The sequence below is a fragment of the Pseudopipra pipra genome, chromosome 1, assembly GCF_036250125.1.
Source record: "Pseudopipra pipra isolate bDixPip1 chromosome 1, bDixPip1.hap1, whole genome shotgun sequence".
In the NCBI taxonomy this organism is placed as follows: Eukaryota; Metazoa; Chordata; class Aves; order Passeriformes; family Pipridae; genus Pseudopipra; species Pseudopipra pipra.
The window spans coordinates 46078242-46222420 of NC_087549.1; the positions used below are offsets into that span (position 1 = coordinate 46078242).

At 39.6% G+C, this 144179-nt stretch overlaps 2 protein-coding genes and 1 long non-coding RNA gene across 10 annotated transcripts; all 3 read left to right on the plus strand.

Annotated features, from left to right (window-relative positions):
* The first annotated feature begins 24174 nt into the window (after positions 1-24174).
* CHST9 (carbohydrate sulfotransferase 9) lies at positions 24175-110781 on the plus strand. 5 transcript variants are annotated; one of them, XM_064654588.1, is made up of 6 exons: positions 24175-24369; positions 25039-25178; positions 25274-25375; positions 30846-31054; positions 92284-92321; positions 107385-110781. In XM_064654588.1, exons 4-6 carry the CDS (start codon positions 30955-30957, stop codon positions 108480-108482), a joined length of 1236 nt encoding a protein of 411 aa, XP_064510658.1. In that variant the 5' UTR covers positions 24175-24369; positions 25039-25178; positions 25274-25375; positions 30846-30954; the 3' UTR covers positions 108483-110781. The 5 variants fall into 5 exon arrangements, with proteins under 5 accessions (XP_064510658.1, XP_064510669.1, XP_064510650.1 ...); XM_064654599.1 differs by having other exon boundaries at positions 25122-25178; XM_064654580.1 differs by lacking the exon at positions 24175-24369 and adding an exon at positions 26968-27075 and having other exon boundaries at positions 24508-25178.
* A 2337-nt stretch (positions 110782-113118) lies between these two features.
* On the plus strand, positions 113119-115275 carry LOC135414182 (uncharacterized). 2 transcript variants are annotated; one of them, XR_010430614.1, is made up of 2 exons: positions 113119-113249; positions 114988-115275. It is a non-coding gene; the product is annotated as an uncharacterized LOC135414182 (long non-coding RNA). The 2 variants fall into 2 exon arrangements; XR_010430613.1 differs by having other exon boundaries at positions 113125-113343.
* An 11741-nt stretch (positions 115276-127016) lies between these two features.
* Positions 127017-140642, plus strand: AQP4 (aquaporin 4). Of its 3 annotated transcripts, none has more exons than XM_064654619.1 (5): positions 127032-127250; positions 131483-131897; positions 132814-132978; positions 133334-133414; positions 136017-140642. In XM_064654619.1, exons 1-5 carry the CDS (start codon positions 127177-127179, stop codon positions 136293-136295), a joined length of 1014 nt encoding a protein of 337 aa, XP_064510689.1. In that variant the 5' UTR covers positions 127032-127176; the 3' UTR covers positions 136296-140642. The 3 variants fall into 3 exon arrangements, with proteins under 3 accessions (XP_064510705.1, XP_064510689.1, XP_064510697.1); XM_064654627.1 differs by lacking the exon at positions 127032-127250 and adding an exon at positions 127298-127405; XM_064654635.1 differs by lacking the exon at positions 132814-132978 and having other exon boundaries at positions 127017-127250.
* The last annotated feature ends 3537 nt before the right edge of the window (positions 140643-144179 follow it).

Genomic DNA, 144179 nt, shown 5'->3' on the forward strand with positions numbered 1-144179 from the left:
TTTGGGCATCAGAACACATTTCCTCCTCTCTGCAAAGTGTCACTGTTACTTTGTCACGAAGGTCTGAGCAAAGTCATAGGGTTCAAAGAGTTTTTTGAAGAATGGTTGCGTCTGGAGGCCTAAAGTGAGATTGGACTCCAGATGGGCTACATGCTGTAAATAAACATTGCAAATGATAGCTCATCCACTATGGACTGAATAAGCAAGGTGGAGATGAACTACAAGCTCACCACGCAGACTTGGAGAGCTAAGATACAGGTAATGCCTAAACGACTTGCCTCAAGTCACATTAGAGCTAGAAACTGAAGTTCAATGTCCTGAATCTCCTTTCTGCTGCTTACACATCTTGTCTTTATCTACTTACTCCTGCAGTTCATGATCCAAACTGACACATGTGAGTTTGCACCTGAGAGATGCACCTGAGAGATGCACCTGACTGAGGACGGACATTGTGCCAGTGTCCTCAGGAGGAAGGGTGGAATGGGGTCCCTGGAATGAAGCTCTAGCATGCCAGGTGCTCAGAAAAGAGCTCAGGTTGAAGGCTTCAGAGGAGCTGTGAGGTGAGGAAAAAAAAAGGAAAGGTTTAAACTCAGTAGGAGGGAAAAGGAAAGTCACTTGCTAAATACAAACTCAAGACATATTTAGAAGCTGGGTATGCAAGCCGAATTTTCCCTGGGGCTAATTGCTGTAATGGCATGTTAAATAAATCCTTTCTAAACTTGGCTGTACCACATGAACGCTGTTTAAATAATGAAGTGCTCATGGACAAATTATCAAAAGTATTAGGCAGAAACAGGCTTTTATTTAACTTGAATTGAAATACATGGGGGAGGGGGTGTTCCATCTAGTTATTGTGGCCATCACAAATCAGATAATTTTTTTTTCTGTAAATACTGGGGCTGCCTCTCCTTTTGCTGTTCTGGTTAACCACATATATAACACATCTTTCTCTTCTTTGCTTTTTTGCATTGTTCCATGACAGACATATAAATGTTCTTTGTCCTTTATTGAGCAGTTGATAATTCCTGGGCCTTTTCTTTTCAATTTTTCATGTGCTTAAGAAAAGGCAAAGCTGCTGGGAAATGGAAAATATTTATGAAACAGTAGTCTCCATGGCCAAGCTTCTTGAAAAAGGGTACTTCAGCTGATGGGTTAGAACAGCCTGTGCCCCAATTAAATCTGAATGATGTCAGTCCATTCCAAGGAAAAGATAGAAGGAAAAAAAATCAGAGAACTAAAGGATATTTCTACAATATAAAATTCTCAAATGTGAAAACTTTCTCTCAGTCTGGGTATATAGAAATCACTAAATTTCTATATATAAATTTATAAATTGCTATATATAAATTTATGAGGTTTTATATATTATATATACATACATATAAATATATTTAAAATATAGTAATAGCTAAATTATCAGTCACAGATTTCCTGATATGCTTATCATAATAGACAAATTACTCTAAAAAGGAGTAAAAGGGCTCAAATGGCTGACTGCACTGGAAAAACACCGCAAAATATTATCTAGGGTTTTGATAGTTTCTCCGTCTGGCATGGCCGGAAACATGACAGCATCATCCTTCTTCCATGGTATTTGGGGATTTCTGTTTATTGTTCCATTAATTGGGATGAATGACCATATAGATGACTAACAGACTGCTAATGAAATTCTGAAATCTTTTTAAAGGTTTCCCCAGTCAATGAAATGATAGGAATGACTAACCTAATTGGACAACCCTAAGTGTCAGTTGCAAAACCACTCAGTGAAAGGAGGCACTTCATAGTGATTCATACCTATTCCTTAACTCTTCTGTGGTCATTTGTGTTGCTGTAAAGCAGTAGAGTCACCATTTAAAATATGTAGCACAAGAGGGGTAAGAAGAAGAACCTCTTCTGAAATTCAACCTCATGACCAGACGTGGTGTAATCACAGAACATCTCAAGTTGGAAGGCACCCGTAAGAATCATCGAGTTCAACTCCCTACTCCTCACAGGACTACCTAACACTAAACACTATGACTAAGAGTTTCTACCAAACAGCCTTGGTGCCAAGACCCCTTCACACAGAAGTAACTTTGCAGATTCACGTCTTTTAGTGTTCACATATGCCTTTTATTTAAATAAATATAAAGTTAGGAATGTATATGTCCACAATGTGAAAAGGTGAGGCACATGTTTGTTGGCCTTTTCATCTGGAAACATACACAATATTTTATTTTATTTTATCTTATTTTACAAAATATTTCCTTCAAGTGTTTTCAGGAGAGAGGAGAAATAAAAGTATATGATTCTTCTAAGCCTTAGAATAATGTGTTTACATATCATGGAATCTATTTTGCAGAAATCAATATCTTTTCATTTCATCTGGGGAAGAATAATATTAGACACTTGTTGGTTCTTGGCATTCTTAGCACTCATTTGCAAAGGGAAACAAAGAATTTTACAGCTGCTTCCAAGAGAGTCTAATATTAGATCTTAATACTTAGCTGCATTTCCTTACAAACATTAATTTGCCGTTGTTATTGTGGCTGCATCCAGGTGATCATATAGTTTGAAGGAAATACGCAATTAAATTGATATCACAAAATTATACTTAGTATATTTGTGTCTGCCTAGGTCTTGGATTGAGAAGCAAATAATTTCATTATTCTTCAGAAATAGAAAACTCAATTTTCTCTTATGAACTTCTTAACTGTTAACAACCACCAAGAGTGGTAGAGAGAGAGGCTGCTTCTAACTAAGAGGCTTCTGGGGGAGGGTACAGCAGGGCCAGCAACATGAGAAACATCCCCATTTAGATTCCCATGCACATTCCAGAAAAGTGCCATGATCACCAGACATGGTTTGGGCTGGGCTGAAGGCAAAGAGGGGAGTGTGAGGCAGGGGAACTGGAGCAAAGCATTGTCCCACTCCGAATGTCCCCCACAAAGTGCTTTCCACTGCAGCCCAGGAGTCCAGGCAGTCTCCCCGGAGTCAGAAGTTCAGGTCTCTTGACAAAGTGAGGTGTAGAAATTACTTGAGCCTTTCTATTCCTCCTCCCCAGTGGGGGCTGTAGTCAGTGGATAAGTGGTTGTACGTGTACTTCAACCAGAAATTCTTTCCATGCTGAAACTGTATATAAAGTATTGATGAAAGCTTTCCTTCGCAGACCTGATTTTTCTGTCTGAAAAATTACTTCCTCTAAACATGCCCAGCCAACTCCATTGTGTATTTGTTAAAGACGTGAATACATATGCATTTTTGCTTCATTATTATTAGACTTTTCTCTCTGTTGACCTTTATTCTGTGTCTGTTCTAATATCAGAATTGCAAAGACCATGTGATGTGAATACTGAAGTACCCTACCCTACATTAATAGAGCCTGAATTTCAGAATGCCGGGACCATAGTTTCCCAACATCAGCCTCATTTAGAAGTTTTGCCATCCATTTGAGCTTTTAGGCAACGAGTCACTCCATACCTTTTTACACATGCTGCAGTAAGGACATGAATTTAAATTTTCTCTAAATATCCCTGTGGATTTTAATTGCAGAATAATAGGATGTGATATTCTTTCTTCCGAAAGGTTTGTTCTTACACATTAAAATCGAACACAGTCATCAGAAGTCTTGTCCAAGAAACAATCATTTAAACCCAGGCCTTAGCTCTGGGTTCCCTGACTGACAGACAACCTGCTCGGGTGTACGATCATGGCATCTTGCCTTTCATCTGCTGGTGCAGGGGATCTCCACCAACACTCAAGGGCAGTGGGAGAGGATCAGCTTTTGCAGAGTGAAAAATCCTTGAAAATTCATTTATTTTGTTCTTACTGTGGGACTGACCCTGCTTACAGAACACACTCTGTGGTGCCACAGCTGGACATAGAACAGTCCATGAGCAGAGCTGGGTTACACTGAACAGCTGCATTGGTACTACCCTCAGTCATCCAAACTGGCCACAGCTGTAGTTTGCCACCTGGGCCATTCACAAAAACAGGCTCCATTAATAGGGGAAGGGCGTATGAGCCGAGGTACCGATGGGCAGAAAGGTCAATCACTCCTACTCGTGGGTCTGGAGCATGCAGCGACCATGCTTGCAGCTAGCTGGAGCATGTCATGCATCCTGGCGGGGCTTCAACTTGCAGAGTTAACTTTACTTGAGAGAAAACTATGCCAGATTCTGGCCTTTGAAGATTTCGGTAAGCTTCTTTTTCAGGGAAAAAGGGTTGCCAACTGGGATTTTTTGTGAGTTGACTGCTTTTCAAAGATCTTTGTGAAGGGGCTTGGTTAAGGGCATTGCTGGGGGAAACCAATTATAATTTTCAAATATGTTAGACTTAAATAAACATTTAATTAAAATGAGACCAGCTCTTTCAGTCATTGCCTGTCTTCTCCTGTTAGTAGAGTTGGGGAGTTCTGGGGAATTCCTGATACTACATATTTTTTGAGAGTGTCAGCAAACTTCTCAAACTAACCTTCAATACTTCCTTTCCTTTCTCTTCCCTCCCTCCCAACTCCTTTTCTTAGACACTTTAACCTACTTTTTAGTCTCTCATTTTTCTGTTTTCCCCTATTTCTTGCAATCTCAAATTTTCTTCTAACCTTTCCCTTCTTCCCCATTACTCCCTGGTCCCTTTTCCATGCATTTTTTTCCCCAGTCCAACTGAACCTCACCACAAACCATGTTATCTCCATAACAGCCTCTGCCTAATGATGGAGTGAAATACCCTGAAGGGAGGGCATATGTGACATGACTTTTTATTCCTCCCCTCCGATCTGTATAATTCTTAAAAGATTGCCCACCTGTGGTGCACAGAGATGTAGCTGGGCTAGCAAGAGGAAGAATGAAAAAAGATGATGATGATTTTGTCACTTGTTGAGCAGCTCCAAACCACTGCCAGGTAGCCCAAGAAGATCGAAGAGGGGAGGGGAAGTGACAGAGGGTGACAGAGGGCTGTGGGAGGGGAGCACACCTGAATAACAGGCAGCATCCAAAAATGTGTTTCCTCTAAAGTATTATAATGCTGTATTTATGGCATTATCAGCATTATAACCACAACAGATCATGCCACATTAGATGCTGAGTGTGAGTCTTTGCAGATATTAAAACCTAAAAATATCTTCAATAAAAACAGAGGGAAAATATTTGCCACACAATGTTTTTATTTCCAAAACATCCAACTGATACTAGTTTGACCCAGGTTGAAAGTTCCCTCATCTGCCAAAATAATTTGATTTCAAATTGTCCTGCTTTTTCATTCCCTTTTCCTTTTTTTTTTTTTTTGCCCCTCTTCCTCAGTGACTTCCAGTGCTTAAGTGTGCTCGCTTGGTACGACATGATTAAGGAGCACCATATCACATTAAGATAAAGTAAATCTAAACACTATTGTCATTCCTATTTAGCTGAGGGACAAACATGGTAGTGTGCAGTAGCTGGTGACACTGGGTGCTATCAGATTGTTCTGGTTTCAGCTGGAATACAGTTAATTTTCTTCCTGGTAGCTGGTACCGTGCTGTGTTTTGGATTCAGTATGAGAATAATGTTGATAAAACACTGATGTTTGAGTTGTTGCTAAGCAATGCTTACTCTAGTCAAGGGCTTTTCAATTTCCTGTGCCAGCGAGCAGGTGTCCGAGAAGCTGTGAGGGAGCGTGGCCAGGACAGGTGACCCAAAGCAGCCAAGGAGGTATTCCACACCATAGGACACCATGCTCAGTACCTAAACTTGAGTGGGGGTTAGGGGTGTGAGGGGTGGTCAGAGGGGCTGTTACCTGCTGGGGGATGGGCTGGGCATCAGTTAGTGGCTGGTGAGCAATTGTATTGTGCATCACTTATTTTTCTTGGCGTTTATTCCCCTCTCTCTTTCTGTTGTCCCCCTTTTCCTTACAATTATTGTTGTTGTGATATTTTACTCTATTTCACTTATTAAACTGTTCTTATCTCAACCCATGAGTTATATCTTTTTCTGAATTTCCTCACCTCACAAGGCTGGGGGAAGTGAGTGAGCGGCTACATGGTACTTAGTTGCCAGTGGGATTAAACCACAACCTAGACATTCATTAGCACAATAAATCATGATTATTTTTTTACACATCTTCAACAGTATAAAAATACAGCTGAGCAAACGTGTACAGCAAATACACAATTATGAGCTGCAAACAAATAATGAAAGCATAGTTTTAGCCTTCCCCACAGTTTTTTAGTTATGACATTATTTGCAAAAAAAACCCCTAATAACTAAAATAACCCAAAGAAAAACTTCAATTCTATCTAAAAGAATGTAACTGAATTCTTATATACAACACCCATGCACATTTCTGAGCAGATTTGTCTTTCTCCTGCTCCATGCTAAACATAAAACATGATTTTTCTTTCCTATTTAGAGTATGCAAAATATAAAACAAAATCCTGTAAACTTTGCCTGTCGACCTTAACTTCTGGGCTTTCCTAACTTTTAAATGTTTGCTCTCATAAATGCAGTTTACCACCAATCTCAGCATCCTTTATCCTTTTACTGTAATTAAACTTTTGGAGACATTTGCTTTACATCTGCAGGTATTCTGTGAAGAACTATCATTTTTCACTTGTCAATTCACTCTTAAAAGCAGAAGTTCTTTTTAAATTTTCATAAAGAAAGAAAGTTACTCCAGGGAGATTCAGCAGACTAAGAATTCAGTGACAGCCTAAATTAATCTGGATCAGGTAAGGAAATGTTTTCAGAGTCACACCATGATAGCTAGCCTGCTTACAAATTCTGTTTCAGCTGTGAGCAAACTGTTCAGACTAGACGCATTTCAAAAGCGAAGAAAACATTTAGATCCTACTGAAGATAAACAATTTCAAGGCATCAAGAAAAAATGTAAAATCACATTCAAAGTGACATGTTCCTCTGCTGGTTAAAGTTCTTGAACAGAACTGGAAAGATAAGCCCAGGTGGTGACTACATTCAATGCCTTTTGTGTCATGGATTTCCTAATGGTGCTCTGAATTTTGGAAAACGTATAGTTGCTAGATCGGAGGTTTGGCTGCAAGCATCTTTCTCTTCATTTTCACACAAACAGAAAAATTCTGTGCAAAACTCAATTTCATGATAACAGTTTAGGAGATCGATGTTTAGCTATAATAAAGAAAACCAAAATATAATACTTCTCATTAATCTTCTCTACACCATGAAACAAACACTACCAGTGTCTACAGAACTCCTGCCCCTATGATAAGGATTAAATTCTGCCATCTGTTAAAATACAAAATGTAGCATAGTTTAAAGCCTCATAAAGAAAAAGAGATGGAGCATAACTCCTGTTTTTCAGTTTCAAAGGTAAATTGATCTATAATCAGTATGGGAATTTTAATCACAGTCACAGTTTTTCAATTGAATGAAAGCAATCATTTCAATTTTCTCTGCTTTCTAGACACCATTAAAATACAGTGTTCTGCAAATGGAATCAAATTTTTTATTATACCTATTAATATACGTACACGTTATCTTGAACTGCACGTACTGGTTATTACATTGTTCAGACAAATCACTAAATACTTAGTACACTGTATTACTTTTTCACCTATGGAAAATAATCCAATGCATGACATTTACCAAGCTGCAGAAATTTAATACACTAAGCATGTCTGAAAGCATCTGTCCTGTCTGATCAAATCACCAAACTAATGACGCAACCATGTAAAATGTCTCCTTCTAGTTAAAATTTTCATCATATCTTAATAGGCATTTTATATGTCATGTCCATCATTGAGAGGGTATCATTTCCATGCAAGCATGAAAAAAACCCCCTAATTTCTCCTCTATTTAGTTATACAGATCTTTATCTTCCATCTACTTTTGCTACTAGGAATCCACGCATGTCAGTAAAGAATATTATCCTTACAGTATTTTTAAAACTCTGTCTTACCCAATGTAAGTAACTAATAGCCAGTGGGATTTGCTATGTCTTAAAATATAAATAAAAACACAAAGCTCTCTCTGAGGAATTAGACCTCATACACCATGTGTTTCTCAGATTTTTATCTCTCAGTTTTGTCATAAAAGTTGAGAGAATATTATACTCATCTCCAAGGACATGTTTTGTTTAGCTCTTAAGTGTCTGCATTCATATTTCACTTACAGCACTCATCAAAATACTGCCTTCAGCAACCTGAGAGCCAAAGTCTCCTTGTAGCTAAAGCAGAGGGTGGCTCCAGAAGGAGTAATGGGAGCTTTCTTTGACTACCACAAAACTGCATTTCAGTTCTCAGCAGTCAGGGAATACCCTCCATCCCCACCCTTCAATGTTTTTGATGCGTCTTGCAAAGTTGTGAATGACATGACTCTTGGTGTGACTGGCTTTAAGATGGTGAACATTATTGTTATGAACTACAAAACTGTCTATCAACAGCTCCACTGGCTGCCAAACAGCACTAAGTTTGCACTAAATTCTGACTGCTGGCAGAAGGGCATCTTAGTCAATGCTCGTGTGACTCTAGGATTTTGTCCTTAAAAGAAAAGATGATGTTGGCTAAGTTTTGTCTTAGTCATGTGCAGTAGTGGCAGATGTTCTTGGCAATTGTTAAATGAGCTCCAGATGGTAGCTTAGAAGTTTGACCTTAAACATTTTCTCTCCTTCAACTGTAATTTTTAAATGAAGAGATGTGTAGATGCATGGCTTGTTCAGTTTTTCTCCAGGATTTAGACTGAAGATAAAATGATGAGGTTCATCAAGAAGATAGATTATGATATTATCTTGTCTTGAACTCATCGCAAGTGAAGTTTGACAGAATCATCTGTTCACCATTATCTATAAAAAGATTTTAAGGAAAAGGAAATAGCTCAGTAATTTTGTTCTTTTTAGTCCTCATAGAAACTAAAGAAAACCAATTTTCTATTTGAATCTTTTATTCATTGTTTGATAAAATTTCATCTCTTTATGCAGATTGTTTTCTGCTAGCTTGCTCAAGGTAGACCCTAACTTGATATGTTTATTGTAACAGAGAATAAATGACTCAGCTCCGAGGTTTAAAGAACTCTTTAATTTCCTTTCTACTTCAAAAGATGATGCATATATTTTTAGATCATTTACTACTGTTAGCAGAGTAATCACCAAATAGTCTGGTTTGTCAGAGATTGTAAGAAAGTTCATCTCCACAGGAAGCTTTATAATTTAGAAAATAACCTCTAAAATCATCAAACTCTCCTGCCTACTGGATTTTTTTTTCTACATGCAGAGTTAAAGGAGGATAACTCATTGTTCATTTCCTCATTAGAAGAGAAAACAACATGTCATTACAGTAAAACTTCTGTATGATACTTCCAGAATGGGTATGTGTAATTAAGTGGGAGATTTTTGAACGCGCAATAGGCATATGCTATAAAATCGTCATCTGATTTTAAAGTAATTAATTTTCTCCATTAATTTCTTTTTGCTCTAATGCACTCACAATTATATAATTTACACTGAAAATGATACTCTGAAGTCAGGTTTCTTCCAGCAGAGAGCAGGTAAAATCCATTTCAGAAGGGCAGTAGGCTCAAGGCAGGAGCTGAGTCATTTTGGGGCACAGGGCCAAGGGCAGAGCAGTGGGGTCGCACTTCAAATGGTCTCTGCACACCCCACTTCCCTCCCATGGATATGATGGTGGTGGGGACAGATGGGACCATACCATGTCTTATCCCGATGTGGGCTTGAAGTCACAGGATAGATGCATCCATGGACAGGACTTTAGGTTACTAGTGCATATGGTAGTTTAGATATAGTCATGATATTAAGTACATCAGATATGGTATTGACCTGCAGACCTGCTTGGTTAACTTGGTCTTCCTGTATGACAGGGTGATCCACTTAGTGGATGAAGGGAAGGCTGTAGTTTTTGTCCACCTTGACTTTATTAAAGCCTTTGACACTGTTTCCCACATTATTCTCCTGGAGAAACTGTCTGTTCACGGCTTGGATGTGTGTATGCTTCAGTGACTAAAAATCCAGCAGGATGGCCAGGCCCAGAGAGTGGTGGTGAATAAAGTTAAATTCAGTTGGTGATCAGTCACAAGTGGTATTCCCCAGAGCTCAGTATTAGAGCCAGTTCTGTTTAATAACTTTTTTCATGATGTGGATGAGGGGATCAAGTGCACCATCAGTCAGTTCACAGACATCCCCAAGCAGAGTGGGAGTGTTGATCTGCTGGAGGATAGGAAGAATACACAGAGCTGAGGTCAATTCTATGAAGTTGACCAAGACAAAGTGCCAGGTCCTGCACATGGGTCACAACAGCCTCATGCAGTGCTACAGGCTGGGGGAAGAGTGGCTGGAAAGTTGTCTGAAGTAAAAGTCCTACCCGTGTGAGTTAACAGACGGCTGAACATGAGCCAATGGTACCCTGGCTTGTATCAGAAATAGTGTGGCCAGCAGGACCAGGGCAGTAATTGTTCCCCTGTACCCAGCCCTGATGAGACCACACCTCAGTGTGCTCAGTTTTGGGCCCCTCACTGCAAGAAACACATTTAGGTGGTGGAGCATGTCCAGAGAAGGGAAATGGAGCCGGTGAAGGGTCTGGAGCACAAGTCTTACAAGGAGCGGCTAAGAGAGCCAAGGCTGAGGGAGCTAGCCTGGAGAAAAAGAGGCTGGGGGAAGACCTTATTGCTCTCTGCAGCTACTAGAAAGAGGGTTGTAGCAAAGTCAGAGTCGGTCTCTTCTTCCAGGTAACAAGCAATAGGACAAGAGAAAATGTACTCCAGGTGCTCCAAGGAAGTTTTGGATTGGATATCAAGAAATAATTCTTCACTGAAAGATTTACCAAGCATTGGAACAGGCTGCTAAGGGCCTGAGATCTCTGAAGATATTCAGAAGTCTTGTAGATGTGGTGCTTAGGGACCTGATTTAGTCGTGGATTTGGCAGTGCTGGGTTAACAGTTGCACTTGGTGATTATAAAGGTCTTTTCCAACCTAAAGAGTTCTATGATTCTACATCCTACTACTTCAGCTATATTTGGCACCAGAACTGCTGCACCCAAAATAATGAGCTTCAGGAGGAAGAAAGTGAAGCCTAAATAAACCTGGTGAGTAGAATCTGGACCTTCAGTTGTAAAACATTTCTAGGTCCTTTTGAATGAAAACATCTCTGGAAATACTTACTTGGAAATATTTAAGGGTTGCCATTGATCATATCTTTGATCTATAGATAATTCAAGGAAATAAGATCTAATAGTATATCTTATTAAAGCTGATGAATGTAATCAGTAGCTTTCAGCCTGACTGAACATTGAATATTCCTTTATATAGCAATAACTCGAAAGAATAGGGAGTCATTGCCCAAGGTAAATGAAAATAAAACCATGATGCCAAAAAGGATTCCCTGAAGTTAATTGTAAAACAGTCAGGCTGTGGTATTGATTTATGCAAATGCTTGTGCCTGTATGCACATCAGACAGGCAGGAGAATGGAATATTGAGAGAGTGACCCTGGCAGAGAGGACTGGGGACAATCCCAGGGGGCTGCAGCAGGCACCTCGCTGCCCATCATCCATGCCTCATGTCTTTAGGGAGTAAAGGCAGACCCACAATGCCCAAGCAACACCCGGATGTAATCTGCAGATAGAAGATTTTCTTGACTTAGATGAAATATGTGAAAAGTACAATTAATTTAATCACAGTCTGCTATAGACATAGTCATCACTGGGTTCAGACTAACAAAACCAACTCTTTTCTACCTTTTCTTACCAGAGTCATTGTGAAGTACAGGCTAAGGCCAGCTGACTGCTCCAGGTGAGTGCAGTACAAGTTGAGGGCAAATTTGGCCTGTGCAGAAGGGAGAAAAAGCAGTTGCTTTATTTTTCAAGTTTCTGTAAAATGGAAGTTTTTATATCAATAGTCATGATGAATTCATTAAGTGTAATTTAAACCAGCCTGGTACAAAATTGTCCAGAAGACTATTAAAATCAATGTAACATAGAGTGAATAATTAGAATTCAATCAACAGGGAAAGGGGCTGATTCTTAAGACAGAGAAATCAATATATAGTTTGGCAGAAATCATAAATTGTAATGGCTACATTCAGAGGGCAACTTATTCTGTACTTTTAAGATTACTGATTAGTTACATCTTTCACTTGTACTCCCTCTGTGTGTATCTACCCAGTGCACACAGAGCTCTCTCTAGCTGTTCTTAAAAATTTTTTTCTTAATCATGGAAATTCAGCTCATGATAAGCAATTTTAATGTTCTGATCAACTTTGGAAAAATGTCAATTTAAAACAAAGAAGCAGACAGAGGAAAAGACAGCTTTCTTCATGCAAATGGAAAATTCACTCATGCAGATCACTTTAATAATTATATTAATCATTAAGGCAAATACAAAGATTTAGTCTGCATATGTCATCCCACAAAAATTGTTTAGTTGGTATTAGACACAACTACAATGGTTACCGCCTTACGGTAGCAACTTGTGTGTAGAAAGTGATCACAATGTAAGTATAAAGTGTGCAATATCCGAAGCTGTTAAAATAGCCTTCTGAGATTTCAGGGGGAATGTATTGAGAAGCAGATGTTTTCATCAAAGCTTCCCAGTGAAGCTTTGACACAAATTTTGACACAAGCTTCTATGGTTTATTTTTGGGGGTTGATACAAATCCTACCTACATAAAAGCACAAAAAAACAATGTGAAATTACACACAAATATATTTTACTACCTGGCTTCAGCTACTTTATAAATTATGAACATTAAGAATTATAACAAAAATATAAAAGAAAAAGTGAAATCACATGCAATTATATTGTACTAGCTCTCTTAAGCTATCTCTAGCCATCTCATCAATGAGGAGCATTAATAAATTTGGGAAGCACTCTGACCAGGGTCCACCAACTTCAGTTGCTGGAATTCAGCTCTGAAGCAAGAGAGAAAAGCAAGCTAACAAGTTTCTGGAATAATATAAGCGGAAAAAGATGAGAGAAGAGACTGACGTAGTATGTTGACCTAAAAAATTGCTAAGTAATAGATTTTATTTCTGTGATCTGTAGGTGATCCTCAGTTCATCTGCACATGGTCTTGCTTATAAAACAAAAAATCCATTTCTCAATCCTGCAAGCTAAGCTTAGCAGCTACCCCATCTGTTGAGCTATAGTAGCAGGCAGAGATTGTACTCTGTCGCTGGGTGTTATTTGCACCCAGTATACAGAGTAAGGTTTTAATTGCAAGCAGTGACCTTCTTTTCGGCTCTCTTGGGAATCTGTACCAGGGACCTCCAGACAGAGGCAAAATTTTGTAGCTGGGCACCACCATAAACCATTTTTTGACCCTTGGGACAGCAAAAAAAGATCAGTGGGTTGGAAGTGGGTGCTGAATTTCTGTCCTGGGCTAGTCAACTCTTGCTCTCTTTTAGACCAAAGTAGAAAGCCTCACTGCTTTGAAACTCATCAAACTTCAATTCAGGTCAACTATGTGACTAGAGGCTAGTCTGTGCAATCATGGGAAATTATTGCTGATCCCAGGATGCCCTGGTTTGGCATTAAGAGTAACCATTTTAATAATCTAGTGTAAATCTCAGTTTTGTGCGTGTCTTCAGCCCTGTCCTGAAGAGAAGCTCTTAAACTCTTTATGAGTCTCTGCCATTTAATATCACACTAGATAGGCTTAGCTTGCAAAAAAAGAAAGTACATTGGCACCAAGCTTTCTTTTTTTATCACTGCTAAATATCAGGCCAACGAGACTGATAATCTTCCCTGATTACTTCCTTCATGTTTTATTAGAACATGTTCCTGCATTCATTCAGATATTTAATTTCACTATTGATGTCTGTTTCCTAAAACATAAACAATTCTGTCTTTGTTTGAAAAAAGGTTTACGTGATATCCAATAATTGCCTTAAGTGACAGCAACCACCATTACTAACTCAATGCATTCTCCTAGGTTACTGGACTCAAGAGCATTTTCAACTACTAATTGTTTTTCTTCATGCTTCTTTGTTTTTCCATTGGTCTGGTAATTAATTTCATCATTCCTTCCTCAGGTTTTCTTGTTCACACACTAATTTTCTTTCTCAGGCTCCTGAAGTGTTTTTTATGTACCTTAACCCTTGGATAGAGACACTGCCCTCCTGAGCACAGCGGTGCTAAATGAGGTAACCATAAAGCTGTACCATCAGTCTTGGAAGAGTCCCTGCAGATTTACAAAGGTATGGCTAAATATGGGGTTAGTTACTCACAGATAAAATACCTTTTCTGTTGCAGTTCTATCAAGCACATAACATTTGATTGTTACATGTAGTGGGAAGCTCTAGACTTTTTCCACTGGCTTCCTGGCTAGCCACTGTCTCATTGGAGACAGCCTGAGGATCTCCTGCTTCGCTACTTGAGCAAGGGACTGACAACAGCTAAAGGGAAATTCTGAATAGCATAGCATCAGCTCAACTTACACTCCCTCTATGAAACAGTCCTGGAAGAGACAGATAAAGATCTAGATGCTCTTAATGAGGAAGTATCAAGGAATTGCAGTGGCTGTCAGAGTGTGTGTGGAAAAATCGACTCGGTCTCTATGAATATGGAGGAGGGCATTGGGTTGGGTAATGACAGTGAGCCACAGCCACTGTTACCTTCAGGATTCTCAACACAAAGTTTTTGGCAGCATGCTCATGCAAGAGAGCACGGACATGCCAGAACAAAATGCATTACCCGTGCCCACTAGAAGCTGCTGGTTGGCAACAGGATCTCATTCTCCCAGCAACATAAGCTGCTGCTTCTGCCATGACGTGTGTTCCCCGCAGGTTTTGCAATAGCTGTGTGTAAATACTTGAAAATATTTACACTGATTTACAAGATCACTGTAGGCAGTGGAAACCAGAAATGTGAAATTTGTTGACCTGCTCTGATCAGTGATTAACGTAACCTCAAATGAAAAAGTGTGTATTTCTCTCATTTAGAGGGAAATTGTGTGTTATGAAGTATCAGTCTTTTTGGTCCTGTTGACTAGAAGAAAGCCATTTTGTCTGAATATTCAACCTACCCATATAACCAAAGCTGCTATACGTAAAAAGATGGAGAACTCATTTTATCTGTTCACTTCAGGATATTAAATTGCATGTAGTTGATATAGCAGCTTTTGCTGTCAAATTATTGGTGGTGGCGATGATAGAGGTAATGGTGGTGGTTCTGGCTTTCTGACGCTAAGACAGGGGAAGAAAAGACCTTAGTGAAGCAGAAAGTGTGAACATAACAATGCAGAAATGAAAAAGGATGTTCAGGGACAAGTGTAATACCTGAAAGGTGTTGTAATTCATTTATTGAAAAAGACCAGGTTTCATGCTATCATCGTCTTCTTAAAGGATTGCATTCTGTCCTCTTTTACAGCTTAGAAGTCTCTTTTTCTATACACTGTAATCTTTACAGGCAGCTGCTACAGAATGCAGCATGATAAAGGCAGGTGCTGAATACAAGATACATTTATGGTATAAGGTGAATTCATACATTTTATTTGAAGTCGATCCATCAATTGCAAACCATGATCTGATGCAGAAAAATGAGAGGCCTCATTTTGCTGGTAGGGTGGCAGAATGGAAATTGTAATTATACACTGCAGACCCAGAATAGAATTACAGCACTATGCATACACTTGCTGCGGACAAGGGCCTGAGCAAACTGCTAACTCATTTACTCTGACCTCCTATAGAGGATAAATTACCCTTATATTAAAAAATATACTCTAAAAACATGTTTCCAGACAGTTGGAAAGAAAAGATGAACTACCCCTATCTCATTTGCTAAATATCACTTAATTCATCACTAATTCATTAATTCATTAATGAATTAATTAATCAATTCATTCACGAAAACATCCCTTCTCTCGCCTTCCCAATGTAGATTGGCAGTTGGTGATAGTAGTACTGGTGACTCAGTGGGAGCCTGAATTTTCCATCTTGTTAGTCCCTGCTGAGAGTTTTGGGACAGTCCTTTGTAAAATCTGTTGTTTCACAGCTGGCAACCAGCAGCTGGCTAGCTACTTCCCCTGAAAGAAAGGATACGACACTAATTTTCTGTAGGTCCTGGATGCAAGAAGAACGATTGCAGGTGAAAACTCTGGCTGCAGACACAATAGGAGTCAAGCTCCACAATGTTGTGGAGCTCTGAACTTCTAGGTTAATAAATCCAAACTGTAGTGAGAGAATGTGTGTGCTTCTGTGTTGTGTACGGACCTCTGAAAGCAGGGTGTCAATGAGATTTGCTAATATTGGTTGCCTTGTATCTACCTGACATATGGGGGGGGGGGGGGTCCACAATAGATGATCCTGAAAATCCTGACTATTTCAATTTACTTGCTTTTGAAAATGTAACTTGGCAGTCAGTGTTATTACACTGACATAAGCAGCAACTGTGTACCTCACACCAATTTGAGATTAAGGAAAACAAACAAAATTTCTGCTACTTTTATTCACTGCTGGAAGTTTCAATTGGTCTTGTAAACTCATCTCTTTTCAGATGACTTGCAAATCTGAAACAAAGGAACATACAGATATATTTATAAATCAAAAGAGTTTAATACAAATACACCATGTATGCATACAGACTTAAACACGTTTTGACCTTGATGTATATGAGCAAAAAACAGTTTGATGACAACTCACAAATCTTAGGTTAAGGATGTACCTGTGTGTGTACAGGGCCCACATTTCTTGCAGTTTCTGTTCCTGTCTAACGTTCAAATAGAAAGATGTCCAGTTCTACCTACCAGGAACTTCACAGTTTATAAACAATGTAATAAATAGTTCTGTCTGTACTTTAGTTCTCCAAGTACTGTCAAATATTTGCCATGATAAGTGTAGAGTTTTCCTAAACAACATATTTTGTACCCAAGCATTTAGCTTTAAAGGGGTAATTACGAAGCAGAACATTTATTTATAAAGTAAACAAGAGAATAACAGGCTGCTTTGTTTATTCTTTAGCTGTTTTCCCATAGCAATTAGGATAATCCCAAAAATTAAAAAAAAAATTTAATGCTTTTCCATTTCCAAAATTATATTAAATTCCCAAGCACACATTTAAAAAAAAAAAATGCTTAAAATAAGTATAAACAACCAATCCATTTGTGCAGCCCAAATGAGGTGTGTACTAGGAAAGGCACTTCAGAATATGCCCCTCAGGGTTACAAGTCCTGCCAGCAAACCTGCTCCAGTGTGGGCTCCTCTCCATTGTTCCACAGGTCCTGTGAGGAGCTGGCTCCAGAGCCTGCTCTGTGGTGTGGGGTCCTCCATGGGCTGCAGGTGGATCTCTGATCCATCATGAACCACAATGGTCTGCACCACGAGCTGCTCCAGCAGCTGGAGCACCGCCTTCCCCTCCTTCTTCCCTGACCTTGATGTCTGCAGAGTTGTTTCTTTCACATATATTTACTTTTCTCTTTTCTGGCTGCAATCTGCTTCTGTGCAGCAACTTTTTTCCCCTTCTTAACTCTGTTATCCCAGAGGCTCTACCACCACTGCTGACGGGTCAGCCATGGGCTGCAGCAGTCTGCGTTGGAGCAAACTGGCATTGGCTCTCTCAGACATGGGGAAAGCTTTTAGCAACTTCTCCCAGAAGCCAGTCCTCTCCTCACCCCATCAATATTGCCATGCAAGCCCAATACAGGGTGATAGATCATATTCCCCTCTCCAGATGTGAAATAACAGCCTCAGCAATGAAAGCACTGCCTGAGTCTATTTGTGGCACTTCATGATCTGTCCCAAGTTACTTATCGAGTATTCTTACATTTAATTCTAAAGGTGGAAGGGTGGAAAATTATGATACCATCTGGAAAAGATGTAGTAGTCACAAGCCTAAAAAAAGTCCTGGCCAGGAGAATGGGTCATTTAAAGCATCCTTGAGAAAGTCACCTTTGTTCAGCAGGTTACAATGAGATAGAGACAGAAAGAAGGTGGCTTACACAGAATTAATGAGTGAGATAAATTCATTGCAGAATTCAAACATAGGGTAAAGGATGATTGCTTCCTATTAAGGGAACAATCTGCTCTGAGCTATGGTTTCCTCAGTAGAAAGCAGTGATTTACCATGTAAGAGGTTACCACAGAGGTAATGAACAATCCTGTGTTCTTTGGGAAAAGAGCAAGAAGAAAAGGGTATGAAATCAACAGGGGAAAACTATATTGGTTATGAGAAAAAGTTTCCAAAATATAAAGAAAAACCTTCCTGTGAAACCTAATTACTAGAAACTAAGCCAAATCCTGGAGAGCATGGTTTATATACAGTTGAGCTGAGCTGAGCCAAGGGAAATTAGCAGGAATCCTCTGAGATGTGTTAGGATTTTATGATCCTGGGGCTCCAACATGGTGTTCACTTACACTTTTTTTCTACTGCATTTTGCAGCAGTGGAGCCTGAAGGCAGGAAAAATGGCTGTGGGTATATGACAGGAGGGAAATGCCCTCAGCTAGAGAACTTTCTGCCATCACCTCTGTTTACAGAATTCCTCTAAGCCTAGTTCCAAGTCTAAGTTGAGACAGCTCTTTCATATCTCTTTCTCTTTGAGCAGCCCAACATTAGAGGCATGTTTAGTTTTCCCAGACTTCTCTTCCATTTAGTGTGTAAAGTTAAGCACTTTAGTGTTTGGAAAGCTTGATCATGGTATTATGAAGATTCGGAGTTTTATTGCCCATACATGCTGCTGACTCCCAAATCCATCCTGGTCTTAACAAAGAGCTTTAAATATACGAGGATGTTCCCAGAACCAGGAGCACATACAATTCCAAACAATGATCTGGCTAGGAGAAGGGTTAAGAGAATGAGATGCACAGGTTTATCCACACTGCTTGATCTCATGTTAAAGAATACCACATGATGGTCAACTCCATCAAATACTGCCAGTAGTAGCATTAGCATAGTAATTCGACTAAGAGTTTATAGCTAAAAGATGTCTCACCAGAGCAATAACCATTGTCTCAGTGAAATATCTTCATCTAAAAATCCCAGCTGTGAGAACATTTTTTGGCATAAAACAGGCCATAATACATTAACCCTCTTGGGTTAACCCCTCAAAAACTGTCTTTTGTTTTTTTATGTATCTCAGCTTCTAGCTAAAAGGAAGTGTGTGATGAGGAGCCAAATTGCTTCTACATCTTAGGCTAGTCAGCATGCATCCTACATCCAGTATAAAATATTTGACCTGATTTTCCTTAGACTACCACTCTAAAAGTACTTTGTGGGAGTGCAAAGGCATAGGGCAGTACTGACACTTGGCCATGTGTGAACCACTACATGATGATCAAACACTTGGGACTACTGCCCACATTAGATTTTTAATTTTTTTTTTTTAATCTGTAGTTCTTTTTCTATCTCTTGTATATTAGGGTTGTCAGTCTGCCTAGTACTTATTCTACTTTCCACCTTTATTTGCTCCAGAATTTCTCAGTAACTTCATTTTTTTCTGGCACATATGAATACCATAATGTCATAATTTCCTCAATGTTTGAATCCAAGCTGTCAGAATGGGTTCAAAATACCTCCATTGGTTCTAATAAGCACTGCAAGTATTCAACAAATAGTACAATGCTGACTGGCTAAGAGAAGCCTATACTGTTTTATGTCATTCAATTCTCCTTTATCTGTACTTCAGAACAGCTGCCAGACTGTCATGTCATCATATTCCTGCTTTTTATTTTAGGATGGAAGAGGACCAAGAACACTGGAATTACATATTTAATGGTATGGTGGCCTGTTTCAACAGATTGTGAATCACTTTGGAGGCATCCTCAGTTTCATGTAACAGTTTGCTTCTCTGTCAATTTATATAGACAGCTTGTCAGCAGACGTTGAATTAGTGCAGAACTTTTTACTATCAAGACTGCTGTTGGGAGTAAGACAATGTTATTTGTCTCACATTCAGAGGATGTGTTGAGACCAAAGTGCAATATGCAGATTTTACTTCTCTGACATTCCGTAGACATGTAAAAGATAGTAAAATTGCTCTATGAGGGGTTTTGGTTTGGGTTTTTCTGTGTAATGCCTAAGAGCAGTTAGTCATAGCTGAGAACTCCGGACTCCATGGTAAGGATAGAGACGATCTGCTAGCATCCCTTCAGTCAAAATTGAAAGACAAGCATGAAGAACATACCGTCCAAGATCTTTATGGATGCTTTTAAAGCATTTAGATCAGACAGTTAAGAAATTTACAATTAATTTTGTGGGGGCACTGTAATGCCAATAACTGAAACACCAAAGAAACTGTCTCCCAGCTTGCTACTCTGATACAATAGCTCATTCTTTTCCAGGAGGTACCATAATCAAGTATTATTTGGCAGAACAAAGGTGAATGTTTCCTCTTCTCTAGGACCAGACAAACTAGAAATTGCAATGTTACATAGCTTTTGCAAACACAGTCCAAAAAGTATCAAAAAAAGACTTTTTTTCAGAGGAACTTTTCACTTGCTTTACAAACCACATTTCAACAGAAAGCCTTCTGACGCTAGCTAAGGACCTCGTTCATTCATTTGTGGTCTGTGATTCTGTGAAGGGTAGCAGTCTTCAAATCTCATTTTTGTAGTGAGATGAGACCATTTTGGTGAAAGTGTGACCTCTTGATTTCCATGTGGGCTATCTAGGAAGATAGCATGGGACTACTCACATAGGATGTGATCCCAGGAAACCTATAGTCCAACCTCCAACACATTACTAGACCAGCCACGGCGTCAAGCCAGATTGCTCAGGGCTCTATCCAGTCTTGTCTTGAAAACCTCCATGCATAGAGCCTGTAAAACTGGGTATACATCACTCTAAGATATAAATTCATCATATAATAGCATGAGTACTCACACAAACCCTAGTCATCCAGAGATAGGGCAGAGGCAGTAAGAGAAAGGGGAGTTAATCTTAACTGAATAGCAGCTGCCATTTGAAAAATATTTTAGAACTGGAGTAAGATAACGCACCAAACTTCAGAATAAAAAAAAAAATTGGCAGCTACTGCTTACTTCTGGCCATCCTCTGGGAATGGGAGCCCACTAGGATAAAACAGCTTCACTGTTAACTCATCGAAGTGTTTAAGAAAGTTTTCAGAGATTTCTTAAAAACAAAACTTTGTAATAGCTGAAGAACAACAGACTTTGAATTGCCTAATATTTTTGAATGAGCACACAACTTGTTTAGAAAGGCTTTGATAATCACACCAGCATGCCAGATACTGAGCAAATAAATGTTATACCTAGTTGCTAGCAGTTTTTTTAAAGAACAAAGCAAATGCCCCACAGCAATGCTTGGTAGAGGCAAATGTTACCCTCGTAGCCTAGGAAAGGAGCATGTTGTAGGTGGTGCATTTCTAGCTAATTAGCTGAAAATTAAAAAAGCTCAAAGAAATAAAATGAAACTACTTGCTGAATGGTTTATACCCTGGAGTAAAAGACACCTTCATAATGATAAAATGCTTTTAATCACCAAAGGTTTGTCTAATTGGCTCTGTACTGATATATAGCACACGGCACTGAAACTGCGCCAGTGTAGCTCGTCCCAAAATTCAGTGCAGTAAACAATAATGGAACTTGGAATTAATTTGGCTAATCTAAAAAATTCTCTGAAGGTCTAATCCTTCCCCTTTGGAAGAAGATCAGGCCAAACAGGCACAGTTTTGTCACAGATGCTACTTGAAATATGGGTTTTATATTAAATTTTTCTTTCAATGTGAGAATACCAACTTCTGACTCCTTGAAATGTGTGTATCTGTGTAGGCTAGCTAGCTGAGCTAACTTTGCAGTAAACTTTGAAAAATGTCAAATGGAAACCTAGGCTGGGTGGAAAATTCAGCAAGGGGAGGGAGGGTCTTAAGAGCTCAGAGCAATAATACTTGTGGTTTCTGTCCCATGATCTGAGCACCCACAGGGGATTTAGGGTCCTTACACAGGATGCACTAGCAGTTCACGGAGAAGCAGCTGTGAGCGTGGGTTACTGTGACCTACCCTCCACACCAAACTTTCCTCCATGGTTGTCCCTGAAAATCTACACAGGAAACGTGTAAAGAGCTAAAATTAATCTTATTGTATAGTAAAGGTGAATTTATTTCAGCAAATTGACCTCCGATTTTTGGCCAGTTTCAGTTTCAATTCATGACTTGTTATCTTTCTTCTCTAACTGCGCTGACCACTTCTGTTCCTTTGAGAAGGCACCACCACCTGGCTGTTGTCTCACTGCTTTCAGATGATGGTGCTGCTACTTTAACTATTGAGCTGCTTGTCTACCAAAATTCACAGGAAACGTGCAGAAACCTGCCAAGAATAGAGTTTCTGATGTAGCCGCTGGCTCCGCACCAGCCCTGCTGACACAGACAGACTGCCGTCACCCTTTTGTAATTTGTTTCTTTTTTACTACATGTCAAGCTTCAGAAGGTGCTGGTTACATTTATGTAGTTGATGAGCTTCCTAATCCAGTGTCTAGTTTCACCTGAATATTGAATTTTTAATCTAGTAAAGATTCTTATATCCATAGCTGGAATATGCCCTCTGCACTGGAAGAGTCTGTGGTGGAACAAGTATTATACAAGCTTAACACACTGGTCTGGTTTTCTGGGGTTTTTTTTGTTTGTTTTTTTTTTTAAATTGTAGAATAAGACTTGGCTTTATCCCAAAGCAATTAATTTATTCCTTTAAATGAAGAAAAATAAAAATCAAGACATCTAATCTTTTCAGTGTTATATATAACTTTAATTGGTTGATGGGTACAATCTGAACAGATCAATCTGAAGAAATATGTTCACAAAATGTACTTATTGAGTGAAATTAAATCTACAATACTCAGAAGGTTAATCTGTATATCATTAGAAGCTTCAGTGACCTTCATTACAATCTTCTGAGTGTATTACCTCAAGAAACTAAAATTCAGTAAGCATGTTGTTTTTCTCTAAAATCTCATTGGCCATCAAGGACTAGTAGACCTGTAATTTAAATATGAGGTTGCATTTTTTTGTTAAGGCATATGGTTAACATAGTATCACATGCCTGCCAGGTTGTCTAAAAGGGGAAACATGCTCCTCAACTCTATAACGAACAGCAGCCATATTTTGCTTCCCTCTGTCTTTCCTCCTCTTTTATTTCTAGTAGGAAGACAGTCAAGCTACAGGTTTGAGGGATAGTCTTTACTCATTAGAACTTTCAAATGGATCCATGGTTGGCTTTAAAGGAAAAATGTTTGCTCCCTGGGTCTACTCTGAGCTGGCAGCCTCTATAATCGACTGTGACTAGGGAGGCACTTAAGTGAGATAAAAGAGAAAATTAATAGCACCAGGGTGAGGTTATATGTATTCACACAACCCAAACTAAGCAGGAGCAGGATGGCTTAGCACTTGGATTGGAAATCCAAGCAAACACTCCTGAGCACAGATTGTGGCTGCCTATGGCTGTTACAGATCCTGGAGCACTTTTCAATGAACATCTAAGCTCTGGAAGGGGTAATTACACTCTGCTTAAACCCTCCTGGAAATCTGAGCAGCACCCAGCTTTCTACTCTTTGCTCTGAAACATTTGTCTTCAGCTGGTGGACGACATTCAGCTTCACGCTGACGGTGATTGTGCTTCACTGGTTGGAGAAGTGATCCCCGTGTGCTGACTCTAACAGTGTGTGAGATGATTTGAGATTTGTTAGGGTAAAAGATGCTGTAAAAACATGAAGGTTACATTACAGTTACTCCAAAAAAAGGCCTTATGCCGTAAGTGAGCAATGGGGCAATGAATCAGGGTACATTTCAGAAGTGCATGCTGGGGTAATTCTAGGGACACAGCACTGCAGTGAAATGCCTAAACGAGAGATGGATAGAAGTGGTTTGAGCACAGCTTTGGAAAGTCAGAACTCTTCTGTGCTCACCCCCCCTTAACAACAGCCAGAGCTATTTCTTCAAGGGCTTCCTCGAGGAAATGTAAGAAAAGTGACATTCCCGTTAAAGAGAGATGATGTCATTTATCTGTATGGCTGGTCTATTGTCACAATAAGCTGATAATTTTTGCAAGGCACACACGACGCTCTAATAAGCCCTATTTAAATATTTCTCTCTGTCATCCCGTTTCCCACAGACGACAATAAAGTTTCTACACTACCTTTTTTTAATAGCTAATTAAAGCTATGACTTGCCTTTACCTGGCAGCTTAGACATATTTATATGCTAACACAGGGAGAGTTACCCGTGGATTTGTAACAGCACACAAAAACCTGCCAGCAAAGCTCTTCGGCTCCGGGCTCCGGGTGACAAGGGAGGGAGCGCGGCTGCCCTCGCCATCACACGGGCTGTGCGGGGCGGGACTCACCTGCCCCCGCGGGGATCCGCCCGCCGGGCCTGGGGGGTCCCGTGCCGGCGGGGACACCTCCCCAGCCCGCCCGGCCCCAAAGTTTGGCAAGGAAAGTTAGTGTGTAGGCGCCGCTGGGGAGGCGCTTCCCGGGAGCGGCGGGAGCAGCGGGCAGGTGAGGTGCAGCCGCGGGGCACTCACGGGGGACGAGGGGGACGGAGGGTAGGTGGGTGAGTGGGCTTGCTGCGGGATCACCTCCCCGGCCCCGCCAGCAGCCGCTCCCCCGCCGGCACCGCCCAGCCCCGGGGCGCCGGGAGTTTTGCCGGCGGGAACGGGAGCGGGGGGCGGCGGCGGCAGTGCGGCCGCCCCGGTGCGTTCAGCGCGGAGCGGTCTAGGGGGGCGGGCGAGCCTCGGCCGTGTCAGCCTCGACCCTCTGGCGCGGCCGTGGCGAGGGGCTGCAGCGCCGGGACCGTCCCCGAGGGGGCTGCGGCTCGTCCCCCGAAGTTGCGGAGGTCGCAGAGCCCCCGCTGCGGCTCCGCGCTGGGCTGCGCTCCGCGCACCCACCAACTTTTCTGCTGACTCCTCACGCCCCCGCGCCTCCCCGCTCCGTCACACGCCGGGAATTCGTGGCTCGTCTCCAAAATAAAAAAATGGACTGGTGTTGCCTGTGCGTTTTATAGCAGTAGAGTGGATGACTGGGGCAGGCTGCGAGTCTTATTGGCATGCTGAGAACACCTGGGTTCACTGCAGTCCATAAACAAGACGAATCATTTCACCAGTTCAAAAAAAGGGAAGATCTTGCTTTGACACAGTCCTTCTCCTAATCTTCCCCATTCTAAAAGAGGGGGAAAAGCCCACCTCCAATCCTGCTAGAAGACTGAGAGCCATCAAGTTGCTGTCTCGTGAGCCCTGTTTCTCTTTTCCCAGAATCCAGGTGTCTTCCATGTGGGACTGCTCACTGTCTTCCAGCAGTGCTTCAGACAGGTAAGAGCTAAGCATGTCAAACTTTGTCTGCTGAGGTCCCTCAGTCCTGACTGGGAACTGTTACTAAGAATAATAATGATTTTTCCCTTTCTAAGTGAGATGTCCGGCAGCTGTAGAGTGAAGCTCTTAGAACTGAATATTCTGGTGAAGTGGTGAAGCTCCAGATCCCGATGCTTTTGGTGTCTTCTCTGTTTTCTGTAAGTAACCAAAACTTTCCACGATGCTGGTGTGTTAACCTCCATACCCATGGATAGGACAAGTTGGCATTTATCTGTTATTAACACAAGTATAACTTTTGTTTGTTTAGAACTGCAGCTTTAAATTAAACTACAAGTGTCTGAGGCAAGTTGCTGTGTGCTTTATACTAATATGGCCTGAAGTTTAATAGGATTTATGGTCGAGGTGCAGAACCAGGTAAGTGGTGTGCATGTTCTCAGAAGCAATGCAGGTGCTATGGATTGCTTTCAGTCACCTAGTACAATTCCTATGGAAAGTTTTAATGGCATGAGTAACAAATATATGCCTCTACTAAAATGAGTCTTGTTTACATCCATTACTTCATTAAAAGGAGTTTTTTTCTTTTAAAATATATGGAAAGGATAATGAGGAACTAGTGACGTTAATAGCTTAAAATGGTGAAATCAAATGCAAACCATATTTTCTTTGCCATGTTATTAATTTTGTACAATATGTTGTATGCTGTAAAGTGTATTAATAATAAAACTTAATTGCTATAACAACATTGAAGTCTGCTATGTAATGAGGGAGAGGGAAGTTGAAAAATGTTAAATATGTACAAGTTGGCTAGGTGGGAAGTTACTTTGGTGATGTTGATGTATGGAATTTCCTGACTGCAGTTGAAATTTTAAATTTTGGAGCTCTATTTTTTTGAAGCGGCTTTATTGTTTCAGGATTATCAGTGGGTGAGTGAAAGATGCTCACTTTGATAAAAATAGCTCTCTCCTTTGAAAAGAAATCCCTACGTATTTCATAAAAAAAATATTTCATTATTTGTGTCTTATGGAACTCTCAGCAAAATTCTCTTAACTTGATTTGCAATGTTTGTAGGTAGTAATCTTCTTTTATTGCCAGCGATAAAAGTTGTGCAGGCCAGATGGTGTCTTCAGTTACACTTTGACACAGCATTCTTATAAGCAGCTCTTCAGGTGCAGAAGTGTTGAGGTGTCAGCAGGACTGATGTACCAGTGGGCCTGGATGCTGGGTATCTCCCCACTGCCCTGTCTGTATCTCCCCAGTAGATTCTTATAGACAGGAAGGGCTACATTATGTGAATTTTGGTTTGGTTTGGGGTGATTTTTGGTTGGGGTTTTTATGAGGGGGTTTGGTGAGGATTTTTTTGTTTGGTTGGTTGGTTGTGTTTTTTTAATTTTTACAAACTTTCTCAGCAACACTGAGTTGGATTATCTCGATTTCCCTACTCACTTATACCAAATTTCTGTAGGGCCTTTGACTTCACCCAACCATAATATTCAGTGTAACTTGCTGGAGATAGAAAATGGCATATATTGTATGTATATTTCTAGCAACCTTTGGAATAAACCAGAACAAAAAGCAGCACTACCTGATATGAGGAACTGTGCAAGCATTGTTAAGAGCTGGAGCCGTGCCTTGTGCTAGTTGTTGCGAAGCCAGAAAGTTGAGATGTGGACAGTGGAAAGATGATCCTGAAGGATCACCTGTATGTGAAGTAGGACACAAGATAACAGATGAGAAGTGAGGGAGGAGGGGAAGCGTTGAAGTGAAAAGATATCCTTACCTCCTTCCACAGACTGGGCTGAAAGTAGCCTGGGCCAGTGTCCAGCAGAACATTCCTCGGTACAAAACTTCTCTTGTGATAACTCCAGTGGAGGTATCAGAAAATGTAGTGCTTCTTGAGGTAAGGAAGGACAAAGGGAATAAAAAAAAGAAAAAAAAATGTACATGCGGTTACAGTAACTTTCTGTGTCCTTTTTCTCATTTTTCTTTCATTAATTCAGTTGTGTCTAAGGAGATACTGAGTGGGTGGGAATTTGTGGTATCCCACAGTAATATGAATGCTTTGACCATTATAAAGAGTGTCTGGATTTTTTTCATCTGTATTCTGCTGGTTAACCATGCTTCTTGATTATTTTTTTTTTCAGGTGAAGGAAAAAAAGGTGAACAGGAATTTAAAAGGAAGATTTCTAAATAGGTTGAGGCAATCTAATGTTTTACTTTTATACGTCCTTGATTTTGGAACTAGATGATGGTGAGGGTCACAGTGGCAAGGAAATCTAAAGTTAAACAAACATCCTGTGACCAGATGCCATTGATTTTGTGTGGTCTAGAATAGGAAGAAGCCAGCAATGGCACCTGAGAGCTGGGGTGCCTCTCCTCAGCTGCAGGTATATTTGCTTGCCAGGAAGAAAAAGGTGGATGATGTACTGAAATGAAGAATCATGCCAAAAGCAGGAGGCAGACTCTTCCCCCTTTTTGGGTGGCTGTGCTATTTCAATTGCTTGTGTTGGCTCTGTACAGGAATGTGCCTCTTTGAACCCATACACAATGGGAAAAATGCAAGGATTTTATGTCAGTGGAATGTGCATTCTCAAAACCCTTAATATTTGACAGACATTTAACAATTTGGCCTCAGAAGTGAATGACGATAGACTTGTTAAATTTCTACATTTTTGCTGCAAAGGAGTCTGTGTTTGTCTTCTAAGGCATGTAGTGCTATTTTCTGCCAGATTAACTGTTTGTCCATGGTGGATAAGATTAGTATGTAGTAATCTCTCTCCAATACTCAAAAGGTTGCATGGGTCACTATGACATTTTCTGTGAAAGCTTGAGTTGAAACAGATGGGACATTGGCTCCATACACCCAAAAGAGATGGGGGTGAGGTTGGGCAAAAGCAAGAATCTAGTTCAGCATAGACGAGAGGGTCACAGCATTAGTTTCCCTGTAGCAAGGGAGGGCCATGTTAGTTTCCCTGTAGCAAGAATCCCATCCAGCAGGATGGTCAAGATACCCCCCAGTGGAGCCATGTTGCCCATGATTGGTAGCAAAGCAGGATTCACAGCATAAGTAGGGATGCTGAACCTCTGCATACAGCTGGTCCCTTTTGAAAATACCTAGGTTGAAAGTAATTGCTTGTTGGCTCTTTACAGCCTCAAGAAAGCATTTATCTTGATTAAAGAATATTTGCAGGTATTTCCTCTTTTCCAGGATGCCTGAGAGTGTTATCCATAAGTGTTGCTTTTTAATACCAAAGGAGCAAATTTGTCAATGTTGTGCAACCATTTTTCAAGTTCTGATAGAAGACTCATACACACAGACTTTTTTAAATGTCACTATAATTTTTTCATATGTGGGTTACAAATCACTGTGTTAAATAAATTAAACTACTTATTCAAGCTGAAAAGCCTTTAAAATCTTATAAGGTAGCAGAATAGCTTCAGAGTTTGGATGGCTTTGATGTATTTAGAGTCTGACCTGTGCTAAAATAGGTAGTCTTAATTAAAAGTAGTGTTACTCTTGTTTAAAACTAACCTTAAAACTAACCTTAAAACTTAGCCAACATATAAACAAAGAACACAGTTTCATATAAATTAAATTTAAATATATTAAACTAATTGCAAGCAGCATGTAAGTTCTTGATATATAGATAATTGTAGTGATGGCGAAGTGAATTGGCTTTAGGGTATGTTCAGTAGTTTAAAAAAAAAAAAGGCACCTGGAACTGCTGTTTCCTTTTAGGAACTTCTGTCCGCTCAAAACCAAAACTACCTAGTAGAAGAACATCTGTTTTCTTATTGTCAGGTTAAATTATTAGGAAGTGCTCCTGATTTTACTGTGCATCTGCATCATCACCTTTCAGGTCTCGTAGATGGTGCTGGATGCAACCATGATGGTGTCTGGGCAAGGTCAGCTGTGTATCCTGTGCTATCATGTGTCATGGATGCATGCAGTAGCTGCTACTGCTAAAGGAAAAAGCGTCAGTGCTATTCCTTGGGTAAATCCTTTGGGAGCTGTAATTTGATTAAACTAGTGTTTCCTGACTTCCTTGGTCAGTAAGGTCCCCATTCCTTTTCCTGGGGCAGTTTTTAGCTGGATGAGCTATCCATCCATCTGTTTAGCTGGATGAACGTTCAGAAGAATGTTAATGAACAGATGTGTAAGCCCTCATGGCAAGAGTGGCAAGAGCTGGGCAGTCAGGGGTCATGAGAGCAAGTGACTGGAGAGTGCAGCAGTGCCAGCCTACGTGTGTCAGAAATGTTTGTGGAGATGTGGTCTGAGATAATTTACTTTCAGCATCATCTATGTGGCCTGAAAAGCTCTTCTTGCCCCTCCTCAAGGACACTTTTCAGAAAGAAGGGCTGAAAATTTGGGAGTTTTGTGTGGTCGGAGATGGAAGAAAGTGACAAAACCACAAAAGCAGGCTTATTTGGAGCATGCCACTGTCATTGTGTCGGTCCAGATTGCTTACTTTTCTATTATGAGAGAAACTTGTGAATCCCAAACAACCTTTTTCAAAAGAAATTGATTCTTGCTTTCCAATTTAAATACTTTATTTCAAAGATACTTATTCAGATCCTCACATCTTATTTATTTGCTGGTTTTAATTTTTTTCCTAATGTAGATGTTGCCAATGTCCTGTTACGTGAACAACACAGCTTTTGTCTACAGTGAAACAAGAGGTTTGCACTTGTTGATTCTTTGACTAATGGTTCCTTAAGCATTGCTTAAGTAGTTCACCAGACTCTTCTGTCAGATGTGCACTTACAAGGGTGTGCATTATATTGAATTTTAACACATTTGCTGTGAGGCCAGTTTCAACACCTGCTCTTCAACACCTAATAATGCGCTTTCAAAGTGAAGACATTCTCATTCAGGTTAAGGAGTTGTCTTTTTAGTGATACATAGTGTCTTCTATGTTCTGATGTTATAAACTGAATTTCATGAACCCTTTGTGTCAGGTGCGGAGTATCAGGTAAATTATTTTTTCTGGGCCCACTGGTGTGCAAGAAAGTAATCTTTTTTATAAGTTTTTACATTTGAGCTCATTTTCCTTAAACTTAGTGGCAAGAATTGAGTTCCTGACAGGTCCTTCTCCATGTTGCAAAATAACTGAGTAAAAAGATGATCCACTAATTCCTTTTCTGCTGCGTTACTGATATATTCTCATGCTGACATTCTGTAACCCTGAAAAACTCACCTTAGGTTCATATTTGACGGTAAACATCAGAGTATGACTCCTCGATGCACAGGCTGAACTGATGTTGAGGCACTGCAAGCGAAGTTGTTGTGTTGTGGGGGTTACTGCAGGCTCCTGAGAGGCTCCAGCTGGTTATTGTAGCTTCTCAGCTGTGAAGGTTGGCAGGCAGAGTGGTGTGCTGGTGGTGTACTGGTGTGACACTTGATGATCTCGTTTGGGTCATCACCTCCTTCTGTTACAGCAGCGGGTAATGTTTGGTGTTGTGGAAGTGAAATTGTCTTTTCAGGTACTTCAAGAAACACTTCAGCTTGGAATTCATACGGGGGTAGAAAAAGCATTGAGGCTGTGAACAGAAATAGAAGCATTGAAAGTAGTGTCTTGTAAGAGTTCCAGCTTGTATATAGTGTGCTGTTTACACAGTCTCTGGTGAAGAATAAAAACGGAAAACAACCTCCATCTCTTGTTATTCCAGGTTGGTGTCTCTGGGAAAGATACTGAAGAAGATGCAGGCATGCTGAAAACTTCAGAAAAGTGAGCCATGAGTCTTCTTGAAAGCTGAAAAGAGGACCCCTGATAGGGTCATGAACCTAAGACAAGTCTTTGTGTCTGTACTGCTGTTTGGAGTAGCTGGTCTACTCCTCTTCATGTATCTACAAGCTTGGATTGAAGAACAACATACAGGTACAGTAAGTTTTCTCTCTCTCTCTCTTTTTTTTTAATGTAATTGCATCCATTATGTAAAAGATGACTGTAAAATCTGTTGAATACATGTGAAGAGTTGGGGGTGGAGCCCCCAGCTTTGCTGTGGAATGACGTTGAAAATAGGCTTGTTTTGATTGCTACACTTCATTAAGAAATTTCTTCAGTCACATAAAAAGATGCCCCCAGCTACCTAATTGTATTGTATCAGCTTCATTTGCAAAAGCAAGTGTTGCAAAAGCATTCTGTATATGCATGAAGACAAGCAAGTCCAGTTTAGAAATAATTCTATAAGAAGATTTGCGGTGGGTTTTTTGTATGTTCTGTGTGGCAAAGCAATTTTTGAAGAATTACTGCTACGTCTTGTAGACAAAAGTGATCTTCTAAGCACCAGCGCTCATGGAATCATTCTATCCTTTTCTTTTTTGTTGCTGTTTGTTTGAGACAGATACTGGACTTACAAGACTTTTTATATATAGCATCAGAGTCATATTGCAACTTCGGGTAAATCTGTGTTAGCAGCGGCCGAGGATTGCACTGCTGAATCAAATTTCTGTTCCCCATTTCCAGTATTTTGGTTTGTACCAGAGGTTGATCTAAATTCTTTTACGGACAAAACTAAGCCAGGCTATTTAGCTCAACCCCTACTGGATGCTCAGTTCATGCGACTAGTCTACAGTTCATCTGAAGTAAGCCTCCCCCGAAATGTGTAAGGGGTGGCTGTCAGTAAGGCCTTTAGCACCCACTGTTTGGCTCTGCAGATCCATTTCTGTTGTGTCATATTACTTGACGGCATCTCCTTGATGTCAGTTATATACTTGTTTTGAGGGTTGGGGTTTTGTTTTGGGTTTTGTTTTAGTTTGGGGTTTGTTTTTTTTTGTTTTTGTTTTTCTCCATCAGCAATACAGAATGTTTCCAACTTGTTAAGTCTTGACTTTTAGGTCTCCTTGTCTCTATTGCTCACCTTCCATTTCCTTTGTAAAAGTCTTATAGTATGTTGATACCATTGTGAAGAAATATATCTGTAAAACCCCATTAGTCTTCTGGCTTTATTGATCTGTGCTGTTATTCCATATGAGCTGCTAGGCTCTGGTATGTTTTAGAGAGCAGTGTTGAGGGGGGAACCTAGTGCATCATTCCTGCAATTGTTTGATAATGACCTTGAGGTTTTTTTCAACTAAGAGCAATAATCACAACATGAATTTTGGCTTGTTAATATTTCTGGGCTGTCTCGAGGTATTTACAAGCTCGTATTAAAAAAGCTGTTACAAGAGATAGTACAGGCTCCCTTTGGAAAAGGTCCCTTGTAATCAGCTGTTGACACAAGGGTGCTGGCAGGAACTGAGTGTGCAGCGGGGCGGGGGGTCTTCCTTGAATATCTCTACTGTTTTCAGGAATGCTAAGGGCAGATATCCTTGCTTTCAAGGTAGTTCAGGAATGCAGATGATGACTGTAGATTATTGATTTATTTGCTTGCTGACATTCTTCACATTCCTTGCATCTTTTCTTGTGCTGTAATTAACCTTTCTTTCCTTGCAGTGCTCCATGTTGCTGTTTCTCACTGTGGTTTTTTCCACTCCTTTCTTTTGTCTTTATCTCTCTACCATTAAGAAGAAACAGAAAAAATATAATAAAGGGGGAATTAGAACATACTATATTCTTTTGGGCAACCAGGTGCTTTCTTTGGGGTTTTCTGTGATGTACTGCTATAATCTTCTTTGTGAGAGAGGCTTCTCCTTGCACACATAAGTCATTTCCATGTGGAAACATTTCCGTAATAAAATGAAAGCTATCAGAGAATAACAGAATGCTTAGTGAGCTTAAAGCATGCCTGCAGTTTTGAGTGCCCTTTTATCTCACTGGACTGCTGTTGTGACAGCACTTCAGCAAGATCCAAAAAAAAAAAATTTTTGGCATTCTCTGCAGTAGCTAGGTCATATACGTTGGCAAGAGCATGGCAAAAACTCGTTCTTTGGTGTCTGCTCTTGCCTCTTCTTCTTCCAATTTAACATGTAGAGAGCCATTCTTTTTTATTTTAAACACCTGTATCTCCTCTAAACCTTCTGCAACTCAGTTCTCTAATGTTCCCCCCCTGTATGCTGCTGAAGAGTTGATATGAAATAAAACTTCTCTGCAAAACTCCTCTGCATTTTCACAATATATATTAGTTTAGTTATGAGCATTTTGGAACTTTTTCCCTCTTCTGCTATGTTTTTGATATTGCCATGTGCTATGCACTGTGGCTTTTTTGAGGATCAGCTATATCTGGAGAATCCCAAATTGACAAGTATTTTTGCAAGGATTTTATGTGTTCCTTTAATCCTATCACTAGTTGCACAGCTGTAAGACAGCTAGTTTTAATCTGCAAGTGGCTGAGCATGTGATTTGATGTTCTATTAGGAAATGGAAAAGTGCACCTCGTGCTTCTCAACTGCCGGGTTGTGAGCCTGTAGAGACAAGTGTTTGTTGCAGGCAGAACTATTTTTATCTTCCACAGTGCCCTGCTCAAGACCTGCAACATTCGTGTTTGCATTTGGTTGCTGGAGGGATGGAAACTTGGATGTTCTTGAGTTTAGGAAAGTAACTGTTTTGCACCTGTGAACTGCTGCTGCTTACCACCCTGTTCCTCTGAATATCTGATTTGGAGCCTTTATATACCACAATCTCTGGAAAAGATAGTAAATTTTACTCAGTTGTTGTTTGTAATGTTCATACTTATTTCTCAGTCTCTCCTAGCTGTGGTGTGAATTATTCCCAATCATATGTAGATTTTCTGAGGAACTGGAAAATTGTATGGTAATTTTCAATGTCCTTGTTAATGTTTATCCTACTATATTAAAGTTAGATAATTTGCTTTCACACTCACCATTCTTATTGCCAGTTTTTCTCGCTAATCATAATTTTTCACACTGACCTAATACTGCTTTTTATTCATAGTTTGCTTTCTCTCTTTTTGTATCTTTTCTCTCCACTTGCTCTTCACATCTTTGAGATCTCAACTGTGATTTGATTCTCCTGTTTGTCTTATTTTGCTCTAGTCTGATCTTATCTAAGCGTGTTTTTTTCTGATTGACTTTTACAAACTTCTCTCATTACTCAAATGTATCCAGCCCAGGAACACTTCCCCTAATTTTTCATGCTGTCCGTCTGCTTCAGAGGCACCCACAGGCTCAGCAGCTGGATGCACCTCTCAGCACAGCCATGTCTTCTGCTCCCTCCCACTGTGCTTGGTCATTTCAGATTATTTCTAGTCATGTTCATCATCCCTATATCTTAAAAAAGGGAAAATCTTTCATTTAGAGATGTCTAAGAAACAGCTGCTAGCTACATGGTGGTCCTCTCTGATGGTTTTTCAGAGACATTAGCAGACTGAGAGAACAGGCAAGTTTCTTGGTTTGGCTCTGTGCATGGAGTGTATAAAGACAGGATGATATATCTTTACTTAGATATAGTAGAGCCCTTCTGTTAGGTGTCTTCAAATCACATCAGTGGAGTAATTGGGAACAGACTTATCAATAGTCCAACGTGAGCATCAACACATACAGACTTCATCTGGATGAAAATTTAATTGACAACATTGATAATGTAATATATATGGGGCACTTCATGTTCTCCATGTATAAATATATTCACTTATACATAAATTCACATACGTAAATGAAGCTTAATGTGAATCCAACTAGATGCTACAGATTTACTTGGCAGTTCTCCATATGGTCTTGCATTATTCAGTGCAAGCATCAAATATTGTGGCACTGATTAAAAAGCAATTACTATTTATTACATGTTTAGTAATTTCCAGCATCATTAATCGTATGCAGGGGAAGTAAGCTTCTGGGTTTCCAGGGTCCATGTTGACTTCTATAACATGAATCACCTGAATTACGGGATTGTGGGTTGCAAAAAGATGCCTGTGTTTTAACCCTGAAATGTTAGAAGTGTGAATTGGAGCTTTAAGTTAGGGATTCTAATTTTGTACTTCAAAACTCTTCCTTTTTGGGAAGACTACTGATGGATTTAGTGACTGATTAGTAAAAAATAATCCAAGAATATCTTTACGATTAGATCTGTATGCTGAGCTTGTTGTGTGGGGTTTTACTGCGTGTTGGGTTTTTTCATCCTCTTAAAGTTTGTGTAATTCCTTTTTGTGAAGTGTGCTTATTAAATTCATGATTATGGAGGGCTACCTTAGTGTTTCATGGGGTGCAGTATGACTACCAATTAATATGAAGAAGGCTGCGCTGCCCTCCCATAGATTTCTGGTTCCCAAGGGTGAGAAAGTCTGACTCTTCTCTTTCTCAGCATCTTTGTATCTCACCTGAAGGATACTGAGATTTTTCTGCTTGCTTTCTCCTCACTTTGCAAGATAGCAGTTTTGTAGTATCAGTGGGTGCCCAGACATCCTTCTGCAGTCCATGTACTTTCTTGCAATTTTGTGCATCTACCTCCTGAGGGGCTTCATCACACAGACCTTATATCCATTCCTCAGGCCACAGGTTTTGTTTTTGTGAAGAATCAAAACTTTTAAAAAATCATATTTTAGGAAAAGTTTGAAATTCCATGAATTAACATGACCTTTCACAACTTAGTCTGCTATTGCTGTAGCCATTCAGGCTGAAGTTGTGTCAGAGCAGGTTTAGGTTAGATATTACAGAAAGGTTCTTCACCCAGGGGGTGGTTGGGCACTGGAACAGGCTCTCCAGGGAAGTGGTCACAGCACCAAGCCTGACAGAGTTCAAGAAGTGTTTGGACAGCGCTCTCAGGCACATGGTGTGACTCTTGGGGGTGGTCCCATGCAGAGCTAGGATTTGTACTTGATGATCCTTGTGGGTCACTTCCAACTCAGCATATTCTGTGAGTCTGTACATATACTACGTACTACTCAGCATAAAAAAGTGGGCTTTTTCCCCCACTTTGCCAGATTTGGAACTCCAAGGGGATATTTTGGGTCCTTTAGTAACCTGGTGAGATATTTTGAGTCCATGGAGAGACTTTCTTCCTTGTCTTGACACTCTAAGTAGCAAATGGATGCATGCATACACATGCTAATATATATTCTTTGCTGTTTCTGCAGGTTGTTTTTTATTTAAACCTTGTCTAAGTGAAGAAACATCAATGTGGCTTAAAGGACAGTTCGTATGTAGTGGATTACAAAGGCAGTTGTTCCAGGGAAGTCATAGTTTTCCTAGACCATCTTCAGAAAATACATTAAACTAATATATTTGTAGAAAACAGGTTTGTAAATAAAAGATAAAAGGACACTGCTCAAAAACGGTTATTAATCATGAATAATTTAATTCTTCTAGTAACATTGAAATATTTGTTTTTAAAGTCTTGGGTACTTTATGGAAGTCTTACTGACTCTGCTGGAGAACATCACTGGTATGGCAAACAAATCTTCCTGGTTTACAATGTCCAGCTACTAATGCAGCTGTTCTAATGAGGGTGACTGTTTTTAGGTTTTACCCTTCTGGTCAGAATATGCTGTGTTCTCTGTATAAAGTGGTTTTGTTTGTTTGTTTGTTTGTTTTAAATCTGCCCCATTATTGGATTCCACTACAAAAGAAAGAGGATTCAATAGGATCAGTAACTGCTGCTTGGTGAACAGTTATAGGGTTGTTGAAGTCCCAGAAATGCTACAAAATTTTATTAGGTTAATTTCACCAAATAACATAGGTTACGTAGGGTTTCCTTTCCCCCTCAGCTTTCAGTGATTACGAGCTGTAGGGAGAGAACAATTATCTTCACGGGGAAAAAAACCTAATAAGAAACAGGTGGAAATTGTTACTTTCTCAGACCATAATGATGTAAAAATACGAATAAAAGCTAAATATAGGAAAAGATGGTTTTCTGAGCTAGAGATTGTAGAGTCTGTCTTCAGCAGTTGCAAACCCTAGAAGCTTTAAGAAGTTAAAATTTCATATTGCAGTATATAACACTTAAGGCTGTATTTATCTGTTTTTGAGGATGTTCTTCCCAGCTCTGGCTGTTTAGTAGCCCTCAGTCTTACATTTCATTCATTTTACTTTTATCATTCCTATAGCTAAGTCACATCTAATTTTGGAAATCCTTCTGTCTTGCAAGAAATTCCTGCCATGCTCTTTCCTTTTTGGTGTTGTGGGAGAGTGTTTCAGAGTTGGTAGTATGTTTTAGTCCGGTGGTATTTAGCTTTCACGTTCTGGTGATACAAAAGAAACCAAACTGGGGTGACGTCTGGGAGCTCCTGTCAGCTATATATATTCAATAGCATGTTTGAGTGGAAGCTGATGACATTTCGTGTATTATTGTATATAAGCTTTTGACAACCAACACAACTTTGTTTGTATCTAGACCACAGAGGTCTACTTCTAGAAGTGTGTAACACATAGCTTAATTATAGTGAGGATATCTGAATATACTCTTTCTTGCATATTTAAGACATACATATAGTCTTACAAAGCAAGAAAGCTGGAGAAGTATTTGTCACCTGGCAAGTCATCATTTAGAAGTAACAGTAGAAAAAAATTGAGATAACAGAGTCATTTATGTTGGAAAAGACCTTTAAGACCATCAAATTCAACCTTTGACCAATTACTACCTTGTCAACTAAACCATAAAACTAAGTGCTATGTCCAGTCATTCTTGAACACCTCCAGGGATGGTGACTCCACCACCTCCCTGGGCAGTCAGTTCCAGTGCTTAATGATCCTTTCTGTGAAGAACTTCCTTGTGATGTCTAGCCTGAAGCTCCCCTAGTGCAGCTTGAGGCTGTCTTCTCAGCCTGTTACTTGTTGCCTGGGAGAAGAGGCTGACCCCCCACCTGGCTAAAGCCTTTCAGGTAGTTGCAGAGAGTGGTGAGGTCTCCTCCGAGCCTCCTTTTCTCCAGGCTGAACAGCCCCAGCTCCCTCAGCTGCTCCTCATGACTTACTCTCTAGAAATGATGATGAAAAGATGAAAGTTTCTCTGTTCCTGACTTGTTCTATTTTTCCTAATTAGGCTACACATTTTCAAAAGAACAAGTCGTTGCTGCTGGAGTACATTTAAGGCTGCTTACCTCTGTGTCTGATGTTAACCTGCTTTGATATGTAGCTTGATTACAAACAGTCCTGTTAGAACATGTGGTGTGGTCTCTGCAAAATTCCAAGGGAAACCTTTGATTTCTTACTGAAACTAAATTTAAAAGACTGGTGTTTATTTTAAATGTGTGTATATACATATTTGTATGCATATATATTGAAGTATCCCCCTTATTTCCCTTCTTTTGTGGGAGTAAGGACTGCTGGTAGGAGAAATATTTTAGATGGAAACCTATCTTCTTACTGTAGTCAGCTATGGGTATACTAGGGGATGAGTTTATATAGAAGAATTGTTTTGGTATTCAGACTCAAAAGCCATTGTTTCTGTCTTTTTCTTCCACTTTACTCATTTGGTGTTACTGTAAACAGACTATTGCTATAAATTCAGGATAATTCTGATCATCTTGCAACACGTGTGAAACAAACATTTAAAGATCAGGAGGCTGACAGGTTTCAAGTAATGGGAGTCCTTCAGTATACAAGGGATTAATGTCTGACAGATGATGTGTATGATTTAGCTGGAAAAAACGTGATGTATGTCATGGAGCAAAAGGTTCAAGGAAGAAGAGAAGTGCCTAGAACTTTTTTTTTTTTTTAATGTGGAAAACCTGGTCTTGTTTGACGTTCTTTTTTTATTATTTTTTAAAGGCAATCACTATTTCACAGCGGCAAGGATACTGACTTGGCTTTCGAGTTCAGGTCCCTGCTTCTTCAGACAACTGCCTCACTTTTTGCATTATTTTTCTTGTATATTAAAGACATTTTCAAAGAGAAAGAATATTTCTCCATTTTAGAATATTTCTGTAGACAGCATTTCATAACTGTCAGTTTGAAACTGGGAAGATTCATGACACATCAGCATATAGTGTTTTTCTTCCCAGTTCCTCCAACCTTGAGCCTTGTGGCTATGTCTGTGGGAGTGAATGTTACTGTCTTCAGCCATAAAGGGGAGCTAGCTGCGTTCTATCAAATGTTATGTTTAAAAAACAAAATCAAAAACAAATAAACAAACAACTCCCCAAAAACATCTCCCAAATTTTCTCAACTCTATCCAAAATCAGAGTCAATGATCAAATCAGCTTAAAGACTCTCTGTAAAACAGTAAATATTCATTACTCAAGAAAACTGCAAAATATGCTGTATTTTAAGCGTTGCCCTGTATATAGATGAAACTCTTCCAAGGCATGTATGAGCCTCACTTGATGTAAAGTGATGGGGAATCACACACATCCATTTGCTTTGGATTTTGATTGGTTTGATCTTTATTTAGTGAAGATGTGCAGCAGCATCCTGTACTGCCTGGAAAGCTGTAGTTGGTGGTGAGTGCAACCTAGAAAATATTATTCCCTACTGTTCTTTAGGAACTCTCGCTCCTTCCAGTCCCTCTCATATGCACCAAAAATGGTTGTTTCTGTACCACATTGAGAGCTTCCCCACAGTAGTGACATCCAAGACTATCATTGACCTCTGTTAAACCTGTGTGATGCCTGCTAGCAAATACAATTTGTCCCTCACAGCTTTGTTGTTTCAAATGATTTTATTTATATTGACGATTCAGCTTTCTATCACACGATCCTGGCAGAAACACATAGTGAATAGCTCTAGCAAAATCAGGCTGAGTAGGCACAGTTTTTGTCTCTTATCCCCTGGCTTCCTGGGAGCTACATTGGACACAATCTACAAGGGACAGTGACATGAATTATCAAAATATTTGAGGAATGATAGACATCTTCGTTTTTTGTTTTTGTGGGGGTTTTTTGAGAATGTTAATGATAATTCTTTTGTTTACAGTTCTGTAATATTCTAAGGAAAAAAAAAACAGGACTAGGTCAAAGTTAGCCCTTTCCAAAAGAGTGATGCTTTTTTTTTCCCCAGTTGTTTTTTTCTTGTTTTCTTGTTTGTTTGGACTTCTGGGGGGAGAAGGGGTGATTTTGGTTTTGGTTTTTGTTGGGGTTTGGTTTTTTTTGCTTAGAGATGCTGCAGCACAGGAGCTCCTGGAATGGCAGGGGTGGGATACAGTGTTGAAATAGTGGTTGTACAACCACTCTATGCACAAAACCCTCTATGAGCAAAGCAGACAATATGGAGGGGGGAAAACTCTTCAGAAAGTAAGTCATTTGCTTTGGAAAATTGAGTTTCTTGAGTAACAGAGATAGTGAGGCAAAACTTGTCTCCTAGCAAAGAATTTCATTGCTGCAGAACATAACAGATGATGGCCTAATAGCCACAAATTTTGACGTGCACCTCAGGGGATGTCTTCTGCATGGCATGGATACTCGGTAACATCCAAAAAAGTAACTGAAGATCAGCAGCCTAAGGTTAAGAATAATCAGAACCAATATTAAAATTTCACTCTGGGCAAATGCTAGGTGAAAGAAGAGGTGTTGACTGATTTTATATTTAATGTGATTGGAATGGAGCGGGTCATTTCAGTACCAATTATAATCTAACAATAGAAAAACTTGCCCAGCTCTTTGTATGTGCGTAAGGGCATAGATGGCAGAAGAAGCTGTTAAAGGTTTGTAATGCTTTCTGCCACAGATATTTTATAATCTAGGCTTAATACAAGCATGCACATGGGAACAGCTAAAGTGAACTTGAGGTTGTTTGGAGTTATGCAGCCAGGCCCTAGGTACGTGCGTATTGCCCCTCAGTAAATTATACGCAAGAGAAATGAGGGTTTGGGGGTGTTTGGTTTTGATTATGATCAGCTAGGGAGATGTGGTGCATGAATTCTGTTAGCTGCAGCTGGAAGCATTCAGTTGCATTGAACAGGAAAATATCAGTGCCTGATCCTTCACCATTCATCCACAAAATAACTCTGTTAAGGAAAGAAAATATGTCTAACAGGAAATAATAAGCACAGTAAATATTGTGTACAAAGGCAGTTTTGATTATACTTTATATTCTTGCTTAAACTTTTTAAAAGAGCATAGAGACCCAGGAAGAGGAGGAAACACAATTTTTCCTGAATTGTTGCCAAAACCTCGTAGTTTTTCCTGAATTGTTGGCAAACCCTCATCGTTTTTCTGCTGTTCAGAGGTGTATGCCATGAGAGGTTACTCTGACTTTGCATAACCATACTGTGTTTTCAGAGAATGGTGAAGGTGGGAGATACCCACTTTGCTTGAAAAGTACCTTTGTACTCTTGTGCAGTGGTTGATGGTTCCCAAACATGCACCTATGCAAACCTTAATGTGAACAAGGCTCTTGCTTTCTTGAGTTAGGATGGGGGCTGTGGATCTCCAGTGAAGACACCCATTTTCTGTGATGTGAAAACAGTGTTTTTTCTGCCTGGCTGGGAGTTACAGTGTGATTCCCACCATTCTTGTTTGCTGGAAAAGCTGTCTCTTGTGGCTGCTTTCAGCAGCATTTCGATGGGAATGAAAATACAGTGGTGTGTGTGCTCTGCCCCTCATGGGAGGGTCAACTACTCCACTGGATGGAGCTCAACATCAGGGCCATGCTCATGAGGGATACAAATAGTATAGTGCCAAAAAGCTGTTACTGTTAGGGACTGGCAAGGGAAAGGCCACCAGCTTTGTCTTTTGCAGAGGGCTTTTGTGACAGCAGCAAATTATGAAAAATTGTGGCTCTTTAGTTAATGGATGGCTGCTAGTCATGGAAGCTTTTGTTTTCTTCCACCAAATATCCTTGAGCCCTCTTTCTTTTCAAATTTATTCTTCTTGACTTTGGCCTCACAATAGTGCAGCTGAAGGAGAAGCTTTAGTTAGCAAAAGCTTAATAAACCTGGGTAAATGAAATTTCATTTTTTGCTCCACTCATCTGTGCAAAATTATTTTTTTTTATTCCTGGAAGAACATTTAGTGGCCAAATAATGCAGTGGAATCTGTTGCAATAACGTTACTGCATTAAAAAAACACATACTACAGTATATTAAAGTATTACAGTACACTTTTCAAGTGAATCCTGGCAATACAAATTAAGAAAGTACATAAATGCATTAATTTTATTTTTGATTTTATTTTTCTTTGTTTCTGGCTCTTTCTTGCTCTCCTTAAAGATTCATTATTGCAAGGCATCAAGTGTGTCTTGTCCGCTTCTGAGAACTAATGGACTACAATCTGTTGACACAGGTCATGATATTTGAATTTTGTGTAAAATGCAGCCTGTTACTTTAAGCGTTATGCATATAATTCATTAAATGTCATTGCTTTAAGATGATTCTGTAATTGCGGTCAAGAATTATGGTACACTTTCCAGAATGTAGTTCTGTTCTTGATGTAGGGCCAAAGAATCAAGACTTTTCATGAACTTCAGCTTGATTTATAAGCTATTTAGAAACATTCAAGCTGAGTAGCTCTACAGAACAGTTATTAATAAAGGTGACAGATATTTGTTTTCCTTAGAAACTCCAATTTCCATGGGAATATAAGATTCTCAAGTTGTCTAACCTTTTCTGCCTACTAGCAGTCCTCAAAGAGGTCATTGAATATGTAAAATTCTGACACTGGGGAAGAAACAAATCTGCCATGTTCTGTGATGGGAGGGAAAGAAACAGGTCAGGGGGGTTGGTAGAGGGATGGGAATTTGCTTGGATGTGGTTTTATTCTTTTTACTCTTTTGCTGTGGAGTTGCTGAATTATTAATATAATGATAAAGTCAACTTGATATGAATAGACTCCTAACCACTAAAGAAATTGCTTGTAGTTGCAGAATCGTTAGAGTGATCGTGGGAATACTGACTCCTAGTTAGATTATATCCAATGAAGCAACAAACTGTAAAAAAATACATTTTTACAATAATTATTTGATGATTTTTCTTCTTCCTCGGTGTGATTTTGTGTTAAAGATTTGCTATCACAATCTTGAGACTAGTGACAGATAGAAGGCGATGATAAACTTCTCAAAAAAAACCCTGGCTTTGCTCCTGAATTTCAAATTAGTTTCATGGGATGACGGGGGTAACACAAATATATGTGAAATATAACAAATAATGCATACATGATTATTATACTTTTTGGATTTTTTTTTTTAAATTTTCTTTATCCTCTTACAGATGGCAAAATTAATTTCACCCTACTTCTTTTCTGTTACAATCTTTCCACTTCAGTGTGTCTATTTTTAAGATGAACAGGCAGAGGAGACTGGGCTTATGCAGGCTGAGGTAGTTGCAGTGAGGTATAAGTCCTTCATGATTTATTTGACCTTTGAGCAGAAATTCCTTTCCGGTAGAATTAATCTGCAAATAGCTAAGGTGTGCTACCTCTTAAGTTATGATTGATCATAACAAAATTCTATTGGCAGCAGATTTTGGACTGATGTACATATAAATATAATCAAATAGAGCTACCAGATGCTGTGAATGACAGGCAGGTTCAAGGTATTTTTGGCAGGTAGATTCAGCCTTGCCTCTTCTCCAAATGTGCATATTGGGCAGCTGACATTAATACTGTCCTGGCCAAAACTGTGGTTTTGCCTTCAAAAAACTTCTGACATTTTAGGTTTTTCCAAAAGTCCAGTTCCCACTCTTTCTTTTCTTGCCCCCCAAGTATCTGGAGGAGCTAATGCAGCTGCAGTTTGTAGAGGTTTTAAAGAGGTGAATTTGTAGGAATAGCATCTGGTTTTATGGTGAGAAGTAAAAATATCTTCCTTATGTTATGATTACCCTTTGCCAAGAAGGTTGGCACTTCAGAGAATGATGATGCTTCTACTGATCATACAAGTGATGAATAGAATTACCAAGGATTTTTGTGTGTGTGTGTGAGGAACACTGAAGTTGGATCAATTAAAAGTACCTAAGTGTCTGTTCCTGCTTTCTTTCTAAATACTCTTTTTCTTTGGCTTCTTTTGTTTTCCTCTGATGTGATAGTGCACTTGTGCAACAAGTGTTTGTGACATAGAGGTAATGTTTCAGGTAGTTTTATTGCCTTGGACAGTCACATTTTTTCTTCAGTAAATAGCCACAGAACTGAGCAAATAAATATGTTTGCATTTCATGCAATGCCAAATACTGTATCATCAAAAATGTTCACTTGAAACTGCACCTACCTAGGAGTGTTTTCCAGCTACTAATAAAACAAAATATTTGTTGTAGGTGAACGAGGCCTAATCTTGTGTCTAAACATTTGATGTAAAGTAACAGTAAGCATTTTTTATGTGGAGGCCTTGTAATGGTGTAATGCTGTGAGCTGGGAAACGAGGGAACAAGGACTGGTGGAAGGGAGGGAAGGCAGAGGCTGAAGGGGAGCTAAAATAGGTTTGGTAGTGTGACAACCAGCCCTTGGGGAAAAAATGCCTGGCACTGACAAACTAAGTGGGTCCAAAAAAAAGGCCAAATCATACTCCTATTTTCTTTTCTGAACAGGAGGACGGTATAATCAAGTGATCATAAATACACTTTTGAATTAGGAATGTTTGTAGGATATAATGACTTAGTCTTAGACTGCCATGAATACCTGTGAGGGAAGGTATTCAGACTGCTAGAAACCTGCAAATTGTAAGTTTTAAAGATAAATGTTACTTGAGCTAAGCAAGTATGGTAGCAAGGTGATCACCCTCTGGCACGTAAGACATATCAGGTCACTTCTAGCTTCAGGTATCTCAAGCAGAGGCTTATGAAGCCAATTTTCTTTGACAGAGCAGAAGAAAAACTGGATCAGGTCAGGTCCAAAGGTCTCTGCAACAGTGTCTGGAGTAGACTATGTAAACAAGAGAGGTTTATAATATTAATTCAGAGAATTTTCTTTGTCCCTTCTTTTATAATTTAGAGGCTTCCTGGATTCGACATGTGCTCAGCAGTCCTGATCTATTCTTCTTTCATCAGTTTGTACAGTATTGTCTTAGCTGGAGCCTCTCCTCTGGGATTTCTCTGTTGAGGAGTGTCCAGCTTGAATACTGGATAATCCTAGTAGCATTTTTTCCATGATGTTCTTTAATTCTATGGAAGTGTTCCCCAGAGTGTGTTATCATTGAATGGTTAAAACATATTTTCCACTTTCTGTCCCAGTAAGAATGTCGTTTACTGATCATAAAATAAAAAAGTTACTAGTGGATGATTGGCTCAGCAGAACAGCCTGGTTACTTTTTTACATTTTTGGTACTTTTCTGTGCTTTTCTCTAGCAAAAACTCGTCAAGAATGATTGTATGACTTCAGCTTTGTACTTATGAAAGAATTGACAGTAACTCACAGAATGTCGGGTTTCAATTTTTTTTTTTTTTTAAGAGGGGAGGAGATATCTATTTAACTGTACTCACAACTGTTCTGGGAGTGACTTCCCATGTGTGTAACTGAACAGCCTTTCAAGAAAAGAAATTTTGTTAAGAGAGGGAAAGGGGTTTGGGTATAATGGACTTTCTCCATAAGATGAAGTTCAGTATGTTTTTCTTAATGAGTAACAAGTAGAACTGCACTTCTCTGCTGATGAGATCAATAACATGAATGAAATTATTAGTTTTTTATTAGATGGATATTTTTACCATGAATTTGACAAAACATACATCTCTTAGTGCCTAAGATTGAGAGGAAGGGAAATAAGTGAGGATTTTGGGCTTTTTGGAGAAAGCATCAAGTGTTCCAAATGCCACGTTTACTTAATGTTGCTTGAACAGTGATTAGAAGTGGAACTGACAGTCTGAGTTGGGCAAAACATTTGCTGGGTAAGGATAGCAAATAGAATTAAATGATAGCTTGGGTTTTTTATCACCATCTAGAATGAATTTTTAGTGTATCAATCAGCTACAACACCTTTGGGAGCAGAATAACGATTAGACGGTGTTTGTGAAGCTATTGCCATCACCCTTTCAACTGCTTAGAGGAACTAACCTGCTGCCATTTCAGCTCAGAAGAGCTGTCTGTCATTAGTGGGTATAGGTATGCCAATTCACTTCTTCAGCTTAGAGAAACTGAGCATCTGACAGCAGCTGAGGGTGTTCTCGCTAGGAAACTGCTGCCTAAATTTTAGCACACAAATATTCAATATTCTTGTCTTAGTCGACAATTAATGGGGAAGCTGGCAATAGTGTCAAATGCTCACTGTTGAATGATTTTTTTTTTGCAGCTGAGAGGGATGCATGAATGGAAAAAAATTTGCTAATTTTAAGCGAGTTAGCTATAAACACTTTTTTTTTCGAGGAAAAAAGCCCACAAGGCTAGGTGGTGCAAAGAAGGCCTCTAAGAAAAGTTATATAAACACTAAATAGCGGCAATTGCCTACAGTAACTTGCATAAAAATTTTCACTTATTTTCCTGACAAGAGTTTACACTTGAAAAAAAATGAAAATGAAATTATAAAGACACTTTAAAATAATTTTTTAAGCATATGGGGTACATCCCAGAAAAATAATGATTAAATAAATTAATATTGAGTTGATTTAAAAATATTCAGAATGATTTTTACTGGATTTTTAAATACAAAAAAAAAGAGAGTCTCTTTATTCTTTATTTCAAAGAAAAATTTAAGAAACATAAAAACTACATTATTTAATATCTCAGTTTGCTTTTTCAGGAACTCTTTGGTTAAAAAAAATATACAATGTGTAGTTTAAATACAGTGTCCTACTAAGAATGGGAAAAAGATACGATGTCAGAATTTTCTCCAGAAGAGTATTTGAGGTTTTTACTAGCTGTAACAGAGGCCTGTTAAAATCATGCTGATACATTGGAGAAGCATTATAGATTGCTGAATTTGAATTTAAGAGTGAGAAGGCAAATGATAATATATCAATTTATTTGACAAATATACTTTCTTTAATTAGGTACAGTACTTCATAGACTGTTAGCAAATATTTTGCAGTCTGTCCTCTAAAGAATTTCTCATAAGGACACCTTGCAACATCAATTGATTAAGTACTGATTTGAGATGAAGTGTCTTCAGAATTTTGTGAGCAAATTCTGCCTGTGCAGTTTATTGAAGCACGAGGTGGAGTCTGATATAAAAATCAGTTTTCTCCATCCTTTATCAAACTTGTGTAGCTTTTATTTTAATTCTACTGAGTTATATTTTCTGATAGAAACTGTACTATCTTTTGTTGGAACTTTTAGATAGAGGTCACATTCCTTTTTAATTCAATTCCTGAAAGTAAGAAAAAGACAACATTCAGTCACAGACTAAATAATCTCCAAAGGAAACCTAATTAAACATTTTAAAGCTTCCTGAAAGTAATACAAGCTATCTCATTCAGTTACTTCTTTCTTCTATGCATTTGTTTCTTGGAGGAATCTTACGTTTGTACAAAAATATATCCTTCTTCAGGAGTAAATTTGATAGGAGGAGGAAGCCATCAAGCTGTCTCTTTTTAGTAACCATCCAATTAGGAGATGCAATAATACATATTTCAGGTTGCTGAATCTCTGCAGAAATTCAAACATTTTGTTCATTTAAAAACAGATGTGTAGCTGCTGCCTAAACACATAGCAACTGTTTTGAGGATGAGTTCTAGCTTGATAGTTTCTATCAAACAGCCTGTCCTAGTGGGTACTATTCTGAAACAGTAAAGGCTCACTGTTGAATATAAAACAGCATTTGAGAAGATACAGAGCATCATGACTTCTGTATGTATAATGCAAATGGATAGGAGAAAGCGACATATACACTTGCTTTACGTTGATACAGTGACAAGCAGTAGATGGGACCACAGGTTTATGCATGCCTCATACTTTTTTGCCCAACAGTAGAAGTGCCAGTATGAATTTGACTCCTCTCTTGCTTAACTTGCAAAGTGTCAGTCAGTAGCTGCAGTGGTTTATGGAAATGAGGGTAATGTCAACTTAATTCAGTGTTATGCTTTTCATGCTTTAAGCACATAAGACCACTTCCATAGCTCACTTTTAGCCTGAAAAGTTTGAGGTATTTTGGATTTGAGCGATAACACATTGTAACATGTTTCCCACGTGATACTGAACATGACATAGCTGTTGCGACCAAGACAATTGAATGCTTTCAGCCCTGGATTATAGAATTCCAAAATGAGTCTCTTTGGATGCCCATGGGTGTAAATAGTTATGTAGTGGATGGCGCTCCTCTTCCTGCTCAGGTACGTGCTGTTCCTCTTACATGTCCTAAGGAATTAAAAAAAAAAAAAAAAGGACCTTTGCTGTAGTATTTTAACCTGGGACATTAGTAGATTATGGTTGTAGAGTCATTTGACCCTGAATTTAATTGCAGAAGGTCAGGTTCTTCCATGCCCTGTTAAACCATGGTGGTGATACAAGGAGAAGTTTTGTGTTGGTTTAAGAGGGCTTTTGTAAGTCTTTGTAAATTGTGTGTAGAGATTCATCCAGGAAGATGCAAAGAGATTTCAAATCACAATTTGCATCTTCAGACCTGGGATATGAATCATGAAATAGAGGAGAAAAAGGAGACAAGACATGTTGGAGGGAGTTGAAAAAGTGTTAGAGTCAGTAGACTGATCTTCCTGAGCAGTGTGGTTGATGGAGAGGGGGATACTTCCTTTTGCCTTCCAAGATAATTTCAGGTCTCAGTCTCTCCTGTGGTGTAGTGTGAGTGGGGTTGGTTTCACACACACTGGTTTGGACTGAGGTTGGGCCAGAGAGCTCATATTTGTTGTTTGGAGCATGGGCAGACTGGGAGGAACAGGAACATATGTCTGGGTGAAGCTAAAAATTAGTTAGGAGCAGGCAGGTACGGGTGGAGGTGTGTGATTAGTTTGAAGTTTCAACTGGGCTTTTGTTCTTCCTTTTTTTTTTTTTGCAATTACAAATCCAGTTTAATTAGCCTTTTCTGGCTGTCTCCTATGGAGTTTCTGTCTTTCCAGGGGCTTAAGAAAGAAAGAGGCTGGTTTCCTCTGCCTAAAATTAGCCTTGTGAATACTCCTTAGAGGTACTACAGTTTGTTTTCTCTCCATATAAATTTTCAAAGTGGGTGGGTGAAGGAAATCTAGCCAAGAATAGAAAGGGGTTTCATATTGCTAGGCTATATAAAGCTGCAAAGGTTTGCCAGGTTCTTCCATGGTTCCTCAGCTTAGTTAATCCTCTGTATGTTGTGTAGTTCTGTCCTGGTTTAACCCCAGCCAGCAATCAAACACTTATGCAGCCGCTTGCTCACTCCAACCCATAGCAGGATGGAGGAGAGAATCGGAAGAGTAGGAGTGGGAAAACTCGAGGGTTGAGAAAAAGACAGTTTTTTTGGGACAGAAAAGGAAGAAAATAGTAATAATGTTAAAAGAAATAGAATATACAAACCAAGTGATGCACAATGAAGTTTCTCACCCCCCTGCTGACTGATGCCCACATAGTTCCCACGCAGTGGCCCCCTGCCAGCTTTTCCCTTAGTATATGTACTGAGCATGACGCCATATGGTATGGAATGTCCCTTTGGCCAACTGGGGTCAGCTGTCCTGGCTGTATCTCTTCTCAACTTTTCCCCCTCCAGCCTTCTTGCATGAAAAGCTGAAAAGTCTTTGACTTAGTATAAGCATTACTTAGCAACAACTGAAAATATCAGGGTAATAACAACACCATTCTCATACTAAAACCGAAACACAGCACTGTACCAGCTACTAGGAGTAAAATTAACTAAATCCCAGCCAAAATCAGGACAAGTTTAAGTTCCTTTTAAGATCCTTTTAAAATACCAGTTCAGGTGCTGATAACAAAGTGCAAATGCTGCTCTGTGAGTATAGGAGGGGAAAAATAATGCAGAATAGACCTGCCACATAAAATGGTGCAAGGAGAAGGGTTATGTACTGTGTCACACCCTCTTTCAGCCATTACACATCAAGGATGTTTCTTTCTGTTTCATGCAGGTAGATGGCTTTTGCTTGACATGTAATGTGCTTACCAGGTAAACAGGAAATTCAGAGATTTATGGCTTCAAACTCTTTTGCCTCCCTTTCCTGTGGGAGGAGGGGTGATCTTTTAATCAAGGTCCTAGATGCGGTGGAAGATAACATGTTCTGTCTGAGCTTGCCATAGATTTCTTGAGAAATATTCAAAAATACAGAAAATTTATGCCTTAGTTCCCTATCTACAAAGAAGAGTTGATGCCAGGTCCTACTTTGAAGGCTTCTTCTGGTATTTGAATCCCATACTAACAGGGACATAGCAGCTTAGGTTCAGTGGAGGCTTGTGTCATGTTTGGTGTGCTTTGAGTCCTTTACTTACAAAGGCAACAGAACATTCCTCACAGTAAGAAGTAGTTCTCTTTATTCCATTACATCTTAGTAACTCTGAAGACCTGGGTCATTATGTTTTTAATCCTAAGACAATTTTTCCACTCTTCAAGATTTATACTCTTATACTCAATTATACTTCATTGTTTACGAAGTTCTTTCAGTCAATTCATTTATATTATCAAAATGTATTGTCTGGTCAGCTAAAATGATTTCTTATAAATTATAGTGGTCACTGTATACAGTCTCAGAAGCTGTGGTTGAAAAGCAGATAGGTGGTCTATAAAATCTGAACTATAAAAACAGTTCCCTATTTATCCTAGTTTAAGAACTATTACTAATCGGTATGTCAGTATGAATATTTAGTTTACTGCATTTAGGATCCAACTCTGTTCACTGTCTCAAATTTTCTGAGTCTGTATGTCCTTTTATATTTGGCCCAATAAAGCAAAATTAAAAAAAAAAAAAAACAACAACAAAAAAACCCCCACAAACAAACAAACAAACCCCAACAAAATAAAAAACACCACCCTCAACAAATATATTGTGTATTGCTTGATTTTAAATATTAGATAATATTAAATATTTAGATAGTCTAATAAATTCACAATTATACTTCCAATAAATATTATGTTGATATCTATAAGGCAGTTGTATATAACTTGAGTATTCACATATTTAAGAGCCAAAAAAAAAGGGGAAAAATACAATTTGTAGTTCACAAATTATTTAAGCTAGAAATGTATGCAAAGTTTACAGTCTTATATTTCAGCATCCATGCTCGTTAATGTCTTTCATGCTCGTGGGAGAAGATATGCTGTTTATAATAAAAGTATTAATACTAACTATAGTGGTCTAACCGAGAGCTGTTTCATTAACCTGATATATTCTTCTTTACATATCATACACTTGTATGTTTACTTTGCAGAGTTAATGTTAATATTCAAACCTTTTGCATTGGGTAGATTAAATCCTAACAGAGTTTGAATATTTCTGCATATAATAACTTTTTACCGTGTTCTATTTCCCTTTTTGCTTCCTCTCATTATCAAAAACAAAGTAGATGTATTTTCGAAGGAGGGGTTTTGAGCCTAATATAAACATGTATGGATTTGTTCGTGTTTTCTACATACTTGAGCTATAAACTGCTCAATTGTGTGAGAGATTGTTCTAAAGAGTGGAGTAAAGACAGTGGAAAATGTAGTGCAAGAGCTGGTAATTTGTGTCATTTAGCACTTCAACTTGACATGGCGACAGACACTTCTTATTATCAAGAAAATACCTTCGCAAGACAAAATTGTTAAATTTTCTGTGCAATATCCAAACTACCACCCATAACTCTTTGAGCATTCTTTTTATCTGAGCTTGACAGATTCACTGTTTCTTTTTGTTCCCCCATTTTTCTTGCAATCCCTCCGGCAGAATGTTCTTTTCTTATAATTTTAATTCCAACAGCTATATATAATAAGGTATATTAAAGTAGGAGAGGAAAAATATTCATAACCAATAGGCACCAATAAATAAAGAAGAGCAGGTTAGCTTAAACATAACTTCCTTTGCTTATCTGCACCCAGGAGACTCAAACTACCTCCTCATTTTATGTAAATGTTGTAATGATTAATGGCTAGGATGTTCTTTTGTACCAAAAAGACTTAAAAAGCAACTGTTTACAATATAAGCTAAAGTGAAAAGGAGTCCAGTTACACCAATAATCAGATGGGGAAAAAAACTACATTCTTACTAGTGGTCGAATATACAAAGCATGGCTCTCTGTATGTATCTTCTTGTGCTGCCCAAAGTAATGTTGTCACACAGACCTTCTTTGTTGCAGCAGTAATTTTGTTTGCATAGGACAACTAATTTTGTCCTTAAATTAAAAATAAATGGTATTTGACCCCTGAAGTCGATTTCCTATTATTTATTTCTTTGGATGCTAGTTCCATACCTGGTTAGCTTGGTGATGTAAGATGAAAGGTCTTCAGTGCTTTTGGTTTCATGGTAGCTGAAACTGTGGATTTTAATGCCCACTATCCATTCACACTGAAGTACAGAGAAATCTCTACCTAGAAACCATTACCAGAATAAATTTAGATGTTAAGTTACAGAGCATGAAATTAGATTGAAGATTTACCTACACCAACCTTAATTAGAAGTCGAGTGGGGGTTTGTTTTGAGTATTGTTCTATCTTTTTCTAATGCCAACCATTTGGTGCTTGGCTTGAGGTATCTGAGAGACCTACAGCTATTTCATAATTTTGAAGATCTCTGTTGTCCTCACAGAAGGGGATTAGGAGCCAAAAAATGACTCCATCTCACGTGGACAAAGTGGACATGTCATTCTAACAAAACCACCTTTTTTTGTTTGTTCATGGAGACCTTAATAGTCAGCATTTTCTTCAGGTAATGCCTCCACTTCTTATTTTGGAAAAAAAACATGGTGAGAGACAGACTGAGTCACTAAATGAAACATGTTGAGTTTACAGTGGGAAATAGAAGGAAAACTAGCTGTCCTAAATCAGAAAACTGACAAACAGCAAGAGCATTAATTCTGAATAAGAGGAAAATTCCATTAACTGTTTTAAACATAAAAACACTAAAAATCTCTGGATCCTTTTTTTTTTCTTTTACATTCGTTACCAGGAATTTTAAATATATGTACACTGTTATTTTATACACTTTTTCTTGTCTCTTTGACCTGGATATGCAGTAGGATGTTGGTGTACTACAAAGAGAGTATTTTTTTTTTAAGTAAATGAGATACAGATAATTTTTTTCCTTTTCGATCTTCTTTTGACTTTTCTTTCCAGATCAGAATGGGTTTATCACAAAATGTTTGTGGCTTATTTTCTCTGCTCGGATGCATCCATAATTTAAAACCGTTCAGTGATTTGTTTTACTTTTATATACGAGTGGATATAGTTCATTATCTTGTCATGCTTACTGAGGAAAGGTGTTTAATCCTTATCAAGAGTTAGATAGCTTCAGCCATATTTTTAACTTTTTATAAAAAAATAGAATTTGTGAAGTATTGCAAGTGATGTTAAGACAGGCTGACAGACAGAAATATGCTTTGTTCCTTTTGGCTAGTAATTGCAGGGTTTGTTCTCCCACACCCTTGCTTTATGTATGGAGCATGAGGAACTGAATGTAAGACACTTTGAATATTAAAAGATTTAACTTCTGGTAGTTTAATGGTTGGTTGGCTGATTTGAAAAAACAGAGTACACTTTGCTCATAGGTGCTATAGAAATAACGAAGTGTAAAATATTTTTGCGACTCCTTATAAAACCAAAGAGCCACAAATGGACTTACTTGCAGGTGCTTTGTTATACTGCATTCTTTGTGTGTTACTGAGCTTCTCTGCAGCTTCTTAGTGTAAGTGTGAGGGTATATAGAAACAAAGCAATTGCTCTCTGTACTTGCTCTTTCTGTGTCTCCATACATAAATATTTTCTGCATTCAATATTTTGGCATCTTAAAAATATATAATTTGGGTAAAACATCTTAGTAGCGAGTCAGACTTTCCAAGATATTTGAGATCTAAGTCATCTTAAAAACCATCCCCACGTTTAAAAGAAACTGGAGAGGCAAAAGACAGCAAAGTTCATGTTATCCTAAACATGGACATAAAGTTATTAGGTTACTACATTCCTCACTCCCCCTTTCTTTACTTCAGAGGATGGTGGCACCCTTTCCCTTTTTTGAGAACAGCTAAGCCATAGTATAAAAAGGGGATTTCTTGATGTTCTGATAGTTGTTTTTCTTGTTTTGTTGTTCTTCCTCTCCCTTACCTATTACAATGTCTTTGATAGTCTATAGGGGACTGCCTATATGTTGGAAAGTTTTCTTCGAATTTATACCATTTTTTTAGAGTTTTATTTTTGCAGTATTCTTTTTACTTTTTTTTTTCCCTAAATCTGTTTTTTTCCATAGCAGCAGTAGAAATTCTTGGCTGGGTAAAATCTGCAGGACGCTATAGAAGTTTGATGATAACTCCTACTTCCAAGTTGCATATTTGATTTTCATCAGTTTCAAACATTACCTTAAGGCAGGTATTAGCAGGACAGCTATTGATTCTTGAAATTTGCTTTAAAAACTACTTTTAATCAGTCAGTCCTATTTTGATTTTTTTCACTTATTCAGTGCACTGATGGTTGGGTGTTATTATAGCCCAGTACTTCCTAGAAAAATTGAAACCCTTTGTTTTTTCTGCATTGTCATTACTCTTAACAAATTATTGAATTGCTACAGAGGAATACTGAAAAAAAGTGTGCTGGGAATCTGAAAATCTACGGAGAGAAGGAAAATATCAGGAGAAAAACAGCACTGCAAATACAGCTAATTAAACTAGTGATCAGTGCTACTTAAATAAACAATTTGAAGATGTGTAGTCCATGCTATGATCTTCATGTTTTGCAGTTAACAATAATTGATACTAAAGTGTCTCTCAAGGCATGTTCTAAAACTTATATACTTTTAGAGTATTACAGAGATAAAAACCTTTTTTGCATTTATTTTAATATGTGAAAGAGTTCTGTTACAGTCCTCTGCCTGTTAATAACAAAATTTATGGCTTAAAATATAACCATCAGATCAGACTGCAATTATTCTGGTATGAACTGTAGTACATAGCGATCAGAGCTCAAATGCCATATCTCAAGGCCAGATCTCTGGAGCCAGTGGAACAGAGGTTGTTTGGACAGAAAGTACAGAGAGAAGCCGTCAGGTGGAACCAGAGTGGAATTCAAGTGGAATGAGTTTTCCAGATGAGGAGTCATATTTCGTGAGGGATAAAGATAAAAGGTTGAGAAGGACAAACTGTATTTGAGATAACTCATTTTCAATTAAAGATGGAAGAAAAGAACCACTTCTCAAACTTGGAGCACGCCAGGACATCTGGTTGTTGCTGTAAGATGGGTATAGACTGTAGTTCTGGAAAATACATTCATGGTATTAGCTGAAATCTTACTTCTGGTTCAAGAAACTGTAACTTCTTAAGATATTGAGCTGCATTCACAGAACTAGCAAGACAGGAGGTGTTGAGACTCCTCTATATCCAAGGAAAGACTTGAAATGTACTGTAGGAGAAATGACAATTTATTAGACAAAGCCTACATACAAGAAGAGGGCTTGTGTGTACACGCTGAATACATTGTTATAGGAAGCAGATTTTGTCTGATTGGTTAAATGAAGAGCATAAAAAGCAACAAAGGCAGAAAGATGTCTTGACAATGCCTGTGAAGCAAAAGCTGTTCTTACCCCTTAGAAAAGGGCAAGTGATCATTTTTAGCTGAATAGCTGAAAGTGAATTTAAGTTGTAAGATGAGAAGTGTGTCATGAAAATGAGGCATCATTACTTATGTGGAGAACCTCAGTGCAGTGGATGTTACCACAAAATTGAGTACTTGCAGGTAGGATGTTAAATTGTAGAAGTGAGCACTAAGTCTGCATGCTTAGCATAACAGTGTAAGGAGGTTCATACAATGCTGAGTTTAGGAGTTGTAATCTTTTGTGCTGACACATCAATGCAATGCAGTAATGTCTCCCAGAAGTATCTTATATGTATTTTTCACACGAAGAATCAGGAAAAGCACTGTTTCCAGTTGTTAGTTGGAAGGCACCAAGATATTAGGTAGCAGGAATTTAAAAAGGAGTCTACTATCACTGCTGGTATCTGAAGGTAATTTTTTGGTTTCTTAACTCTGTAAAGGGTGAAGACTACTTTCATTATTGCACCTATGTGTGTTTCCTATGATAACCAGTATCCAAGCCAGGCATCTGTACTGAAAATTCTGTAACACTGCTTTCTGTCATTTTATCAAAGCACTGTGTTCACTTGCAGGGCAAAACTTCCAAAAAAGGCTTACTTTCCCCAGAAACAGAGAAGATTTGCCAGTCTGTGCCGGTATTCAGAATTTTTGCATTTCAATAGAATGGATGAATTAGGAAGTTATGAGTGCCCACTGTGTTGAATGGGTGCTATATTTTTAAGGGCTGCAACCCAAATTTACAAAAGAGTTTACGTACCAGGTATTGAAACTCTCAAAGTGGATGCTTTGTGTCTTCAGTAATGAAAAGGGATCCTACAGAGATGAAATTTATTCTCATTCACTTGAATTAAAATGAGCATCAGTATTCCAAAACACTTGGAAAGTCGTTCAAGTACGTCCTTTTCTTTGGCCAGTCCTCCAAGGAAGAGTGGTGTATTTCATCTATGTGCACCGGCTTCGTGGTTTAAGTTAACCTGCCTTTAATTCTGCATAGACAAGCTAGAGCAGAGTGAAAGGGAAACAGTGTGGACTGTCTTGCTTCGCTTCGCTAGCGTGATTAAAACTGCAACATGAACAAGGCCTTTTGCAGACTTTTAAATGAGGTAGGAAGTTGTATAGAGACCTTGAGAGTCAGAGAACTTCATCTTGATATCTTTGAGTAAAATCATACGTGGCCTTGATTGTGCTAGAATTTTGCTTCATGTTTTCCAATTCAGCTGAAAAACTGCTACGTGCCAGGTTAAAAGAGCCATTTAAATCACATCCCAGTCCTGTGCTCCCTAATCTCTTTTGTTACACAGAACTTTGTAACACGTAACTTAAACCCGTCTGGAGTCATTGGTAACTCTTCCTCGATGTTGAAGATTCCAGAGTAGAGGGTCTGCAGGAATGAGTGGCTGCATTTGCATGGTACCCCTCTGTGGGAGAATGTGGACTGGTGAGTATGGGTGGTGGGATTTCATTAGGTTGTTTTACTTGACAAAATCTGTTTGTGAAGTATCTTGTGTTACAATATAGTAAAGGCTTAGAATGAATATTAACCTATATGCAGAGGTGTAAATCTTCACATAGGCTTATACTAATAATCTTGTAAACAGTATGCTAATTTACATGGGTATATACAGTATTTTTCTTCAAATTGTATGTAATAAATATGTTTCTGTTCATTTCACTGAATATTAGATAATGCTCCCATTACAGAATTATTCCTAATAAAGACACTGTACTATCTTTGAAGCTCTACCTGCAGCTATGAGGCTGAACACTGAGCCTTGATTTTAATTCTTACTGTGCATCTCAGTTATCTAAAACATTCATGTTCAGATGAAACTGTACTATGCAAACTGTAGACTATACTGGGTTTTTCTAAATTATTTTTCTTGTTAATGCGTATTTTGTTATGATAACCGTGATTTTATTTTATTTTTTAAGTAGCTTCTGCAAGGTAGTTTTCTTGTCTCAGATCTGTGTGTTCCTCATGGCACTCTATAACAAAGAGAAACATTAAGCTTAAATGAACATCTCCAGGTAGCCTAGCAACAGGATATGATTAATAACACCTTTCACCTAACTGTATGCAGATAAATGTCTGAAAGTGAAAGCAAATTCAGAATTGGTTGGCCAGAGCCTGGTAGTGCAGTGAGAGAGAAAAGGTAATATGACAATATCTTGTGATCTTTGTTGAAAAAAGGAGAAAAAGTAAAAGATATATTTAATGGGTTGTATCTGCCTTACGGAGTAAAATACAGAGCATAATGGATTTTTTTAATAACAATTGAATGGTGTACAAAGAGAAAGTATAACTGCCCTTGCTTCTCATTATTGGTTATCATCACTAATTCACCAGCCATGCTTTTTCATATGTGAGAGATCAGAAGCAATCAGTAGTAATTACTGGGCCATCACAGCTAAAATGAAATGTAGTATAAATGAAATGTAGTATAATTTAATATAGAGTTAATGGCTTTATAGTACCATACCAATGTTTTAGGCCTGAAATGAACTTTTGTGTCTAGTGCTCTACTTAAAAAATATACAAAACATTGGATATGGCATAAAGTTTATAATTACATTTTTCTAGTAGAGAAGAGAAGGGGAAAATGCTATGGACATTTTATTTTAAATGGCACTACATTTTTAAGCTTTATCTTAAAACTTCATGTGTATATAAAAATAAGAGGAATCTGAATTTTATCTGTATGTATTTGAAGGTTATATATTTATTAAAAAATGGGAGATATTTACTGTTCAAGCACTCAGAAGGTGTTAGAATATGAGTTGGTTGCACAAGCTTAATTCTTTCCCATTTTGTATTCATTCTGTATAAAGAAAAGGCACTGTGGGAGTAGGGTGAATATGAGATTCACTGTATGCTCATTTTGTAATAGTTGGAAATTGCTGTTTGTATAGAAATAAAATGGAGTAATGTATTTGTGTGCTGAATGTAGAGGAACTAGTTATATTGAGACGATCCCATAGACTGGCATAATATCATAAACATTTGCCTTAAGAGAAGAAATAACTTATTACAATGCAGAAGCACAGATTTCTGTCCTGTGCTTTAAAACCTGCTGAACCTGCTTTTTTCTATTTTCAAATTACTTAATTATACTGGTCATGCCCTATCTTCTGTGTGGAATCAGTAGAAACATTTATTCCAGTTCATTGGACGGTATGTATTTCTGCTCAATGTGCTTAATGACAATGTGAGCCTTTCAGTGAGTTGCAGAAGTTGTAGGAGAGATGCTGTGAAAGGTTAGGTGTTGATTGGGCTCCTTGTAACTGTCCTGATGCATTTTCATGGGCTAACATACATCAGCAATCATTTCAGTCTTCTTATTTTTCCTTTACACAGTTTAATTCTTTAGTGCCTAGTGGTATTACAGATTTTGTTGCCAAAACAGAGAGGGAAGGTTTTGCATTTAATAGGCAATTTCCTGATTTATTCACATTTCATAGCCTACTGTCAAAGTATGATGGGTGTTCTGATTCTGATAGAAGGGCTATTTAAGTCCAGACTCTTTTCAAAAGAAAGTTGCTGCTTTTTTCCTCTGACAGCTGCCACCTGAACTTACTGCACAAAGATCTTGGTGTAGGTGTATAATGGTGTTTTGTGGTGTAGGGAGGGATCTCTCATACCTCTGAGGGTTGTCCCTCATTAGCTGAAATTCCCTCCAGCAACACCAGGCCCCAGCATTTGGCTTCAGTCAGAGCTGATAGTTTCTCTGCTGGAAAACTGCTTATGTAAGATTCCCCCTGCCTCGTTTCATCTTTTAGTTGTCACCTGAATTGGTCTGGCACTTGGCTGAGACCAGCAGTGGTACTCTCCCCTGTACTGCCTGCTACATCTCCTCTTACCCCCTTGCAAATATGCCACTTAGTGGCTCTGCAGCTTCTCAGCCATCATGACTGGAGTGGGGCACCAGGTGGCATGACAGGAACCTCATGGGAGAGTATGTTTCTTTGGTTTGTGACCATCAGGCTTGCAGCTGGAAACTGTCAGTTTACATCACAGGACTAAATGGTAGGGCAGAACATGATTAAACGCTGCCTAGTATTACTCCTCGTGCCTTCTTGAATAGGGAACTGGAAACCATTGGTCCCTTCATCACCTACAGCCATCTCTTGCATGATAGGCATTAATTTTTTTTGCCTGGTGTTCAGTGTATTGTACATAATGATGTGCGTTGACCACGCGGTAATGACACAGGCATAAGAGCACGTCTTTAGTTTTCTTTCTTTGTTTAAATAAACACCAAATCCATGATTTTTTAGGGATCTCTCTAACATTTCTTTCTAGTGTTAGTAGAAAGAATTCCTGGTTAGGAAATAAATACTGTCCTTAGTCTTGAGGTCGAGACTCCTCTTTTTGAAATTACCACAAGTTGTGCCACTGACTTACCTGAGATAAGATGGTGCCCTTATATCTCTAGTTCTGTTGACTAAAATCACTTTAGCTCTCTGCTTGCAGCCTACCCTGACTAACTGGTTATACAAAAAACTTTTTATGCTTTTACTTCTTTAAAAGAGCATTCAGCAAAGACCACTTAGAGAACTAGTTTGACTTGTGCCTCAGGTAATTATTTATTTTCTGAGAATTGCAGCTTCTAATCAGTGTAAGATATTCATGCAGCTGTTTCCCAGCTTTACTGACCTTCTGGCTTGAGTCAGCTGTGTTTGCTTTGGTCTTTTGCCCTTAAATACATTTCTTAGGTGTTTGGTTGAAAACCACCGGACAAGGAAAGAATGAAAATAAAATGCCCCTTTCTTTCGGGACTGCAGTTTTAACATAGCATTTATTTTGCTGGTGAATCGTATTTTCAGCTCAAAGAAGAGAAATTTTCATAGGGAGTTTTGTAAACTTAAATGAGATCAGAAGTGATTGTTTTCAAATTTCATTTTCCAACCAGTCAGTTTTAAGATCGAGTATAAGTAACAAACCAACTGTGCATTACAATTTTGCAAATGCATAAGATTTTGTTGTATAGTGCAGCTCTGAAATATAGTACACCTAAACAAGCAAAATAGTTCTGAAATTAAAAATTACTGTTGTTTAAAAAAAATACATAGCTGCAAATTAACTAAAGCCAGATATGAAAATTTTTCCACGCAGTTCTTCTCCACAAATCATTGTATTTGAATTGGTGGATACAATAATCATCAATGAAAGAGACTGTGATTAAGTTCTATGCCTTCTGAGTAATTACTAATGAAAGTGTGTTTACATGTTTATTACACATTACCTAGTCTAAATGTTCAGAAGTCATGTGCAACCTTGAATATCTGTCTCTTTTGTAACTCAACTGAGAAGTTCTGTAAATCTTACTTGAATTTTGAGGCAGATTGACAAGTGTTTGAAGCTGCATCCTCTCTGCCTTTTTGTATGAATCATAGCTGTGAGTCTTTTTCTCTCACAGAACTGAAAAGGGTAAGAAGACTTGTTTGGCTTAGAAACATAGAGGGAATTATGAGTGGGATTTCTTGCATTATCAGAGTGCGTGCATGTGTGTTTTGCCCCACTCTGCCCTCTACCTCGGCTGCCAAAACACATTAGGGTGTATCTCTCTGACTAGCACTGAAATGCTCTGTACTTCTATCAGTGAAACAGGTATCCCTGTGTTTCAGTTGACAACTGCTGTGTTGCAGAATGCCCTCAAGATCCCTATGCTGTTGGGAAGGAATTGCAAAAGCCAGGAGATCCACTTCCTAAAGTTCTTGTTACCAGTTAACATGACCTCACACCCCGTGTATCTTAAATAGCAGGAAACAGAATTAGAGCTGCTCATCTCTTTAAAATCTGTTCAAAGGTCTCCTGATCTATTTGATTGTGTAACACTTATGAAGCAACATAAATCTTAATATTTTCATTCTTGTGGAGGTCAATGACATTCACAGAAGTCTGAGCAAATCCATTTTATTCACTGAACCCTGTTCAACATATACACAGTGTTCCTGGATGGCCTCACAGAGTTTTCAGTTTCACAGAGGTCTGAAATGTTGAATATTTGTTTCTTTTTCCTTGGAATAAGCAGAAGTGGTTTATTTAATAAAATAAAAGGGGAATTAAAAAAATGAGAAAGTAAACATAGTGGTTCAGATTGTTTCTGCATCCAATTCAGGCTGTTCCTCTTTTGTCACTGGTTGTTTATCAGAAATTGCTTTAATATTCCTTGATTTCAACTGTTCCTGCACTGTATTCCCTCTTATTTGGGTGTATTTTCTTCTAGAGCAGTCTCTATTATGAATACTTTTAATAACATGATTTTTTTTAACGTCTTATTATTAAGAATCACATCTCTTTTGAGTTCTCCTCTTCAGTCTTCTTTCTCCTTTTACGTCCCCTCTGTGTTCACGTTTTTCTTTTGCTGAACACTTCCAGACATCTGCCGTTCTTGCTGAAAATCCAGCTCTTGGTCAGGGATTCTAACTGACTACAACAATATCATCATTCCACTATGGAGAAGCTACTTTTTCATAGGAAACTGACTTGGCAGATGTTGTTACCCCTTCAGTTTATAACAATTTATTTATTTTATTTATTTTTTCTAGGCCCTTTTTAAGCAGCATCATAGCATTATAGTGTAGTAGTGTTGGGTTGGTTTTGTCTTGGACTGTTGAGCTGGGGGTTTAACAAGGTTGGTTTTGTGATGGATTTTTTGAGGTGACTTGGGTTTTGCTGGCTCGAGGGAGTTATACTTAAGGAAAAATGTTATAGGAACACTCAGTAAGTTTCAAGATCTAATGGGACTTGCAAAGTGATATATAAAAAATGCAGTTCTTAACTGTCAGACCCAAAGGTTCTGTGGACAAAATTGACATGCCTGTTTAAAACACAGGCCCCCAGTTTCTTTACTTTTGATTTTTTTTTTTTTTTTGGTGACTGAAGAACCTCTATTTGATCTGCAGTGTACCATTTTTTGCCATTTGCAGGTACAGAGAGGAATTGTGTGCATGTCAACTTAGTAGCAAGGGGAGAGTATAAGAGGGGGAGGTCTTATTAAAGGCCCTCCAAGAGAATGACAAAAACAAAACTCAGGAACCCAACAGAAAATAATAAAGGAAATTACGAGTATGAATGAACTCTGATCAAGAGGCATAACAGAAAAAAACAGAAGTGCTGGCTTGTGCAGAGCCAGGTGTGGAACTTGGAGCTCCTCTGTGTCACCAACATTCATACTTTGTACTATTGCTTCCTCCATCTGCAGGAGGTAGGCCCTCAGAGCTAATAAATGAGGCTTGTGATTTACTGTAGTTGATTTTTTCCTTCTGTGAAGTTTGTACTTAGCTTGTGACACTTGAGTAGACCCTGAAGTCAAGAGGGAGTTTTCATGTGGTTAAAGCTAAGGGAGTGCTGAAATGTTCTGGCTGGTTGATTTGTAGTGCTTGCTTCAGAACTGAATTTTAGCACACACAGTTTATTGTGGTCAGAAGAGGCAGATTTAGGAACAAAATTTGCTATACCTTACATTCTATTTCTGGGCTTCTTTCCACAAACCTTATCCCCATTGTGCTCGTTTCTTTTTTCATGTCAGGGTCCATTTTTGAGAGTGTTTTGTGACTGTAACTGGAAGAGCTAGTGAAATTAGAACCATAAAAAGCAGGCAAATGATAAATGCATTGTAAGGTCAAGAAAAGAAGATTATTTTCCTCAGCTTTAATAATGGAACCATAAGCAATAAGACAAATAGGCTTAGAAAGGATAAATCTAGCCGGATTGCTTTTTTTACCTTTCTGATAAGATTACAAAATAAGCAGATGAAAGGCAAGTGGTATAATACATGCATTTTAGTAAACCTTTTGATACTATCTCGCCAAAGCATACACAAATTAATACATGTTGGCTTGAATAGAAACATGGTCATAGAGACTGTAGATGACTCGAAGGACTATAAATAATGTGCAGTGATGAATGGTGATGAATTGAGACAGGGTCAGTTGTCCTAATGAGACTCTGCAGGGGTCAGGATTTAAGCTCAGGTTTTTATTCTTTAACATCTTTATTACAGCATCTTTTCAGCCTGCTGTTGGTTTACACCCTTGCCAAAAATGACAGGCAGATGAATAAAATATTGACACCTACTGGGATTAGCCGCAGACAGAAGACAAAAAATGAGAATTTATTAGAAATGCTTAGACCTTAGAAGTAAGGAAGCTAAAGAACACCTTTTTTAACTATTATTATTTCAAGAGGAAAGACTGAATTTGCCACTAATGCTGATAGTCATAGAAAGGTGAAGTGAAACTGGGTAACTAATGAGTAGCAGCAGTGTTCAGCGGGATTCCAGGAATCCTTAAATTAAAGGGAGTTTAATTTTCTGTCAGTGAGTTTAGTTTTCTGAAAGGGATGAGTTGCAAGCTATGGAACAGTTTCCTAAAGGAAGTTCCTCAAAGCTCAGCTGCTTGAGATATCACATTCTGCAGTGGAAAAAAGAGAAAAAAAAATGTGCTGAGTAAAGAAAGATGGTGTGAATATCTATAGTCTTTGTCTGCAGGTCTAAACCCCAGATAGCTGGCCAGCGGTGCCGTATATGTAGCAAGTGCTACTCCCACCACAGCTCCCACCCCCAATGGTCCTCTCCTCCCTATTAACTCTGATGCCACTGGGTGTGATGCCCTATAGCAGAGCCACGTATTTGGTGGTTGTCCCCTGGTGTTTACACCCTCTTTCTTGAAGACATGGAATGAAACAGAAAATGTCAGCATGTAATTAGTATTTCATACACACTCTGCAGCACAGCAAAAGTGCTCAGCTGTGTTACAACGAATGACCAGGAAACAGTGTGGGCAGTTTTGGAGTGTTGTTGCTCCAAGATGTTAACAATAACAATAATATAACAGAATGTCTACAAGGTGATCCTGTAGTAAATACCATCAAAGCAGGAAGGAATGGATTAGGTCTGCTCCAAATTCTTTTGTCAGGTTATTTTTAGTGAAATGTGCATTTCTTGTTAAAATCAGCAGTGCTGGAAAAACATTTTTTTTTTTTTTTGACAGATTGCCACCAAGTGTTGAAATAATTATTTCAGCTTTTCTGGAACTTGTATCTCCAAAATATTATTAGCAATAGCTAATTTTTCCCTTATAAATCACATAATGCATAACATAAGGTGAACACATAAAGGTGTGTTAAAAGTGGTCTAGATAAAAGTCAATGTGAATCTGTCAATGATATAATATACAACAGAGTATTGGCTTCTTTCACCTAGATCTGTCCCTCCCAGGTTGCAATGAAGGGTCATCACTAGCACCAAAATAAGTATGTAAAACTCCAATTGATGTGTCAATGAAATAATGAAAATTAAAATCAGAAATAAAAAAATTCTTAAAATTGTCATATGAGATACTGTGGAAATATATTTTTTTTTTTATTTCTTCTCAATTTCTGTGCTCTGAAACCAACTCATTTCAAGTTTCCTAAGTTTCCTCTGTGGATGCAGTTGTGTATTTCAACTAGTCCTGAAATTACTGTTTTACCTATGTAGGCATATAGAATATCTTCTGTATGCATTGGGAATTAAATAAGGATATCAAAGGACATAACAGTAGCAATACTTTATCCTGAATTTATAAGAAGAAAAAAAGGCAAACCAGTTGCTGCAGAAATCGGAACTCATAAATGCAGGCTTTCAATTCCCTAAGCATCTCGTGGAAATTCCAGGGTTTTTATTACAAAATTCATCAAACTAATTCTGTTATCCATTTCTTGTGACAGCTGTGATATGTATATCAGCCTGAATAACAAATACAAATCCTGTATGCAGGCTGTAAGCAATTAATAGCACTTCTGTACTAAAAGTTTGGGAAATAAGGTTGATAACTTTTCTCTAATGATGAAATGTTGCAGGTTCTTTCTGCCACTTCTTGTAATTAAGCCTGTATAAGATGTAATTAAGTCCTATTACATGTCTCATGCTGCTGCTGCTACTTGTCTTCTTAAATCTAAATCTAAGCTAAAAGAAAAAAACCTGTTTTCCTCCACATCTTTTACGTTCAGTTAGAGCAGACTTAACATAAATGATAATGAAATTAATCAGATGTGAAAATATATCTTTAGCTATGTGTATAGCTTGAATTTAGAAAAAGGAAAAAATACAATTTGAATAGTAAAAGATGTGAATTGCATAGATTTGTGCATCACTGTAATGCCACAAGGAAACTAAATAATTAGTTTGATAGACTGTCAGACAGTGACAACTGTTTTGTATTCGAAGTATATCTGGTAGTACCATACACTTCTACAATTTTGGTTGCGAAAAAAATGATTTGTTTTGTGATAATTTACGCTGGCACCACCAGAAGCAGTTGTTCCATGACTTTGTAATGCAAACAACTTGATGTCTAATCCAGTAAATGAGCAGGAACATTTTGCTTTATTTTGCATGGATATTAAACCAATTATCATCCACTGTCATACCAATGGCAGACAGTAACTGATATGGTCCTCTTGTATGCCTAACCCTTGCATCCTTTGAAATTAAGGGGAAAATTACTATCATCTCTTACAAATTTGGTTCTGATGATGCTGTTCAGCAAAGGTAGTCCTGTATTTATAGTTTCTGAAGAAGCTGAAGTATACATTAATGCACAGACTAGTTCTTTGTCTCTTGTAGGCTGGAGAGGCTTGTGAATGAGATGCTATTTGAGATCAGCTGGAGTTGTGGAGTTGTGCAACAGCTGATGGTCAGTGTCAGCCTGTTTGCTTGAGCGAGCTTTGGAAAAAGTCTTCCCAGTTCAATGCTAAGTATAAGGAATTGGCTATGTTCATTTTGGTCTTGGCCACAACAGAAGAACAATCATACTTCCTGAAGTAAAGCCATGAGAGCAAATAGATAATGTTTTTGTGTTAGTGCAGAGCCAAGTCCAGTGTTGGGCCACAGCCCTGATGAGTGTCACAGTTCTGGTGTGCACCTTTCACCTGATCTGGAAGGTGCCTTACTCCCTGAACATCCTTGAAGTATCTCCTTCTTTGCATAACACACTGCAGAGCCCTGGCCAGAAACAGCAGCTCTCATTCAGCTTCACAAGCTGTACTCTCCCATCTAAATCTAGGTGTCTTGTGACCTGGCTTGTGTGGTGGTAATCGACCTGTTTGCCTTTCCTGCCCCACCCTCCCTTATATTGAATCAAGTTTATGTGATGACCAGTAGGCTTTGCTAAAGCAAAAAAGAGTTTATTCAGAAAAGATAAAATATATTATCTATAAACAAGCTACATGTATGCTTATTCAAGAGTAGGTCACTTGCCTTCTGCAGTGGGAGAATTAATTAGTGCATTTTAAATAATGCATTTCCTTATTGTAGGCTACTCTGGGTATGGCATAGAACCTGCCTTTTCTGGTATCAGTATCCCCAGCCTCCACTGATGACTTGTTCCTGTGATAACTCATCTCCTAACCACTTAGGCAGTAATACAATCACTAACGAGCCTATGTGGATATGTTTAACACTTCTTATAAAATTAATGGAGTAATCTTCAAATGTTCAGTGATTCCATAGCATCTGTCACATAGTGCCCCTAGCCACACTGTATGGCAAATGCTTAAAAATAGTATTGGAAAATGTGTTTTATCAGGAAGCCAGAGATTTACCATAATTCATTCCAAGCTACGAAATGAGGCTATAGGATAAACAGTGCAGTAAAATGGAAATAATCAGGTAAGATTAGACCACTGATACATAGAAGCATGAACCTAAACAAATAGTTATGATACAGGAAGATTATTTCATGATGATACTAAATACTGTTTTATTCATTCATGTAGAGTGAATATCTACTTTAGCAATGGGAACTTAGTTAAAATTATATAGATTCATTAATACTTGAGATTAGAATTGAACTTTCATAGCAGTTAGTTTAGTTGTCTGTTTTGTGCTTTTTCTTTTTGAATACTCATTAGTTCCAGAAATTAGAGAACAGAAAGAAGCAGGTAAGTTGTTGTATTTTTATTCCAGTCCCCTAAGTACTTTATACCTTTTCATGTTGGTGTTTTTCCTTTTGAATCCTGTAGCAGCATCTGTCCTCAGCTCAATAACTGTACCTATGCCTCAGTTTTGCCATTCTTACCTTGTGTGGCTCTAGCCTGCTTTCTTACATATCTGCCTCAGAACTTAATGGTCTTCTCAGAAATCTGAGCTCAGGTAGCACAGCTGTGCCATACAGGCCCTTGGCTTGGGATCACAGGCAGCTGGACCCCAAGGAGGAGAAGGGTACAGTACTTACTGTAGAAAAACATCTTTTCAGGCCTTGATTCTCCTGTTGCTAAAATACAAGTAAGCACAGAGCCCTAGAGCAAGGCAGGGATCTTTTTGACAGAACATTCTCTTTCAGAAGGAAATGCTGACCCAGTGCAACTGTGGAACAGTGTGTGGGGAAAAAAATATTCAAATTAATCTTCTCTTTAAACTCATTTCTATGGAGAACTGTGTTGATATGATTGTTTTGACCTCTTCTGAATAAAGGAATCCTTTCTTAGTTATTCTGAATTTGTCAGAGACTGCAACCTAAGAAAAAGGGCAAAATGTTTTGAAATTATTTGAAAGTTTCAGCTAGTCAGAAGAGGCAAAAGTACTTTTTTTGTTGTTGTTATATACTGTAATCTTAGACACTTCTTCCTGATTTAGAGCAGGAAAGTTTTTGAAAAACCCCAAGTATTTTTCCAGGATATGAAAAGTGTTTCATAGCTCTCAAAGTAACTTATTATTAGCAACATTCTTGATAATAATGCATTTTTTAAAAATAAGTGAAGATGTTGAATCTGTATTTTTGTCTAGCAGATGTCAAGGGGATTAAAGATGAAATTTTCTACTACCCTAAAGAGGGAGGAGGAGGATAAGGCACGCTTATGCAAATTCAGGAGGCTCAGAAGGAGGGGAACCTTTCTTAGGATGATGATGGAAAGACAGTCATGGCTGTGCTCATTTTCATAGTATAGCTTCGTCACAGAGCATTTCCGTCCAGCATCATCTCTTTCTTTATGGACTTGAGTATTTGTTCTCTTTTTGCAAATTAAATTCTCCTTTCAGGCTTAATTACATGAGGAAGAAGACAACTAACACAGGGAAAACTGGGTTACCCTGGGCCTGTTTATGATACTGAGACTGAAAATTGGGAAGATAAAAATGGGCAAAAGAAAGATTAGCAGAGTTGATCTAGAGTCACGCCTGGTGTTTCCCACCCAAGAGTAATCTGGGCTTGTCTGTGGTGGGCTGACCCAGCAAGACCCATGGCCAGAGAGATCCCAATTGATATTTGCAAAAGAAAGTGGATTTTCTATGATGGGGCTGTTGATGTGCAGGTAAAATCACTTAGCACAATTTCTAAAGCTGACATCCTTTCAGGGTAAAAGCAAACCTTTTGTGGTCACATGAATGTTACGTGATCTATTTAAGATTATGAATGAAGTCTTTATAGACTGCACGTGAGATCTTAGACAGGACTGTGGTGTATATCATGCCCATATAGAGAACTTTGCATTTACACATACTTGTTCCTTGAAAATGTATCCTGTTACTACCTTTTCCAAATAGAGAAAAATGTCTTATTTTTCCAGAGGTCTTCAAAATCGATGTTACATTTTTAGTCACCAAAAGCTACAAAGGCATACACCTTCAGTTGAAAAATACACCCCTTTTATTGCCTTTAGAAGAATTACTAAGCCAGGTGCATTGTAGGAAAGTTTGGAAACTGGTCTTTAAAGCCATCCTGCTATTTTTGCAATCTATGTGCATTGAAAGCTACCTATCAAAGAATTTGCCTCTCAAGATAGAGATTTGTTTATGCTAATGTAATTTACTTATCTTATTTAAAATAAATCTAAAGGAATTTTGATTGTGATTTGATAAGAGTATTTTCTTGGAAAAGTATGCGTTAAAGGTCAAGTGCTAAAGTCTGTTTGGAAGAAACCAGGACCATTTGCATTAGGATCAAGATAGTTTCTTACCACATGTTCTGTGCCCTCAGCCTGCTTTTTGAGCTTGGTTACCTGAGGAAAGCACTTATTCCTGATATTAGGACATCAGTTTTATCATATTCTTTCTACTTTTTGTCCGAAAATTATGCCCAAGGACTTATATCCTCAGGATAGTATCAGAGGACATGGGTTAGGCTGCTTAGTGCCCGTGCAGAGGGCCATGCAGGGTGAAGGGCGCTTCATGCTGCGGTCCTTCTCTTCTCTGTCATGCAAGTACTGAGGTTGGACTCCAGCTCATGTTTCTCTGCTGGCTTTCTGCCAGGTAAAGGGATTAGATGTAATTGTTTTGGGGTGGTGCTAACGGAGGGAAGAGAACAAAAGGAGGACAATGTCTGCGTTTGAGTGCTGTGGGAGGAGGCCTGTGACTCTTCTTTTGTGGCTGGTGCCTTGTTAACAGAATTCAGGAAGACACAGACTTACCCGACCAGAGGTATGCAGACCTTTAGACTCCACTACCCACACATCCCTTCATTGGTGTCTGGGTAACTGGAAACCTCTCCTGGGAGGCTCTGGGTAGGTCACGTAACCTCTCCCATCACCCTGTGTCCCACATCTTTTCCCTTAGAGGAAAACAAGAAACTGTCCAAACCAGGTCTGGATTTGACCTCATCAAAATCCACTTACAAACTCAAAACTAGGAAATCTGCTGAGACCGTTGTTCAGAAATGGTATGAAATCATTTGGAAATTGCTGAGACCACTCATGTGTTTGTTTTTTTTTTTTATTTAATATTTCCATTCCTTCTTATCAAAAGGATGAAAAACTTTATACTGCTTTTATTGTAACAACCATACTCTGGGATTATAACATGCAAGTCTCTCTCTGCCTCTAATGGCTGAAACTGCAGTTTACAAGTGTGCTTTAAAGTAACAGAGGTGGGATTCTTTGTTGAAAATGTGGCCCTGGAACACGAGTTATTCTATTAGATGCCCCTTTGATGATGGCTTGTCCCCCTTGAATCACGCTGGGGAAGCAACATCCTAAAATTCTTACGCTGGGTGATGGATTTCTCTCTCAGACTAGTAAAAATGACAGCATTTTTTCCCCCTCATCAAATTGACCTCTTTCTTCTGTATCCAAATATAACTCCTCTTGCTTTTTTGAGTTAAATTATGCACAATTACAGCAAAACACTATTCTGAATTTTGTCATGCATAGTGATTTCATGATTAGTACTTAGGCTGCCTTCACACTTGGGCATTTACAAGTTGATTAAATTCCTTGGTTACCTACTCGGATAGCAGTTGTTACAAACTTGCAGCATTTTGGATGGAGAGGGGTTCTTAATCCTTTCTAAAAAATTCACAGAGGTGTAGAAAAGGTATGAATATGGGAACCTTGGCTTCAGTGAAGAACCAGGTGCAGACAGCTGTTTTTCTTCTCAGCTTTGCTTCTCTTTTACAGCATTCCCTGCTTGAAACCTGAGGTCCTCTGCTCTGTGGTGGCTGGGCTGACTCTTTAAAGGTACCTATAGCTTATGGTAGTACAGGATTGAGAGGGAAGTGGACATGATGCAGCGAAGAGGCAGCGTTGGTGCTCCCTCTCCTCCTCCCACTGTGGTGGGAGCTCAGAGACGTCCATCTCTGCCTTTCGTACCACCAGGGGCAGGTCTGTGTCAGTGCTGCAGGCACAAGCATTTAAAAGGTCAGTCTGCCAGCAGTTATAAAATGCACTCCTCTATGAAAGTGTCAGTTGTCTGTTCCTAAGAAATATAGAAGTGAAAACCTGCTTTAAGGAACTCCACCTTCTACTTTCCTTATCAGTGGTTGCAATTAAGGCTTGAGAATGCTTCACCCCTCCTGCCTACCAGCCCCAGTGATGCCATCCCTTTACTTTCTTAGGAAGCTAAAAAATATTCTCCTTCTCATAGAAATATGTAGTCATTGCTCTTTAAAAGGAGAAGATACAGAAATATAAACAGAAAATGAAAATAATAACAGTCTCAGATTTGAGTGGGTTTTATCTTGCTACCCTGGGCTGTTTTTTGGGTGGCATATTGGGCTGATCTGAGACCCTTTGTGTGTGCTTCCAATTTCTTTTCAAAACCAAATGTCACTTCAAGACTCTGTGTGGGGTTTGATTTTCTTTTTTTTTTTTTTAATTTCTCAATCTTTCAGTAGTATTAATATCCCTTCCACTGTCTATACAGCCTGGCATCAATATTCTACACCTTGTTGCATTTAGGTATTGTTGACTATCGCTGAAGATAGAAGTTCTCAAAGTGTTACTACTCCCCTTGCTGGTGTGTTGTAGCCATGGCACTCAGATACTTGGCTTTCCAGTGAGAAACTGCTTCTTCCTATTCGAATTCATGAGGATGATTTTATGAAGAGACAGAGATGCATTTAAGAGTATAGGTTTTTGTCTCCTTTCTTATGTCGTGTGACTGTTGAATAGAATGACTTTCACTCGTCTCTTTGATTTACACGGGTGTGTAACTTGGACGTGTGTGGACCCACGTTTACTTGTGATGGGAGCTATTTAAACAATGACATGGTAGCTATTTTAGCTGTTTTGTTTTTCAGAACGCTTTATTCTCTCGAATGAAAAATCAAAATGGCTTATAGACATTTGGGTAAAGATTTACTGATAGTGCTGTATTAAGGGGTAATAATAATAATTACTTTTCCAAAAGTTGAAATCTGAATTTGTTTAACATGGTAACAGTATGTTTTTTTCTGGCCCCATGTGACTGATGAGATCAAATGTTACTGCAACCCCACTTTCAGGTAAAATCAATTCTTCATCATGCAAATAGAAAAGTCTGTACAGCTCTTTTGCCTCACTGTACAAATCATTAAAATTTTAATTTGCTGACAAGAGATTATAAATAAAACTAGACATGGTTTTTAGGAAAATTAGGATCTTCACAAGGAAATTGCTGGGGTTTTTTGCTTCCTTTTTTTATACCTTGACAAAAAGTAACAGAAGCAGCACAGAGCTACATTTCAGGAATTCATCAGCTGCAGCCCAGAATAATGGTCTCCTCCTACATCTGGTGTTGTGCTGGAATAGCTTTCACATGATTTTATATAAGCAGGATGTAAGTTGGTTTCTTGTTTGCCCAGTGCTGACAGGCCATGTGGGACCAGACTGAAATTCTACTGGGTGTCCAGCAGGTAACCAAAAGTAGATTGCAAGTGAAGAATGTAGGAATAAAGCAATAATTTGTGGTCCCTTCCCAAAGGGCTCTCCCAGTTCCACGTAGATATTGTTCTAATAAGATTTCAAAGTAACTTTAAAAACAAAAAGTTATCCTTGTTCTTTGGAGGGCCCAAAGTGGAGAAAAGTTGGTATTATTTATGGGAATGGCTCTGAAATGTAACAAAGCTTTAGGAAAGGTGCAGGCAGCTCTGCTGTCAAGAGTGCTGGTGCCCTGAGCAGTCATGTAACACATACAGTGAGACCAGACTTACTGGCATTATATAGTCTAGTCTTGCAGGGTCTGTTTGTGTTTCAAATAAGGTATTCCATATCTTGGTGTGAATTTTTTTGGTTTTGTTTTTGTTTTTTTTTGTTCAGAAGGTGGGTCTGTGTCTGAGGGCAGCAGCATGGAGCCCAGTGAGCCACTAAAAGAGACCAAGAATAGGAAAATACACCTTGTCTGTGCTTATGCCTGTGTACAAAATCAAATCAAATGTTGAGTAATAATGGACTGAGGTCAGAGCTGGTGATGTGCAGCTTGTGAATATTGAGCCCTGGCTTGTGAATATTGAGCCCGAGATGCAGAATCTAATTCTCAACCATTAATTTTCACTGTAGCAGACCAATCCATTTCATTCAGGGTCCTTTGCCTTCTTTCATATAGGCAGTCCAGATGAGGTCTCCTAACCCCTTACGTGCTTTGCAGGGAGCCTTTGTGGTTAAAGCAAGGGAAAAGTAGGGGGAGACTGTCACCTCCATCCTGTCATCTGTCACCACAGTACTATATCCTGCAGGATACACTGCTCTTACTCTGCTTTTTGCAGCCCATCTGTTCTTTATGTTTATTTAAGAGCATTCCTATTTAAGGAATAACATTTTCAAGGTATATATTTAAAATATAGGTTAGCACTTTTTATTTTTTTTCTGTCTGGCTTTGTGTGGCATAATGGAAAAAATATTTAAGAGATCTGTGTCTGCAAGGGTTTCTGTTTGAGTGGGCTAAATTGCCTCCTTATAAAAAAAGCACAAAAAAAACACCCCAAAATTTTTTAAATTAATCCCCCTGAGGCTTAATGTGGCTAGTTGAAGGCACTGTGGATTTCTGTGTAATCCAGACAGAACACAGAACACAGAACAAATTTTCTTGTTTTACTTTTAAATTAGAAGGGTTTTTTTTTTTGTTAACTAGAATTGAAATGTTTCAATTATGAATAATGCCAGGAGAACCAGCACACTTGAGTGGGTTTAATGAATTGCGTGTGTTCTTGCTGCTTTGTGAATGTGTGTGTGGTGGTGGAGTTTCAGAAACCTGTCACTTAATATATACTGAAATGCATGTTTTATTTATGATATATTAATTTTTACTATCCTAGCTTTTTTGTTTTATGAGCAGGGTTTCTGCAGAGCCCTAAGATGATTTTAATATGTTCAGAAGAAATTTCCACAGACAATGAACTGCAGAGCTTTATGTCTCATGAAAGTGTAAGAGTAGCATGTTTCTTGTCTACATTTATTAGCCTTAAGAAGGCATTGGATTTTTCTGTCATGATTGAGAAAATACTTAAGAGTGGTTTATTCCTTCTGCTGGGTAGATACTATGTGTTTATAGTTCTTGAGATATATATATATATATGTCAATTCTAACCAATATTAGCCAATGTTGAATATGAGCAAAGAGACAGAAATGTAATTACTGTGCTAAAACTTGAGAACAGGTACTAACAATAAAGCTGTACCCTATTTTTGACAGTAATTTGAAAGGTCAGATTGCGATTCAGAGCACCTTAGTATTGGTGTTTGTTGGTTTTAAGGAAGCAAAATTTTCTTAGAAGATTTGAATTTACTTCAGTGCATTTTATGCTGTCTGCATTAGAACAATTTGTCTCTTTTGCCATGTCCTTTTTTGTTTTATGAGCTGTTTTTATCTTCTCTAAGAAACTGCTTACTGAAAAAGCTGTATTTTAAGCCTTCAATTTGTTGTTCCGGAGGAATATAGGAGTACTTCTGACTAAAACCCCAGTTTTACAGTAACTTGGGAGCACACTGGCAATCTGCTAGCTTCTAGCTAGCATCATTGATTATTGTAGTGCAAAGACAGTGAGTACAGCAAAGAAAATTAATGTGGTAAGGTTATTACTTCATTAGAAAAACCAGAAAATATAATTCATGCTCATTAAGTGTGAAGACAAAAAAAAAACATTTTCATTGAAGTGTTTTTATTTTTAAAATAATGCATAGCAGACAACAGCATTGCTTAAATTAGTCATTGTTGGTCTTTTAAAAAATGACCGAGAGCTGTTTTACAAAGTGATATGTAATTGTCAGTGGAAGATTTTCCACATTAAAAAGCCAAAGACAACACCTGAAAAAATAGAACTCTTATTTACAGAAGAGCAATGAGTAATTTTGAAGCAGCATCCAAAAATCTGAACATGGATCTATTCTGTGTATATATATATACACACACATAAAATTTATAATATATAATGTATTATATATTATAATATAGTATAGAAATATATTATATATTGTGTATTATATAATATAATAATAATAATAATAATATAGAGTTTTCTTCTGTATTAAGAATAGTTTATAAATCTTCAGCTTTCACCTTAATAAGTAGCAGGACAAAGTAAAGACATTGGTATCTTTTCTATGATTTCTCTAATTTCACAAATTTAACATGTTTGAGGGACAAACATTTTTTCTTTTGGAGCTGTTTTTTTTCCTGAGAGCTCATTTATAAGCCAAGCTTCCCTAAGTACATGTTTTTCACTTACATCTTCGGAGAAGATCATGGAGCAGGAAATGATACATGTGTGCCTGTTTGCTCCAGCATGTGGGTGGGCTGTTCTGGGGAAAGAATGCCTGATTTGAGGTGGGCTTCAGTGTGCACTGAGGGATTTGTAACAAGAGACAAGGCCTGGCCCAGAGTTAATTCTCTCTTCTCCTTTGCAGCATCACCACTCAGTGGCAGACAGCTCTTAGAAGCAACAGCAGCGTATCAGTACAATGGATGTTGTGTAGTTTAAACCCACCACAAAGCTGGCTATGTATCTCTCTCGAGTCATGGGAATACGAACATTGACTTTGGTGCTACCTATGCATTAAAAGCCTTGTCATGTTCCAATAGGAAAGACATATTTTAGGCTAACACAGTGATTGGTGTTTATTGTTGTTATTCTTATGGATAGAGGTAGGTTGGCTATTTTGCTTCGTTTTCATTAAACAAAAAACCCCAAAATAACAAAAAACCCCAACTAAACAAAAACACCCACAATGTTTGAGATACTGAGAACCAAAACTGTGTAATGCTTGGAAGTGACTGAACGTTATTTGGAGTTGGACTTTGTCACTAGAGGGCACTTAGTCACATAAAATTAGCCATGGTTTGGTTGGGTTTGTGGTTTTTTGGTAATAGCTTTTCTTTCTTCAAAATATCTTCTAAAATATTTGTTGATTTTATTGGCTTTTATTATTGATTTAAGAGTATGCAAGTATAGCCATAAATATCTCCAAACAGAAGAGTGTCAGGGGATTGATATGCAGTGAAACATTTTCTCTGGTACAGGGGATAAAGAGAAAAGGCTAAGGAAAAGCTACAGTGCACAGGGTTTAGTGCATAAAACATTCAGGCTAAAATTATACCAAAAGGCTGCTCAATTAGTATTAATTTAATTAATAAAACTTGAAGTGGAACAAATTATCATATTTAGCAGCAGGGGTGTATAATCACAAACACACATACAGTTCTTGAGTAACAAAATCTCTGCTGTAAATTTACAAATGTAAAAACTCCCGTTATTGAAAACAAACAAAGCCAGAGCCCTCCTTTACACATACCAGTCGTGAAGCACCTAAGATGCATAGTGGAGTGCTCTTTTATGAATGGGTTTAAAATACTTCACACTTCATTGTATACCATCTAGCTTCATTGTGCTCCAGTGATTTGTTTTGCTGGACACTGAACCCCAGCGATTTCAGATGGGATGCTTAAGGTCCGCTGGCAACCTGGCCACACATTGGCATATTCACAGCTCCTAGTACACCTGTAAAGCTGTCTTTGTGCTGGGAAAATAGCGCATTTTACCTACTGGCTCCATGGATGTGACAGTTTGCCGTGGGACCTTTTTTCTCCATAACCCTCTGATGGATAAGCAATGACAGTGGGCTGGAGAGCTGGTGGCCCAAGGGGGGTCCCAAGCGGGTGGGGTTTGCTGTATTTTTTTCTGGCTGTTACTGCCAATCACAGAGAGAAAGAAGGCACTCAGGGACTGCATCTGCCAGGCCAGCTTAATGTTGAGGTATACAGAATGCCAAGTATTAGTTTACACATGCTTTCAGCAAGTGGCATGTGGTCATGGTGTGTCTGTCAGCACTGTCCTCAGCTTCTGACCAAAGCTTGCCGTAGAAGGCCTTGGTCCAGTGTTTCTTGAGGGTTCTTTAGCTGTCTGGGTGGTCTGACATGTTAGTTATCAAATTAATCAGCTGTTGTGAGGGAGTGAAACCTGGGTGAATATTCCAGGTATGAACCTGAATGAGTCTGGGAATGGGAAGGGATGGTAACTGCCAGACCACTGGTGGCAGAGATAAGGTGAAGTAGAAGCAGTGACAAAGACCAAATATGCTGGAAACACATGGTTTGTTTCATTTCTAAACCAAATTCCCTCAGGTTAAGTCTTTGTTAGAAGCATATTGAAGCTTGGAAATGTAACCAGTTTTGAAAACACAGGTTCAAGTAGCTACATATCTAAGTGGGCTTTTATATTTCCCTGTATCTCCTGCCTCACATGGATGGAATGCTACAGTGGTTCATTTTAAAAGACATGCAGGTGGGATAATAGAATTGTAACAGCTTGCCAGGGTTTCATGTATCTTTTCTGTTTAGAATCATTGCTCATGATTAATGGACATATATACCCACAGCTACAGCATTGGCTTTGCATTCATGGACTTGAGGCCAGGTCTAGCTATCCGAGTGCCCTCTACATGGCTTCTGTTCCTTCACACATGGACATGGAAGTATTTTCTACTCTGTAGGTCAAAGAAAAACAGCTTTACACTACCAAAGGGTAGTGTACCCTCTAACAAAACCCAAGAAAATAACTTCCTTCGATTCTCAATGGCTAAGGAATTTCAAGCAATCCTCTTGGGCAGAACCGAGAATTTAAAGTGTAAGTCAGAGTTGATAACTTTAGATTATTGCTTAAGCTGGATGCAAAGTCAAGACTACTGAGACTGATGTTTTCTGAGTCCCCATTCATGGTGCTGGCTATGGCTTATAAGAACTTTGTCCTTGATGATGAAGTCTTATCTGTGTAGGCATCAAGGTCTGCCGCTCTGTACTATGTGCCAAGTACTCAGATGGCCTGTATAAGTGTTTCACTATGTATATCATATTGCAGGACAAGGATTTACAAGCTGGAATTCTTTTTTTCTCTGTCCGTCATGATGAACTTCACTGTAGTACACCTCCCACCACATTTCTTGGAAAGATAAGGTGGACGTCTGAATTCATAGTCTCACTGAATGTTGTTAAGAGAAATTTAAAATTCTGTTTTATGAAAACAGGATAAAATTATGGAAGAAATATTTATCTGCATATTTTTAATGGAAATCCCTCATTGTAACTTGCAACGTAGAGAGGAATAACACTTCTTACTCTTGTAATCAAAAAGAAATAGATTAGAAATCAGTTCTAATTGGAGCGTTAAGAATGAGTATTTAAAAAATTGGAAAGTAAAGTATTCTCTAGTTTTGCTGCTTAGGCATTTTAAGTGAAGCAGGTAGAGGGCAGTAGGTGCTAACTTTCAGGTTCTCTTCTCCATTGTACCGGTATTGGGCAAACTGCTGGGCTGCTCTTCAGCTGGGATTGTAGGTAACCTGATTTCACAAGGAAATAGATTGGGAGTACTCACACAATCTGTTAACAAACTCTGCACTTGGACCTGTAACGTCCTAGACTGTTAAAAGTGAGCCTTTTGCTAAGACTCAGGAATCAGCAATGAAAGGAGTGCGGACAATTGATTTGGGGGTTCTCCATGCAGGTGAACAGCTGATGTTGCCTAACACAAGTGAGACATTCTGTGTCTTGGCCAGATTTTATTTTTCACTTTTAAAATAAATGAAGTGATAAGCATTATTTGCCATGAAAATGAATCTCTGGAAGAAAAGATTAATTCCCTCCTCTAGAAGGAGAAAAATATATAGGAGGATGACGGTATGAACAAAACTTAATTAAAATATAACTGTATTTAATCAATGCAGTATAATTAGAAATAGTGCTTAAGAGTTCATTTTAATGGCTGTTGGGCTATTTGTATTCTTTAAATTAATATCTGCCTTATGAACAAAGATCCAGCACAGCTCACTTCTCAGAAAGGCTCATTTGTTTTTCTCTAGTGATTTTTGTGTAGTTCCAAGGAAGCAGAACCAGGAAACCAGAAAACTGACAGGTGGTAAAAAATTCATGTAATACCTTCTGATCACTTGGTGTTTCCAGTCTGTGGCATAGAAAGAATGGTCTGGTGTTAGCATCTAGCTTAGGACGCTGCAGGTCAATCTCTTGCTTGCCGTACACTTTCTAGGTAACTTTGGCAGTCACTGAGATCATTGTGTTTGTTTATTTTTCATTGCACACGGAGTCTAGTACTTTTAATACTCAGTAAGTCTGTTCTTCCTTTTCCTTGGAAATTTATCTAAGAACTGGTCAGTCCCCTGTGGTTGGAGACGTGTGTATCAGCTTAACAGGAATGGTCAACAGCATGTGCAGGTGGTGCATGTAATTATTGAGGGTGTCCAGACTGTGAAGTATTTTAAACTGGTGCCTTCCTTTTTTAGCTGTCTCGTGTTGTTGCACATGCACACAGCAGCAGTACTGACTGAGACCAGAGTTCAGTCTTGCTCAATATCCTAGCAGCAAAGTGAAACCTTCTCACATTACTTTCCCAAACTCCAGCAGTTTGTGTTTCAGAAACTTCCTACGCCAGAGGTGGTTTTTATGTTGCTTTTCAACCCCCAAAGGATTTCCCATCTCTCAGCTTGTTTGGTTGTCCCCTTAATCCATGTAAAGTTTTAGCAGCCATAACATCCCCTGGCAAAGTGTTCCTGAGTTTCCTTTCTCAGTTGTGTGGAGAGCTGCTTCCTCATGTTTGTTTTCAACCTGCCATCTGCCTGCTTCATCTGATGCCCCCAGCCTTGTGTTACAAGAAGCAGCAAACAGTCAGTTCTGATTCACCCCTTCCATGTCACTCATGATTTTACGGATCTCTATCTCCTCTGGATCATTACTTTGCCAGGTTTTGTAGCTGTTGCTCCTTGTAAGCCAGTCTACACTTTCAGTCCACCCTCTTTTCCTCTTCTTTAGTTCTGGACATGAGTGAAAGGATCAGAATTGCATATAATATTTGACAGAAGTGTGTGAATATACAGAAAAAAAATAGTTGTTTTTTGTTTTTCCTCTGGTCTTCAATTTGCTTTCTCTAACTTGTGAGCATGGAGATGATGTTTACACTGAAGTTTTACCACCCCAAGATCTCATTCGTGGGTAGCAGTGTGCTCAAAACTCAGTTCGGAGTCCCCTACTTTTGAGTCTAAATTAAAAGTTTCCCCCTAGAAGTTTTCTAGCATCATTTTGTATAAATTGCACTTCATATGACATTTTATTACCAACCTACTCTAATAAAAAGCTCTTTAGGCCCCATTATTTCTACCCCAAATAGCTTAATATCATCCGTAAACATTTTCTTCTCCTTGTTTGGTCCATTTCTTGGGTGATTTCAAAACATGTTGAAGAGCATGGGTGTCCTTGACATGAGGCAGCAGTACTCCAGTGGTGACTTTCTTCCACTGTGAGAATTGACTGTTCTCTCTCTTATATTCCTAGGCCCTTTGTCCTGTCTTTTAAACATTTGGGTTTCTAAATCTGTATAAAGATGATCACTCTAGTTCTGTGTCTGTTAAATTTCCTTAAGAAGCCTTGTGAGGGAGATATTATCAAATACCTTTCGGAAAGCCAAATAGACAATGTAGCTGAGTTTAAAAAAAAAAAATGGAGTCCCGTACAATGCAATCTCTGAAAGAAAAGAGCTGACTGTCAAGAGACTTGTTATTATTGCTCATCTAAACTATTCGGTCATTTGTGACAAACCTTGGTGTTCTGATGCTGATGGATCTGTAGCAGCTGGGCAGATGAGGGCTCTGAAGATGTGGATTTACAGGAGGTTTATGCCGATCTAGATCTGAGTGTCCCTAGAAGAGGACTTCTCATTGCCCCCACTATTGTTTCCAGCTATATGTCTCCATCTGCAAAGCTCATGTGGCTGAACTGAGCTCATATGGTTGAAAATCAGCCTATTAAGCAAGATGAGAATTTTTAGCTGAATCAGGACTGTGATGTGTTACGACCCTGCCATGCAAGTGCACTAGTGGCTACTGCATGGGAGGAGGAAGAGCACATCACTGCAGCTGCAGCGAGAGCTGGGCATTGAGAAGGTTAAGCCAGTCATGAAACCAAACCCTAAGAAAAGTTGTTTGTCTGTAGCTTGTATAAAGGGGTATTTTTAGCTAAGGTTATGTGTGTTGAATATGACTAGGTGGTAGCATGATACCATATGTTTTCCAGCAAAGCAATAGTAGCCCACGTTGCATTAATAGAATGGGTCTAGTCTCTTTCCAGAAATGAGAATTAAAAGTTGAGGGATTTCTTTATGACTTATGTTCTTCCTGTCTGTGGTTTCTCCTCTGACTGATAAGCTGTTACTATGTTTAACCTAAGTTTGGTACTATAGAGTAACAACCAGCGATGTTTCTGGTTTATAATGTGATCCTGGGAGCTAATTGTCTATAATCCAGGGGACAAAAATTATTGTTGAAAGTAAGAACATTACTGGTATGCTTTTTTTATTAACAGAAGAAATCTGAAGCTCTGAGTTGTTTGTATCTCTGCTCTTCCAGTCTCTGACTGTACATCTAATTAACCATCCATTTAAAAATGCTGGGCACTCCTTTCACCCCCTGCCAGCAACATCAAGATGTAAAATTATTTTTTCTGAAGATTTACATCTCATATGCTTGCAACATTTGGACCTAGCCTTTAAATTGTAAGCAATCCAAAGTATACAAATCACTTTAGTTATAGCAGTAGGTCAATATGTTAGTAATGCCCAAAAGTTATATAGGGGGTGGATGCTCAATTATCACATTTTCTTTTTTTAGATCCCCCAGAAGGCAAGAAATTCAGTCCTGTCAAACTGGCTTTTTACCCTTCAGTAAATATTTAAGCAATAGTAATTGGTGTGGCTTTAGTCCAAAATAATTTCTAATCTGAAGAGAATTTTTCCACATTTCATTTATGTTTCTTTTCACATTTTAAAATCAGATTCCATATAAAGAATTGTGTCCATTAGAATTAAGTACTAATAGTAGGCTAAATAGAAATATGCCTCTTTCCCTTAATCTGTGGAAATACCTGAAGACCTTGTCCCTGCAGTTAGCAAGAAGCCAATAAAAAGTTTTATTGATAATTGGATACAATATTGACTTTGTTCTTCTGTCCGAACAAAAGAGAAATGTCTCATCCTGAGTGCTCAATTCATTAGAAATCAGTAATATACATCAAATAAAGACATCATATTATGTGACTGTCACTTAATACTTGCTGAACTTAACTTGGTCTGTAATTCTCATGCCGACTCAAGTCAGACTTGCAGAATTACTTTTTGATGCCTGAAAAAGAATGCAGTTCACTAGGAAAGAATAGACAAAGTGGGTTTTTTCAGTCCTTAAAAAAAACATGTTGATGCTAAGGACTCTCTCAGAATTCCTTTTTCACCTTTGCAGATAATGCATTAATCCTACCCTCAGTTTGAGGTATCATCAGGGCTACTGATATTAGTACACACTCATGGTTTGCAGACTGGGACTGAGTAGGCTTGTCTCTTAAATCAGTCTGCCAGTCAGGAACACGACTGCAATTTCATCTGTAAATTCCACCTGTCCTTGCTGTGCCAGGCATGGCACATCCTATGGAAAGATTACTTACCTTGTTGTTGGAAGGCTGCTGTGGAAATAGTAGTTGTGAGCTACATGGTCACGGTCTTCTCATAGGTCTCCATAAAACTGCACCTGCGCATTTATGGATGCAAATTGTACCTAAGCACCAGCTTTTGGTACGTACATACGGTCCTTTGCGAGCACCAGCAGAATATTTTGTGGGCAGAAAATTCTGGTGTGTACAACACTTGCAGGTGTGGTTTTAAGGCCTATTTGACAATTCACTCTCTGTGCATGAAAAAGATGCGCTCTACCTGAGAGCGTCTACTTAGACTCTGCTCGAGTGATCAAATTGATACAGTGCGGCACTTATGCTTGAGGTGCTGGGGTACTTTGCAGTTTCTGGGTACTGGGTACCACCTTACTGCTGTTATTTTGAGTCTCTGTTTAATTAAAAGGAATCATTTAACTATGTTTTCAGTAGCATATGTGAGTTTAGTTCTCATAACGATTTCTCCAGCTGAACTTGCTTCATCACCCCTGCTGCTTGCCACTTTTGAGCACTTTTGAGCACATGTCCAAGTTGGCGTAGCAAGGATGGCACACAGAGGGAGGCACAATGGGCATTTCTAAAGCAAGCAAAAGGCTCCTGCCAAAGCAGAATATGGTGCTGTTTGTGAGGCTTGGAGCATCAGGGTGTTTCACCAGCGGGCAAGGAGCTGGCTACAATTAGCCACAGTATGTGCAATGTACACTCGGTTGCTATTCGGCTCGCCATAGCTAGTGGCAGGGCAGATTGCAAGCTTGAGCTACAGATTTGGCTTTGAAGATATCAAGCATAAAAGAATATTTTCTTGCATAATCCTAATTTTACTTTCATATATTTGGTGGTGAATCCTTCACAGACTGGCCTTCAGAATTGGTTCTGGGTTTCTGCGGAGGTGGTCTCTTAAGGTCTTGGTTAAATAACTGCTGCCAGTTCTTATATTATTTTTCTTTTGCTTCTACCCATTAATTATTGTATACTCTTGTTTTTTTCCCCCTAATCAACTACCTTGGAAGATACAGTTTGAATATTCTGATGTTCAGAGAACATGACTAAAAACATGTCAAGTTTTCACATGCCCTTGGACTCTTCTGGTTGAGAATTGCTTGTGCATCATTATCGACTCTTCTTGTAAGGTCCTTAAAATAACATCCTTTTAGTGAAAAAAGAAAAGCAAAACAGAACACCAAAATCAAACAGTACTAAAGTTGTGTGTGCAGAAAATCAGCTATATGTGTTAATTAGGGCTATAAACTATCTTTACCTAAGAACCTTACTTCTTTATAACAATAAAAACTGAGCATCCATAATCTTTTCCTAAAGTGGAGAATCAGTGGGAAGATGATGTTCTACAGTGCTCTAGACACCAAAAATTGACTAAGGTTACAATAATCAAATAAGTAACCTTATTTGATAATATAAACTCCTTTCGTAATGCTTAAATAACATAGTCATGAATGACAAGAATAAAACCTGTGTATTCTCTCATAATTCACATATCTGAAATTGACTACTTAGATTTAATACTCTCATCAAACTATCCAAATCCATTTGAGAACTGAATCTGTAGCAGTGGGTGAGCTTCCCACTCTCCTTCTCTATCCCCAATTTCTTTTGAGTAGCACAAACCTGAATCCTTGTGCAGCTTGGATTCATATTGTATTCTCAGTCATGGATGACCTTTTACAAATGACTTCCAATAATTACAGCTGAAGTCAACCACAAGATTTGGTCGTAAAAGGTCATACTCTAGTTATACGAAGTGTAGATAAATTTGTACTCCCTGCAGCAACTGATTGCTGTAGGTTTTTGGTTTGTATCTGACCAATTTTAATTCAGAGCTATGCATTAGCAAAGGTTATGTTCTAGCTTTTTTTCTCTTTGCTTTTCTTCTAGTTTTCTTTCACTATAAAATTACTTGGTTTAGAGAATTTTCCGAGTTTTCCAGGTTTTAAGGTTCTATTTCAAAGGGCTCATATTTCACCTTTTTCTTTTTCCCTCTGTTCTTCACTAGTGGATTAATTCCAGATACTCATGCATGTAGCCTTCCTCGTAAATGTGAGTAGTGTCTTCTGTAAGTGTCACATTCTCATTGGAGAATATTCTACATGTAACTGGAATAATTTCAGAGAAGTTGTGTGGGGTCATTCTGCTAAGAGCATGCCTTAGAGTGGCACATTTAGACCTTAAACAAAGAAAGAGGTCAGATTTAAACAAGTACAGTTTATTTATGTAGGCATAACTCAGAATGAGTAGTAAATTGAAAGAATATTTACTCTCATCACCACTGGTCACTTCCTGGCCTTATGTTGAACAGACAATTCGTCTCCTTTTTATTTCTGAAATACAGAAACTGTAGACTAAGGCTTCCCATGGTGACTTTGCTGTGGGACTCTACTTTGTAATTAGTGCCAAGAAGTTCAGTTTTTCCACCCCTGTTTGGGCTTGCTGTGTGCTTAACTTGCACACACCACTGCTTCTGATTCACACCAGAGAAGCTCTGTAGCTCAGCTGTTTGTGATGCAGTTATCCTAGCAGGTGAGTCAAAATAAACTTCTGTGGGCATAACCCTCTAGCAGCTTGTGTGCTGTTTCCCATTGGTACTGGTGCCTTCATCTGCATATGCCATTTCCAGGGTATTCTAATTAAGATTATATCAGGATAGTGTGCTCCAGAGCTGGATATCAACTTATTTTCATTATAAGTGAAAAAACAACTGACCTTTTTAAGGATATGGTAGATTGGATGATCATGACTCCATGTGGCTTTGCCTCAAGATAGTTAATCGGACTGCAGATTTTAACTGGACTTACATTCCTCGTCTGGGTGGGGGCAACCGTATGTTCGTAATATGGACAGAAACCAAGCAGGAACCAAAACCGAAGCCAAACTTGTGCAATGTTTCAGTCCACTGTGAGTGCAATGCCTAAGCTGCCTAAGACCATAGCAGGGTATGTTAGAGAGCTGTATGTCCTCAGCTTTGTTACTGAGTGGGGTCTGAGTATGTAGCTTCAAGCTCTAGTTGCTCTCCATGGGCTTTTCTATCATGACAGCTCTTACTGGAATGTTCTTAGAGTAAATATCAAACAGTTTTCCTTTGTCAGAAAAAAATCACAGTCAACCATCTGAGGCCAGGTTGATGGAGCTGTGAGCAACCTGGTCCAGTGGAAGGTGTCCCTGCTCATGGCACCGACATTGGAAATAGATGACCTTTAAGGTCCCTTCCAACCCAAGCCATTCCATGATCCATCACAGAATCATATACTAATAACCTTAATATAGGAAACTGCAATGGACCAGCTGATGGGTGAAAACAACTTCCTTTGTGTCAAAGCCCAGAAACTTATTTTGTGGAATATAACTGCATGAGCAATTGAGGTTGACACAAGCATAGTCAAAAAGGCATTTTAACTGATTATGTGACCTATCTCCCCCCCAGATGATCATAATATAAAGCACCATAAAGCACCATACATAACTAGCAACATGAAAGTGGAGGCTGGTGGTCCATGTGATTTCAAATGAATTAACAGTAGCCCTTGCAGTGTGGGAACTGAACAATTTCTACCATTGGATTTGGATCACATTGTGATAGAATTTGAGCAAATGAATGTACTAAGACATAATTAGCTGACCTTTGCTTACCTATTGCAGATGAGTAGGTATGCACAATTTGTTCCATTCAGTTCCTTAAGAGTTCAGGAACCTGAAAAAAGTAGTGAAGCAGTTGGATAAAAGGAAAAAGGTTTTCAAAGCAGTTCCACAGTGAGCTGTAAAACAAAACTGAAACAAACTTCTCTTGTTGTTAGATACAGCATGAATGCCAAATAGATATTGGAAATATACACCATGTTCAGCTGGAAACCACCCAAACCATATCAATATTGTGTTGATGTTACAACCAAGTATGCTGTCTGGCATGTTTCCATTATCTCAAATCTTCTATCCTTAAAGGAAAAAATATGTCAAATTTTTGCTTTTCCTTTTCCCAGATATAGAAAGCACAGTCTTCTAGAAGAAAACTGGCAAACAAGCCTGCTTACTAATTCTGTTAGTGGGCATCCTGGCAATTCTGTCTCATTTGAAAATATTTATCGTTGCTGTTGAGGCAGAGAGCAGATAAAACTTCAATTTTTTAATTAACTGATATTATAACATCTCGTTGCCCTGACTGCAGTTACACAATGTTAGTCAGTGCAGGATTTGGTCCAGGAATGGATTTGAGTTATACCCCCACCTCCTTTTTACACTCAACAGAATTAATGAATGAGAGCCCTCAGTCCTATTAAGACTAATGTTTCTTTGTCAGTCCAATTTATTTTTTTTCCTTTGGGGTTCCTTCTTGTTATGACTTTGTTAGGTGGAAACTGAATGGTCTATGTTAATCAGCACAGGACATTTGGCTACTCAAGCTTTCGTAAGTGTTTAGTTTCCCAGGGTCCTTTGAACCTCCCAGGGAACAGTTCTGCATCCTTATTAGAGACTGACAATTAAAGGTCTGTTTTCATATCAAAAGTAATCACGAAAAATTAGCTAGGGAGACCTTGGAATGCTGTGAGAGTTTCAGTGTTTTGAGATGGCCAACTTTCCTTCATTTGCTTCAATCAGTATCAACTTGGGTTTCTTTTTATGTTTCCTACTGCCAGGGCAACTTATGAGTTGGCATTGTGACAACTGAGAAGGATTATGCAATACCAAGAATATGTGATTAATATATTTTAGGCCACTGTAAGCATAGTCAGTTGCATAATTATCACAGAGGTACAAAAGTAAGCTAAACTAGGTTTTGAAGGCAATGCTATAAATGAGCACTTTCAGTTTATTGAATTCCTTGTTAGAAGAAGAAGGAGATGCTGTGCAGATCTACAACAGCTCTGTTGCTTACAGACCTCTGAGATTCTGCCAATAATTTATAGGAAATGTATGGTTCTGTCCTAAATATTTTAATCTTTGTATGCCAAGTTTCAGGCTTTCACAGGAGATAATCTGTTGGTGTCACACCGTGTCTGTTATAAGTCTGAAAAACAATTCTGAGTGTTTCTTCCTCAGGCTCGGGTGCCATGGGATATTGCTGCAGAAGTTTATCACAAATGAGTGCTTTGGTTTCCTTTTACTTCTCAAAATCCGCTCTGGTTGATTAGGACACCAGTAATGAAAGTGGGGTGGATCATAATTGAATAGGTTGCATATGTGTTTATTTAAGTCTATAAACATAAAGTAAAATACAAAGCTGTTAGTGTGTGTTTGTCTCACAAAGTGGAAAAACAAAATTAAATTCGTATTAGAACATAAAATTCCCTCTTCACAACTGATTTCTTAGTAATACCATTCCCACTTGAAGTTAAGTGATATCTGTGTCAGACTATGCATGTTACTGTTTCAGAGCAAGGCTGAGGGCCCCCTTTGCCCTCTGAGATCTCCACACTTTTCTCAACCTGCTTGGAAACCCTCAGATACTTGAGAACAGGGAGACAGACCCAAAACTTTTGTTCATCCCCTGCCTTGCTGCCATGCCACAAATAGGAGTAGAATTATCTGAAGACTTAAGGAAGCAAACTTTTTATTCTAAAGCCTTTATTTTATTGACATGGCTTGAAGTATAAATTGGGATTTGATTTTTGGAAGGAAAAAAAATTAAAATCCTTCGTTGCTAGGTCTTGTAGCAGTCATGTCACATAAATTGGCAGATCTGTATATGTAAGGGATTTTGCTCTCTAATTAAATACAGTTAGTAGTGTTTTGCCTTTTGAAATGAAACCTTTGTTTTTTCATCTACATACTTAGGGAACAAACATGCTGTCAAAATCCTTAATGTATCCGACTGTTTGAACATAAGAAACAGCATCAAGCTGTTATTTGTTCTGTTGGAGTGTACTCATATTTCCAATCTGAATCTTTTGTACCTGGTGATCTTAATTATATTTGAGCTGGAAGTAGTTTAACATTAAAGGGAATTACAGCAGATTAATCTGTAAACCTGCACAAATATCACATTCCTTTGTATGGAGGTAAGCAGGGCATAGTGTGCATAATTACATGTTGTTCTCTGTGTAGGTTGTGTGCATAAGGCTGAGGAGTCAGTGTTGCCATTCCTGGTGACAGCAGCAATTAAGGCACACTCTCATTTCATGCAGTTGTCAGTTACATTAGAAAACATATGTTATTTCTCTCAGTAAGATGATCTTATAATAAGGACAAGCAACAAAAAAAAAAATATTGAAAAACCCAACTTGCCCTGGAAACAGGAATTAATATACTAATTAGGGAATGAAAATACAGAGAAATTTTTAAACAATGTTTGTTGTAATATTTTTTTAAGTGATATAGCTTGAGGTCAACCCAAGAAGGCCATTTATCTCAACCAGTCAACCATCCATTACACTTTTTGCAAGCAGAGAGACAAAAAAAAAAAAAATCAGTAAAAATTAATTGGGAGAGGTATGTTTTCCAGTACTGATGCAGAAATATTATTGGAATCCAGTTGCAGCAGTTTAGCCTCAGTTAGCATAGCACGAAAGCACAGCCTCAGCAAATAAGAATCGTAGTTTATACTAGTAAATACAACTTCTGAATCACAAAGTTGCAGCAATTGTAGTTGACTATAATTAAGGCCTTTTGATTTGCTTGTGCTTTTAAGGCTAGTCAGGTGGTACTGTTAAGCCCATTTAGGAACAGTTTGCCAGAGGACAGGTAGAAAAATGAGTTTCAGAAGAAATATAGCAGAAGAGCAAGCCATTCACAAGCAGTCTGAGTTGTGGAAGGTATGTTCTTGGCTACACCAGCTATCTACTGGGCAGCTTCCACGTAAGTTTTCAGATGGCAGTAAATTTCCTGGTTTGTTTGATGTTCTTGCATAAGCTGCTACCTCATTGCAGTGGCTCAGGAAAAACTGTCATAAATTTTAAATTTAGGATATGTACATCTGCCAGAAATGAAGCTTCTTGCAAGTATGAAGTATTACCTGCATTTCATGAGACTGACGCAGGTGTTGCCTGTAGGACTGGCTGACATGTTCTGACAATTCTCGTTTCATCAGTGTCCCATTGCCTCATGTCCTTTGAATTTGGAGCACTTTTTTCAGTGGAGTTTCTTTAATCCCTCTGGTGAATGTCCATGGTCACCACAAGTGATCACACAGCACCTAGACAGAAACATCCTTCTCGAAATTGAGAGGGCCAGAGTCATTGTAGGAGAATTCTGGGGATTTAAAAAGCAAACAAACAAAAACCCCAAAAAACCCAAACAAAACCCGAAACTAAACAAGACAAACAAAATTCTGCCTAGTTTCAATGGCATTCTGCCCTACTGTTAGTCACTGGCAGCTGGAAACTGATTCCCCTTCAGCACTGTAGATATTGTTCTGGTTTTTTCACTGCTTTTCGTGATGTTTCTTCAAAACAGGCCAGGACTTTGCAGGCTTCCCTATATAATGGTGCCAATATATTTCCACCCTAATTTGTAGCATGTCTGTTTTTACAGACCTTGGTCCCTTCTGAGTACAAGTGCTGACTATGCCAAATTCACGTAGTTATTCTGTGATGAGGACAAGGATCATCTAGCGAATAAATGGAGAACACAGTATTCAATTTGCTGGTGACCTTGAATTTGATCTCTCTTCTACCCTTAACAGCCTAGTAAATCTCTGTCCTGTTTAACCCATGTTACCATCGCTGTTGTATCATACAGACACTTCTGCAACTGCCCTTTCCTTGATACTTACATTTAAATCACCAAAAGAAGAGAGAACAAGGAAAGAACTATCATAAATTCCTCTTCACCTTTTTCTTAGCAGTGTCAGGAATGGCTGCAAAGGTCTTTCACAGTCTTTGTGTTCTTTTTTTATATTTGTCTGAGGTAGAAACCATAAGTTTGATTGATAATGCAATTTGCATCTCAAGGCATCACTGGAAATACAATGGCATGAAAGGCTACTCTCGTGGAGCACACTTTTCCCTGGGGGCTGACTTTAGAAACTCATTGATGTCACTTCCTTCCTCAGTCAGCAAGTGAGTTTTCACTAATTCTCAAGACCAGCTGTCCATGCTGTCAACAGAAAGTTATTAAAATTCCTTTAAAGTGAATCAAAATAGCCTAAAAACAAATGTACTGGGAAACAGGAAAGCATCAGTATTCAAAGTCCACAAACCTTTGAGCAAAATAGTGTTGATCTAACCAGAGATTTCAAACACTCTGCTTTCCTAGCAACTTGTATATCATTAGAGAATGCTAAAAACACATACTCCTTTAATCTTCTATTACCAACAATCTATTTGGTTAAAATATTAGTTACAAGAATAAATCTTATTTCTCCCAAAGATGAACTCAGTGAACAAGGGAATACATTTTAAGAAATCTCCCCTAAATGATAATTGTGTAGAGGGTTTTTAGCTAAAAAAAAGATAATTTTTATATTTAGCAAATAAAAACACAACACAAGCATGCAGGAAGTAATTATCATAAGAGACAATCTTATAATATAGCCTGAAGTAATTATCTTTATCTGAATTATCTATAATGCTTTCATTGAAAAGAGTAGTAGTCTCAGGGATGAGTAGGGAAGATAATTCTCCTTTAAATAGAGTCTTTATAATGTATTTTAACACTTTATATATTTACACCTCATTTTAAAAATTCTGTTTGTGCCACACATATTAGTATGGAAAAGTTCTGTTGAAAGGGAGTATCATTTCCAGTGCTGGAGGTGGCAGCCACCCATGCTAGGCAGTCTCCCCTGACAGTTAGTAGTGGTACTGACAGGTTGTAAGTCGTGTCTCCTATCATTATTATTTTTAAAAACCCTCTGGCTGCACGTAGCCTAGCTGGATAGGCAAGTGTGAAATTCCTGACTTTCCCCAATACGTGTGGATGGTCTCCAAAAGCAAAGGGAGGGTAATTGATACCAGCTGCCCTTTTGACATCTAGTGCATGGGAGCAGTAAATGAGACAAAATTGGTCGAAAAGAAAAGAATAGTTTTTAGGTGTCTTTGCTGCCAGGGTCCCAGATAGCTGTAGAAAGCAGTGCATTGTCCAGGTTCTGAGTATATCTCCAGGAGCACACTGAAGGATGCTGCAGAAGAAGGCCAGAATAAGGAAACAAAACCATCACTCAACTTGCCGCTTTGTGATATTATCAGGATAGAATTTCTCACTTGAGCCAGCTGGTGCCGAATCTCAGTCTTGACACAGACACGTAATTTTATTTTAAGGTAATGGCAGAAGTTGCTTTCCTCCTCCAGTGGTCAGATCTTGAGCTGGATGTTACCAGTTTCTCCAGCACATAGTACGCTCTCACTATATTAAGATGCTCCATAGCACATATTTGAAATTTGTTGCCTCCCCTTTAAATTTTGCGATTTCTTTGTGGTTCCATCTTAGCAAGATTGGCTACCCTATATGAATTACCTTTTTATCATATCTTGATTAAGAGGGGCTTGTGTTTCTTTTATTTTAGGTAGATTTCCATTTTGAAGTTTCAAGTAATTTCTACATGTTAAATTCTGTTTCTTAATTATAAGGTTTGATTATTTTTTTGATTAATTCACTGTTTATTGTTCTGTGCCATGTATATTGATAGTGACATGTCCAATATCATCTTAATTAAAATATGTACAAACTAATTCTTTTCTTTCTCTTTCAGAGTCTGGAAAAAAGCTGCAGCAACAGATAATTAATCAGGTATTTAGAAACATTCATGCTTTTTGTTACTTAATTTTTCACGTAGAAGAGTTATAGCAATTAAAAGGCAGAAATCCACAGGATATGCTAATATTAACAATGCAGATGTGCTAAGGAGCATGCATCAGACTACTGGCTGGCTCTGAAGATATGTTGAATTAACAAAAGTAGCCATTGTTTTGATTTAAACCTAAGATTTGCCATTTAAGCAATTTAAGTCATCTACTTCTCAATATGTTGATGCTGAGGACAAAGCCCAGAAATAAATTGTTCACTGGTACCAAATTTTGTAGCACAGAATTATGCTTTTTTTAAAAAACAAAACAAACAAACAAACAAAAAACCAAAACAAAAAAAAAAGTAATATTTCTGCTATTTGCTAGTACTCCTTTTCAAAAGGCAGAAAACTATTGATACAAAATACCTGAACAGCACATGTAAGCAGTGTATTTCAGTGTTTCTTAGGTTATTTCTTCCATGAATTTTCATTGAGGCTGCACTAAACTGTGACATTGCTTGTAGAGGCATTTTCCCTCTTGTCCTTAGTACTGTATCAGTTAGGAGTAACTACTTAGGAGAAAAAAAAATAACTTTATATGTTGTAATTTATCATTTCAACATCAGGAAAAAGATACAGGAATTAAACTTAAAAAAATCTTATCCAGAAAGAGAGGAGAAAACCCAGAGTTTACCTTCCTCAATTATGTGTTCTTGCAGATTGAAAGGACCTGACTTGTACAGAAGCAGTGAGCTTGCTTGTCATTTTTTGGCTTCTTGTCCTCTTGCTGAATGCTGTTATCCAGATGGCATATAAATGAGTATCTGGATTGTTCATGAGATTTATTTTGAAAAGTCACTTAAAAAGCTGTCATTAAAATATTTGTATTCCAACAATTACTCTCCCTTCGGTAGCCTTCCTTCCAAGCTATAAATGGAGGCATTGGCGTCATTACATCACTGCTATCTGTGAACTGATCACCTTTATGAACCACCAGCCTAACAGTTAGTCAGGTTAGTGCTTTAGTCCACCTAAAGCATCCTGGTCTGGGGCTAACAGCAATTCCCCTGGCGTGGCTGAGCATGGCACAGATGTCACTTTATCACTTTCAGTGGCCTGAGTTGGCACCACTCCTCACGAAGTAAGCCCTTGCACATCTGAACGCTTATGGGAAGCCTGGTCCTGTGACACAAAATAACACTCAGAATTGTTACGACTTTCTTACTATCTTAAGAAATTGATGGATAGATATATTTAGCCCAGAATATAGCATTGCATAAGCAAAGGAAAACCTTCACTTTTTTAAATAAGTGTAGAAATATTTTGAAATTCAGTGGAAGTTCTGTGCTTTGACTGAGAGTTTATGTCTTAGAACAAGTCTGATTAACTTTTATAAACTGAACTGCATTTTAAAATTGGCCCAAAATATCTTGCAAAACCACTTTTGGGAGTCTTTATTGGCCAGAAGGGGGGGCATTTTTTTAAAACACAACTTGAGGCTCCATTGGCAGGGCTGTGAGTTATTGACAGGAGACCTAATTCTGCACATTTTCTCTGTGACAAAATCAGCTCTGTTGATGCCATTGCCCTTTTCTGAGGAAGAGTGTATTGTGATGAAAAAGACATTTGTCTCAGTTTCAAGACGTGGATCAGGTGCTGCTGTACTTTGTTTATCCAGTCTTGGGCTTTTCCCGCATGCCACTGCCTTGCCCTTCTGGAACTGCTCACCTGCTCTGTCTCTCTGCAGTTAGCTTAAGAACATCGCCTTTTGTAGGAATACTTCATTGTCTTGATACTCTGAGGATGTATCTAAACAAAGCTGTAAAAGGTTGATTTGGGAAAAAATAGTGGACATTGACTTTAAAATGGATTCTTATGAAGCTGGTGATGTCCCATTCTATATAAACTTCCTTTGAACTTCCAAGAAACAGAAGAATGTTTCAGAACTGGACTCAATTTCATTTTGAAGTCTATAATTTGGGGCACAGTTGCAGAGGCACTGCATATTTGATTTGTCCTTTTATTACTTCAGTAAAAAGATTTGAACTGGGGCTAATCCTAATGGAATACCTCTCATGGAAGGATTCTGTTTATTTTCGATTCTGAATTTAAAATGTTTTATGCAGGATAAGATACCTATATGGCTTGAGGTCTTGTAGTCCCCTTTAAGTTGGTTCAACAACAGTGAGTTAAACTGGCTGCCAGAAACTTAAGTTGGGGAGAAGTGTCTACACGGAAGATGAATGATGTTACAATTTGAGAGGAGCAAGAGTGCAAAGGGGCAAGTAGCAGGAAATATCTTGTTGAGAGGTGAGTGAAACAGAGAGGGGATGGGGAAATGATAAAGCTGCTGTCCCAGTGATCTACTGGGTAAACCCTTGGCTGTCTGTGCATACCTGGAAACCTCTCACGTCTTGAAGACCACTGTGGTTTCTGTGTGGTTCGTAGCTCTCTCTAAAGCCTAAGCAAAGTTTAGTGAAACACGACGTAGATGAAACACTAAGGTAGTATCTGCTTCCAGAAACCTTTCACTACAGTTATCATCTTCACTAACTTTTGTTCTCTTTGATCATAAAGCATTTGCTCATTTTCCTCAAACACCTTTTTTGTCATTTATATATGCATGTTCCTTTAACAGCAGTGGTCATCTAACACCAGCAGTCAACCAGAAATAGAATGTGCTCTTCTTTTCAATATCTGTTTTTAACTACCTTTGCAACTTCAGGGTAAATTCTGGCACCAATGTACAGCCTGATTAGCTGTAATATTTTAACCACTGCTGAGGAAGATGCAAGGAAACAAGAAACCTTGAGTTCCTGTGTAACAGTCTTGTCAAAACAATACACTGCAGACCGCCAAACAAAATGTTTACCACTCCTTACCACTCACATTTGTTTGTGTTGCAGTCTTAATGTCCACTTCTACATACAGTTTTCTCCAGTGCCTCTGAATCTGTGAAGGACTAACAAGAATATGTGTACTTGGATTTAGAAGTTCAAGTTGTTTGCACAGTCAGACTCTTGGATTAAAATCACAGCTGTGTTTGAGCTCAGGCTTGAGCCTGTCTCTTCTACAGTGAAGCTGCATGTCAGGTCAGGTGGCTAGTGAGAGGGCTCCACAATATCTGTCCCACTGTTCTGCCCTTAAGTAGCTCTGTCAAGGCAGGCTCTCTTGTAGTGGCACATCCATCTCTTAGTCTTTCAAGATCTCTTTCAGGAAGCATTTCCCCTTCTGCATGTGGAGTTGGGGAACCAGCAATGCAGAAAGGCTTGTGATGAGGCAATATACTTACTAGAGCTAAACTTGGACCAGGGGTAACTGCAGCACTGAAGTGCTGTCAGTATATATACACCTTGTGCCAAAGAAAAGAAGTGAAAAGCAACTCAGACGACTATTAAATGACAATGTGAGTTTGTTGCACAGACAGTGCTGAGGAATGACTTGTGACCTGAAGGGTGCTTCAGGTACACTCATGGTATAATAAATCTATATTAATATGAGCAAAAACTTCACAGTTCAGTCTAAACTCCTTGGTTGCCCTTGTGCAGTGCTGTAGTTTACTTCAGTACTCTCCTTTATCCCATTCATCATTTCATTTGACCTGGCTACAAAAACTTCAGTCCAGTATGCCAGCTTCCAAGTACACTGAGGTTATCTAATATGTGTGTCCCTTGGTTCTGTTTTCCCAGTTACTTTGTTAGGCCAAAATTAGGAGTTTGAAAATCTACAAGAGAGCTTATGCCTTTAGTTCAGTTTGTTTAGTGTGCTATTATTTCACTTTCATGTGCTTCAGAGTCACATAATGGTTGAGGTTGAAAGGCCTCTCTCTCTGGACATCATCTTGTCTAAACCCCTTCCTCAAAGCAGAGTCAGCTAGAGCAGTTTGCCCAGTCTTGTGTCTAGCTGGATTTTGAATACTTCCAAGAATGGAGGCTCCACAACCTCTGGTCAGCCTGTGCCAATGCTCAATATTCAAACAGTAGAAAAATATTTTCTCATATTTAGATGGAATTCCTTGTGTTTCAGTTAGTGCCCACTGGCTCTTGTCCTGTCACTGGACACCACTGAGAAGAGTCTCCCACACCCCCTACATTCCCCCCATCAGGGATTTATATACATTTATAAGATCCGTCTAAGCTTTCTCCAGACTGAACAGCACCAGCTCTCTTGGCCCCTGCTTGTATGTCAGATCCTTTAAATACCTTGTTGGACTTCACTGAACTCACTCCCGCATGTCTACATCCGTGTCCATTTATACACTGGACTCACTGGAGTATGTCCATGTCTCCTGCACTGGGAGACATGGGGAACAGAACTGGACACATCACCCCTGGTGTATCTGTGTCTCACCAGAGCTGAGCAAAGGTGAAGGATCACCTCTCCCGATCTGCTGGAAATGCTGTGCCTAATGCAGCCCAGGAGGCTCTCGGCCTTTTTTTGCCATGAGAGCACATTGCTGGCTCACAGTCAGCTCGTTCTCCAGTACCCTCAGGTCCTTTCCTACAAAACTGCTTTCCAGCTGTCAGCCCCCAACCTGTGCTGGTTCCTGGGATTGTTCTTCCCCAGGTGCAGGACTTCGAATTCTAGCTTGTCAAATCTCATGAAGTTTCTGTTTACCCGTTTCTCAAGTTCGTTGTATTCCCTCTGAATGGCAGCATAACCCTCTGGTATATCAGCCACTCCTTCCAATTTCGTATTGCCTGCAGCATTGGTGAGGGTACACTCTGTCCCATCATCCAGGTCAGTAATAAAGATATGGGACAATTTTTGAACCATTGAGTCTGGGACAATTTTTGGACCATTGACTCTGGGACACTAGTTATTGGCCTCTGGCTGGATTTTATGCACAACTGTGTAAGCCTAAGCAGTTCATCCAGTTTTCAGTCCAACTCACTGAACACTTACCTAGCCTGTACTTCATGAGGACGCTATGGGAGACAGTGCCAAAAGCCTCAGTAAATTTGAGATAAACAAGCTTTAGTACTCTACCCACACCCACTGAGGCAATAATCTCATCATACAAGGCTATCAGACTGGTCAAGCATTGATTTCTCTTTCATGAATCTGTGCAGCATGAAATCCAGCTGGAGGCCAGTCACCAGTGGTCACAGCCCACAGCCCCAGGGGTCACAGCCTAATAAAGTACCATTTAACTTCATCATTGCATACCAGAATAATGGGTTGGAGTGTACCTTCAGGAAGTTGTCAGAGGATACCAAACCTGGGAGAGGAGTTGAGACACCAGATGGGGACCTCAACAGAGTGGAGAAATGGACAAACAAAAACCTCATGAAGTTCCTTAAAGTATATGCACCTGAGGAAGAATAGTTCCCTGCTCTGTCATGCCCCCAGATTGTAATTTCTTCAATGCTCCTACCAGCCCTCCTTGAAGATAGGAGTGACTCTTGCTTTTTTCCCAGTCCTCAGGAACCTTCCCCCATCACTATGACCTTTCAAAGATAAGAACAGGATCACAGTGACATCCTCCAGCTCCCTCAGCACTCATGGGTGCATCCCATCAGGTCCCATGGACTTGTTTCTGTCCAGTTTGTTTAAATATTCCCTAACCTGATCCTCGTCCACCATGGAAAGTCTTTCTTGCTACAGACTTGAGGTGTGGCCTCACCAGTGCTGAGTATAGAGAAACAATCAATTTTCTGGTCCTGCTGACCACGCTCTTCTTGACAGAAACCATGATTCCATTGGCCTTTTTGGACACCTGGGCACACTGCTGGGTCATGTTCAGCTGCTGTCAACCAGCACCCCCAGATCCTTTTCTGCTGGGCCACTTTCCAGCCACTCTGCCCCCAGCCTGTAGTGCTGTATGGGGTGCAGAACCCAGCACTTGGCTTTATTGGACCTCATATTGGACCTCATACCATTGGCCTTGGCCCATCGATCCAGCATATCCACATCCTTCTGTAGAACCTTCCTGCCCTTCAGCAGAACAGCACTCCCACCCAACTTAGTATGGTCCATGAACTTACTGAGGATGCTGTCGATCCCCTCGTCCAAATCATCAATAAAGATATAAAATAGGACTGGCCCCAGCGCTGAGCCCTGGGGAACACCACTAATGACGGGCTGCCAACTGGATGCGGTACCATTCACCACCACTCTCTGGGCCTACCCATCCAGCCAGTTTTTAACCAGCAAAGAGTACACCTGTCCAAACTGTACTCTTACAGCTTTTCCATAGAATGCCATAGGAGACAGTATCAAAGACTTTACTGAAGTCCAGGTAGACTACATCCACAGCATTTCCCTCATTTGCTAGGTGGGCCACTTGGTCATGTCCACTAGGCATTCACTTGTCTACGTGCATATCCTTGAGGTAGACAGCTCAGAGCACTGTCTGGTTGACTGTGGGATCCTTCCTCTCCCCCTGCATATTTTGTTTATCAGTAAGTGGAAGTTGCTTTTTTTTAAATTAATTTTTCATTTTTTTATCTGGTATATGAAAAGATATGAAAATCAGTTGGGAAAAACGTTCAGTTTTCCCCTACACGTAAAGTTTTCTTTCTTCCAAGCTCGTAAGGTCTGCTTCTGATACCATCCTCTGCCACCTTCAAGTTCAGATAACATAGCAGTCATTCATTGATTACTGCATAATATATAGTATTAAGATGGTGAATCTCAGAAAAAAATAAAGGAGGAACTACAATTTGAATAAGAACAGCAGAGACTTTTATGTAAGAACCTTTTCAACCCCTTGTGGAGGAAACAGTCTCTGAGGCTGTATAGGCAGGAACATACATGCAGTGTCTGAATAAAAATATCTTAAATTTTATGAAGAATGATTCTTTTTGTGAAAAAACACAGACATTAGAGTATGCAATGGATTTGAAAGCTCAACAGAAGTATTGAAAGAAATGGTGTGAGGTTTGAGCAAGGAAGGGCAGCATGGGTTAGGAAGTTGAGTTGCAATCCTGACTCTAAGATTTCTGTGTCCCCTCTTGCTCTGCAAAATTGACAAGGTTTTTCTACCAGTGTTAATCAGAAAGTAGGAATCACAGTATTCACATGGGCTAGGTAATTATTGTCTTTCCTAGGTTTGCAGACATGGAAAAATGAAGTGTGAAGGTCAAGGGACTTGCACAAAGTTATATAACCAAGCACTCTGGCTCTAGCCAGTGCACCCACCCTTAATCACAGTGCTGGTCTTATTGTTCCTGTGCTTCAGGGAGGGATGGTGCTTGAACTAGTTAGTGTTTGGGTATCACATTTATCTCTGTGACACTGCTTACAGATTAATACATACCAAATGGATAGCTATACAAAAAATTGCTACAGAATAAACTAGGGTATTTTCTTTCATCTACAATAAACATGACTTTGCCCCATTCAGCAAAAATAGGGTATGCTACCTTTCAGTCAGTGTAAGAACCAAGTGCACAGTGGATAATTCCCTTTGTCAATTCACAGCCTATTTTCTCACCACAGCAATTTATGAATGCAATCAATTATCGACTGTTAATATTTTTATCTAAAAATGAACGCATGAATTTGTTTTAAAGAGTCTAAATGTAGGAAAAGACATATTTGAGATATTTGCCAACCTAGTGTGCATTATGTGTTTCTATTTCTTTTTTATTTACCAATAAAGTAATGTAATTTGAATTGAATGCTAATTGTGATTGAAGGGAAAATGCTTTGAGACCTCTAGAGATCTTACTGTCTCTTCCAAAGCAGTTTGGGGAAAATTGAATTCTTCATGCCTGAATATACATTAATATTCTTCATATGAACCTAGTTTCATTTGAGACTTTTCTTATTATCTCTAAAAGAGCAACATGTCTCATTTATGCTGGAAGATAAGTGTATTTACCTGCAGACAAGATAGAAATGGATTCTGTTTACCAGGAAAGAAATTCCTGTGACTCTTACCACAGCCACTAATGTGAGAAATTCTGCCATGTTGCAGAAGCACAGCATTACATTTCAGGCCTCTTGTCTTAAAGGGGGTGATGGGTTTTGTGGGGAAGGAATACAGTTTTTCATCATCTTGGTTTTTACCCTTTAGGTTGTAAATGCCCAGGGTGCCCTAGGGAGATCCTGTCCAGTCGCTGCCAGACTATCTCCTCTCAGTAATGTTGGAAGCCAGGGACAACTATAGCCACAGCTATAAGAGAAGATCTCAGGGATGTGAGGGGTGGTGGCTGGTCAGAGGGGTAATACTGTCCTTGCTGGGGAGAAGGCAGTCATTGGTATCCCAGCTCTGTATCCATTTCAGGAGAGGGCATGAATGCAGGTGGTAAGCCGCCACATTGCCCACTGTTGACAGGGGACAGGTTGGGCACAGGCAGGAACAGGGAGAGAGGGAACGGGGAAATGTGATTGAAATTCCTCCAAAACTAGACTACCACTTGTGTTGCTGCTTGTAAGAACATCTCGTTGAACAGCTTGTTTGCAACCTGATGTTTGCAGAAATTGAGGAAAGGATTTGGTACCTGTCTCAAAACCCTCTAGCCTTAGTATCACATTGGTTCCCCATATAACACATGCTCTTTGCCTCATTTTTGTTTCAAATGTCTTAATGTGCATCCAAGCTCCACCGTTGGCTAACTGAGAACAAACATCTAAGCAGCTATTTCAGTAGCTGTATCTTCATTGCATTTCAGGGGGGCAAATTTGGAAGGAAGCCAAAGTGCCTAAATTTAACGCAAGTCCAGATCTTAAACAACCTCTGCTTATTCATCACTTCCCAGTGGAGGTGGTTGAGCCTCATTGGCCTGTTCTTCTGTGGGGACAGGTGTGCCCCAGTGTTGGCAGGACTGATCCAATCCAGCTACTTTGTACGTCAGTGTGGTGGAAACCCAGAAAGGGTAATCTTCATAAAATGAATATTGCATGGTAATTTTGAGTCTGACAGAACTACCTCTGCTAAACTTGCAGAGATCACAAGGAATACATGTGTCATCTCTGGCTTGTGAGGAATGTAGCATTAGTGATATGCCCTGAATAAATTAGATAAGCCAAAAATTCGTGACTCCACTGGGAGGTGAGGGGTTAGAAGTGCCTTTCTCTGAACTAGCTGTTTTAAGCTCAAGTGATGAATCAGGAGGTATATCCCCACTGCACAGAAGGTGAAGCACCTCATCAGCAAATATTTTCTGTCCCTTGTGGTCAGCTTGGATAGTGTCTCCTTTGGGACATCCCGTAGGGGGTTTTTTAGATCACTAACATTACACTAAACAGCTGCTATGATATGGCAGAGTTCTGATCATATTTACACGTTAGCTCAGGTAGCATAGTAGTAGAAGAGTATGGCCATTCTGAATTATGCTTTGCAAATTATCCTTTACCTACAAAAGAAGGTAAAGGATAATCTCTTTTCGGCAGACTTAAGAAAACTTACACGTACATAGTAAGTACAACTGTACATGTTTGTACAGCTAAAGTGAGATAGTAACAGATCCAGGCTTCACTGTCTTGCTGAAGATAGGAATCATGCAAACTTTTCCTCATATTTGAGCTACATACCAAGTCTGAGCCATTTGCCACAGTCATGGTCCTTCTTCTAACTGTGCTCAGTTGTCATAGAACCATAGACTAGTTCGAGTTGGACGGGACCTTTCAAAGGTCATCTAGTCCAATTCCACTGTAGTAAGCAGGGTCATCTTGAACTAGATCAGGTTGCTCAGAGACTCATCCAACCGTTAAGTGAAAAACTTGATGTTTTAGGCCAAAACTATAGGTTTCAGAGTTTTCAAAGACTCACACATACCTACTACCCGAGTAAGAGGATGTTTGTTTTATAATCCTCTGGTACTCAAGCTGCCTTCAGGTAAAAACCTGAATTAAGAGACTGATCTCTATGTGCTCCCTGATCATTATAGAGTCAGAGAGTGAATTGGAAAATGAACCTTGTCTCAGAAGACACTTTCTCTGTCAGTTTTCTATTGAGAGATCCTAGGTAAATAAGTAAGGTTTTGAAGTTATATGATCATTATAATACAATCTTCACATAAGAAGCAATGTGAAGAAATGTGAAGAAATACATTCATACTGTGCTCTCAGTTTATGCTGAACTTTGGCACTGCTGAACATGTCTAGTGCCAAAGGACTGGGATGTAAGTACTACATACTCTAAGCATATCTTTAAAAATCTTTTCATTTCTTCACTGGGAGGCCTTTGCTTCTTCTCCTGCTTAAGTTGCTGTGAGTATGTCTGAGTAGGTCAGAAAAAGCAAATATTCTGACCTTCTAAATAATTTTTATAAGTTTTGACTTAAAGGATTAAGGTTTAATCATCTCTGAGTATCCATGTGTTTGCAGAGCACCCATATTAGCTATTTAGAATAATAGTGCTGAGAGAGTCCTCAGGGCACTCAAACCTGCAGCAGTCAAGCTCAAGTCACAGTAAAAAGCAGAGCACAGCAGTCTTCCTACATGACTTATGCAGTTGTTCCTAAGCAGCATCATAGAGGACTATTTCATGAAGGGTGTTTCAGGAGAGAAGATGTAGTAACTAGATGTTGAGGACCAAATCATACATTACTAATACTTAGAATGTAGTTATTTGGCAGCAGAGAAAAACACTAGAAAACAGAATATTTATTCCCTCCACTATTCTTTGTGCTACATTTTTTGTTGAGCTTATTTAGTTTTATTATTCTTGTTAGTAAAAATGAATATCCAGTACTAAAGCATTTAGGAAACACAGCACTGCCTGCACTTCAGGCCATTAAATCTTTGTAAATCAGCCCTGGAATATCAGCCTTTCCAATACATCATTATCTTTTTGCATGGTGAGTTGCTCTAATTGCAAACTGTCTAGATGAGATCCCACCCGTGCATTGTAAAATCACCACAAAGCATAATTGGATGAGTCTTAACCATTCTTGGCAGTAGTCAATCTCTTCTACCCCAGTGGCTTGTGAAGGTATTAAAGGAAAGGACAGCTTCAATATGTATAAAAGAAGGTTTTGGCTACTTATTTTTACAGTGAGGAGAAATATTTCTGTGGACAGGGAGGAGCAGGAAATCTCCAGCAATAAAAATGTCAAAAAAAAAATAAAACACATGAACACAACTAATGACTCAAAAATGCCTTTTGTTTCAACAGCTTCACTTAGTTGCCTGCTGGTAGCCAAACACCACACTAACACACTCTTAAATTTTAATTTTTTTCCTTGTATTTAAACTAATTTTTAAATCCATCTTCAGTTCCTACCTGCCTAAAATGAGATAGAGTGCCTACTCTCCTAAATTGGACTCATGGCCTTTTCTTAACTTCCTTTCAAATGTGTTAATGCAAGCAGAGGACAGGGCTCTCTGCACAATTACTGCAAAGGTGCAACACTGCACTGGATTTTAATTCTCAGAGTAAATGTACACAACCTGCTGCATTGGTTGCCAGCATGTCTCAAGGACAGCCTTTGATCTATCCAAGGTAACTCCAAGATGAAGTTCATCTCCCATGCCAGGCAGCTGGTTCCCAAACTTAGCTTCTCTTTGGAAACCCATAAATGGACATCTCTCTCCTTGGATACTTGGCTCAAAGAGTTTAGTAAGGACTGTTTGCATGGAAAGATCTGGATTGAGAGTTAGTATCTGATATCTCCTGCATGCTGCCTGTTGTTGGTGTATGTTCTGGCATTTTCCAGAGCAATGGTGCTCAGCAGCTTGTGAGATGGACTGTTAGGAATGTAGATATAATAGACAAGGATTTTTTAAAAAATGTTCATTGCTTTTGCTGGTTTCTTGTTTTACTGTTCCTGCAGGGAAAACAAAAATCAGTATAACATGGAGATGTTCAGATCTTTAACGTATCATAAAATGGGCATTGAAAAATCACTGGTACCAAGAGGAAGGCAAAGAAGACACCTCACTTTGTGTAAGACTAGTGTCAAAAAACATTAAAATCCTTTCAGAGCATGTGACTTTCAGCTCTCTCATGCACATAAGTGTCAGACTGTCAGATAGTCTTGCTTAGAGAATATGGCACCATCTATTAAATAGTTTCTGTTAGTTTCCTAAGAAAACTTTCTAGTTAAATATTTCTCATCAAAAACCAAGCTTCATTCATCTTTTCATTCATCTCACTTTTATTAGGTACTAACCTAGCTGCTCAGCCAAGTGTGTAGGAAGGTTTGATCTTTTCTTTTTTGAGTTGGAAAACTTCCATGGCAATGTATCGGCCATTTATGCCTTTGGAAAATATCACTATCCATTATCCATTCCCATTCTTAGACAGAGAAAGTTACAGCCAGCATTTACTGCAAGGACACTATAAAAACATTTACTAGCCAATAGTGTTGTATTCACTATGGAATATGTGTCTCAAAGAGAAGGGGAAGTGGAAAGGGGAAGCAACTAATAGTATTTTACATATTTAGATAATTTTTTGGTCCTCAAAACTTCCTGGGCCATTGTTTTCCCCTTAGGTATTTTTTTTATTTATTATTTCTGTTTGGGGCTTTTTTTTCCTAATAAATTCTTTCTTTTTTTGCCTCATCTCACTAGGATGGAACCCCTTTCAAGTGACTTCCTCTGTGCATGTGTTGTTCCTCTAGGGTGTTAACTGAGATTTCTCTGAATAGTTCTGTACATCCTTCTCTGAAGTGTTTAATCCCATGAAAGATCTGTTAGTAGGGAGTCCTACAGCTGCACTCACAGTTTCTGCAACTAAAATGCAATCCTCCTCTGGTACCCGCTTGGGTTATCCCCTGTGGTTGGTCCTAGATCCCAGACAGACTGTTGGAAGTGGAACAAAATCAAGACCATGCACCTGCCAGCCTGTGTTTTTCCCTCCTGTCCTGGCGGAACTAAGGCATCTTCCACTAGTTGAGGATTGTAGGCTGAATTCAGAGGGCTGAACTTTCCTCTGAAGTGTAGGATTCCTATTAGTGACTTCAGTTTGAAATTCAAATGCTTTAAGTTTCTTTGCACTGAAATATGTCCTGAAATAGACTGCTAAATTCAGATGACATACCATAGGAAGTCATCAGGTGGTGCCCTCTCTTGAGTTTTCCCTGCATTGGGGAACACCAGTACAGTCATGTATCACTGGAAACTGTTTTCTAAATTTTCAATTCCCCAGAGCCGCACTGATGAATTTACAATCTTTATAGCATTGTTATAGTTTTATTCCTACTTCTGTTGACCCTTGTATTGTGGGGTTGGTTTCTGTGTATCCCATACTTTTCATTTCACCTTTTTAAGTTCCAGGTTTTCCTTTTAAGGTAAAAACATTTATTTATTCTGCAGTAGCACTTGTAAGAGTGGCACTTTACCATTCACTGAAATTCCCATTAGGCTTATAATCATACCCTGGTTTACTAGTAGTACTTCTGTTATACACTAACTAAGCTCCTGAATTATTTCCATCCTAGAGCAGAAGGGATAAATCTCCAGATACATGTGCTTCATTTGTTTTAAAGAATATAATATTAGGCAGAAAACAAAAAAAAATATTATATCAGAAAATCTGACCACATGAAATCAAATGAATTTAAGTATCCTTTTGCATCTCTAAAAACACCAACATGCCCTCTCTCACAGATGTAGAAGTCCTGCACGGCTCTCTTCTTTTATTTGTTTTCACCAATACAAAAATAATTTTCAGCAGTTCAGTGGAAGAAAAGACCTTCCTGTCAGTGGCTTGCAGCAGTACAGAAAAGCCTGATCCCCTGGGTTTGTTTTTGTATGGGAAATTATTACACTGTAACATAGGCTAACTTGCCTTGCAACGGCTTGTTTTTCATAGGCTTTATTTCAAACTGGAACTCAAATTGTTTTCCGTTCATTAGCATTTCTTATATTATTCGTCTGAATTTTTAACCGCCTTATTTGAATCAGCCTATGAGCTACCACATCCCCCCAAATCCACACTTATGATCTGCCAGTCCACAAATCAACTTTCCAGTGAATGTTTAATCAGTTTATGGTAGAAAAGTCTTTTTATGTAGATTTCAAAAAAAGTTAGACTTATGAAAGCAGGCAGTCTCTGCATGTCTGTCCATCTAACCATTTGGCTATCTGGTATTTGCAACAGGATATTTAAAAACCTGTTGGCTGGCATCCTCCGTCTCCAGATGTGTAATGAAAATAAGCAGCTGTATAGGTGTCCCAGTGCAACAGGCTTGCCTACTGAGGGGAGAAAAAAATCTACAAGCCTTTGTAGACACATGAGAATCCACTTTGGAATGAGTGAGCAGTAATACTCAAACTCTTTGGTCAACTTGTATGATACAAGAATTTGATGGCAAAACACAGATGCAGGCTTTGCTGTTCCTGCAGTTTGTGGATTGCACAGTGGCTTGGGACATTGAAAGAGATGTTTGAGAGGAAGGTCTCATGTTTTGACATTCTTTGCAGAGTCACTAGCTGATGTTTAGTTAGTTGGTGTCATTAATGTTGATGTTTAAATAAGTCAGATGGAATAGGCTCTGAAGGCACCTATTTTTTCTTATCAGCTGAAGCAGCTGGCTCAGATACAGGCATCTGCACTGCAGACACCTGTATGTACATACAGTCCAATGCATCCCATTTCCATCATCTGTCTATAGGACCTTTTTGGAGGGAGGATTTTGTCTGTCACTACACTATGCTCAAATCCACTGATATCAGCTGTTTAGGGGGCCTGGGTTAGTCCCCTACCACCACAAGGGAACAAGGCCTGCTCCAAACCACAGTGGTGGGAGTAGATCCAGCACCTGTTACTATGATTGTGCCAGTGCACTCCATAGAATGACCACACACCTCAAACAGTGTTGTCATGGGGGAAAATGTGTTCGGTGGAGAAAAGCACCTGGCCACCCCTACCAGGACTATCAGCCTCCCTGTGTGAATCATTTTTGATTTCTTAAAATGTGTGACTCAAGCTATTTATTTTTGTAGGAAGACCTACTGTGTGCTAACAGGTAAGCTTCAGAAGTGTGTATGTCAGTAATTTAGCCCAGCTAGTTCCTGAATTAGGTGGGTTGATCAAGTGCTTCAGAAGAGACTTTTTAGTACCACATGTGGCTTGGTTGTGAGCACAACCCACCTTGCTGCTGTTGCAACATGAATGGGCTGGACTGTCACTGCACTCTAAGCTCTGCTCCTTTCCATGATTGCAGGATTTCACACTCCAACCTCCGGGGATGCCAAGGGAAGCATTATGGAGCAGAAGCATTCCTGTGAGCCTCAGTAAACATGAGATGGCTGTCTCAAGCAGCAAGCACTGGCAGGGCAAGGCTGACCCTTTCAGTGTGGTAGCTGCCTCCTTGGTGAGCCAACTGCCTGACCAGCAGAAGACAAGCGAGTCACCTGTCAGCTGGTTCAGAGGAGTGTATTTACCCCCTGCACTGCACCCATTAAACAAGACGTTAGTCAAGGGTAACAAGTGGAAGGATGTAGATAGCACCCAGGAAAAGCGCAGGTCATTCCTGCATGACTTCTGTAAGAAGTACAACAGCAGAAAGAAGCTGCAAACCCACCTGGTACACCTGGTGTCAAGAATTTACGTGGAGGACAGGCACAAGGTCCTGTACTGTGAAGTGCCAAAAGCAGGCTGTTCCAATTGGAAAAGGGTCCTCATGGTGCTCAGTGGACTCGCCACTTCAGCACACAACATTTCCCATGATGATGTACACTATGGAAAGCACCTAAGGAAACTGGACAGTTATGACCTAAAAGGGATATACACACGCTTGAACATGTACACCAAGTTTATATTTGTACGTGATCCTATGGAAAGACTGGTATCTGCCTTCAGGGATAAGTTTGAACATCCAAACAGCTATTACCATCCAGTATTTGGGAAGGCAATAATTAAGAAGTATAGACATAACGCAGATGAAGATGCTTTGAAAACAGGATCAGGAGTTAAGTTCAAGGAGTTTATCCAATATTTGTTAGATTCCCATCGACCAGTAGGAATGGACATTCATTGGGAGCAAGTCAGTAAGCTCTGCTACCCCTGCCTCATCAACTATGATTTTATAGGAAAGTTTGAAACCCTGGAAGAAGATGCCAATTACTTTTTGCAGCTGGTAGGTGCTCCAGCCTATCTGAAGTTCCCTAAATTCAAAGACAGACATTCCTCTGATGAGAGAACAAGTGCAGAAGTAGTGAGGCAATACTTAAAGGAATTGTCTAAGGAGGAGAGACAGCTGACCTATGACTTCTATTACCTTGATTACTTAATGTTCAATTACACATCACCAAGTGTATAGCACCAGAATAGCTTCGAGCTTCTATTAGATATTTATCGTTTTGGGATTCAAAGCAACTACTTTGATATCAGCCCTGAAAGGAAACAAAGTTACTGCTAAATGGAGTTGACTTAGTGGGGATTTTATAAGCTAGAGTGATATCAATTGGCATTAAATTATAAGAATGCACAGAAAAGAAGACCTGTTAACAGTATAAATTGCACTAAAATGCCTGAAAAAGCTGCTTTTACGATTGTGGATTACGCTATGGTAGCTCAGCCAGCTGTTGCATTATCTTACCTAATGTTCTTTTAATGTTTTAAGAAGAAAACATTCAGAGTAGCGTGATTCTTTTTTGGTGTGTCTGCTTTAGAAATTGTTTTTGAAACAACTTTTGAATGTATTTTTACTTTCTGTCAGTTATTAATAAAGAAGCATTGGCTAATTTTCTAAAATATTTGCAGCATCCTCAGTTGCAAGGCTTCGTTGTTTGATTACCATTAAACTGTAGCCATTTTTAGGCCTGATTTTTTTTTTAATTGAAGGATGCACTTGAATACAAATGCATCAAACTACAAATAACACAGCAGCTCACTTGATGAGTAGAGTAAATTTGGGTAAGCCTGTGAAGTGCCAGTCCACTACCCCATTTTGATTGATGCACTGGAGCTGACAAATATGAGAGAGAGTGCATATTTTCTCTACTTTCAGAGAGCTGCTGCATTCATTAAAATTAAGATTTTAACTTACAGAGGGTACATTGTTACATATGATGCATGGATACTGTGGTCCCAATACTCAATGTAGTCTTCATTTTTGGTGGTAGGGCAAACTTTTAGTGTGGCAGCTACGGAACAGTCTAAGGTCTGTACTGAGAAGCAACCTCAATGCAACTGCTGTGACCATTCTTGGTCTGCCAGGGTCCAATCATCAGCCCACCTCTCAGGAATTTTTAACACAGAAGGTGCATATGCCCATTGCCTCCCAAGCCCATAAACTGGTGCTGCCTCCAGAGCTTCCTGAAGTCACCTGTGTTTTGCTGTCCTGCCTGCCTTGTCAGCAGCCAGCAAACCCCAGGAGTGGGGCGGATGCTTCAGTTATATGGGGTGGGATGGGGCCACCTGGTGGTCTAGTGGTTAGGATGCAGCACTCTCACCGCCGCGGCCCGGCTTCGATTCCCGGTCAGGGAACCCCTCCGGGCAGATGGAGCTCATCAGCCCTGTAAGGCCATCCATCTAAGAGAAGGTCACTCTAAACAAACCTATGTCCTGAGGACCTCGCTGCCACCATCCGAGCTTTGCTTGGCCCCAGGAGTTGAACCTTAGGATTAAAGGGTGGGCTCAGTTCAGTGCACACTGTGTCTCACCTAAAAAATCCACTGCGCAGGCTCGAAGGGTAATGACCTTTCCCAAATCTTCGTTCGTGAAGACTGGCCATATTTACTATGGGGTGGGATGTGTACTGGTGATTTTACCTAGAGGCAGGTATGTCCAGAGTCCCACAGTCCTGGTTATAAAAGGAAAAGGTACCTTCTACATTCCCCTTCGCTCTCCTCCCTCAAATGCTGCCTGACCAACATATGCAGTTGTTCCTGAAACCTGCACTGAAGGATGGGTCGCCAGGGTGTCCCAGGAGGAGGAGAATCTCTGAAAAATCACAGGATCATGGAATCATTGAAAAAGACTTTTAAGATCATCAAGTCCAACCATTAGCCTAACACTACCAAGTCTACCACTAGACCATGTCCCTAAAATACTGGAGAAGTGGTTCCTTACAGCTGATGTCATGCTGGACACCAGTACACTGCCACTCCAGTGTTGTGCGTCATGCTGGTTAATGGCTCTTACTGCATTCCCATGTGTCTTTACCCAGCAGGATTTAATTTTTATTTAACTTGGCCATGCACTTCCATGACTGCTGCTCTCAAGTGAGACTATGCATTAAGGACACTAAAGAGAACCTCCTGACAGTTTTGATTTTGTACCATCCAACCTCCTAACTCATGAAAAAACTGCCTTGGTTTTCACTTGGATTTGACCTTGCTTTGACCTCTAGATTCTCTGCTCTTGTAAGTATTGAATTCAGCCTCAAATCCTGAGTGAATCTCTCTTGCTTTATAGGAAGGCCATTGAAGTTATTAATAAAAAATAAATTTACACCAACCTTTGGAAGTCTATATATTTGCTTTGTCTTGTCTGTCGTGGATGTGTGTAAAATAATTGTTAATTTACAGACAAAAAAATTACTCGTGTACTAATATTTTCAAAAAAACATATGAGGAAAAAAGTTTAACTGCTAATAAAGAATGGAAGCCAATCTATATATGAGTTTTGTATGAATACTTTAATTCAGAGAAATAAATAATAGTAAATCGCAAAGTTTCTGAAGAACTTAAGCTCCACATTGCGTGTGTTTTAGTGACAAACTTTCAGCCTATCTGATCAGAGAATGACAGAGACTTGGGGGGGTGCAGGTGTAATTACATTAAAAAAGCACTACAGTCTCACAGGATTTTATCTACTAACTGGTCTTAGATAAAGCTATTGTTTGAGTCAAGGAAAGGGTTGAAAGAAATTATTAGCAAATGTTTGTTTTCTGCAAATGAGAGGGAAAATGACATTGACTTGCATGCATGCGTGGACATGGACATCAGGTCCCCAGATTGTCATCTTGAAAATCTGGTATGGCTTACATTTGTGATTTAACAGGGGAGGACACTAGTTAAGGCCTTTAAAGCATGTATGTGCACAGAAGCGTAATTGTTTTAGCTGCACTGTTGTTCTATGGCTCTAGTGAAAGTAATTTAACTTCTTTGTATGCTCAACTTCAAATTTCATAGCCCCTAACTGCACTTAAAAATTCATTCTTTGAAAATCTAACCCAGACATTTGTAAAGAAGAGCCTCTCCATAGTCATCTTCAGCAACCTAAGGGATTCAGATGATCTCAGTAGCAGAATCTAGATTGTACTTTGCCTCATTAACCACATTTTGAAAATCACCAGCCTGCTTTGCCAGGAATTAAGTTACATGATTTAAAATTAACATAAGAGTTTAGCATAATTGAAGTGGGACTGTGATATCTGACTTATGGGATTATAAGAGATAAAGGCATAATTTGCAGCACAAAAGATAACCTCTATTTTTAAAAGTAAATTTTGAAAGGTTAGAGTGTGAGGTTGGGTTGTAACTTTTTTTATATTTTGTAAGAATGCTAAGCAAAACCAGAAACTGAAGGTCATCCGCTATAACAAGTATAAAATCCCATCTCCGCAACTGTGCACAGATGTTTGTCTTATTCAGAAAATTATATTGAACGTATGCAGAAGAGGAATGAAAATACACTCCACAACATTCAGTGCAATTACATTTACACTAGAGATCAGCTGCAGCATGCAGAGCCTCTTTTAAGGGGCTTCATTACAGTAAATGCTTTTTAGTTATGAACATTTCTTCATTTGAAGATCTCTAAGCACTTCTCTAGTGCAGGTCGGTTGTCAGAGCAAGTCAGATGTGCTGTAAAGGCATTACAGTGAGTCTGGGGGAGGACTGGAGTAGGAGGAGAGCACTCCCTTGGCTCATGTGTCTCTTCCAAACACCGGACAGCTGTGCTTCCCTCCTAAAATTTAAACCTGATTTTTGGAAGCTAATGTTCCATATCTGCCTTTCTTCTAAAATGAATCAGTATTAAATAAAACCGAATTGTTTTATTTAATAATAAGGTTTTTAAATAATTAATAAATAAAATAGCAATAAATTCAAAATAAATTAAACTGCATAGGTGTGCATTCTCAAATTCTGATACACTTGTCAACATAAGGCAGCTTCTTTTTTTCAGGTAGGATTTGGCTTGCAAAGCTCAGACACAGCCATTAATGCCCATCTCTTCTAAAACTGCTGGTAAACTGTTGCTTGCTGAAGTCAGAGGTGTGCGGCCACAGTGCAATCAAACACGACACATACTCTTGAAATGTCCTCTGATGGAACTCCCCCAAAAGGCCAAATTTATTGGAGCTACTCCTGCCTCAGGCTGTTCTGTCTTTGTGATGTGTCCTTGGAGATCACCACTTTAATTTTAGGTGTAGTTTAAATTTAAATGAAAATTGCAATATGACACTTTGCACTTTGAAAGGAAAATATTTTACTAGAGCTTTGTATTGTATATGTAGGTTATGTATAAATGTCTTTGTTGTATGTGCCTTCAGGCTAACAATACATCAGATAAATCTTTTTAACTGTAATGCTAAAACTAGTTTATCAGCTTTATAACCTCCTTTGATGCCTTCAAAACTACTTTGTTCTCAGAACCTAAAGTCTGAAATCAGACCATAAATTGTTATACTTCATTGAAAATATGGATGCACCTGTCCTGTATCAACCAACTCATGTACTGTTCAGAGGGCAGGGCAGGTACATAAAGTACTGGGAGGTGGAACTGTCTGACTTAGCAAAGGACATCTGTTCATATCTCCAGATGCCTGGGATTGCTTTGCCTTCCAAAATGTGTCCAAGTGGGTGGATGCAGGAAACAGTCATATTATTTAGTTTAATGAGAATATCTTAGATTGTTTGGTATTAATGAAAATATCTGTTTTGTGGGAGAACAGTTGAGCTCTGAACTGTAGCTAACTGCAGTGAGTCCCACATGTTTCTTCTATTTCAGATGTAGCTCTGCTTGTGGCTGGAGTGACAGACTTGGACTTCAGAGACCTGGATCTTCCTCCAAGTTCTGTAACTTCATAGACTTGTTGGACAAACATGAAATTCTCTGTGCCTCGGTGTCCCCATTGGTAAAGTGGTCCTGTACATGGAAGGAAATTATACCATGCACCTTCTCCTAAAATCATTGAACTATGTGGATAAAGAGCTGTGGTTAGAAATTAGGTATTGGTATGGAATTTAACTCATAGGATATTCATGGCCTTTCTTTATGTTTTACTTCCAATGGCTTGGAGGAAGCTGGGGGCTTCCCAGCTTTGCTCCAGCTGAGAAATGCATCATTCCACTCTGTTCTGGGCAATTGGCAGGCTTAAGAATGCAAGCTCTGTTTCAAAACACTGTGCATTTGTCAAGCCTATCCAGGCACTGCCTCAGCATAAAACCAATGCCAGGTTGTCTGACCAGGGGCAAGTGTCCCTCCAGTTCCTCTGGTACAGAGGAGAGCAGAGACAGGGTGACAATCTTGCTGTCACATTTTACTCTGAGCCCAAATAAAAGAGAAGCTATTTTATTTTGGTGCAGTAGCTGTAAATAAATTGACGCTTAACTAGAGAGTTCTGCAGAAGCAATGGATCCCAATCAGGTATGCAAATCCCTGTCTTCTCCTAAACACTAGAGCTGTACAATCCAGTACCCAGGGCCTTGTTCCCCCGTCCCTTTCTGAGGTCCTGCCACTCCTGTGACAGGCTGCAGTTTACCTGGCTACTAGAATATTTCAGGATTTATCTCCTATTCATATAGCCACTTTTTCTGTGGCTCTATGGAGGCTACTAATAACATGGAGATGACATTGAGACAGACTATGTTGCTTTCTTCTTTTTGTCTTCAGAAAACAATGTGATTAACAACTGTGAGAGAGTGGAAAGAGTCCTTATGAAAGGAAAAAGAAAATCTCAAGGCCATGACTATAACTTTTTTTTTTAGTATATGTAATTGTTGCTTCCCTTCTTCTCTCTCCTCACATACAATTTCCCTCCCTCTTTAAGTATGTCAGCACAAATTGGTGAGCCAATTGCTTGTTTGCTCTCAGCTGTCAAGTTTAAGTCACCTCCAGTCCTGCACATCTATGTTATCATAGCACTGAGGCTGCACTAATAAGCCTGCCTGAGAGTATGGTACTGTCAGCCACCATCTGTGCACACATATTTGTCTTGACCTTGTCATGTAGAAATTCCTTCTATCTCAGGGTTTGGTTTTTTTCTCTCAAATTCCTTCCAGAAACCAAAGTTTCCACAAAAGCTTATGATACTGCTCATTTCCCAAGATCTGTAGATTTGAAGTGTCCTGTATAATTTGCATTCAAGAAACAGCATTCTGAGACATAAGGTATAGGAGCAGAGCAGATTTATCTGGGCATTTCAGGACCCACATATTGAATTATCTCATTCTTGATAAAAGCAGACATACACACACAGACAGATTTTGAAGTTTTAGGAATGATAATGAGTTACAGTTCATCTGAGAAACAATGTGTGTTCAGAAAGCTGAGTTCAACAACATAGCAGTTTCTTCCCTAAGAACTTGCACAAATGCAATGTAAATGCCTGCACATTTTATAAATGCACATGCACACACACAATATACATATATGAGTCTTATAATGCCCAGACAAAGGTAACAATGGTAGTGGGAGCTACTTAGCTTATGTCCTGCATTTGACTTTAAAGTTCTTAAATGTTTATTAAGATATGGGCATGCAAACATTCTATTAGCATGTTGCAAAACCATGACATTATTCCAAATTCATCTAAACTACTTGCAGCAACTGCAAGATTTCCTCTGACACAGGTTTTCTTTTTGCTTCTTTAGATTGCCTGGGACAGGATGCTGCCAGGTCTGTGGGTCTGCACTTTGTCCACCTGTGCCTGCTTCTGGTCATGGATGCAGCTACAGGTTTTGGGAGGAGGTTTCCTGGTGGGGCACTTTGTAGAGGAGGAAGTAGGCAAGAGCTTACAGCATCTGTCTACCTTCAAGGAAGTTATCATGTTACCCCCTATAGTGCACTTCAAGCCACAGACACAAGCTGTCACCTTTGCTATGACTTCTGCTATTCTCTTAAAAAAAAAAAAAAAAAAAAAAAAAAACACCAACAGAAAAGGGACAGAGAGAAAACCTCTAATGAGAAGGGGAAATGTTAATTGTGGCTGGAGGTGACAATGCACAATAATAAATTGCTGCTTTGCTATTGTATCTCTGATCAAAGTACCCTAAGACTGCAGCAGAGCAAAAGCTCAGCTCCAAGGGAGGATGATGTTTCTCAAAATCCTCATGATCCCTGCAGGTCTTGTTGAACGGCAGGGAAAAGACAAACACAGAACCAAAGTTAAAATTTTTCTGTGTCTCAGACTTGCTGCCAATAAGGCTCCTGTTTCTCCCTGCATCTTTTTGGCTGTGTCCACCCTAATGGCTGCAGTGGGTCAAGGGCAATGCACTGCCTCTGTGTGCAAAAACTACCCTAATGGAAGCACTCTTACCAAGAAGAATATGGCTCACAATTTATTTTCTGCCTTGCTTTATTTGAAAGTGATGCTAAAACTGAAATTTCCAGCTTAAGGTGATGTGTTTTAGGCTACTCAATCTGCAAGTTAGCAGCTGGAGAAAGCTGACAAAACTTTTTAGGTGGGCTGGGCTGCTGCCAGGCACATCTCTAGGAGCTGCAAAGGCCACATCTGAAAAGCAGAATGGCCTTAAGGGATACTCCTAAGTGTTGATGAAGAACCCAGTTCTTACGAAAACATGCCTAATGGTTTTTTAGTATAAAAGATATCCCTGAACTGGAAGCAGCAAGGACTACTTTGCCAAACTCATGCCTTTCTGAACAAGACATGGAGAAGGAGAGGAAATATTTTGGGACATTTTGAGAGATTCTTTCTAGCATTTTCAGTTCTGTTTTCTGTGCCTCCTGACCCCCAGGCACCAGGCACTTCATTAATTTACTGCAATTTACCAAAGGAAAACAAGGTCTACCCACTTGCACCTTTATAGCTAAAATCTGCTCTCTGTGCTGTCTTGGTTACAAAAACAGGCACAGGCTGAATGAGAGAAGCTGGGAACTTGTTATGTAAAATCTACTGCAAGTGAGCTTTTCTAGTGCCTTTTCTATTATGCCTTGACCCCTTATTTTGGCACAGTAACAAAACCACTGAGACTGGACAGTTATAGGGTTTCACAGGCTTTTTATTTTTTTTTTCCTTTTTGGCCTCATCACAAAACCCAACTGAATCAATGGTGTGCCCAAACTTCTGAAATAGTCTAAGACTTCCAGTATCTTCTATATACAAAAACACAGTGGGGGAAGATTTGTATTCTGTTTATTCTTTATTGAATCAGGACAGACTCCTGCCTAAAAATACCTTGTTTAAGATCACAATAGAAAGCTCCCACACATTTTTCCAGTTGCTTGATATTTGACTACATTATGATCCCTGTTGTTTTGCCTTTACTTTGTTTTCTGTATGTGCCTTAAATTCTCTATTTTTCCCAAAAATTACACTTGCCTGTAACTCAGGTGATTATTTTCCCCTCCAAGACTTGACCTTTGTTCCACTTCAGCATCATCACTTGAGTAAAAAAATAACAGTGAAAAATAAATATACAAATAAATAAATGAAACTAGAACAGGGGGAAGGTTTGGGAAGGTTTAGGAAGGGAAGGTTTGGGAAGGGGAGGTTTGGGAAGGGGAGGGAAGGTTTGGGAAGGGAAGGTTTGGGAAGGGAAGGTTTGGGAAGGGTAGGTTTGGGGAGGGGAGGGGAAGGGAGGGGAGGGAAGGGGAGAGGGAAGGAAAGGGAAGGGGAGAGGGAAGGAAAGGGAAGGGGAGAGGGAAGGGAAGGGAAGGGAAGGGAAGGGAAGGGAAGGGAAGGGAAGGGAAGGGAAGGGAAGGGAAGGGAAGGGAAGGGAAGGGAAGGGAAGGGAAGGGAAGGGAAGGGAAGGGAAGGGAAGGGAAGGGAAGGGAAGGGAAGGGAAGGGAAGGGAAGGGAAGGGAAGGGAAGGGAAGGGAAGGGAAGGGAAGGGAAGGGAAGGGAAGGGAAGGGAAGGGAAGGGAAGGGAAGGGAAGGGAAGGGAAGGGAAGGGAAGGGAAGGGAAGGGAAGGGAAGGGAAGGGAAGGGAAGGGAAGGGATTTCTTGACCATCGGCTTCAAGAACTTCATATGCATTTTATGCCTTGTCATGATTTTGGAAACTTGGAAATATCTACACTTTCTCAGGTACACATCAATTCTTTGAGGCCATGCACTTGGGATCAGCGTGACCTTTTAAGGATGAATTACAAGTTTCTGACATTGGACAGCAAAAATTGCATTGTGAGACTGTGTGGAAAGTGCCTTTCTGTGCCTTTTATACCAAAAAGGTTCAGTTTAGAAGTCAGAAATAATGTTTGAAGAGACCATTCTGCAAACTCCACCGTGCAACACTGAGGACCAGGCTGGGAGGTTTTACATCCCCTCTCACCCCCCAAGAACTGGCCATGCCGCAGTGGGAGCCTCACTGATAACGGTGCCAGTGAGGCGTGTAGCTGAAAAGAATCCCTTTCACTGGCTTGTTGGTTCTGCCGTGCTGCTGGTAAGACAAATGTGCTCATGTCAGTCAAGTATGCAGGGTGAAACTGAAAATCAGATAGATGTTGAGGATGTTACACTTATTCAAAAGGGAACAGATGAAACCATAAACCCCACAGAAATTTCCCTTTCTCTGTGTGCATTCTTATAAAGGTAGCTCTGTTTTTAACAGGGGTCGGACTGTTCTGGCCTGAAGAGGTTTGGGTTGGAAGGGAACCTTGAAGATCATCTAGTTCCAATCCCCCTGCCTTGGGGGTTATGATCAGCCATATTTGTCTCCTTTATAACCTCCAATGTAATGCAATATCTGTCTTCACAAAAACAGTTTTCTCCACAAAACTCATGAAATCCTATGTAAACGGCAACTTATAGCAGGGTTATCTATCCAAAAGATGGATGCAAGAAAAAGGATGAATGAGTTTAAAGACATCAGGCATTAAGAATGGTCTCAGACTGGTTGCTCTGTATTAATAAGTCTGCAAACAAGTTAAAAAAAATACTTTTAATCCCAAAAATCTTGTCTTGTTTTTAGCTATTTGCACAGCTCACAGCTTTTTTCCTTCAGTTGGCTTGAAGCAGCTTGCCAACAACTAAGTGCCTGTAGAAGGCAGTCGTGGAGGTTAGATCAGAAAATAATGCTTAGATATGAACATGACATGTGAAAGTAGCATAAAGCAGGAAAGCCCTGTGGCCCTGTGCTTGATTTCACCCAGTCTTAACAGATTGCATCTGCCACTCACACTCCATAGCTGTGGGGTGCCAATGCCTGCAAATAACTGGACAAGAGCTATGGGCCCCAAAAGACTGTTTTCTGTGGCTGCACGTGCTCACTGGAGTTCAGTAGCTGAAGACAAAGCATTGTTAGCTGCTCAGTTCTCATATGCTCACAAACCAACCATACACCCACCCATGCAGTAGCTTTAAGCTGGTATCATTAAAGCTGAAGACAGCAGCAAGAAGTGTTTGTTTCTTTGTATTAATCTCTATTATCTTTTTTGATAGTTGAGCCAATACAAGATTCTCCAAAGGAGTTCAGCCTCTGCCATTGAATATCTCCAATTGCCATTTCTGAGTTTGAAACCTTTCTCCTAGTCCAGTAAAAAGGCAGTATCACAAGTTACTAGGCTTGATCTGTTGGGGTTTTTTGCAAGCTGTAAGCATGAAAATCCATGAGAAATAAACTTACTGTTCAACAAAGGATTTGGAAAAAAAGCATGTTATCAGGTTTTCTTTAGAAGCTTATGGACAAAAAAGCTCAGACTTGTAAATATTCATAGTCAGACGATCCTTTTCAGTTAGTTCAATAAAAGATGAACCTCTGCATATAAAAAGGATCAACCTCTTCACATATGTGGCCTGAGGTTCTAGTTTTTAGAAGGTATTAATGTTGAGAGGGAAGATAACCCATGTAAAATACATAGAATTAAGACAACAGTTACTACAAAATAGTAATCTACAAAGATAACCTGAATGATCTGAAGTGGTCTTTCTCAGAACATGCTGCATGAGCCCATTCATGGCATATGTTTCCATTAGGTATATAAATACTATGAATATAAAGCTATATATGTATTATACATATTATCATTGCATTATATACAAAAGATGGTTTGGACAAAGAACAAATTCCTAGCACTCGACCACATGTCAGGTATACTATGCCACTGAGGCTCAGCCTTGCCAAAGGAAAAAAAAAAAAGAAAATTAAAAACAACACAGAACAGATTTAATTTTTAAAATTACACAGTGGTCAACAGAGGTAGCTATACAGTGTGTTTCAGCATTTCTAGAGGCTTTACTGCTATACTGAGTTTTGTCTGTTTAAAGCATTACCACTGTATGTTAGCCATGGAACAGTAAAATCGATTCAGACCTGGCTGACAGATCTCTGAAGGTACTTAATATACTAATCTTGGAAGCTGTTGGGGAATCTGAAGCCATCGCTGTGGGGCCTCATGTGCTTTAGGGTTTTCCTTGGTGGGTAAATCTGGAAGTAAATATAGAATCACTGCCAGTGTAGTTTGACCATGAATTAAATCAGTAGGTTGAGAAAAGGATAGCCAAACACAGCAGACTGGATCACGCTCTACTGTGATCCCTGTCAGACAGAATGTCTGCAAAATTGCATGCCTCAGAATGAAACAAGACTTATCTACAGAATGAGGGTTATATCCCCAGAAGGTCTGAGGAGTTATTGTGGAGAAGCAAGGAAGAAGGTTTCCTCAATGCAATGCTGTGGCAAGAATGGCTAATTCAATTCCCAGGTGTGCTACAGGAAATGCCTTTACTTCAGAATATGCCTTCTGGGAGACCAATATTAAAAATGCATTTTAAAAAGCATGTTGAAAAAGTGGTGAAGGCACAAACGAGCTGGAAAAAAAAAAATTAGTGAATTTTCTTTAGAGGGAAAGACTCTGACAGCTCGGTCTGCTTAGCTTATCAAAAGGATGATGAAGAGATGAATTGCTCACATTATATAAGTATCCTCATGAGGAGACAGTAGAAGTACAAGAGGCTTTTTAATCTGGGAGAGAACAGCATAATAAGAGGCAGCATACAGCAGATGAATTCATACAAACTCAGTTTAGAGACAAAGGCCATTTTCGGTGATGAAAATTATTAGTCTTGGGAATAAGCTACCAAGGGAATGCATGGATTTTCCATCCCATGAGTTTTCAAATCTAAGCAAGGGTGTTTTCATAAAATATATTTAACCAAACACAAGTCACTGAACTCATGTAAAGTGTAATGGTCTATGACATATGACGTTAAATAGAAAATGTTATGTAACTTTGTAGCCTTGAACTCCACAATTCTTTGACTGAGTCTCATATCTGTAGGAAAATGAAGCAGTGGTGAGAAAAAAGGCTGAGCATTTCAAGCTGAGGAGCTTGCTTAGAAACAACAACAGCACTGTAAGGGAGAGCAACTCAGACTGGTCAGAAAAGCATGGCTGGATGTTCCAGAGTGTATAACAGTGCTGTATACTGAGTACTACATTTTCTGTGGCTGATTAAATTGGTGAGCATTTAACTGAATTTCAGTGTCTCACCCAGCAAAGATAGATAAATCTTTTTTGTCCCACTGCCTAAGACTATACAGCCCTCAGTACACAGACCACCAGTATGATGGGCTGTTTTTCCCTCCCAGCACATGCAGAGCTTACTGCATCCTTCTCTGTGCTGCGGTATGTTATTGCCCCCCTCCACAAGAGAGCTTGCTTCTCTCCTCCATTTCCAGGCAACCTGGGACTCTTCCCCTAACTCTCTTGTGCCCCCATGAGTGCCCAGCGCTGCTTTCCTGCTCCTCTCCTCCAGTTCATCAAATCCTGGCTGCTCATGCCACTGATGCAGCTTTTTGCAACTGACGTTGTAGCAGTTTGTGGCAGGAGGGGAGAAAAAGGATTTTTTTTTTTCCCCAACAAAGGGCCTGTACATGCCATGTTCAAATTAAATTATTTCTAAAGATGAAAAGCCTCCAGGTGGTTCCTGTACCACCTAGTTCTTAATTTTGCTTTTCCAACTCTAATTGCAGCCTATTGAGGTGGGGGAGAGGGCAAAGGAAAAAGCAGTCGATCCAAATTGTCTTGTGAGGGAGGTAATAGAGCAGGGCTAAGGAAGCTCAGCAGTCATTTAAGTGCACAGCTTCTTGTAAATCCTTTCTGAAAAGCCTGAATGAATCCCGCAAATGAATGGCCATTTTGTCCCTTTTAGTTCTCCTTCTCTAGCACAGAACTCAATGTGCAGCTTGTGGACAGACAGATTCCACAATAAATAGAGAAGGAGAGTAAAACTAAACCCACTGGAGCTTAGCCAGCAGCAATGTCAAATCCCTTGACTGATTTCCCAGGGAATTCTTGCTCTAAATGTCAGGAGAACATAGCCCTGCAGCCAAACCTGGACCAGACTGATACCGAGGCGTGACAAAATGAATGACCTAAGTAACAAGATTACACCACAGGAAAATTAAAACTTCAGAAATGTGCAAAGATCACGTTTCAGTAAGCGGTGTTTTATGTAAGATCCTTTTAGTAGACAAAGCTTAACCCAAACTTATAAAACATAAATGAGTGAGGGGAGGGGGATTTATTAGTGGCAACAGAGTGAAAGTTTCTGCAAGCACTAATGGTTTCTGAAAGGCTTACAGCCTGCTCTCAAATGCTCTTGTTGACAGGAGCCAAGGAAGGTCAAAGGAATTTGGTCTCCTAGGAGTCTGAACCACTTTGAAAACATCAACTAAGTCCTCCATCACTAGGGCACTCCTACAAATCCTCCTGTAGTCTCCCCTTCCAGCAAGCGTCCCTTTCACTGTGGTTACCTGCAGCCACTCGTGCCCATGGGGCTGGCAGGAGCCTAAACAGCTTTGGGATTTCTGATCCTCCATCAGCAGTAGCTGAAACTACCTGGTGGGTTCAAGATCTGTTGAAAAGGGCAGGAACACCCAGAACAAAGAGAGGGGAAGAGAGAGAGAGAGAGAGAACAGGCATGTAAGCCTCATTGCTTTTGGAAACTAAAAGCCTGAAGTGGTGCTGAGAGGAGTCGAGTGAGCTGAGGAGCTTAACAACAGCAACATAAGGGAGGGGAGTCCAGATTCGCTGGGTACAAAGATACTGAGAAAACACACAGTGCTTCTAAATTATGTTCTTTTTTTAGGCTTTAGTCTTTTTTTAATTTGCTTCAGTCTTGTCTGACAAACCCCACTGTCTGACGGAGTTGCCCAGGAATGGATATCCATGAGACTTGCCATAGAAGCGAAGGAACTCTTCCCACACTGCTACCCAGTGAGGTGATAGAAGCTAGTGCTGGGAGTTTTTCTGCCTCTCTCTAATATTGTTTTAGCTGGAATTAGCTGTTTGCACATTCCTCTCCAACTCTGGCAGTGTGCCCTCTCCTCCATAACAGACTAAACTGAAATCCCAGATCCAGCACGCTTCAGCTATCTGGGAAGTTCTTGTTTAGAATGGGGATGTTTTATGTGTTGGAGCATCTTCTCACCATGGCTTATGTTCCTACAGAGATCTTTAATTCATGATGCCCTAGAAATTACTGTAGAAACTCAGATTTAATGTTCAGTGAAGGAGAAGCAGACACACTGCAAGATTCCTCTGCACATTCCCCCCGCCTCAGGCCCGACATGGATTGAGTTTTAACACCATCTTTAAATTTTTCATAATATTGTTTTGTAAGTTATTTCCTTAACTATGTTGAGCACAGCAGCTGGAGCAATATTTCATTGTTGGACAGAAGTCCAAAATGAGTTAGCCCAGGTTTTTAAAGATGAAAATACATATTAAAAAAAAAAAAACCCAAAACCAAACCAAAACAAAACCCCAACCAAACCAAAACAAAAACTATGAAAAACCAAACTAACAAAAACGAACCTATGTGGTCCCATCCCCAAACATTGGCTAATTTATCCCTGTACAAACTGGGGCAGCTTTCCTCTGATGTTCAGTGCTATCTCAGGGGATGTCTTCCTTGCCTTCTGTGCTTACAACAGAACATAGTCTGTTTGTTTGATCAGAGCTGGCACTGTGCAGTTCGCTCCAGGTTTGTGCCCGAAGCATTGCCTTTCTCTGTTTTATGCGGCCACAACCTTTGTCTAATCCTCCAGAAGATTTATCACAATAAGAATGGTAGCAGTGACAGAAGCTATTAATGTTCTGGCTTCTCTGTTTGGCAGTGATCTGCTCTGAAGATCAAAAAGAGCAGATACATGCTATCTGCAAGAAAAGGAAAAGCAATTACTGGTTTTGTTAAGCATATTTTGTTTGTGAACAAACAAACATGCCAAAGGAGCAGAGTTCACAAGGTGCCAAAGAACAAGTGTGTTTTCAAGGCAAAGCTATGAAAGTAAACTCAGCTCTGATTTTAAACAGCCAGTTCCAAAACTTGAAAGAAATTTGAGGTTTGCATGGGTGCCTTTTGCAGATTTTGGAACAACAGAAGAAAGGATTTGTATGACAGCAGTAGCCATGGTGTCAAAGTCTGAAATAATCAGATAATGGCTTCAACCGAATGCATGTGGGAAGAGGCGTGGCATGTTCAAAGCACATGAAGGGAAGGCACAGATGTTTGAAAAAAAGCACTTAAAAAATGACCTTTTTGTACAGTAATTCCTGGCAGAGGGCAAAAAGGGAAGAGGGGTAAAAGAATAGTATGCAGACAAACATACTACCTGAAATACTTTCATTGTGAGTGACTCCTGCAGCCTTGACAGAAAAACTTGGTCTTTGGGTATATGTAGTAAATTATGGCCTTATGTGTCAGTAAGACAATGTTAGGACTGGAAGTTTCTGAAATCACTGTAGCAGGTTGTGGAGGGCATAGATTGAAAAACCAGGCACACCAAATGAAAGAGCAGAGATGTGCAATGATGACTGTATCCCCCTCCTCCCTCAGCCCCGTCTTGACTAACTCAAGACATAAGCAAGTGAAGTAAAGCTTGAAAACAAGAAAAGCAAACACCAAGCCTGCAGTTTCTCTTTTGCCATCAAATTGTGAATGTCTCTTGGTATCTTTTATGACATGGCTGTAGGGGAAGAGCAGGCAAAATTGGGAGAAACACCTACATTTATACTTTATGATAACCCTCTTTTACCATCAACTGTGATTGGTTTTAACACATGGACATGACTTTTTTATCGCTGTGTGTACAAAATAATTGATAATGTTACACATTATGCTTACTTTTCACTGTTTTAAATTATTATCTACAATCTCCTAGCAGAAGCTAAGAGAGGACTTTCTATCTGTGGTTTCCATGTCCAGACTAGTTCTTCAGATCTTGCACTGTTTTCTCATGGTTAGAAGGATTATCTGGCATAATGTGTCTTGTACAGGTTGGCTGATCATGCCAAACTTTTATTTTCACAGTTGCTGCATGAATGCATCACGGTAGATGTTGTTTAGCCTTATTTTATACTTGAACATGTCCCTTAGAATGTTTTCTATATAACTTATGCACAGATTCTTCTAATGTGTGCAAAGGTCAAGGCCGCTGGAAAAAAGGATTTTCTAGGTACTTTGTTCCATTTTTACCCATGTCTTCTTCAAGTGTCAATTTCTATGCATTCTCTAATGAAATAGTTGTGCCTGGGAGCTTAGACAACTTTGTGGGTTTTCTTATTACATGAAGAGCTGTTTTTTCACTGAATTGTTTTCTGGCTGTAGAGGCATTGGGTAGGGTCCATGTGAATTTTCTCAACAGAGATCATCATGGTCTAATTTAAACAGTATTTTCCATTGGCCTCCATTTGGCATTCCACACTGGGCAAAACTTTACTGAATTTAGCAACTTCACCAAGTAAAACCACAACAGTGAAAAGGTCCCAGATGACTGGAAGTTGGCGAATGTCACACCGATCCACAAAAAGGGCTGCAAGGAGGACCTAGGAAACTACAGGCCTGTCAGCCTGACCTCAGTGCCTGGCAAGGTTATGGAGCAGATCATCCTAAGTGCAATTACACAATACCTACAGGATGGACAAGGGATCAGACCAGCCATCAGGGGTTTAGGAGGGGCAGGTCCTGTCTGACCAACCTGATCTCCTTTTATGACCAGGTGACCTGCCTGGTGGATGAGGGGAAGGCTGTGGATGTGGTCTATCTGGACTTCAGCAAAGCCTTTGACACCGTCTCCCACAGCATATTCCTGGAAAAGCTGGCAGCCCACAGCTTGGACAGGGGCACTCTGTGCTGGGTTAAGAACTGGCTGGGGGGCCGGGCCCAGAGAGTGGTGGGGAACGGGGCTGCATCCAGCTGGCAGCCGGTCACTAGCGGTGTCCCCCAGGGATCAGTGTTGGGCCCAGTTCTGTTCAGTATCTTTACTGATGATCTGGATGAGGGGATTGAGTCCACCATCAGCAAATCTGCAGATGGCACCAAGTTGGGGGGGAGTGTCAATCAGCTGGAAGGCAGGAGGGCTCTTTAGAGGGACCTGGACAAGCTGGAGAGTTGGGCTGATTCCAATAGAATGAGGTTCAACAAGACCAAGTACCAGGTCCTGCACTTTGGCCACAACAACCCCCTGCAGTGCTACAGGTTGGGGGCAGAGTGGCTGGAGAGCAGCCAGGCAGAAAGGGACCTGGGAGTTTGATTGACAGGAAGCTGAACATGAGCCAGCAGTGTGCCCAGGTGGCCAAGAAGGCCAATGGCATCCAGGCCTCTATCAGGAACAGTGTGGCCAACAGGTCCAGGGAAGTGATTCTTCTCCTGTACTCAGCGCTGGTGAGGCCACACCTGGAGTACTGTGTCCAGTTCTGGGCCCTCAGTTCAGGAAGGATATTGAGATGCTGGAGCAGGTCCAGAGAAGAACAGCAAGGCTAACTTGAGCACAAGTCCTATGAGAAGAGGCTAAGGAAGCTGAGATTGTTTAGCCTGGAGAAGAGGAGGCTCAGAGGAGACCTCATCACTGTCTACAATTCCCTGAAAGGAGGTTGTAGCCAAGTGGGTGCCAGTCTCCCAGACAACCCACAGGAAAAGAGGGCATAGTCTGACACTCTGCCAGGGGACGTTTAGGCTGGATATTAGAAAGAAGTTTTTTATGGAGGAAGTAATCAGACATTGGAATGGGCTGCTCAGGGAGGTGGTAGATTCACCTTCCCTGGAGGTTTTTAAGATGAGACTGGATGTGGCACTTAGTGCCATGGTCTAGTAACCACGGCGGTGCTGGATCAAGGGTTGGACTTGATGATCTCAGAGGTCTTTTCCAACCTGGTTGATTCTGTGATTTTATGATTCTATGAAAACACAATATAGGAAGAATATAAAGTTACTAGAGAGCATCCAAAGGAGGGCTACAAAGACAGTGAAGGGTCTAAAGGGGAAGCCAAATGCAGAGCGGCTGAGGTCACTTGGCTCACTTCAGCCTGGAGAAAAGGAGACCAAGGGGAGACCTCATCACAGTCCAGGACTTCTTCATGAGGGGAAGCAGAGGAGCAAGTACCAATCTCTTCTCCATAGTGACCAATGATAGGACCCGAGGGAATGGCATGAACCTTTATCAGGGGACATTTATGTTGGATATTAGGAAGAGGTTCTTCCAGATGGTGACTGGGCACTGAAACAGGCTCTCCAGGGAATGGTCACAGTACCAGAGTTCAAGAAGTATTTGGTCAATGCTCTCAGGCACACTGTGTGATTCTTGGGGCTGTCCTGTGCAGAGCCAGGAGTTGGACTCGATTCTTCTGGGTTCCTTCCAACACAGGGTATTCTATGATTCTATGATTTCGTAGCCAGTAGAGTTCTATTAAAGTACTCATAGGTATTTTAGATGGATAAAGCTCCCTGGCTGCAGAGCTGCTACGGCTTTTTTTCCCCTTTAATACAGAGTGGCAGAGAAGAAACTGAGAAACCTTTGAATCCTTCCCATTGCCGGGCAGCCCCGCGCCGCTTCTTTTTGACCGGCAGCCGCGACCCCCCTGCACTACTCTGCACAGGCACATGACCACAAGCGACCCGCAGCCGGTGCTCCGGCGGCCGCACCTCGATTCCCCGCCGCCCGCCCGGCGCAGCAGGTAGGGCAGCGCGGCGGCGGCAGCCGCTCGGTCGGGAGCCGTCGGGAGCCGTCCCGCCCCCGCCCCGCGCCCCGGCCCCGGCCCGCCCCGGCCCCGCCGCTCACCCGCGCCCGCCGGGGAGGCATGAGCGACGGAGCGGCCGCTCCGCGCCGCGGGTGAGTGCGCGGCCCTCGCGGGGCGCGGAGGGAGGGAAGGCGAGCGGCCGGCAGGAGAGAGGCAGGCGGGCGGGGACAGTCCCCCAATCCCCCCCCCCCCCAAACCAAAGATGACTTTAAGGGAAACCTTCGGGGAGCGGAGTGCGCGGCTGCGGGAGGGGCGCTCCGCGTCCGCGCCCGCGGGGACCCGCAGCTGCCCAGCCCCGGGAGGAGTGCGCAGCCAGGTGAGGGGCTCGGCGCTGTTACCTTTCTCCTGCGGTTTTGCACGGAGGGATGGCAGCCAGGGCTCCCTTCCCGAAGACACTACGGGACATATCGGTTTTAACACCAGGGGTGCGAAGGGGACAGAGAGTCGCAAAGCCCCTCTCCTTTTCCGCACGCTAAAAGTTTGTTCTATGGTCCACTTGCAGTCCTGCAGTGGAGAGTCGTGCGTGCAGAAAACCGGGGTCCCGCAGAGCTAAAAAGCTGCGGTACTGGGCTTCCGAAGCTCCCCACGTCCTGTAGATATCCGTGTCAGTTGCTCACTTAATATCGTATTGGAAAAGGAGGCAAAATGGTTACAAGCAAGCCCTGCGACAGTGCATTTGTTTTGCAAGAGTAGCCTGTCCCCCTCCTTCCCCAAAGTTGGTCAGCGGGTGCCCGTTGTCCATTTGAGCTCCAGCCGGCGGTGCCAGCCCAGGTCGGCAGTGTGGGAATTCGCTGCGGAGATGCCACTGTAAATAGCCACTCCACGCACAGAACTTGTATGTGACAGGAGTGTCGTATGGAGTGGCTAGCCGCAAGCCCGTGTCCAGGCTGTGTGTCTGCTCTCTGAGATTGTATTACTTAGAAAAAGAAGAATTTTTAAAATACTGTTTGACTTTTGTATTGAAGCCTTTGTTGTGATTTACATTGTTATGGCTTTGAAGCCATAATCATACCTGCAACCCTGCTGGCAATGCAAAACACACCTTGCATCCTATCAGACACAATTCACTATGTAATCTTGTAGTCCAGACCAGAGAATTTCAAGTGTGGCCCCACATGAAATTAATGTGTGACCATTACTTGAAAGTGGCTTTCTGTTGTGTTTTGGATTTATCTAAGGAAACCATGAACAACAACTACTCCAAAAAAATTGTTTTGCAACTTTGATGGTAAATCTTAGCTGCTGGAAAGTCCCATTTTAGTTTCAGACCTGTACAGCCAGATCTCTCTGTCTCATCTCAAGCCTTTAAGTTTAACTGCATGCTGAAAAAATAGTGGATGTTGGAGATAGTGTTGATTTTTAAGTTGCTGATCACTTTTGGATTTAAGTGAAAACCTGAATTCAGGGCTCAAACACAGTATTAAGTGTTTATTAACATTTATAGGAGGTTTTGCTGTTAGGAAGGAAGGTACACAGTCTGAAAGAAAAATTTGACCCTGACAGCTGAGTATTTTGCTGGGTATTGAAATTATAGAAAAACAGACTGCTTCAGAAAAACATGTATGGATTAAAAATAGATGTTTAGATGATTAACTGTCAAAGAATGGCTGACAGTGGAGTTCTATGTAGTATGATGTTCTAGAAAAACAGAAACTTCATGTTGACAAGCAAGCTTCTATGTTTGAAGCTTTTGGCTTGCATGCAACAGTTTTGCATTTTTGGGGCTGCAAATAATATTGATTGAATTGACTGGATATGGTCTCAACTGGAGAAGCAGTATGAGATCTGTCCTTCATAAGTGGCACCCTCCTTCTGGTCAGGCCCATCAGCAGTTCAGCAGAAGGTGAGATCCTCTGCATCCTCCCTGTCTCTCTCTTCCACATGTGTGCACCTGCGCACACGCTCACTCTTAATGTGTTTTTCCAAGATGTTGCACAACTAGTGAGAAGCCAACTGCATTATTTTAATGCCAAATACAAACCCGTTTTTCTATCCACTTCCCAGGAAGAAGGTGTGTAATTAATTTGCAGATTTCAGTGTTCTGTGCATACAGAAAGGGATGTCAGGCACACTTGAATAAAGACATTAGGAGTTACCATACCCCTCTCTCCCATGCTCCATAAGGCTACGTTCCCCTCACAGTGCCTTTGGTGGCTGGAAATTTTCCAAAAGCCTTGAATATAACACCAGGGCTTGCATTTTGCTCAGGGAAATCCGGGTTGCATCCCAACTGAGCTGATGAGTGAAAGGGTGGATGAGTGCTGTTTCTCCTGTCTCTGCATCCAGGTTTCTTTTCTATGGGCTTCATGACATGTGTCATCCCTATATTAAATGTTCACCTGGGACATGTCCTGGGAAAATGAACTTTTCACAGTATGGATATAGCACCTACATCTTATTCAGGTCACTAAGATAAATTATTAGTGAGGAAGTAATAAAGGGTGTCAGAGGTAAGCCTTTAAGTTTCAGTGTGAAGCTGGGCATAGGGTTCAAAGGTAAGGGCAACCAAATACCTCTGAGCTTCAGCTTTGAGGGAGGCAATGGTTTTGGGGTCATTTTGAACAAAAAGTCTAGTCTGGACAGTTGATCATTAACTGACTGTTAATGTGAGATCTTACAAAAACATCTTTCCATTTGTCTTGAGTTTGACCCAAAATCAGAAGATTTGGGGTATGGCTTTATTCTCTTTTGAGATTCTGACTTCACTTTCTAGTAGAGCAAGTCCTGCTGAGGTGTCTCAGATCACTTCAGAAGCACTTTTCAACAGCCATTTGCAGGAGATAATGTAATTTTTGTTCTCACATGAGAGTCTAGAGAACTGAGATAGGGTTCAAATGGCCTATCCAAAACACAGAGTAAATTAGCATAGAAAATGAGACAGGGAAACAACTTACTTGCTCTAGTCACAGGGTTAAATTGCTTTTCCCTAACTCACTGGAACTGTTAAGAAATTCATGGTCCATTCCTCTTGCAATAACTTGAAAAGGGCAGACATGCCTTTTATGCTTCTTTCTGATGTAACTGATATTAAATATGCATTGTAACTTCATTACCTCAGATAACTGAGCATAAATTCATCCATCTTTCACTTGAAATTCTGTTCCCAAATGTAGCAACCGAATATTCTTTCTTTTGTTTTCTGCTTCTTGGATGGGTTGGAGGTTTTTTGCTTTTGTTTTTAGAGAAGAATCTTGTTAGCATGCCTTAGAAACTCATTAAAATGCTTCCCTTTTGGCTTATTCTCCTAATTTATTAATACCACAAATAACTTTTCTTTGGTGACCCACTTTCATAGGTATCTGAACATCTAGCAAAATTGTAACTCATCAGGAAGGCAGTGTAGACTGATAAATAGCGTCTCCTGACAGGGAGAAAAAACAAGACACTCCTTTCTTTGCCATGCAGAGTTCTACACACCACACATACAGAAAATATTATCTATTCCCCAGCTCACTTGGCATCCTTAGCCCAAAAGAAAGCACTTTATTGATTGCATGATTGATTTAAAGGTCAGAATGTAGGATTGCATCTATTCTCCTGCCTGAATTAAATTTTCACCCTACATCCACAGTGAAGAAACTGCTCTTTGCATAAGTGTAATTTGAAATATTGGTCTGTATGAGTGTTCAAGCAAATAGACTTTCTCTTCTAGCTCCCAGGGCAAACTCCTAACACTACACTGTCATCAAAAACATTAGGTTTTGACTAAGTTACTAGTTTTTATTGAATTATCTTACCTGCTTTGTGAAAAGTACAGATTTGCATAGAAAAAGAGGATACTCACTGATTTAATGACCATGTTGATCAAGAGGCCACTTGAAGTGGTATAATTATACAGCCTCTGAATCAGAAAGAAGTCAGCTAGCATGGAAGAATACACTTATTTTCATAATCATAATCATTTCAAAATATACAGACGTTGCTTTTTGGGAGCTGAAACTATACGGACAGAGTTATCTCAAGGAGTGATTAATTAACCTGTATCCTGCATACACTCCAACACTGGCTGTGTTTTAAGGACAGACTACTCTAAGAGTGTAGTCTGTGGTTGTCCCAGGCCAATGATACTCAGCGTTGCAGCCTTCTCCAAAATCTGCTGAATAGCAACCCCTAACAGGAGAACAACAGACATTTGGTGACTTCTGATGAAGATTTGTTTTCCTTTTCAGTAAGTGTGGACGTCTGTGTAAGTGTGAGAGAATTATGGTGGCGTTTAAAGGAGTCTGGACTCAGGCCTTCTGGAAGGCCGTTTCGGCAGAATTTTTGGCCATGCTCATTTTTGTCCTCCTCAGCCTTGGCTCCACGATCAACTGGGGTGGAGCAGAGAAACCCTTGCCTGTAGACATGGTCCTTATCTCCCTCTGCTTTGGACTCAGCATTGCAACCATGGTGCAGTGCTTTGGACACATCAGTGGAGGCCACATTAACCCTGCTGTGACCGTGGCAATGGTCTGCACGAGGAAGATCAGCCTCGCCAAGTCCGTCTTCTACATTCTTGCCCAGTGCCTGGGAGCCATCGTGGGCGCAGGCATCCTTTACCTTGTCACACCTCCAAGCGTGGTAGGAGGCCTGGGAGTCACTGCGGTAATCACTTCTCCTCTGGCTCTTGAACTAGACTAGCTTAGGTCCTAAGAAAATATAATCAGTGTCACACAGAATGAAGGGAGTTCAAGTAGAGATTTTAAGGGCTTGCTGGTTTATTTGCATCTAGACAGGGCTTAAAGCTCTCCTTAGGATAGGTTTATGCAGTGTACTATCTATAGCTCTTCTTTTTATAGAAGTTCTCTTTCCTAGAACTTCCCCAAATCTGATGACAGCAGGTAATGTTAATTTACATACAAAATTTAAATAATATATGTGTGAAATGCCATTTTTATATGAGCTGGGGAGGGGGGAAATTAATTCCGTGCTATTATGATGGGGATTGAAAAAACATCAATTTAAAATGACATACTTTTGAAATAGATTGTGGCTTAGATTTCAGCTTTGTTCTAAACTAATAAGGAATGCCATCAGTTAGCCCTGTTGCAGGACTTATTAAAAATGCACTTGAGCCGCACACGGCTTAATTTTTAATTGAAATTTAAATTAATTAAGTCAGGGCTAATTAATGAATTTATAATTGAATAGTAAATTACAGTGCTCCCAAGGAAAAAAAATGGTGAAAGGGAAGTGCAGCATTTGCAAATCTCTGTGTAAAAATAAACTATACTTCTGCAGTCTAAGTTTGAAGTCCATGTTGGATGTTACTGTTAAGCCTTCTGTTCTCAGTCCAGCAGTGATTTTCCATAACTCTCAAAATAAAAAAATATTTTAAAGTTTAAAAAAAAAAAGGAAAGTGGAGAGGGGGGCAATCTGTACCTCTAAAAGTTCATTGTTGTCTTTTACTCTGTAACATTTAGAAGTACTGTTCATTGAAATACAATTAATGTATGTGATAGCTTTCTGATTTATGAAATCACCTTTTCTTCATTTCTGGTGTTTCTTTCCCTTCTTCCAGGTACATGGAGATCTTTCTGCTGGGCATGGACTCCTGGTGGAGTTGATAATTACATTCCAGCTGGTTTTTACTATTTTTGCTAGTTGTGATTCAAAACGAAGTGATGTCACTGGTTCAGTAGCTTTAGCAATTGGATTTTCTGTTGCAATTGGACATTTATTTGCTGTAAGTTAATGATTTCTCATTAAAAAATAGATCCCTTTACCCTTTATGACTACTTCAGAAGTAAATGGAAACTTTTGTGACCTTTATAGCTGTTACAGCTAATATAGCTGCTGTATTCTTTATAGATCCATGCAAAACCCTTTGGAGTTTGCAGGAGTGTCCCTTGGGTAGGGTGTTGCACCAGAACTTTTTTGGCTGTTTATGTGATGACTTCATTAACTTTATGGTAAGACTCAGGAGAGTGGTGATACCCGCTGTCAAGATGAGAAGCCGCACAAAACCAGGGTGTTCCACAGAAATCAAATCCCTATCATCAAGACTTTTAATAACAGGTAACATTTTCTCTCTGCTTTAGATCAATTACACCGGTGCCAGTATGAACCCTGCTCGATCATTTGGACCTGCTGTCATCATGGGGAGATGGGAAAACCAATGGGTAACTCTACTTTCATGCTTCCTTCACCATAGCGACAAACAGCGATCAGAATTTTTCATACATCATTTGCTTTTAGCTCTCTCTCCCAGTACATCCCATAGAGACTATCACTGAGGAAGGCAGGCACTGACCTGCCCCAAGCTTAGGTGTCATCATGCTCCTCACTTAGGACTGCAGTGCAGTAATGCAGCATGTTGGAATACCTTCTTACTGTTCAGGGGCCATTTGGTGGAGCTAGTAGCTGGGGTAGAAAGGAAATCATACAAAAAGTTCAAAACAAAAAAAAGCAATGCAGTGAATCAGAAAGAATTGAATTGCTGGAAAGAAAAAATCCTCCAAGGCAGATTGCAAACCCTGCTGGTCATGTGGTGAGCAGTTATGGAAGTAATTCTGTTGGCTTCACATTTCAACTGGTTCTGCAGCAAACTGGGGGAAACATATAAAAATGAGAGGAGGGACCCTCTGTGATGTGGTTCCTGGGGGACAACCTGCCTCAGCAAATGCTTATAGTGAGAGATGAAGAGGTTGCAGTCTGGTCTTTGCAGACCAGACCAGATGTTACCTGCTTCAGTTTGAAAGCATCACCTTAGCTAGGAGCAGTTGTGCAGGAAACAATGTGATAAACAAATTGTGAATGATGCAGTCATTTTCTACAGAATCCCACTATCCAACTTATTAAAAACCATTTCACATTTTATAAGGCAGAGATGGATCTCAACTCAGCCTCACCTAATTATAGACAGGGAAAGCACTTCTAGGGACACTTTCAATACTAACTGGAAGAGCTGCATATTACAGTGCGTGGAAGGATTTTCTTGATTTTTATAGTATGAAGCCCACATTGCTCTCACTGCAGCTAATAACAGAAATAGCATTGTCTTCAGGCCCTAAGGCTCCAATTCTGCAAACACGATACCATGTGTAACTTTGTTCCCAAGAGTTATCCTATTGAGGCAGATTTACCCATAATCAGTGAATGGTTTGTTCATATGAAAAACTGCTGTAGTTTTTCACAAGATTAATTATCCATACTCTGACGAAGCCTGTAATTTATAACTAAAGCTATAAACAATAAACAAATGTACCATGGAGAAACTTGTAGGAGAAGCTTCGTTACTGTCCTGGCCACTTGGAAAGACAGCCTTTTCTCCTCCTCCAAAGCAGTGACATTGGCATGCCATTCACAGAAGCCTGTGGGCTTTGGCACCTACTAATGTTACCGAACTGCTGGGTGTCGTGCTGAAATAGATAGGTACCTATAAAGTTGTGTTATATTCATTATATTTGCTTATTCAAATCAGATTATCAGGTAGCTGAATGCCTGTTGTATTCTGTAGGATTAGAAGCCAAATTTGGATTATTTTGGAAACATGAGTCTCAAATACCGAAGTAGAACTGTTTATGTGTACATTAGGAAAGGTTTTGTTCTCTTGAACATTAATTGTCACGTTGGTTGAAAATGCAGAAAGAAATCACTTTTCTACATCAGTGTTTCAGTTGTATGTCTTCTTGCAAACAGTCCAAATATGTGGCCTACAGCTGGCAATGAGCAATGAAAAGTTAAGAGGAGGCCTCTTGTAAAGAGATGGATCAATTAAACTTGACAAAATTATTTCACTTCGAAGATGTCAGCCTGCTTCTCAATCTTCTTACCGCTACTAGTTTAAAAGTAAAGCTGTGTCAGAGCATCTATTTGTTGTATGTGACTACAGAGATGTATTTGACATACATGACTCCACCAGGATCTGTTGCCTTTTTTGTCTCAAGAAATGTTATAGTTCTGTTTGGTTAAAATAAGGAGGATGAAGAACCTGTACTTTTGTATTATTGGACAAAGTTTTAAAAAATAAGTTAAATTTCCCATAAAGAGGGAGGAAAAAAGCTGATTTCCATTAATAGGAGAAGGTAGGGCAGCCAGAGAGGATGACCTTTGTTTGTCGAGAGGTCCATAGCTTCACTGCCACTCAGCCAGTCTGCTCCAGAAAATTAGTAACCAGATATGTAGACTGAAATCTTTTTCAGGCATCAGGGAAGTAGTAAATGTACCTCACTGAAATGTCAGTGTAGGTTCCTCTTTGCTCCATGGGGTCCACTGCCTGGTGATTCCTGAAACACTGATGTGAGAGAAGTTTCTAGAGAAGAGCTGCACCCACGGATCTGAGGTCATTTAGATGACTGGATGCAAGGTGACTATGGAGTACTTCTGAAAGGGCTGGAATAGCTGGGAGAGACAGGGAGAAGGCAGAAAGAAAAAAGAAAAAATACCAAAGACTAATGCCACTAACAAGAAACTGCCTTTCGAATAACTTCATGTGTGATTTTAGAGCACTCACACTGAGCTCTAAGTCACCATCGGTGAAATCTATGGTAGTTGTACTTCTCTGACTCATAAACTGGATGGCAGATTTCGTTCTGGTTCATGAAAGCCAGGGAGCAATGTGACCATGCATTTCTGCAGAGTTGGTTTTAATAATTGGGCCAGGGCATTTTGTAGAAACTTTTCTGGGTAAGGTCTGTACTTACATGCTTTTCTCTGAGACCTTGGCTTCTTTATTTGCTCTAGAGCTTAATGTATGGGGTTTTTTCCACCTCTTTTTTGCAGGTGTATTGGGTGGGACCAATAATAGGAGCGGTCCTTGCTGGTGCTCTTTATGAGTACGTCTATTGCCCAGACGTTGAACTCAAGCGCCGTTTCAAAGATGTTTTCGGTAAGGCTACCCAGCCTTCCAAAGGGAAGTACATCGAGGTGGACGATAACAGGAGCCAAGTAGAGACCGATGACCTGATCCTGAAGCCTGGCATAGTTCATGTGATTGATATTGACAGGGGTGAGGACAAGAAGGGAAGAGATCCATCCAGCGAGGTGTTGTCTTCTGTATGACTAGCAAGAAGCACTGAAAGCAGAGAGCAGCCTCCTAGCACGTCCACAGATATTCTTCCACCTATTAAAGAAACAGATCTCCTCTAGACTGAGCATTTACCACTTCTTGAAAGGTATGGTGTGGGCAGCTGCGTGGATTGGTGTCACCAAACCATACACCTGCTCAGTTGGAGGATTAGGACTTTGTTATAATTAGGATTCCCCACCTATTATTGCAAATTAAGACTTGTACCTAGTATTTTCCTTTCCTTCTTTCTGGAGCAACCCCAAAATCAAAAAAAGAGATGAAAACATTCTCCTTTAATAAATCAGTCAATAATGAGATAAAGATAGAGATGTCTAACATTCAGATTGACAGTTAAGACATACCAGGAAATGCCTATAGACATGAAGACCTACTTATCAGATTGTTCTTCTGACACTTAATTGGCTGTTGTCAGCTCTGATTATAACATCGTATCCATTAAACATTCTCTGCAAGGTTCAGGGACAGCACCAGCAGTATTTAAGACTTTTATTCACAGTCGAGCAAAGAAGTATTGTTTCCACTCATGTACGTCACTATTTCCTTGCAAACTACCTCGGAAAAAACGATACTTTAGTAGGTTTTTTAAAAAAATATATCAACCCATCAAATTTCACTCATGTGATTTGCCATAAAAATACATCTCCAAGAGTAAATATGCTGAAAATGGAATGTTGAAGTGTATAGTAAGAAGGCTGCAAAGCGTTTGACTGTACTGCATTCTCCCTCTTGTCATTGTGTATCTGGTGAAACACTCTCCTCGGGTTTGACTATTGACCATTTAGTGTTAGCAGCCTCTCAAGGTCATGCAAACAATATAAAGGCTTTCCTGTTACAAGAGATACCAGAAGAAAAGAAGGCTTATCTGTTTTCAGTGCACTTGTTCAAATACACATTTCTGTGCTAATTTATATAAACTAAAGGTTTAAATTACTTACCTATTTTCTTACAAGATGGTTGGAGATATGTTTTTTTTTAATTTATTAGTAATGTAGAGAGGTTTTAACTTTTAACTGTATTGCAACACTGATTGGGAAATAATTTTTTTTATAACAGATGATAAAAATTTGACTGCTTCTGGCTTTTTGTTGTGATGCCTGACTATTTGAATGGGATCTGTGCTTGTTCCAGTGTTCATATAGTCTTAATTACACCTCTAGCTAAGGTTTCTTTATGTGTTGTTAGGAAAAGATGCAAGCACAGGGGGAAAGGTACATGAAATTTTAGGGGGAAAGGTACATGAAATATGTTCAGTAAACAGTCTTTCCCTTATAGAAGTATTTTGACAGCCCAGGAGAACATTTCTGTAAAACTGACTTACTGCTTTTGTTTCTGATCAGCAGCTTTGAGTTTTACGATACGCAGCTGCAAAGCAGTCAGGAGCATGGTATTATTACTGTAATTATATAGTTTTTATTTTTAAATTGAAAGCTACTCCTGCCTATTTAGCAAGAAGAAAAGGAAAAAAGTATTAGTCCTGACTGTGGGCTGTATTAGCCTTGTCTGTTCTTTGACATACTCTACATGCAATCTTTATTACAAGGAATTAGATGTTTCTAATGAGATAATAAATTCCTGCAACTCTCGAATTTATGCACTGTGATTCAAGTGCAATTCTACTACCCCTATTTGCAGCACTGTATAGTCCCAGTGTGTCCTACTATAGTCCTTTTCCTAGTTTCACATTTTTCTTGTCTTAAACCCGGTTAGCATGGCACAAGTTCCCTGCACTGAGCATGAGATTCATGACTCCTTCGTGCACTTGCAGTTGGACCATGATCTCTCCTGTATTCCACCCAGGCACAGCATGTAGCACAGGCAGGCACAGGTCAGGGCTTCCTTGTGTGACCCAGGGACAGCCCTACTCCTGACATGTGAGCCCTCCCACCAGACATGCTCCCTCTCATGGCAGTGGCTGCCTGTCAAGTCTAGCAAAGCAGCTGATGTTTGTCCTTAGCTGTGCCTCGACACAGGGGCAGGCTCACGATTCAAGGGCGTGGGCACGGCTGGGGACCTGCAACGAACAATGTCAAACCACAGATAAGAGCTCCTTCCCACAGCAAGGACTAAGTCTTCTGGGGAAGGGCAGCACAGGTGTGGTGTTATACCTCTGCTCAGATGGGTAAACACCATGCTAAACAGATTCTATGAGAAGTTGAAAACTTGTTGGGGAAGTTCTGTCTAGGCATTTGGTTTGGGTTTGTTTTTTTTCTATATTGTTCAAATGCTGTATTTGTTAAAGGGACTCTTTGGTTAAACCTTTTGCATGACTTACAAGTAAAGTGTCATACACATAGAACTGGTGGATTTTTAAGCAAAGGTTTGCATTTTTGTATTTCAAGACACTCCTTAATTTGTGATTTTTGCATGGTACTGTGTTTTTTAAATAAGAAGCTGTGATTTGTTTTATGCCTAAGGGTCCTTTACACAAGTGGCTTTATATGTGTTTTCCTCACCCAGCCTAATTCTGCTGCTGAGGTGAGCATAAAGTGAGCATAGCACCAGCCACCTCTGTTAGGAAGATCTTCTTCATTAAAATACTCTGTATTAATGAAGTGCGTCACTTAGAACCAGTCCCAGGAGAACTCCTCTCTCAGAGAGTATTGGACATAAGATCCTGAAACTTCTGAAAAGATCAGGGGACAGAAGAGCAGCTAAAATAAAGACCACTAGACAGTAAAGGATGTTGCCATGCTACCAGACATTAGCAGGAAAGCAATATGTGGTAGATCTGCTCCTGCTCCCACAGAATGAGACTCATGGAGGAGTTTGTCATTGACTATGGTGGAAATGGTCCTGAGCTTTTTTGGGGTCTGATTGCTTCTGTCATGCACTTCACTGTGTTTTTTTCTAAAATCAGAGGTTCTCAGCAGGATACTTAATTTTGGAAGAAAATGCATTCAACTTGAAGTTTATGACCCACCCTAAAGTATTCTTAGAAGTGTCCATCATCACAGGTGGTTCTGCCACACCACAAGACATCACCATTCATAAAAGGGAACATCACTCTTGAGCATCTCTTGGGACTTGATTTAGTTTTGACACAGTGATATGTGATCCTCTAAGTTGTTTTGCAATGGTGTCATCACTGTACAGTAGTCACATTTGGTTAAATAATAAACTAGCATGACATTTTTATGGATTTGAAATACTTTTGCTTTAGTATTATTTTAAAATATGTACTTTGGTACTGTTTGAATGAGATTTATGTTCTAAAGCTCTTCAGCTCTAAATTGCACCTCATAACATAACTTGGTGTGCTCTTAAAGCATTTCTTGGTTGTGGTATGAAACATCTTTTGTTTATTAGGGTGGATGGTTTTTACCAGAAGTCTGCCAGGTCTGTCATCATTCTGGGATCCTAAAAAACAAAATGGATGAGTCTCACTCCTCCATGATGGCATGATTGTTTTCTATGCTATATTTGCACTCTAACAAACACATTCATATTAAATTACTGGATTTCAGAAAAGTAAGCAGGGAAGTTAAGGGTGATTCTGTTGGCACACACAAATACCTTTTATGTTGTGTGAAGGAGTTTATCACCCAAATTCTTTCTCAGGAAAAAAAATAAAAAGCCCTGCAGCATTTGAGTTGTCATCATAACGCTTCTCCTGTTGAAGTGTTTGGGAGCTGTATCTTTCATTCTTTCAGTGAAAGCAGGAGTGAGACTTATCTCATGCAGTGTTTAGGCTTGTCACATGTATTTGCATATCAGCTTTACAAAGTGTGCTTTATTTCTGATTATTAGTAATTGCCACAGTAGAAAGCTAGATGGCCATCCAGTTTCTACCTTTCTAGTGCTGGATGGCAGAACATTTGCTGCTGTGCTCTGTAACATCTTACCTGTAGTCTGTGTAACACATTCAGGATATTACACACCATCCAATGTTTTTTATCTAATTAAAATATATGAAAAATTACATTGTGAACCTTTCTTTTCAAGGTGAGAAGTGAAAACACCATGCACAATTTCTTGTATCTCAATTCAGCCTCTGTGTATCTAAGTTTCTCGAGGACTTACTATAGACTGAAATATTTGCTACCCACTTACATGATCTAAATCACACTGTTGCAGTCTGAAATTTAGGACAAATGAGGTAAAGCAATACATGGATTTTTCTACAAGACTGCTTATTTAAATGCTTAGTCACCATGATATCAGAACTAATGTTATAGGACTTAAAATTTCCATATGTAACATTTGGAATAATCTACTGAAAAAAATACACTGTAAAATCATACTTGATTATCTGGTTCCCACATGTATTCTACTGTTCTCACACTGCTATTGCAAATAAAGTATCTGTGAAAAAGAAAAAAGGCATCATGTGATTATTGGAAACATTTAGTGATTCTAAAGCTCAGACTGAAATATAAGGAAAAACCCCAAATCCAACCAATAGAACATGTCTTAAGAGGAGTCTGGAAGTGTATGCAACAGTGAAGAGAGGTGCTTGTGCAAGAGATTTAATATCTTTAAGGAAATGAGCTAAACGGATTAAAGCAAAAATTATGCTGGTGTGTTGTCATGGTTTAAGCCCAGCTGGCAACTAAGCACCACGCAGCTGCTCACTCACCTCCCCCCAGCCCCGGTGGAAGGGGGAGGAGAATCAAAAGTAAAACTCGTAGGTTAAGAATAGTTTAATAAAAACCCCCAGAACATCAGTATCAACATTAAATCCAAAACACAGCACTGTACCAACTATGGAGAAGAAATTAACCCTATCCCAGCTAAAAGCAGGACATATATTGTACATCACTGATTTTGCCGGATGGTTTAAAAACTCACAGGACTAGTGAGGAGCTAAGGTTTGGAAAAGCGATAGAAATCATACTGACACTTAAGACCCCTTTCACTAAAGCATGACTTGTGAGACCAAGCTTCCACGAGGAACTTCAGCAATGGAAATCAGGTCCTGTAGCATTTACATTTCTAGTTGTCTAGCTTTTTGCTTGGAATGAAAAGTTTAACTCCTATTACATTAATGGAGGTAGATTAGGATCCTGAAAATGACTAATATGAAAACCCATCACCTGGGATCGCATCTAGTCAGTAGGAATGGTTGAGAGTAGGCTCAAACCTGAAAGTCACCCCTTGGCAGCGCATCAGCTCTTGCCTTCAGTTTCTTCATATCCAAGCTCCAGAGGCACCTCACAAGAGTGTGTGTCTGTGTGTGTTGCATATAACTTACTACACACATGATTTGTACCTTACTGAAACAGATTCCCGAGGAAATTTAGGCAGAACTAGTAAAATTATTTTGAGGTCACAACCACATAAGAAAGGAGCCGCTCTGGCATTTTGAGACATGCACAAAACAGGAATATAGGTGTCTGGAGACTTACAAACATGTAGTGATGGAGTGCTCTTCAGGGTTAAGGTGAAGAAGGGTTCTGGGAAGAACATAAAAACAGCAATGAGGGCAAGGGAGATCTTTGTATTATGTCTCTTACCCAGTGGTTACTGGCACTATGGCATCACTTAGAGGATTAAAACCTGGTCCCCGTTGCATGAGGCTTTTGGATCACATCTGACCCATTGAATGGGAGAGGCTGAGCCTTGCTGGGTGAGTGATGTCCTTACTCTAAGCCTCCGTGGCAACACTGGCTTCAGCAGCAACAACTACAAACAGCAACTGTGCCCCAGTCATCTGCTTAAAAAGAGAACTTCGAGAGTAGATATTTGCAATATCAGCTTCCTTTTAAACACTCTTTGGCTATAGACTCCTTTATCTGTCGCAGATTGTAGTGTATTGCAAATATTATATACTGCTTTATTTGTATCAGACTGATAACTGTTATCTTGGCTATTAATTTCTTTTGACCTTTCTTGCCTCATTAGAAAAACAATCCTTAAAAGTACAAAGACTGTGACATAATCTAACTGAAAAATCTATCACAGTGTTCTTTGGAAAGGCAAAAGGAGCTTATATTATTTGTCTCTCACCTTGCTGGGTGTGATGGGGAGAGGCAGAGGCTTTCTGCAGGTGTGCCTGGCAAACAAGGTTTCCCAGCTGCTGTTCTCCACTCAGGCACAGCAGTGACTTCGTATGATGTTTTATCCCTTTTTCCCTTGATATGAATCTTCATAAAAAGCTCCAGAATTCAGAGTATGTCTAAAAGTTCATATTAGTAGATACATGTTTATTAAAATCTGCACATATGTGCATTTGTGTGCACACACGTGTGTGAAAGATGCAGAAATGCACAGTGTTGCACAGCCATTGAGTTTACTTCTTCCCAGCAGTGGACAAGATCAGTGGGTAAAACTGTGGGAGATCAGCTGCCATTTGAGATTGCTGCATACCCCACTGGGATCCTAATGACTTGGTCATTTATTTCCACTTATTTCTGAGCCGTATGGCTTACAGCTTGAAATGGGGTCATGGCCATCTCCTACTGCCATGGAACCAATTGGGTTCTGCTGCTCTTCCTACCAAGGTTCATTTACCACAAGGCACTTTTTTCCACATTTGTACCATTTAAAAATTGATTACCTTAGACATTTCAGAACCTTCTAGCATGAGAAATATTTTACAATTATTCCACTCTACTGTAGAGTTAGCTCCATTTTTTTCTGTGGGAATTGTTTCTTTAGAACAGCAAATCTCAGGGCATTGGAGATTCATTCGTTTTTCCTCAAAAATTTCCTTTGATAATTCCTAGTGATGTCTCTGTCATTCTGTTCCAGTGTTTAATTATTTCTATTTGCATGGTATCTCAGTGCCTAGCTGCCTTGTGGTCCCATATTCAGACAGGAATGCATGCATATTTTGTTTTGTTTTGCCTTTCCAACTGAATGAGCTCATCAGAGCTGGAATGAGATGGTTTAATCTCTAGATCCTCCTTCTGTGAGCTTCTTCAAGATGTTACTGCCACTTTGGACTTGGGGCCACTTTTTCTAGTCAGCAGCAGAGTTACCACGGGGGGAGGGCATTTCATCTCCTTTGACTTGCCAGAGCTGTACAGTACACAGGCTGCATCCTGCCCTCACTTCTGGAAGAGATGAAGTCGGTTTGCACCAGCTGAACACAGTCTTAGACTTGCAGTAGAGCAAACAGTGTCCCAGCAAAGAAGTAATCAGTTTTGAAAAGATGGGATCTGGGCTTGTGGCCAGTCCCTGGGCTCTGATTTGCAAGAAAAACATCAATAGGAAAACTGGAACAATGGTTGATTGTCCCTGTAAGTTCTAAACATATGTGCATGAATATCCAGTAAGAAAAAGCCTAATGCTTCATGATTAAAGATGACAGAGAAGGGACAAAATGAACTCTGGAGATCAGGAAGATATACATAGATGTTGGACTCTGCTGCTGTTTGCCCACAGGTATTGCTCCAGAGAAACAGCTGCACAGCATCTTCTCAGAGCTGAGTCAGACCAGCTGTACAGGCTAGGATGCACACAAACACAAATGTTTCAGACACAAGGCTTTTTTGTTTTTTTCCCTCCTTCCACAGCTGCCCAGCATATTTCAGATTTACACAGGCAAACATTGCTAGGGCATGAATGCAGAAGCTTTTCTAGCCTCAAGACTAAAATGTGAGAATAAAGCTTTGTGTCCTGCAACCTTTTAGCTTTGAAAAAGCCCAGCAAATGTCATGGAGGGAGCTTTAAAAAAAGAGGCCGAAAAGTCCATCTGGATCCCTCTGAATCCTAGTCATTCCTAGAGCTACCCTTAGAGAAGCGATCCATAGGTTAATTTATCACTGTGTAAATAAAATATCCCCCAACTTCTTTTACCACTAGCCTTTCTGAGTTAAAATAAATATCTTTTGGTTGAGCACAGCTCAAGAGCATCTAAGGTTTATATATAGTAGCTATTGCTATTGTGTCTGAGTGGTGAGGAAAAGGTCAAA

What these genes read in the sequence shown, in the direction of transcription:
- AQP4 (XM_064654619.1), top strand. Translation starts at nt 127,177, where the DNA reads ATGACCACAAGCGACCCGCAGCCGGTGCTCCGGCGGCCGCACCTCGAT. An exon ending in CCGCCCGCCCGGCGCAGCAG is followed by an intron (nt 127,251 to 131,482) that starts GTAGGGCAGCGC and finishes TTTCCTTTTCAG; the next exon opens with TAAGTGTGGACGTCTGTGTA. An exon ending in GAGGCCTGGGAGTCACTGCG is followed by an intron (nt 131,898 to 132,813) that starts GTAATCACTTCT and finishes CCCTTCTTCCAG; the next exon opens with GTACATGGAGATCTTTCTGC.
- CHST9 (XM_064654588.1), top strand. Translation starts at nt 30,955, where the DNA reads ATGAACCTAAGACAAGTCTTTGTGTCTGTACTGCTGTTTGGAGTAGCT. An exon ending in GATTGAAGAACAACATACAG is followed by an intron (nt 31,055 to 92,283) that starts GTACAGTAAGTT and finishes TTTCTCTTTCAG; the next exon opens with AGTCTGGAAAAAAGCTGCAG. An exon ending in AGCAACAGATAATTAATCAG is followed by an intron (nt 92,322 to 107,384) that starts GTATTTAGAAAC and finishes CCATGATTGCAG; the next exon opens with GATTTCACACTCCAACCTCC.